Source organism: Bombina bombina, chromosome 7, assembly GCF_027579735.1.
Source record: "Bombina bombina isolate aBomBom1 chromosome 7, aBomBom1.pri, whole genome shotgun sequence".
Classification (NCBI taxonomy): Eukaryota; Metazoa; Chordata; class Amphibia; order Anura; family Bombinatoridae; genus Bombina; species Bombina bombina.
The window spans coordinates 314447584-314591762 of NC_069505.1; positions in this window are offsets into that span (position 1 = coordinate 314447584).

Below are 144179 nucleotides of genomic sequence, written 5' to 3' on the forward strand. Positions count from 1 at the left end.
AAATAAAAAAAAACATTGAACAGACACCCAGTACACTTCATTATCCATAGGCCTTTTCAGCAGAGGCTCCAGGAACCTCAACAAAAACAAGAGCAGGGAGTGGGCATAGGAGTACAATGGAGTGTGACAATAATAATCTGAAGGTGAAGATTGCGTAGTTGTGGCATTTTAATTTTGTTATCGTGGGAACTTAGTACTTGCAATGACCTTGCTCTGGTGAATCCATATCGCAAATGTGTTATTTAAGCCACTGTTTGTCTATTTTTTTGAATATCAGCATTTGGTAAATGAAGCTCAACTTAAGGCTGGTGAGAACCGACCTTTCTTCTGGCTGTTTGCAAATGTTGTGGCTCTAGACAAACATGTGAATAAGGGGCCATCAGCCATATTCTGCACGCAACCCCTTTGATGATTGACGATAAACATGTGTCACCTGCAAGCAGAGCTTGTTACTTCTGTCTAAATCATCTTCCTGGTATGGACAGGCCACTGTTTCCCACAGCAAGTACGAAGCTTGAAATACCAGATTGTCTTGAGTATGGTATGAAGCCAAAGTTTATTTAATTCTGTACTATCACCACAAAAAATGAACTTCTTGAAGCAATGAAAATGCCAGCAATTTCATGTGCTTATGGATGACAAGGACGTCCTGTCCTGTGGTGCACAGAGATGGAAAGGATTTGTTTGAGGAGCTCCAGGTCTTACAAGTTACTTTAGAGTTATTTTTCAACCTTAATTTAATTTTCTTTTTGGGATTCATAGTCACACTTTCTGGGGCTATCCAAGAGGAGCCTGGTAAAAGCACTATAGTCACCCCTTATATCAACGGGTACGGAGACCTGTTTTTTGCCTTTCCGATATGGCGCTGGACACCCCTGAATGAAAAAAAAAGGTCAGATTTTGACTAGTGAGGCACATTTTATGCATGCTGTGGCAATTGCAATTTGCAATAAAAATAATCTGCTAACAACAACCACTACCTACGACCACACCTGACTCCTGAAGTCATGCTTCAGTTATTAAGTCAAGTTAAATTAATTTTTTTTTTATGCTCAGCAGAGGCTCCAGGACCCTGGACAAAACCAGCAGCAGGAAAGAGGACATATGGCATCCTTTTGAAAAAATGATTATAGGAAAGTCATTGATTTCAGAAACACAGAGATCATTAGTTGCAACCGGGAAATAGAAAAAAACATTGATTAGACACCCAGTACACTTATTTTTCCTTAGGCCTTTTTAATAAGAGGCTCCAGGAGCCTCAACAGAAACAACAGCATCAACAAGTACATATGGCATCCTTGTGAATAATAGATTACAGGAAAGGCATTGATTTTAGAAACCCGTGGATAATTTTTTGCAACCGTGAAATCTAAAAAATCATAGATTAGACACCCAGTACACTTCTTTATCCTTAGGCCTTTTTAGCAGAGGCTCCAGGACCCTCAACAAAACCAGCAACAGGAAAGAGGACATATGGCATACTTTTGTAAATTAGATTACAGGAAAGGCATTGATTTTAGAAACACAGAGATCATTTATATGACCCGGGAAATAGAAAAAAACAATGATTGGACACCCAGTACACTTCTTTATCCTTAGGCCTTTTTATAAGAGGCTCCCGGAGCCTCAACAGAAACAACAGCATTAAAGAGGACATATGGCATCCTTTTGAATAATCGATTACAGGAAAGGCATTGATTTTAGAATCCCAGAGATCATTTATATGACCTGGGAAATAGAAAAAAACATTGATTAGACACCCAGTACACTTATTTATCCATAGGCCTTTTTAGCGGAGGCTCCAGGACCCTCAACAAAAACAAGAGCAGGGAGGTGGGCATAGGAGTACAATGGAGTGCAGATATGTTTTTTAAGGCACTGTTTGTCTATTTTTTGAATATCAGCATTTGGTAATTGAAGCTCAACTTAAGGCTGGTGAGAAACGACCTTTCTTCTGGCTGTTTGCAAATGTTGTTGCTCTGGACAAACATGTGAATAAGGGGCCATCAGCCATATTCTGCACGCAACCCCTTTGATGATTGACGATAAACATGTGTCACCTGCAATCAGAGCCCGTTACTTCTGTCTAAATTATCTTCCTGGTATGGACAGGCCACTGTTTCCCACAGCAAGTCCGAAGCTTGAACTACAAGATTGTCTTGAGTATGGTAGGAAACCAAAGTTTATTTAATTATGTACTATCACCACAAAAACTGAACTTCTTGAAGCAACAAAAATGCTAGCAATTTCATGTGCTTATGGATGACATGGACATCCTGTCCTGTGGTGCACAGAGATGGAGAGTATTTTTGCCCTCCCTGTACACTACCCAGATGTCTCCAACATCACCAGAAACACAAGACAGCCACTATTAGTCTTGGGAAGTTCCTGGAGTGTTCCGGTAGCCATCTCTTTGCGCCCCGAAATGAATACTTTATCAGTGTTTTTGTATACATCCGACAACAGCTTCGGAGACTGTGGTGACACACATGTTATTTACTGTTGTTCCAGCTGTGGCAATATCAATTGGCATTAAAAAGGTAAGATTTGGGGGGGCGGTGCCTATAGCTGTTGCGGTAGGACGTGTGTTTGAGGAGCTCTAGGTCTTACAATTTACTTAGGAGTTAGTTTTCAACCTTAATTTAATTTTCTTTTTGGGATTCATAGTCACACTTTATGGGCTATCCAAGAGGAGCCTGGTAAAAGCACTAGTAGTCACCCCTTATATCAACGGGTACGGAGACCTGTTTTTTGCATTTCAAATATTGCACCTGACCCCAAACTAATCCTGAATGAAAAAAAAGGTAAGATTTGGACTAGTGACACACATTTTATGCACGCTGTGGCAATTGCAATTTGCAATAAAAATAATCTGCTAACAACAACCACTACCTACGACCACACCTGACTCCTGAAGTCATGCTTCAGTTATTAACTCAAGTTAAATTATTTTTTTTTTATTATTATGCTCAGAAGATTCAAAACATACCATTCTTCAATCTTCTAGTCATATCACACAACATGTCAAAATGCTGCATGGAAAATGGCAGTGTGCAAAGTCATAATCTTAGTGAACCTATAAGTGCATTACATTTTCTAAAATAAACAAAAATACAGAGAAAAAAAAGAAAAAAGGAAAGAGGACATATGGCATCCTTTTGAACAATAGATTACATTTAAGGCATTGATTTGAGAAACCCAGAGATAATTTGTTGCAACCGGGAAATCTAAAAAAAATGGATTAGACACCCAGTACACTTATTTATCCTTAGGCCTTATTAGCAGAGGCCTCAGGACCCTCAACTAAACCAGCAGCAGTAAAGAGGACATATGGCATCCTTTAGAAAAATAGATTTCTGGAAAGGCATTGATTTTAGAAACACAGAGATCATTAGTTGCAACCGTGAAATCTCAAAAAACTTAGATTATACACCAAGTACACTTATTTATCCTTAGGCCTTTTTAGCAGAGGCTCCAGGACCCTCCAAAAAACCAGCAGCATGAAAGAGGACATATGGCATCCTTTAGAAAATTAGATTACAGGAAAGGCATTGATTTTAGAAACACAGAGATCATTAGTTGCAACCGTGAAATCTAAAAAAACATAGATTATACACCCAGTACACTTCTTTATCCTTAGGCCTTTTTATAAGAGTCTCCCGGAGCCTCAACAGAAACAACAGCATGAAAGAGGACATATGGCATCCTTGTGACTAATAGATTACAGGGAAGGCATTGATTTTAGAAACCCTGGGATAATTTGTTGCAACCGTGAAATCTAAAAAAAGATTGATTAGACACCCAGTACACTTCTTTATCCTTAGGCCTTTTTAGAAGAGGCTCCCGGAGCCTCAACAGAAACAACAGCATAAAAAAGGACATATGGCATCCTTGTGACTAATAGATTACAGGAAAGGCATTGATTTTAGAAACCCGGGGATAATTTGTTCCAACCGTGAAATCTAAAAAAACATAGATTAGACACCCAGTACACTTATTTATCCTTAGGCCTTTTTAGCATAGGCTCCAGGACCCTCAACAAAACCAGCAGCAGGAAAGAGGACATATGGCATACTTTTGTAAATTAGATTACAGGAAAGGCATTAATTTTAGAAACACAGAGATCAGTTATATGACCCTGGAAATAGAAAAAATCATTGATTGGACACCCAGTACACTTCTTTATCCTTATGCCTTTTTATAAGAGTGTCCCGGAGCCTCAACAGAAACAACAGCATGAAAGAGGACATATGGCATCCTTTTGAAAAATAGATTACAGGAAAGGAATTGATTTTAGAAACACCGAGAAAAATTGTTACAACCGTGAAATCTAAAAAAACATTGAATAGACACCCAGTACACTTCTTTATCCTTAGGCCTTTTTAGCAGAGGCTCCAGGACACTCAACAAAACCAGCAGTAGGAAAGAGGACATATGGCATCCTTTGTGAAAAAAAGATTATAGGAAAGGCATTGATTTTAGAAACCCGGGGATAATTTGTTGCAACCGTGAATTTGAATAAAAAAATGATTGGATAGACACCCAGTACAATTCTTTCTCCTTAGGCCTTTTTATAAGAGGGTCCAGGACCCTCAAACAAAACACCAGCAGGAAAGAGGACATATGGCATACTTTTGAACAATAGAGTACAGGAAAGGCATTGATTTTAGAAACCCATAGATAATTTTTGGCAAATGGAAATTTGAATCAAAAAAATGATTCGATGGACAACCAATACACCACTTTCTCCTTAGGCCTTTTTATAAGAGAGTCCTGGACCCTCAAAAAAACACCAGCAGGAAAGAGGACGTATGGCATCCTTTTGAACAATAGAGTACAGGTACAGCATTGATTTTACAAAACCAGAGATCATTTTGGTCAATTGTTAAATAGAAAAAAAAAATGAGTGGACACCCAGTACACCTCTTTCTCCTTAGGCCTTTTTATAAGAGGGTCCTGGACCCTCAAAAAAAACACCAGCAGGAAAGAGGACGTATGGCATCCTTTTGAACAATAGAGTACAGGTACAGCATTGATTTTACAAAACCAGAGATAATTTTGGTCAAATGTGAAATAGAAAAGAAAAATGAGTGGGCACCCAGTACACCTCTTTCTCCTTAGGCATTTTTATAAGAGGATCCATTACCCTCAAACAAAATACCAGCAGGAAAGAGAACATATGGCATACTTTGGAACAATAGAGTACAGGAAAGGCATTGATTTTAGAAACCCATAGATAATTTTTTGTAAAAGTGAAATAGCCCCAAAAACCATGCTTGTACTCCCACTCCAGGTCGTTCTCCTTCAGCTTTTTTATAAGAGGGTCCAGCACCCTCAACAGAAACAACTGCAGGAAACACCACCACATATGCCATCCTTTTGCACAAGCGAGTACAGGTATGGCATCCATTTTAGAAACCCAGAGATAATTGAGAGGAACCATGAACATTTTTCTAAAAACTGGATGGGACACCCATTACTACAGGTCGTTCTCCTTCCGCCATTTTATATCATGGGCCACGACCCGCAACAGGCACAACAGCATGAAACACCACATATGCCACCCTTTTGCACAATAGAGTACAGGTATGGCATAGATGGAACACAGAGATAATTTAGAGCAACCAAGAGATGGATAAAGATGCTTGGTTGGTCCTACTCTTTCAAATTTGTGGCATTTTGCGTTCAATTTAATGGTTCCCGGATATGAGTGGTGTGTTAAGTTGTACAATTTGTAACAGTTTAATCACTAGTGTTATGTGCCTTATTTTTTTTATTTGAGTTTTGTACCCACAGAGCTGCAGCAGAGGACAGAAAAATTTGGAATGTACAAATGACTGAAAAATTGGGGTATTGTTGTAGCAACTGCTGTAGCAGCGGCCAGAAAAATCGATGTTTGTAAAACATTTATAAAGTGCCCTAAAAGCTTGTGGCTTGAACACTAGTTGTTGGCGGATAAGTCAAGCAAGTCCTCCGGCTTTATAACCAAAAACAAAAGGCCAGCCTGTGTACCAGATGTAGCCCAAGCTACATTATTCAAATGTATCGCCCAATGTCAGTCCCTTCGGGATCCAGCCCTCATTCATTTTTATAAAAGTGAGATAGTCAAGGCTTTTTTGGCCTAGGCGACTTCTCTTCTCAGTGACAAAACCTCCTGCTGCACTAAAAGTCCTTTTGGACAGGACACTTGAAGAGGGGCAGTCCAGAAGTTCCATTGCAAATTGGGATAGCTCAGGCCACAAGTCCAGCCTGCACACCCAGTAGTCAAGGGGTCCATCGCTCCTGAGAGTGTCGAGATCCGCAGTTAAAGCTAGGTAGTCTGCTACCTGTTGGTTGAGTCTTTCTCTAAGGCTGGATCCCGAAAGGCTCTGATGGTGCATGGGAGTTAAAAAGGTACGCATTTCCTCCATCAACAAGACGTCAGGAAAGCGCCCGGTCCTTGCCACCGTGGTCGTGGGAGGAGGAGGATTAATTTCATCTCTTCCCCTGTTACATTCCCGTGGTGCTGTGACATCACCCTTATACGCTGTGTAAAGCATAGTTTTTAATTTATTATGAAAATGCTCCATCCTTTGCGACTTGTGGGAATTTGGTAACATTTCAGGCACTTTATGCTTATACCGGGGGTCGAGGAGCGTGGACACCCAGTACAGGTCATTCTCCTTCAGCTTTTTTATACGAGGGTCCCTCAACAGGCACGACAGCATGAAAGAACCCATTTGAACAAGGTTGGATGCTGAGCTAATCATGTCGCGTTCCTCCTCCTCACTGATCTCACTGATGGTATCTTCTTCCCCCCAGCCACGTACAACACCACGGGTACCAGAGAGGTGACAACAACAAGCACCCTGGGATGACTGTTGTGCTCTGTCTTCCTCCTCCTCATCCTCCCCAAAGCCACATTCCTCCTCTGACTCCTCTTCCTCACAATCCTCTTCCTGCGCTGCCGCAGGTCCAGCAAGCAATTCTGATTCGGCTGTTTGCGGGGGTGATGGACACCACAACTCTCCCGCTTCCTCTTCATGCTCATCTACTGCCTGATCCAGCACTCTTCGCAGGGCACGCTCCAGGAAGAAAACAAATGGTATGATGTCACTGATGGTGCCTTCGGTGCGACTGACAAGGTTTGTCACCTCCTCAAAAGGACGCATGAGCCTACAGGCATTGCGCATGAGCGTCTAGTAATTTGGCAAAAATATCCCCAGCTCCCCAGAGGCTGTCCTAGCATCCCGGTCATACAAATACTCATTAACAGCTTTTTCTTGTTGGAGCAGGCGGTCAAACATTAGGAGTGTTGAATTCCACCGTGTCGGGCTGTTGCAAATCAAGCGCCTCACTGGCAGGTTGTTTCGACGCTGGATATCGGACAAGTGCACCATGGCCGTGTAGGAACGCCTGAAATGGCCACACACCTTCCTGGCCTGCTTCAGGACGTCCTGTAAGCCTGGGTACTTATGGACAAATCGTTGTACAATTAGATTACACACATGACCACGGCACATGTGTCAACTTGCCCAATTTCAATGATGCCACCAAATTACTTCCATTGTCAGAAACAACCTTGCCAATCTCCAGTTGGTGCGGAGTCAGCCACTGATCCACCTGTGCGTTCAGGGCGGTCAGGAGTGCTGGTGCGGTGTGACTCTCCGCTTTCAGGCAAGTCAACCCCAAGACTGCGTGACACTGCCGTATCCGGGATGTAGCATAGTACCTGGGGAGCTGGGGGGGTGCCATAGATGTGTAGCAAGACGCAGAAGTTGAAGAGGACTCAGCCAAGGAAGAGGTCATGGAAGAGGATGGAGTAGGAGGAGTAGAGGAGGTAGCAGCAGGCCTGCCTGCAAGTCGTGGCGGTGTCACCAACTCTTCTGCAGAGCCATGCATTCCATGCTTGTCAGAAGGCAGCAGGTTTACCCAATGCGCAGTGTAGGTGATATACCTGCCCTGACCATGCTTTGCAGACCAGCTATCCGTGGTCATATGGACCCTTGCCCCAACGCTGTGTGCCAGACATGCCATAACTTCCTTTCTCACAACAGAGTACAGGTTTGGGATTGCCTTTTGTGAAAAGAAATTTCTGCCAGGTACCTTCCACTGCGGTGTCCCAATAGATACAAATTTTTTGAAAGCATCAGACTCCACCAGCTTGTATGTTAAAAGCTGGCGGGCTAAGAGTTCAGACAAGCCAGCTGTCAGACGCCGGGCAAGGGGGTGACTTTGAGAAATTGGCTTCTTACGCTCAAACATGTCCTTGACAGACACCTGACTGGGGGCAGATGACCAGGAACTGCTACGTAAGAGAGACTGAGTGGAGGATGGTTGAGAGGGAGCAAGGAGGACAGAACTGGTTGACGTGGCTGAAGATGTTGGAGCAGGAGGAGGAGGGCGGCTTTCACTTTGTGTGCTGCTTCTACTCATGTGTTCTTCCCATCGGCCTTTGTGATGGGAGACCATGTGCCTTCGCAAAGCAGTTGTACCTAGGTGGCTGTTGGACTTCCCACGACTCAGTTTCTTTTGGCACAGGTTGCAAATGGCATCGCTGTTGTCAGAGGCAAACACACAAAAAAAATGCCACACTGCTGAGCTCTGCGATGACGGCATTCTGGTGGTAGCAACAGCATGCGCTGATGGGCGTCGGCGTGCTGTCTGGCTGATCCCTGGTGATGATGCATGCTGTCTGACTGTGCCACTAGCTCCTTGAGACGACCTCCCCGTGCTTCCAAATCGCCTCCTCCTCCTCCTCTCTGTCTCCCCATCTGAACTTTCCCCCTCTTCTTCTTCTCTTCTAGCAGGCACCCACGTGACATCCACCGACACATCATCATCAACCGCTTCACTTGTATCTGAAACATCAAGAAAAGAAGCAGCAGCGGGTAGAACATCATCATCATCATCATCATCATCATCATCACACCGTACCTCCATGTCAGTAATACTGCCTGACTGAGACTGATCACTATTATCTACATCCTCTGTCAATGATGGTTGCGCATCACTCATTTCTTCCAAATGATGTGTCAATAACTCCTGTGACAGATCAAGTGAAGCGGCTGTGGTGCTAGTGTTGGTGGTGGCGACAGGCGGCAGAGTAGCACTGGTCACTTGAGACCTGCCCAAAGCACAGCTGGACTTAGATGGTGCGTCAAGGTTAGGAGGACTAGCAGCAGAAGCTGAAGAAGATTGGGTGTCCTGTGTTAGCCATTCAACTAGGTCCTCCTCAGAAGTTTTTGCGTCCCCCCTGGCACCCGGCATCTGAACAATGTGCATATTTGTAGAGTCTAAAGGAATCACAGCACCACGACCATGACCATGGAACCTGCGGGGTGGCCTGCCTCTGCCTGTCATTTTTTTTTAAATGGACACTAACAATACTATTACACCAATTGAGTGGTGGCACTGTGAAAGTGGGCACAGTATATGCTGTGAGACTGACAACAACAAAAAAGACAGATGTTTTAAAAATCACAAATTGTTAATTTTTTAAAATATTACAACTTACAAGTACTGTGGCAACAAATATGATTGTTTGGCACTATTTGGCAAATGGGCCTGTCTGGCACACATGCTGGTAGAAAGGAAACTGCAATTCAATGGCACTAGGAGACTGAAGAATCACAGTCAAAACAGTTATGATTAACAAAAATTCCAATCCTGTTACAATAAATATGAGTGGTGGCACTAATTGGCTAGTTGGGACTGGCACACAGGCAGGCAGACAGGAGGAAAATGCAATTCAAGGGCACTAGTAGACTGCAGATTGACAGTCAAAACAGTGATAATTGACACATTTTGCAATACTGTTAAAAGAAATATGATTGCTGGCACTAATTGGATAGTTGGGCCTGGCACACAGGCTGGCAGGCAGTAGAAAAGTGCAATTCAATGGCACAAGCAAACTGAGGATTAAGATCAACAATCAAATTTTTTTTAATTTTAATTAGTAACTATACTGTGACAACAATTATGATTGGTGTAAATAGTTGGCAAGACGGCCTGGCACAAAAGGCTGGCAGGCAGGAGGTAGATGCAATTCAAGGACATTAGGAGACTGATTACTGATAGTCAAAACAGTGATGATTGACAATTTTTGCAATACTGTTAAAAGAAATATGATTGCTAGCAACAATTGGCTAGGTGGGCCTGGCTCACAACAGGCTGCAAGGCAGCAGGAAAGTGCTATTCAATGGCACCAGCAAATTGAGGATTCTCAACAACTATTAACAACAATTTTATTTTTTAATTATTAAGAATACTGTCACAACAACTATGATTGGTGTAAATATTTTTCAAGTAGGCCTGGCACACAGGCTTGGAAGGCAGTAGAAAAGCGCAATTTTAGGGCACGAACAAACTGAGGATAAAGATCATCAACAATCAAGAATTTTTAAATTGAAATTAGTAACTATACTGTGACCAAAAATTAGGATTGTTGTAAATAGTTGGCAAGACGGCCTGGCACAAAAGGATGGCAGGCAGGAGGTAGATGCAATTCAAGGAAACTAGGAGACTGATTACTGACAGTCAAAACAGTGAATATTGACAATTTTTGCAATACTGTTAAAATAAATATGATTGCTGGCAACAAATGGCTAGGTGGGCCTGGCTCACAGCAGGCTGCAAGGCAGGAGGAAAGTGCTATTCAATGGCACCAGCAAACTGAGGATTCAAATCACAACAACTATTACCAAAAATTTTAATTTTTAATTATTAGAATACTGTCACAACAAATATGATTGGTGTAAATATTTTTTAAGTAGGCCTGGCACACAGGCTTGGAAGGCTGTAGAAAAGTGCAATTCGAGGGCACGAGCAAACTGAGGATTAAGATCATCAACAATCAAGATTTTTTTAATTTTAATTAGTAACTATACTGTGACAAAAAATTAGGATTGGTGTAAATAGTTGGCAAGACTGCCTGGCACAAAAGGATGGCAGGCAGGAGGTAGATATAATTCAAGGACACTAGGAGACTGATTACTGACAGTCTAAACAGTGATGATTGACCATTTTTGTAATACTGTTAACAGAAATATGACTGCTGACAACAATTGGCTAGGTGTGCCTGGCTCACAGCAGGCTGCAAGGCAGTAGGAAAGTGCTATTCAATGGCAGCAGCAAACTGAGGATTCAAATCACAGCAACTATTACCAAAAATTTTAATTTTTAATTATTAGAATACTGTCACAACAAATATGATTGGTGTAAATATTTTTCAAGTAGGCCTGGCACACAGGCTTGGAAGGCTGTAGAAAAGTGCAATTCTAGGGCACGAGCAAACTGAGGATTAAGATAATCAACAATCAAGATATTTTTTCATTTTAATTAGTAACTATACTGTGACAAAAAATTAGGATTGGTGTAAATAGTTGTCAAGACGGCCTGGCACAAAAGGATGGCAGGCAGGAGGTAGATGCAATTCAAGGACACTAGGAGACTGATTACTGACAGTCTAAACAGTGATGATTGACAATTTTTGCAATACTGTTAACAGAAATATGATTGCTGACAACAATTGGCTAGGTGGGCCTGGCTCACAGCAGGCTGCAAGGCAGGAGTAAAGTGCTATTCAATGGCACCAGCAAACTGAGGATTCAAATCACAGCAACTATTACCAAAAAATTTAATTTTTAATTATTAGAATACTGTCACAACAAATATGATTGGTGTAAATATTTTTCAAGTAGGCCTGGCACACAGGCTTGGAAGGCTGTAGAAAAGTGCAATTCTAGGGCACGAGCAAACTGAGGATTAAGATCATCAACAATCAAGATTTTTTTAATTTTAATTAGTAACTATACTGTGACAAAAAATTAGGATTGGTGTAAATAGTTGGCAAGACGGCCTGGCACAAAAGGATGGCAGGCAGGAGGTAGATGCAATTCAAGGACACTAGGAGACTGATTACTGACAGTCTAAACAGTGATGATTGACCATTTTTGCAATACTGTTAACAGAAATATGATTGCTGATAACAATTGGCTAGGTGGGCCTGGCTCACAGCAGACTGCAAGGCAGGAGGAAAGTGCTATTCAATGGCACCAGCAAACTGAGGATTCAAATCACAACAACTATTACCAAAAATTTTAATTTTTAATTATTAGAATACTGTCACAACAAATATGATTGGTGTAAATATTTTTCAAGTAGGCCTGGCACACAGGTTTGGAAGGCTGTATAAAAGTGCAATTCAAGGGCACGAGCAAACTGAGGATTAAGATCATCAACAATCAAGATTGTTTTAATTTTAATTAGTAACTATACTGTGACAAAAAATTAGGATTGGTGTAAATAGTTGGCAAGATGGCCTGGCACAAAAGGATGGCAGGCAGGAGGTAGATGCAATTCAAGGACACTAGGAGACTGATTACTGACAGTCTAAACAGTGATGATTGACCATTTTTGCAATACTGTTAACAGAAATATGATTGCTGATAACAATTGGCTAGGTGGGCCTGGCTCACAGCAGACTGCAAGGCAGGAGGAAAGTGCTATTCAATGGCACCAGCAAACTGAGGATTCAAATCACAACAACTATTACCAAAAATTTTAATTTTTAATTATTAGAATACTGTCACAACAAATATGATTGGTGTAAATATTTTTCAAGTAGGCCTGGCACACAGGTTTGGAAGGCTGTAGAAAAGTGCAATTCGAGGGCACGAGCAAACTGAGGATTAAGATCATCAACAATCAAGATTGTTTTAATTTTAATTAGTAACTATACTGTGACAAAAAATTAGGATTGGTGTAAATAGTTGGCAAGACGGCCTGGCACAAAAGGATGGCAGGCAGGAGGTAGATGCAATTCAAGGACACTTGGAGACTGATTACTGACAGTCTAAACAGTGATTGACAATTTTTGCAATACTGTTAACAGAAATATGATTGCGGACAACAATTGGCTAGGTGGGCCTGGCTCACAGCAGGCTGCAAGGCAGGAGGAAAGTGCTATTCAATGGCACCAGCAAACTGAGGATTCAAATCACAACAACTATTACCAAAAATTTTAATTTTTAATTATTAGAATACTGACACAACAAATATGATTGGTGTGAATATTTTTTAAGTAGGCCTGGCACACAGGCTTGGAAGGCTGTAGAAAAGTGCAATTCTAGGGCACGAGCAAACTGAGGATTAAGATCATCAACAATCAAGATTTTTTTAATTTTAATTAGTAACTATACTGTGACAAAAAATTAGGATTGGTGTAAATAGTTGGCAAGGCGGCCTGGCACAAAAGGATGGCAGGCAGGAGGTAGATGCAATTCAAGGACACTAGGAGACTGATTACTGACAGTCTAAACAGTGATGATTGACAATTTTTGCAAAACTGTTAACAGAAATATGATTGCTGACAACAATTGGCTAGGTGGGCCTGGCTCACAGCAGGCTGCAAGGCAGGAGGAAAGTGCTATTCAATGGCACCAGCAAACTGAGGATTCAAATCACAACAACTATTACCAAAAATTTTAATTTTTAATTATTAGAATACTGTCACAACAAATATGATTGGTGTAAATATTTTTTAAGTAGGCCTGGCACACAGGCTTAGAAGGCTGTAGAAAAGTGCAATTCTAGGGCACGAGCAAACTGAGGATTAAGATCAACACTAAAATTTTTTTTTTTTTATTGAGGTAACATTAAACAGTGATACAAATACATTGTATGGACACGTTACATCACATCTTATATATAGGCAATATTACGTATTATAACAGTTAATGATGACATGACCATAAGTGACTACTTAACCTCCCTTTTTTTTTTTTTTTTTTTTTTTTTGAATACAGAAAGAAAAAGAAAAGAAATATAGAAAGAAAAGGTTTATGGCTATTCGCTAAAGCGCAGAACCTGTATTAAATAGCTCGTTCACATTTTCGTCCAAGATTTGTATCCCATGTCTTACATCATATAGTATACTTGCTATGTATGTACTCTTCCCAAATAAAAAGCATCTCATGAAAGAAATCTTGTTTCATTATTTTCATATAATGGTATTCCTCCAGCTGTAAGGTTTTATGTATAGTGTCTACCCAAAGAGCTATAGAGGGGGTTTGTTCTTGCTTCCAATGTTGTGCAATTAATACTTTGGCACTGTTAGATATGACTTAAAATAAGGCTAGGTGTGTTGCAGATAATTTTTTGGGAGGTTTATTTAAGAGCCACAGTAAAGGGTCTAATGGAATGTTTGTTCCCAATATCTTTTCTGTATGGGTTACTACATCTCCCCAAAAGAGGTTGATTTTGCTGCAGCTCCACCAGATATGTCCCATGTTCCCTACCTCCTTCTTGCATCACCAACATAGGTCAGATCTTTGTGGATATATGGTCTTTAAACGTGCAGGAGTATAATACCAGCGATGCAGAATCTTAAAGTTAATTTCTAATATCTTGGCTGATGTAGAAGCTTTCATAGTTCTTTTAAATATTTTACATAAATCTCTAGGGGGTACATTGATTTTAAGTTCTTTTTCCCATCGTTTCATATATTGATATTCTGTACCTATCGGGACCTGTTGTAGTATATTGTATATTATGGATAGGGTGTGTCTAATAGGGGATTTTGAGATGCATAATTTTTCAAAGTTTGTTGGAGAACGTATCAAGTTATTTTTCCCTGTATGACTTTGAAGAAATGAGTGAGCCTGCAAGTAGAAGTACCAGTTACGGAAAACATGTTGATTATTTTCTATGAGCTTCGATCTAGAGTGCATTGACCCAGCTTCGGTAAGAATATAAAAGGGTAAATTACTTTGCCTATCTAAAGGGTTTAGTTTACTCATTTCTAGACCCGGAAGGAATTCCGGATTTCCTAGAAGCGGTGTTAGAGGTGAAGGTTTAGATGAAAGTAATGGGTATACAACCATCAATCTATCCCACATTTTAAAAGTTTCTATAATTATATAGTTATCCATTAATTTTGTCCTTCTTTCAGAGTACTCCAGCCAACACAAAGAGCCTAAATGATGATGGCGGCCTATTTGGTGTTCTATCTTTACCCATATCTTGTCCTTATAATTAGTGTGCCAATCTACTATTCTTTGAAGGAATATCGCCTGTCTATACTTTACCAAGTCTGGGACACCCAATCCCCACGATGTTTTGGGAAGGCACATTAAAGTTTTATTAATTCGGGGATGCTTTCTATCCCAGATATAATCATTAATAATTTTTTGTAGGGAAGGTATATAAGATGGGGGGAGAGGAATCGGAACAGTTTGAAAAAGATACAACAGTCTAGGTAGAATGTTCATAGTTATGGTCCCCATTCTCCCCAACCAATTAAGGCTTTTAGATCTCCAAGAGCTTAGATCAGCTATTATATTCTTCTTGAGTGTATCATAATTAAAAGTAATTAAGTCTGGGTGATGTCGTGTTAGCGATATCCCTAAATATTTAATAGCATTGGTTTGCCATTTAAATGGACAAATTTTTAGTGTTTGGTGAAGCTCTGTCTGACTTAAGTTAAGGTTCATAATTTCTGACTTCGAAAAATTAATTAAGAAGTTTATATATGTTTCTAAAATCATCAAACTCTCTCATTAATTCTGGGATTGACGTGCTAGGGTTAGTGAGTGTGAGGAGTATGTCATCCGCGAAAAGAGATAGTTTATATACGTCTGTTTGTAGAGATATTCCTCTAATAGCATTATTTTCCCGGATTTTTATGGCTAAAATTTCGATAGCACAAGCAAACAGTAGGGGCGACAGGGGGCACCCCTGTCTTGTTCCATTTTTAATGTAGAAGGAGTCGGAGAGAGTACCGTTTACTAGGATACGGGTGCTTGGATTATTATACAGAGCAAATATCTTTCCTAAAATACCGTCTCCAAAACCAAAACGCTCTAGAGAGTGGTATAAAAACGTCCAATCTACACGATCGAGCGCTTTTTCTGTGTCTGTGGAGATCAAAACCGATTGAGTGTTGGTATTTAAAGCGTGTTGTATTAGGTGCAAGGTGCGGATCGTGTTGTCTTTTGCTTCTCGGTTCATAATAAAGCCAACTTGGTCCCCGTGTATAAGATGAGGTAAAAGCGGGCATATTCTATTAGCCAATATTTTAGCAAATATTTTCGAGTCTGTATTTAAAAGGGAGATTGGTCTGTAGTTCATAACCTGATCAGGAGGTTTCCCTGGTTTGGGCAGTAAAACTATTGTGGCCTCCAATGAGTGTTTTAAAAAGGGATTATTTTTATCTATTCCATTATAAAGGTTACATAAGTGGGGGGTCAATAGGGGGTGATATTTTTTATAATAGAGATTAGTAAAGCCATCCGGGCCAGGAGCTTTACCGTTAGGTAATTGTTTGATAACATTGATAATTTCCTCCGTTTGGATTGGTCTGTCTAGGTATTCTTGTTGTTCTTTTGATAAGGAAGGGATCTCAATGCCATCCAAATATTTTGCTATTTTATCTGTAAGAGATTTATCATGAGTAGATGCTATGGGGTCAGATTCATTTAGGTTGTATAATCCTTCAAAGTAGTCTCGAAACGCTTTTGCTATAGCTGTTGTACCTAGACAAGGGGAGCCTTTTGTGTTTTTAATGGACATGACAAAAGTCTTATTAGTTCGTCTACGTAATTTTCTTGCCAAAAACCGTCCACTCTTATTATCACTATCGAAATAAATTTGTTTAAGTTGAAGGGCTTTACGTTTATAGATATGCAACAATTGTGCGTTCATATCTTGTCTTTTAGACTGTAGCTCCTCGTGAATGAGATTATCTTCTGGAGTTTGTTTATGTCGGGATTCTAGAATAGTTATTTGATTTAATGTTTCTTCAAGTCTAGCTCTTTTTTGTTTATTCAGCATGCTTTGGAGGCTAATACATTCACCCCTTATTACACTTTTATGAGCTTCCCAGGTTATTCTATTGTCTATGAGTGGGGAGATATTAATGTCAAAGTATTCCTTAATAGATTTCCCCAGTTTCTCAGTTATCAGAGAGTCATCTAGTAGTGATGGGTCAAATTTCCAATTGAAGTGTTTATTAGGGATGTCAGGCCATTTTAAGTCACAGCTCATGTAGGAGTGGTCTGACCACGTACAGGGTAGAATTTTACACTGTCTGACATATGAAAAACTAGTGACATCCATAAGTATGTAGTCTATCCTGGAGAACAGTTTATGTGGGGCTGAGTAGAAAGTGAAGTCTTTTATTAAAGGGTTAAGAGTCCTCCACACGTCATGTACCGCTAAGTCTCGTAAGCATTGTTTAATTGTATTTATCCTTTTTAGGGAGATAGAAGTTGACTGAGTGGAGCAGTCTATGGAGGGGTCAAGTGGTACGTTAAGGTCACCTCCAATTATTAAAGAGCCTTTCATAATATCGAGGAGTGTATTAGATATGTTTTTGAAATAATGGTGCTGGTTAAAGTTTGGGGCATATACACAAACCAATGTCACAATCTTTCCATATAATGTGCCTATCACTGCTAAAAATCTACCTTCTTTGTCTTTGTGGGTAGCAATCTCCTGAAAGGGGACATTGTGTTTTATCAGTATCCCTACTCCGTTTGTTTTAGATAGATTGGACAAGTAAAAACTTTGACCAAACTTAAATTTAAATGTTTGAGGTTCCCTACCCCTTTTGAAATGTGTTTCTTGTAACATCACAATGTCACTTTTTGTCTGTTTAAAGTCGTGGAGGGCAGAATTTCTCTTCAGAGGGGAATTAAGACCTTTACAATTAATAGATATTACCTTAATCTGATTACTTTGTTTGTTTGTCATGGTGGAATATGGGTAAGTGGAAATGTGTTATTTTGTAAACATAGAGTTGTGTACGGTGGATGAATGTGATCATTTATGTAAGCATTTGCACTCTCTCGAACAGCCATTATCAGAGGTAGAGAGAAAAGAAAGTAAAACGAAATCAGTGAAGGAAGGAAAAGGAACATAGGTAAATGGAGTTGAGAAGGGGTGGTGTACCGGAGACTTCCGTTTAAGAGGTAAAAAGAGGACTGAAGATATATGTCAAGTAAATATTATTGTGAGCTTCCTAATTATTAGATACATTAAAGAGGGGAAAGGAAATTACATTGGAACAACATTTCACTCAACAAAAGATCAACCTAGAGTTTACTTTTTTTTTTTTTAAGTCAAAGTATATAACTTTTCTAACAATGAATAATATCTATAATACATAGATAGTGCAACATAGCTGAGATAGGCTAGAAGAGTCCAGGCTGCCCTCTCAGGAGACATTTAAGTGGTAACAACATTGTCTCTAGTCTTTTCCAGAGCTTCCTATAACCACTTGTATTTTGTCTGTCTAGACCTTCACCATAAACAACACAAAGTTTAATTGACATAAACCTGTAGGAAAGATATTTAACAATCCTAATAATAAATAACAAACATAGAATATATATAATGCAGCACAACAAAAATAAGCTTAAAGGATACATGCTGCCCTTTCGGGGAGCTATTAAGTGGGATCTATTCCATCTCTAGACTCTCCAGAGTTTCAGGTGACGGATTCAGAGTTCAGATCTGGTTGGATTATCTTCTGTTTGGAGTTTCTCTTCCGACGATGAACTGTGGCCCACTCTGGGCGCCTTTCTTTCAGACGAGAAGATCCTCCTCGTGTCTCCATTGAGTTATTTTGGTCTGAAGGGATAGGAAATGTCAGATTGAGACCTTTAGAAAAAGAATCCAAATCGTTCAGACTTCTGTATATCCAGGTTTTGCCATCCAGGAACACAATTAGACCAAATGGATATCCCCAGCGATATTTTATGTTGTTTTTCTGCAACACAGATTTGATAAATTTAGAGTTTTTTCTTTTCTGTAATGTGAGGGGGCTCAAATCCAAATATGCTTGTAGTTCATGATCTTGAAATTTGTAGTTGGGATTGCCCCTGAAGTGTTGCCAAATAGTATCTTTATCTTTGAAATTTAGGAATTTCATAATGACATCACGAGGCGGTGCTTGACTTGGGGGTTTCGCTCTTAGAGCTCGGTGAGCCCTCTCTAGTGGGAGCATTATTGCAGGTTCTGGAGATCCCGAAAGAGTTTGAAACAGAAGTTGCAGATAGTTTTCTAAATCATCTGGTTCTATCGTTTCAGGAATCCCTCTAAATCTCAAGTTATTTCTGCGACCTCTATTGTCCAGATCTTCAATCTTGTCATTCAAATCCTGTATCATGGTAGATTGTTGTTCTTGGTGCTCAGTTATATCTTTGATATCTTTCATTGTTTCATCTTGCATAGTTTCTAGAGCTTGGACTCTATAACCTATGTCTGTTATATCCTTTCGAAGTTCAGAGATCTCCGTTTTAATCAGGTCTTTCAAAGAGTCTATATCTGTTTTAGATGGGAGTTCGCACATTTTAGATTTGTGATAACTGATCTTGCTGTGATCCCGCCATAGATTTCTCTGGTGTTATTGTTTTGTCAGGTTGTTTTGGATTTGAGGACTCCTGCCCTGGGCTCCCCCTTTCTTGGGATTGAAAAAAAGTTGAGACTGATACAGGAGTAGTATTGTGAGGTTTAAGAGACTTTTCAGGCTTTGTTTGTCTTCTGGATGCCATTCTTGTATTTATAAGAGATTAAAACAATTAGAGATTGTAATTCCCTCCTTGAGACACTAGATGGAGCTCTTGCTATGATAATGAAGCTTTACAATCAGGAGTTAGGCTGCACAGTAGAAAGAACAATATTATGTATTCATAGCATTATGCTGCTTGTATTTTGTCTCCTTTTTATTATTGCATTAAATTTTCCCTCAAGTTGTCATATAGAAATGATTTCAAATGAGACAGTGTCCTTTATTTCAGAGTAAAATGTGTAAAGTGATATTTACATTATCTGCTGTGATTTTACTCCACATTTTAATTAGCAATATTAAACAGACCTATAACAACGTTAAAATTGTTGAAGAATAGTTGTCTCCACATTAATTTAAGCATTCACATCATGTTGTTGGTTAGTATAGGGGATTGGTGAGGTAAAGCTTTATTGAAGCATATGGTCCCCTAAGTCTATACTTCAGTAGGTATAATTTGAGTAGCTGGGTAGTGCCCGGTGTGGGCTACGTTTATAATTATTATTGGCCTGTCCTGTTCTGACTATATGCTTGGGGTCAGATCATAGGCTTAGAGGCATGAGTGTGAGGTGTAATTAACTTTTGTTCACCTGCACCTGATGCTGAACTTAGATGCGGCTATCCGGTGACCGCATGGAGCAGGCTAGTCAAGATGGCGGCGGCTGATCAGTTTGTGCAGTTTGCACACAGGACTCCTCCTGAGATACAGCGATCAGAGACCTTTTGGATCGCTTGAAGATCACCGCTGCAGTCCTTGAGGATTCCCCCACTGGCCGAAGGCTTTTATAGGGTCCTCTGTTGTTACTTATGTAGAGTTTGGGGCTCCGGTCTCACGGAGCTAACTCACAGAGCGGCCATGTCCCGGCGTGGCCAAACTCCGCCCCCCAATAAAAATTTTTTTTATTTAAATTAATAACTATACTGTCTGTGACAACAATTATGATTGGTGTAAATAGTTGGCTAGACGGCCTGGCACAAAAGGCTGGCAGTGGCAGGCAGGAGGTAAATGAAATTCAATGGCACTAGGAGACTGGATATTTGCAGTCCAAAAAATTATGATTTTTTTTTTTAATTACTGTTACAAGAATTGTGATTGGTGCCACTAATTGGCTACTTGGGCCTGGCAGACAGGCTGGCAGATATGAGTCGTGGATGGTAGGTAGGGCAGCAATTTAACACAGTATGCTGTGTAAGTGACAAAAACACAGGACTGATAGAAAATTAAGTTAGATTACACTAGCAAAATATTTTAAAATTTTAGATTTTAATATTAAAATTATGTTAAGAAGTGCAATGCACATATGACTCTATGAGTGGTCGCACTGGCTGGCTGCTACGTAGGGCAGCAATTATAACAACAGTATGCTGTGTAAGTCAGATAGACAGTTAGACACAGGCCTGATAGAAAATACAATTAGATTACACTAGCATAATAATTTAAAGACTTTTTTTTGGAAATTGTAAGAAAAAGGTTAAGCACATACATATGAGTCGTGGCTGATAGCCTTGGAAGGGCAGCTATTAAAAACAGTAGGCTCTGTAAGTCGGATACACACACGCCTGATAGAAAATACTATTAGATTACACTAGAAAAATGATTGAAATTATTTTTTGGGGGGGATATTAAAAAAAGGTTAAACACATATGAGTCGTGGCTCATAGACTAGGGAGGGCAGCAAGTAAACACAGTAGGCTCTCTATGTCGGCAAAACACACAGGCCGGATAGAAAATTATATTAGATTACACTAGCAAACAAATTTAAACTTTTTTTTTATATATTAAAATTAAGGTGAAGAATAGATATGAGTGCTGGGTGGCTGCCTGGCACAGACCAATTAACCAAAAGACTGAAAAAAAGAGGTATATTAATGCTGAGTGAGCCTGACAGACACAGGCATGATAGTAAATGTAATTAGATTACACTAGCAAAATATTTTTATTTTTATTTTATTTTTTTAATTTAAAATAATGTTATAAACGGATATTAACACTGGTGGCTGCTGGCTGGCACAGAGCAATGAACCAGAGTATATGCTGTGTGAGACTGGCCTGATAGAAAATGAAAAAAAATTACACTAGAAAAATAATTAAATTTTTGGGTTAGTTAAATTTAAACTAATGTTGTTAGGGAGATATCAGTGGTGGCAGTAGTCACAGCATATGCTGTGAGTCTTAAACACACAGCTGAAAGCCAGGCAAATGCTAATTAAAAAAAAAAAAAACGAAAAAAAAAACGGCACGAAATATAGCCCTAAAAAGGGCTTTTTGGGGTGCTGTGCTTGCAGCAGAGATGAGTGGAGTCCTTCTGGACTGTAAATACACTAGCCTAGCTATGTTTTCCTATTAATGTCAGGAGCAAAAACACAACACGTCCTCTCATTAAAAAAGCAAGGTCGTTATGAGTCTAAAATGGCGGATTTCGAGTAGCTGGGAGTGTCTGTGAGGGAGTGTCTGATGTTGATTGGCTCTAATGTGTCAGGCGGCTGTGACATAAAGGGTCAACGTTTCCATGACACATAGGGGCGGATCGAACATCGCCATGTGTTCACCCACAAACGCGAACGCGAACAAGCTATGTTCGCTGTGAACCGTTCGCGGGCGAACAGTTTGGGACATCACTATAAATGAGTAAGAGGAAAATTACAGCTAAATACAAACACCGCAGAAATGTAAAAATAGCCTTGGTCCCAAACGGACAGAAAATGGAAAAGTGCTGTGGTCATTAAGGGGTTAAAAAAAAAACAACACTTTTTTGACTGTGAAATAATAGCAGTCAGTTTCCTTCACACGTGTGCATTTCAGGGCCTGCCAGGGCACAGTGTCACACCAGTGCAACTCATATCTGGTGTAACAGTAGTGTACATTAACCCTAGTACCCAGTTTGCAAATAAAATGTTTTTTTTTTTATATTTTTATTTCATTTTTCTGTAGTGTAGCTTCCCCCCCCCAAGACCAATTCCCCCACCTTCTCCCAGATCACTTAGATTTCCAAGTACTAAATATTTTGCACCCCTTTCTCCCACTTATAAAAAAAAAATTTCTGTAGTGTAGCGGTTCCCACCCGCTCCCTCCCCGTGCACGCGCCCGCCCACCTCCTCCCATGCAAGGACTGCATCGATGGCCGCCCACCCGCCTCCCACTTCAGCTCCCACCCACCAACGAATGCGGCCATCGATGCCCGGTGCAGAGAGGGCCACAGAGTGGCTCTCTCTGCACCGGAGGGGTAAAATTTGTTATTGCACGATGCCTCGAGGCATCCTGCAATAACCGGAAAGCAGCTGGAAGCGATCAGGATCGCTTTCAGCTGCTTTTCAAACCGAGGACGTACGCCATACGTCCTCAGGCGTTAACTGTATTTTTTCTGAGGACGTATGGCGTACGTCCTCGGTCATTAAGGGGTTAAAAAAAAATAGAAATTTGACTGTGAAATAATAGCAGTCAGTTTCCTTCACACGTGTGCGTTTCAGGGCCTGCCAGGGCACAGTGTCACACCAGTGCAACTCATATCTGGTGTAACAGTAGTGTACATTTAAAAAAAAACAACACTTTTTTGACTGTGAAATAATAGCAGTCAGTTTCCTTCACACGTGTGCGTTTCAGGGCCTGCCAGGGCACAGTGTCACACCAGTGCAACTCATATCTGGTGTAACAGTAGTGTACATTAAAAAAAAAAAAAAAAACTAGAAATTTGACTGTGAAATAATAGCAGTCAGTTTCCTTCACACGTGTGCGTTTCAGGGCCTGCCAGGGCACAGTGTCACACCAGTGCAACTCATATCTGGTGTAACAGTAGTGTACATTAAAAAAAAAAAAAAAAAAATTGACTGTGAAATAATAGCAGTCAGTTTCCTTCACACGTGTGCGTTTCAGGGCCTGCCAGGGCACAGTGTCACCCCAGTGCAACTCATATCTTGTGTAACAGTAGTGTACTTGTGTAAAAAAAAAAAAAAAAAAATGACTGTGAAATAATAGCAGTCAGTTTCCTTCACACGTGTGCGTTTCAGGGCCTGCCAGGGCACAGTGTCACCCCAGTGCAACTCATATCTTGTGTAACAGTAGTGTACATTTAAAAAAAAAACCACTTTTTTGACTGTGAAATAATAGCAGTCAGTTTCCTTCACACGTGTGCGTTTCAGTGCCTGCCAGGGCACAGTGTCACCTCAGTGCAACTCATATCTGGTGTAACAGTAGTGTACATTTAAAAATGCCAACTATACAGTTGCAAGAAAAAGTATGTGAACCCTTTGGAATGATATGGATTTCTGCACAAATTGGTTATAAAATTTGATCTGATCATCATCTAAGTCACAACAATAGACAATCACAGTCTGCTTAAACTAATAACACACAAAGAATGAAATGTTGCCATGTTTTTATTGAACACACCATGTAAACATTCACAGTGCAGGTGGAAAAAGTATGTGAACCCCTAGATTAATGACATCTCCAAGAGCTAATTGGAGTGAGATGTCAGCCAACTGGAGTCCAATCAATGAGATGAGATTGGAGGTATTGGTTACAGCTGCCCTGCCCTATAAAAAACACACACCAGTTCTGGGTTTGCTTTTCACAAGAAGCATTGCCTGATGTGAATGATGCCTCGCACAAAAGAGCTCACAGAAGACCTACGATTAAGAATTGTTGACTTGCATAAAGCTGGAAAGGGTTATAAAAGTATCTCCAAAAGCCTTGCTGTTCATCAGTCCATGGTAAGACAAATTGTCTATAAATGGAGAAAGTTCAGCACTGCTGCTACTCTCCCTAGAAGTGGCCATCCTGTAAAGATGGCTGCAAGAGCACAGCGCAGACTGCTCAATGAGGTGAAGAAGAATCCTAGAGTGTCAGCTAAAGACTTACAAAAGTCACTGGCAAATGCTAACATCCCTGTTAGCGGATCTACAATACGTAAAACACTAAACAAGAATGGATTTCATGGGAGGATACCACAGAGGAAGCCACTGCTATCCAAACAAAACATTGCTGCACATTTACAGTTTGCACAAGAGCACCTGGATGTTCCACAGAAGTACTGGCAAAATATTCTGTGGACAGATGAAACCAAAGTTGAGTTGTTTGTAAGAAACACACAACACTATGTGTGGCGAAAAAGAGGCACAGCACACCAACATCAAAACCTCATCCCAACTGTGAAGTATGGTGGTGGGGGCATCATGGTTTGGGGCTGCTTTGCTGCGTCAGGGCCTGGACGGATTGCTATCATCGAAGGAAAAATGAATTCCCAAGTTTATCAAGACATTTTGCAGGAGAACTTAAGGCCATCTGTCTACCAGCTGAAGCTCAACAGAAGATGGGTGTTGCAACAGGACAATTACCCAAAACATAGAAGTAAATCAACAACAGAATGGCTTAAACAGAAGAAAATACTCCTTCTGAAGTGGCCCAGTCAGAGTCCTGACCTCAACCCGATTGAGATGCTGTGGCATGACCTCAAGAAAGCGATTCACACCAGACATCCCAAGAATATTGCTGCACTGAAACAGTTCTGTAAAGAAGAATGGTCAATAATTACTCCTGACCGTTGTGCAGGAAACGTGTGGTTGAAGTTATTGCTGCCAAATGAGGTTCAACCAGTTATTAAATCCAAGGGTTCACATACTTTTTCCACCTGCACTGTGAATGTTTACATGGTGTGTTCAATAAAAACATGGCAAGATTTCATTCTTTGTGTGTTATTAGTTTAAGCAGACTGTGATTGTCTATTGTTGTGACTAAGATGATGATCAGATCACATTTTACGACCAATTTGTGCAGAAATCCATATCATTCCAAAGGGTTCACATACTTTTTCTTGCAACTGTATATAATTTCCCTGACAGAGTATAACAATAAGACATGCGTTCTGTGACCTGTGGTGTGTGTTAAGTAGTACTATTCTTAGCAGTTTACTACAACCTGTTACTACCCCTATCGGGGGAGGTCTATATGGCCTTCATTTTTGGAACCGGGAGATGGAAGAAGATGATTGTTCTGTCCTCCTACTTCAAATTTGTCAAAAACACAAGTGGCTGTCTCAAAACAGTCCGGACAGAAGATAGATAGATAGATAGATAGATAGATAGGATAGATATACATAGATTGATAGTTAGATAGAATCGATAGAAGAGAAATAGATAGATTTGTTAGATATATAATTACCCTGACAAAGTATAATAATTAAACATGCGGTCTTGGACCCATGGTAACTAGGTTGTGTTAAGTAGTACTATTCTTAGCACTTTCAGCCCTGTAACTCTCCCTATTGGTGGAGGTCTATATGGCGGTTATGATTACCCTGACAAAGTATAACAACAAGACACGCGGTCTGGGAGTGGGACCCATGTTAATTTTGTTGTGTTAAGTAAAACTTTTCTTATCACTTTAATCCCTCTTACCCCCCCCCCTTTCGTTGGAGTTCTATATGGCCTGCATGATTAGCCTGACAAAGTATAACAAGAAAACATCTGGTCTGGGACCCATGGTAACTAGGTTGTGTTTAAGTAGTACTATTCTTAGAAGTGTAATCCCTGTTACTCCCCCTATCAAGGGAGGTCTATATGGCCTGCATGATTACCCTGACAAAGTATAACAACAAGAAACACGGTGTTGGACCCATGGTAACTAGCTTGTGTTAATTAGTACTTTTCTTAGCACTTTAATCCCTGTTACCCCCCCCCCCCCCCTATCGGGGGAGGTCTATATGGCCTGCCTGATTACCCTGACAAAATATAATAATAAGACATGTGGTCTGGGACCCATCTTTGAAAATGTGGTGGGGGATAGTAGGAGTTAGTCAGTAGTAGATATTGTACCTATTATATAAATCAGAAAGGGTATATAATATACCAGTACTTAGTAGTCACTTATAATAGTTGTGGTACACATCTAATGTGGATTCACAGGCCTAGATTTGGAGTTCGGCGGTAGCCGTCAAAACCAGCGTTAGAGGCTCCTAACGCTGGTTTTGGCCGCCCGCTGGTATTTGGAGTCAGTGATTAAAGGATCTAATGCTCACTTTTCAGCCGCGACTTTTCCATACCGCAGATCCCCCTACGCCATTTGCGTATCCTATCTTTTCAATGGGATCTTCCTAACGCCGGTATTTAGAGTCGTTTCTGAAGTGAGCGTTAGAGCTCTAACGACAAAACTCCAGCCGCCTGAAAATAGCAGGAGTTAAGAGCTTTCTGGGCTAACGCCGGTTCATAAAGCTCTTAACTACTATACCCTAAAGTACACTAACACCCATAAACTACCTATGTACCCCTAAACCGAGCTCCCCCCACATCGCCGCCACTCGATTAAAATTTTTTAACCCCTAATCTGCCGACCGCCACCTACGTTATACTTATGTACCCCTAATCTGCTGCCCCTAACCCCGCCGACCCCTGTATTACATTTATTAACCCCTAACCTGCCCCCCACAACGTCGCCGCCAGCTACTTAAAATAATTAACCCCTAATCTTCCGACCGCAAAGCGCCGCCACCTACGTTATCCCTATGTACCCCTAATCTGCTGCCCCTAACACCGCCGACCCCTATATTATATTTATTAACCCCTAATCTGCCCCCCTCAACGTCGCCGACACCTGCCTACACTTATTAACCCCTAATCTGCTGAGCGGACCGCACCGCTACTATAATAAAGTTATTAACCCCTAACCCGCCTCACTAACCCTATCATAAATAGTATTAACCCCTAATCTGCCCTCCCTAACATCGCCGACACCTAACTTCAATTATTAACCCCTAATCTGATGACCGGAGCTCACCGCTACTATAATAAATGGATTAACCACTAAAGCTAAGTCTAACCCTAACACTAACACCCCCCTAACTTAAATATAATTTACATCTAACGAAAAAAATTAACTCTTATTAAATAACTTATTCCTATTTAAAGCTAAATACTTACCTGTAAAATAAATCCTAATATAGCTACAATATAAATTATAATTATATTATAGCTATTTTAGGATTAATATTTATTTTACAGGCAACTTTGTAATTATTTTAACCAGGTACAATAGCTATTAAATAGTTAAGAACCATTTAATAGTTACCTAGTTAAAATAATAACAAATTTACCTGTAAAATAAATCCTAACCTAAGATATAATTAAACCTAACACTACACTATCAATAAATTAATTAAATAAACTACCTACAATTACCTACAATTAACCTAACACTACACTATCAATAAATTAATTAAACACAATTGCTACAAATAAATACAATTAAATAAACTAGCTAAAGTACAAAAAATAAAAAAGAACTAAGTTACAAAAAATAAAAAAATATTTACAAACATAAGAAAAATATTACAACAATTTTAAACTAATTACACCTACTCTAAGCCCCCTAATAAAACAACAAAGCCCCCCAAAATAAAAAATTCCCTACCCTATTCTAAATTAAAAAAGTTACAAGCTCTTTTACCTTACCAGCCCTGAACAGGGCCCTTTGCGGGGCATGCCCCAAGAATTTCAGCTCTTTTGCCTGTAAAAAAAAACATACCATACCCCCCCCCCAACATTACAACCCACCACCCACATACCCCTAATCTAACCCAAACCCCCCTTAAAGAAACCTAACACTAAGCCCCTGAAGATCTTCCTACCTTGTCTTCACCATCCAGGTATCACCGATCCGTCCTGGCTCCAACATCTTCATCCAACCCAAGTGGGGGTTGGCGATCCATCATCCGGTGGCTGAAGAGGTCCAGAAGAGGCTCCAAAGTCTTCCTCCTATCCGGCAAGAAGAGGACATCCGGACCGGCAAACATCTTCTCCAAGCGGCATCTTCGATCTTCTTCCATCCGGTGCGGAGCGGGTCCATCTTGAAGCAGGCGACGCGGATCCATCCTCTTCTTCCGTTGTCTCCCGACGAATGACGGTTCCTTTAAGGGACGTCATCCAAGATGGCGTCCCTCGAATTCCGATTGGCTGATAGGATTCTATCAGCCAATCGGAATTAAGGTAGGAATTTTCTGATTGGCTGATGGAATCAGCCAATCAGAATCAAGTTCGATCCGATTGGCTGATCCAATCAGCCAATCAGATTGAGCTCGCATTCTATTGGCTGATCGGAACAGCCAATAGAATGCGAGCTCAATCTGATTGGCTGATTGGATCAGCCAATCGGATCGAACTTGATTCTGATTGGCTGATTCCATCAGCCAATCAGAAAATTCCTACCTTAATTCCGATTGGCTGATAGAATCCTATCAGCCAATCGGAATTCGAGGGACGCCATCTTGGATGACGTCCCTTAAAGGAACCGTCATTCGTTGGGAGACAACGGAAGAAGAGGATGGATCCGCGTCGCCTGCTTCAAGATGGACCCGCTCCGCACCGGATGGAAGAAGATCGAAGATGCCGCTTGGAGAAGATGTTTGCCGGTCTGGATGTCCTCTTCTTGCCGGATAGGAGGAAGACTTTGGAGCCTCTTCTGGACCTCTTCAGCCACCGGATGATGGATCGCCAACCCCCGCTTGGGTTGGATGAAGATGTTGGAGCCAGGACGGATCGGTGATACCTGGATGGTGAAGACAAGGTAGGAAGATCTTCAGGGGCTTAGTGTTAGGTTTATTTAAGGGGGGTTTGGGTTAGATTAGGGGTATGTGGGTGGTGGGTTGTAATGTTGGGGGGGGGGGGTATTGTATGTTTTTTTTACAGGCAAAAGAGCTGAAATTCTTGGGGCATGCCCCGCAAAGGGCCCTGTTCAGGGCTGGTAAGGTAAAAGAGCTTGTAACTTTTTTAATTTAGAATAGGGTAGGGAATTTTTTATTTTGGGGGGCTTTGTTATTTTATTAGGGGGCTTAGAGTAGGTGTAATTAGTTTAAAATTGTTGTAATATTTTTCTTATGTTTGTAAATATTTTTTTATTTTTTGTAACTTAGTTCTTTTTTATTTTTTGTACTTTAGCTAGTTTATTTAATTGTATTTATTTGTAGCAATTGCGTTTAATTAATTTATTGATAGTGTAGTGTTAGGTTAATTGTAGGTAATTGTAGGTAGTTTATTTAATTAATTTATTGATAGGGTAGTGTTAGGTTTAATTATATCTTAGGTTAGGATTTATTTTACAGGTAAATTTGTTATTATTTTAACTAGGTAACTATTAAATAGTTATTAACTATTTAATAGCTATTGTACCTGGTTAAAATAATTACAAAGTTGCCTGTAAAATAAATATTAATCCTAAAATAGCTATAATATAATTATAATTTATATTGTAGCTATATTAGGATTTATTTTACAGGTAAGTATTTAGCTTTAAATAGGAATAAGTTATTTAATAAGAGTTAATTTATTTCTTTAGATGTAAATGATATTTAAGTTAGGGGGGTGTTAGTGTTAGGGTTAGACTTAGCTTTAGGGGTTAATACATTTATTAGAATAGCGGTGAGCTCTGGTCGGCAGATTAGGGGTTAATAATTGAAGTTAGGTGTCGGCGATGTTAGGGAGGGCAGATTAGGGGTTAATACTATTTATGATAGGGTTAGTGAGGCGGATTAGGGGTTAATAACTTTATTATAGTAGCGGTGCGGTCCGCTCGGCAGATTAGGGGTTAATAAGTGTAGGTAGCTGGCGGCGACGTTGTGGGGGGCAGATTAGGGGTTAATAAATATAATATAGTGGTCGGCGATGTTAGGGCAGCAGATTAGGGGTACATAGGGATAACGTAGGTTGCGGCGGTTTACGGAGCGGCAGATTAGGGGTTAAAAAAAATATGCAGGGGTCAGCGATAGCGGGGGCGGCAGATTAGGGGTTAATAAGTGTAAGGGTAGGGGTGTTTAGACTCGGGGTACATGTTAGAGTGTTAGGTGCAGACGTAGGAAGTGTTTCCCCATAGAAAACAATGGGGCTGCGTTAGGAGCTGAACGCTGCTTTTTTGCAGGTGTTAGGTTTTTTTTCAGCTCAAACAGCCCCATTGTTTCCTATGGGAGAATCGTGCACGAGCACGTTTTTGAGGCTGGCCGCGTCCGTAAGCAACTCTGGTATCGAGAGTTGCATTTGCGGTAAAAATGCTCTACGCTCCTTTATTGGAGCCTAACGCAGCATTTGTTTGAACTCTCGATACCAGAGTTAAATTTATGGTGCGGCCAGAAAAAAGCCCGCGGAGCGTTAACAGCCCTTCTACCGCCAAACTCCAAATCTAGGCCTTAGAGAGCAGAACTAAACAACTAGGAATACTAATTGTACAAAGAGATACACTTAGGATTATTAGAAAAGAATACCACAAAAAAATATATTTCTTTAACTCCAAATGATCATATAAATGTGGAATTACTCTATTTGTTTAAAATGTTCCATTACATTCATACTTTAATACTTTATTGTAGCAACTAGGAACAAACATTCACACAGAAGTAGCCTGAAAGAGTTAAAAACACTTAAACCCAGTTAAATTGGATTAATATAATAAGCAGTGCTATATGTATTTAACCTGATGCCCACAGCATTATAATAAAGGATAAGCTAAGCCCTTACAATCCGAGGGCTATTTTACTTTTAAATAGTTATATTTTTAAGGTAAATAGTAGGCATCAGGAATCAGCAAATATATAGGTAGATAAAGATTCTATTATTAACTAGGCAAGCAGTTAAAAAGCGACAGACAGGAGAGAACTAGCTTCTCCTGCTGGACCCCTGATGCGCGTTTCACAGAACGCTTCCTCAGAGGGGGTGCGGGCCGCTGCTACTCAGCGTTATTTATGTGGGTAGTTGTCCCACCTCATGCCCCTGATTCGTTGTCCCTCTCGATTTTGAATAGATCTGATTGGCTGCTCATTCTGTCTGTAGTGAGAATAGACAGTGGCATCCGGTATTACGTTGCATAAGGAGGGAGTGTGAGTAGGGGGGCGTATATACTGTTACTAATGGACCAATCATTACTAAGTAAACAGGGGTGTGTATGTTATGTGGTAACGATTGGATGATCACTGCGGATTGTAAACAAGGCATTGAGAGTTAAGTGTTACTTTGTATCATAACATAACAATGCTTAGTAAGGAATTATTGTATCGTACCGCAATGGCATAATTGAGATCTTAGTCTTTAAAGCAAATAAATGAAATATATGATTTGTAAGCGAACGCATTAAGGGATATAACGTGTTTTTGAATGGTTGTGAGGCAGATTACTGCATAAAATGATAGCATGTGAAAGGATGCTAGAATTTCATAGTATATTGGAGTGTCAGTATTTCTGTTTGCTGATATATAATGCGTCTATCCAGTGTTACACTAAATCCAATGGGTTACATTATTTTGCATACTGTTAGAAAGATAAGGAGCGAACTATAGTCTAGCCGCTAACCAATCACTATTGTTTAGATCTCAATTATGCCATTGCGGTACGATACAATAATTCCTTACTAAGCATTGTTATGTTATGATACAAAGTAACTCTTAACTCTCAATGCCTTGTTTACAATCCGCAGTGATCATCCAATCGTTACCACATAACATACACACCCCTGTTTACTTAGTAATGATTGGTCCATTAGTAACAGTATATACGCCCCCCTACTCACACTCCCTCCTTACGCAACGTAATACCGGATGCCACTGTCTATTCTCACTACAGACAGAATGAGCAGCCAATCAGATCTATTCAAAATCGAGAGGGACAACGAATCAGGGGCATGAGGTGGGACAACTACCCACATAAATAACGCTGAGTAGCAGCGGCCCGCACCCCCTCTGAGGAAGCTAGCTCTCTCCTGTCTGTCATTTTTTAACTGCTTGCCTAGTTAATAATAGAATCTTTATCTACCTATATATTTGCTGATTCCTGATGCCTACTATTTACCTTAAAAATATAACTATTTAAAAGTAAAATAGCCCTCGGATTGTAAGGGCTTAGCTTATCCTTTATTATAATGCTGTGGGCATCAGGTTAAATACATATATCACTGCTTATTATATTAATCCAATTTAACTGGGTTTAAGTGTTTTTAACTCTTTCAGGCTACTTCTGTGTGAATGTTTGTTCCTAGTTGCTACAATAAAGTATTAAAGTATGAATGTAATGGAACATTTTAAACAAATAGAGTAATTCCACATTTATATGATCATTTGGAGTTAAAGAAATATATTTTTTTGTGGTATTCTTTTCTAATAATCCTAAGTGTATCTCTTTGTACAATTTGGGCTCCATGTACTAAGCAGTCAGCGAGCTACCCGCAACAAATCTCGCGTCAAAACTCGCAAACTGATATGTACAAAGCCGTCAATTATGTTAAAACTCGCATCTTTAAAATTGCGAGCGTACTTATCCGCCAAACCTCGCTACCGCTCCATTTTTCACTGTAATTAGACACATTTGACCACCAACTCGCCAAAAAACGAATGTACTAAAAAATCTATTTGTCCGCTCGCTACAATTTCCGCTCCCACCTCGCTATTTTTGCCTCGCCACCTTTTAGGTGGCGGGCAAGGTACAAAACAATAGGAAAGTCAATCTAGACGCCAGTCTAGACATATATAAAAGGCAGTAATATCAGCATTGTACTTACAGCATAACTGGCGTCTAATTTGTCTCTCATTTCCATGTACATAAATTGCGCCCAATTTGTCGACTGTAATTAAAGAGTAATCTATTTAAATTTGTATTGTTAGTTGTCAATCTTTATAATTATTTTTATATTAATATTTATATATTATCAGATCCAGATGAAGCCATATCCAAATTGTAAATAAATATTACAAAAATAACGCTCTGTTATCACTCTTCAAAAAATTTTGAACAATAATAAAGTTGTTTAGATAAGTTGAACTTTTATAGGAGCAAAATATCCCGCGACTACTATGATGTTCGTGACACCTTGCATGTCACGTGTTAATAATTGGCCAGACAATTCAACTGAAAGTTAAGTACCATCAGCTTAGTCGCGGCGAGCGAGGCGTCAAATTTATCAACAATCCGCAACTGCTCGCGGCGGGCTAGACTTGTCTATTTATTGGGGGAATATTAATACATAGCGACAGCGGACACCATTTCGCCCGCGGCGAGTAACGGCGAGTTTATCCGCGTCTACAATGACGGATGAATTGACGGCTTAGTACATGGAGCCCTTAGTATTCCTAGTTGTTTAGGTCTGGGACCCATGTTAACTAGGTTGTGTTTTAAGTAGTACTATTCTTAGCACTTTAATCTCTGTAACTCCCCCTAATTGGGGAGGTCTATACGGCCTGCATGATTACCCATACAAAATATAATAATAAGACATCTGCTCTGGGTCTTGGACCCATGGTAACTAGGTTGTGTTAAGTAGTACTGTTCTTAGCATTTTAATACCTGTTACTCACCCTGTCGGGGGAGGTCTATATGACCTGCATGCTTACCTTAACAAAATATAATAACAACACATGCGTTCTGGGACCCATGGTAACTATGTTGTGTTAAGTAGTAATGTCCTTAGCATTTTAATACCTGTTACTCACCCTATCGGTGGAGGTCTATATGGCCTGCATGATTACCCTTACAAAATATAATAACAAAATATGCGGTCTGGGACCCATGGTAACTAGGTTGTGTTAAGTATTACTCTTCTTAACCTTTAAATTCCTGTTACTCACCCTATCGGAGGAGGTCTATATGGCCTGCATGATTAACCGAAAAAAATATAATAATAAGACATATGCTCTGGGACCCATGGTAACTTTGTGTTAAGTAGTACTGTTCTTAGCATTTCAATACCTGTTACTCACCCTATTTGGGGAGGTCTATATTACCCTTACCAAATATAATAATAAAACATATGCTCTGGGACCCATGGTATCTAGGTTGTGTTAAGTAGTACTGTTCTTATTAGTTTAATACCTGTTACAACACAGAATGGTGGCAGGTCTATCTGGCCTTCATGATTAGCCGCACCCAAACCCAAAAAAAGCCAAGCGGTCTTGGACTAACACCCATGGCTAACTCGGTTGTTTCAATTAGTATTATTCTTAGCACTTTCATCTCATCCCTGTTACTTCCAGGCCTCTCGGGGGTGGTCTACATTGCCATTATGATTAGCCTAACAAAATACTACAATCCAACCTTGGCTCAGTCTTCATAGGCCCTTAATTGGCGGTATTTTGGTAGTACTGTTCTTATTAGTTTAATACCTGATACAAAACCGAATGGTGGCAGCTCTATATGGCCTGCATTATTAGCCGCACCCAAAGCCAAAAAAAAGCCAAGCGGTCTTGGACTAACACCCATGGCTAACTCGGTTGTTTCAAGTTGTACTATTCTTAGCACTTTCATCTCATCCCTGTTACTTCCAGGCCTCTCGTGGGTGGTCTACATGGCCATCATGATTAGCTTAACAAAATACTACAATCCAACCTTGGCTTAGTCTTCATAGGCCCTTAATTGGCTGTATTTTGGTAGTACTATTCTTATTAGTTTAATACCTGATACAACACCGAATGGTGGCAGCTCTATATGGCCTGCATGATTAGCCGCACCCAAACCCAAAAAAAAACCAAGCGGTCTTGGACTAACACCCATGGCTAAGTCGGTTGTTTCAATTAGTATTATTCTTAGCACTTTCATCTCATCCCTGTTACTTCCAGGCTTCTCGGGGGTGGTCTACATGGCCATCATGATTAGCCTAACAAAATACTACAATCCAACCTTGGCTCAGTCTTCATAGGCCCTTAATTGGCTGTATTTTGGTAGTACTGTTCTTATTAGTTTAATACCTGATACAAAACCGAATGGTGGCAGCTCTATATGGCCTGCATTATTAGCCGCACCCAAAGCCAAATAAAAGCTAAGCGGTCTTGGACTAACACCCATGGCTATCTCGGTTGTTTCAAGTTGTACTATTCTTAGCACTTTCATCTCATCCCTGTTACTTCCAGGCCTCTCGTGGGTGGTCTACATGGCCATCATGATTAGCTTAACAAAATACTACAATCCAACCTTGGCTTAGTCTTCATAGGCCCTTAATTGGCTGTATTTTGGTAGTGCTATTCTTATTAGTTTAATACCTGATACAACACCGAATGGTGGCAGCTCTATATGGCCTGCATGATTAGCCGCACCCAAAGCCAAAAAAAAGCCAAGCGGTCTTGGACTAACACCCATGGCTAACTCGGTTGTTTCAAGTTGTACTATTCTTAGCACTTTCATCTCATCCCTGTTACTTCCAGGCCTCTCAGTGGTGGTTTACATGGCCATCATGATTAGCCTAACAAAATACTACAATCCAACCTTGGCTCAGTCTTCATAGGCCCTTAATTGGCTGTATTTTAGTAGTACTGTTCTTATTAGTTTAATACCTGAAACAACACCGAATGGTGGCAGGTCTATATGGCCTGCATGATTAGCTGCACCCAAAGCCAAAAAGAAGCCAAGCAGTCTTGGACTAACACCCATGGCTAACTCGGTTGTTTCAAGTTGTACTATTCTTAGCACTTTCATCTCATCCCTGTTACTTCCAGGCCTCTCGTGGGTGGTCTACATGGCCATCATGATTAGTCTAACAAAATACTACAATCCAACCTTGGCTTAGTCTTCATAGGTCCTTAATTGGCTGTATTTTGGTAGTACTGTTCTTATTAGTTTAATACCTGAAACAACACCGAATGGTGGCAGCTCTATATGGCCTGCATGATTAGCCGCACCCAAAGCCAAAAAAAAGCCAAGCGGTCTTGGACTAACACCCATGGCTAACTCGGTTGTTTCAAGTTGTACTATTCTTAGCACTTTCATCTCATCCCTGTTACTTCCAGGCCTCTCGGGGGTGGTCTACATGGCCATCATGATTAGCCTAACAAAATACTACATTCCAACCTTGGCTCAGTCTTCATAGGCTCTTAATTAGCTGTATTTTAGTAGTACTGTTCTTATTAGTTTAATACCTGATACAACACCGAATGGTGGCAGCTCTATTTGCCCTGCACGATTAGCCACACCCAAACTAAAAAAAAGCCAAGCGGTCTTGGACTAACACCCATGGCTAACTCGGTTGTTTCAAGTTGTACTATTCATAGCACTTTCATCTCATCCCTGTTACTTCAAGGCCTCTCGGTGGTGGTCTACATGGCCATCATGATTAGCCTAACAAAATACTACAATCCAACCTTGGCTCAGACTTCATAGGCCCTTAATTGGCTGTATTTTAGTATTACTGTTCTTATTAGTTTAATACCTGAAACAACACTGAATGGTGGTAGGTCTATATGGCCTGCATGATTAGCCGCACCCAAAGCCAAAAAGAAGCCAAGCGGTCTTGGACTAACACCTTGGCTAACTTGGTTGTTTCAAGTTGTATTATTCTTAGCACTTTCATCTCATCCCTGTTACTTCCAGGCCTCTCGTGGGTGTTCTACATGGCCATCATGATTAGCCTATCAAAATACTACAATCCAACCTTGGCTTAGTCTCCATCGGTCCTTAATTGGCTGTATTTTTGTAGTACTGTTCTTATTAGTTTAATACCTGAAACAACACCGAATGGTGGCAGCTCTATATGGCCTGCATGATTAGCCGCACCCAAAGCCAAAAAAAAGCCAAGCGGTCTTGGACTAACACCCATTGCTGACTCGGTTGTTTCAAGTTGTACTATTCTTAGCACTTTCATCTCATCCCTGTTACTTCCAGGCCTCTCGGGGGTGGTCTACATGGCCATCATGATTAGCCTAACAAAATACTACATTTCAACCTTGGCTCAGTTTTCATAGGCCCTTAATTAGCTGTATTTTGGTAGTACTGTTCTTATTATTTTAATACCTGATACAACACCGAATGGTGGCAGCTCTATTTGCCCTGCATGATTAGCCGCACCCAAACTAAAAAAAAGCCAAGCGGTCTTGGACTAACACCCATGGCTAACTTGGTTGTTTCAAGTTGTACTATTCTTAGCACTTTCATCTCATCCCTGTTACTTCCAGGCCTCTCGGTGGTGGTCTACATGGCCATCATGATTAGCCTAACAAAATACTACAATCCAACCTTGGCTAAGTCTTCATAGGCCCTTAATTGGCTGTATTTTGGTAGTACTGTTCTTATTAGTTTAATACCTGATACAACACTAAATGGTGGCAGTTCTATATGGCCTGCATGATTAGCCGCACCCAAAGCCAAAAAAAAGCCAAGCGGTCTTGGACTAACACCCATGGCTAACTCGGTTGTTTCAAGTTGTACTATTCTTAGCACTTTCATCTCATCCCTGTTACTTCCAGGCCTCTCGGTGGTGGTCTACATGGCCATCATGATTAGCCTAACAAAATACTACAATCCAACCTTGGCTCAGACTTCATAGGCCCTTAATTGGCTGTATTTTAGTAGTACTGTTCTTATTAGTTTAATACCTGAAACAACACTGAATGGTGGCAGGTCTATATGGCCTGCATGATTAGCCGCACCCAAAGCCAAAAAGAAGCCAAGCGTTCTTGGACTAACACCTTGGCTAACTTGGTTGTTTCAAGTTGTATTATTCTTAGCACTTTCATCTCATCCCAGTTACTTCCAGGCCTCTCGTGGGTGTTCTACATGGCCATCATGATTAGCCTATCAAAATACTACAATCCAACCTTGGCTTAGTCTCCATAGGTCCTTAATTGGCTGTATTTTTGTAGTACTGTTCTTATTAGTTTAATACCTGAAACAACACCGAATGGTGGCAGCTCTATATGGCCTGCATGATTAGCCGCACCCAAAGCCAAAAAAAAGCCAAACGGTCTTGGACTAACACCCATTGCTGACTCGGTTGTTTCAAGTTGTACTATTCTTAGCACTTTCATCTCATCCCTGTTACTTCCAGGCCTCTCGTGGGTGTTCTACATGGCCATCATGATTAGCCTAACAAAATACTACATTCCAACCTTGGCTCAGTCTTCATAGGCCCTTAATTAGCTGTATTTTGGTAGTACTGTTCTTATTAGTTTAATACCTGATACAACACTGAATGCAGCTCTATATGGCCTGCATGATTAGCTGCACCCAAAGCCAAAAAAAATAGCCAAGCGGTCTTGGCTAACACCCATGGCTAACTCGTTTTTTTCAAGTTGTACTATTCTTAGCACTTTCATCTCATCCCTGTTACTTCCAGGCCTCTCAGTGGTGGTCTACATGGCCATCATGATTAACCTAACAAAATACTACAATCCAACCTTGGCTCAGTCTTCATAGGCCCTTAATTGGCTGTATTTTAGTAGTACTGTTCTTATTAGTTTAATACCTGAAACAACACCGAATGGTGGCAGGTCTATATGGCCTGCATGATTAGCTACACCCAAACCCAAAAAAAAGCCAAGCGGTCTTGGACTAACACCCATGGCTAACTCGGTTGTTTCAAGTTGTACTATTCTTAGCACTTTCATCTCATCCCTGTTACTTCCAGGCCTCTCAGGGTTGGTCTACATGGCCATCATGATTAGCCTAACAAAATACTACAATCCAACCTTGGCTCAGTCTTCCTAGGCTCTTAATTGGCTGTATTTTAGTAGTACTGTTCTTATTAGTTTAATACCTGAAACAACACCGAATGGTGGCAGCTCTATATGGCCTGCATGAGTAGCCGCACCCAAACCCAAAAAAAAGCCAAGTGGTCTTGGACTAACACCCATGGCTAACTCGGTTGTTTCAAGTTGTACTATTCTTAGCACTTTCATCTCATCCCTGCTACTTCCAGGCCTCTTAGGGGTGGTCTACATGGCCATCATGATTAGCCTAACAAAATACTACAATCCAACCTTGGCTCAGTCTTCCTAGGCTCTTAATTGGCTGTATTTTAGTAGTACTGTTCTTATTAGTTTAATACCTGAAACAACACCGAATGGTGGCAGCTCTATATGGCCTGCATGATTAGCCGCACCCAAAGCTAAAAAAAGAAAAGCGGTCTTGGACTAACACCCATGGCTAACTCGGTTGTTTCAAGTTGTACTATTCTTAGCACTTTCATCTCATCCCTGTTACTTCCAGGCCTCTCGTGGGTGGTCTACATGGCCATCATGATTAGCTTAACAAAATACTACAATCCAACCTTGGCTTAGTCTTCATAGGCCCTTAATTGGCTGTATTTTGGTAGTGCCATTCTTATTAGTTTAATACCTGATACAACACCGAATGGTGGCAGCTCTATATGGCCTGCATGATTAGCCGCACCCAAAGCCAAAAAAAAGCCAAGCGGTCTTGGACTAACACCCATGGCTAACTCGGTTGTTTCAAGTTGTACTATTCTTAGCACTTTCATCTCATCCCTGTTACTTCCAGGCCTCTCAGTGGTGGTCTACATGGCCATCATGATTAGCCTAACAAAATACTACAATCCAACCTTGGATCAGTCTTCATAGGCCCTTAATTGGCTGTATTTTGGTAGTACTGTTCTTATTAGTTTAATACCTGATACAACACTGAATGGTGGCAGCTCTATATGGCCTTCATGATTAGCCGCACCCAAAGCCAAAAAGAAGCCAAGCGGTCTTGGACTAACACCCATGGCTAACTTGGTTGTTTCAAGTTGTACTATTCTTAGCACTTTCATCTCATCCCTGTTACTTCCAGGCCTCTCGGTGGTGGTCTACATGGCCATCATGATTAGCCTAACAAAATACTACAATCCAACCTTGGCTCAGACTTCATAGGCCCTTAATTGGCTGTATTTTAGTAGTACTGTTCTTATTAGTTTAATACCTGAAACAACACTGAATGGTGGCAGGTCTATATGGCCTGCATGATTAGCCGCACCCAAAGCCAAAAAGAAGCCAAGCGGTCTTGGACTAACACCTTGGCTAACTTGGTTGTTTCAAGTTGTATTATTCTTAGCACTTTCATCTCATCCCTGTTACTTCCAGGCCTCTCGTGGGTGTTCTACATGGCCATCATGATTAGCCTATCAAAATACTACAATCCAACCTTGGCTTAGTCTCCATAGGTCCTTAATTGGCTGTATTTTTGTAGTACTGTTCTTATTAGTTTAATACCTGAAACAACACCGAATGGTGGCAGCTCTATATGGCCTGCATGATTAGCCGCACCCAAAGCCAAAAAAAAGCCAAGCGGTCTTGGACTAACACCCATTGCTGACTCGGTTGTTTCAAGTTGTACTATTCTTAGCACTTTCATCTCATCCCTGTTACTTCCAGGCCTCTCGTGGGTGTTCTACATGGCCATCATGATTAGCCTAACAAAATACTACATTCCAACCTTGGCTCAGTCTTCATAGGCCCTTAATTAGCTGTATTTTGGTAGTACTGTTCTTATTAGTTTAATACCTGATACAACACCGAATGCAGCTCTATATGGCCTGCATGATTAGCTGCACCCAAAGCCAAAAAAAAAGCCAAGCGGTCTTGGACTAACACCCATTTCTAACTGGGTTGTTTCAAGTTGTAATATTCTTAGCACTTTCATCTCATCCCTGTTACTTCCAGGCCTCTCGGTGGTGGTCTACATGGCCATCATGATTAGCCTAACAAAATACTACAATCCAACCTTGGCTCAGTCTTCATAGGCCCTTAATTGGCTGTATTTTAGTAGTACTGTTCTTATTAGTTTAATACCTGAAACAACACCGAATGGTGACAGGTCTATATGGCCTGCATGATTAGCCGCACCCAAAGCCAAAAAGAAGCCAAGCGGTCTTGGACTAACACCCATGGCTAACTCGGTTGTTTCAAGTTGTACTATTCTTAGCACTTTCATCTCATCCCTGTTACTTCCAGGCCTCTCAGGGGTGGTCTACATGGCCATCATGATTAGCCTAACAAAATACTACAATCCAACCTTGGCTCAGTCTTCCTAGGCTCTTAATTTGCTGTATTTTAGTAGTACTGTTCTTATTAGTTTAATACCTGAAACAACACCGAATGGTGGCAGCTCTATATGGCCTGCATGATTAGCCGCACCCAAAGCTAAAAAAAGAAAAGCGGTCTTGGACTAACACCCATGGCTAACTTGGTTGTTTCAAGTTGTACTATTCTTAGCACTTTCATCTCATCCCTGTTACTTCCAGGCCTCTCGGGGTTAGTCTACATGGCCATCATGATTAACCTAACAAAATACTACAATCCAACCTTGGATCAGTGTTCATAGGCCCTTAATTGGCTGTATTTTGTTAGTACTGTTCTTATTAGTTTAATACCTGATACAACACCGAATGGTGTCAGCTCTATGTGTCCTGCATGATTATCCGCACCCAAACCAAAAAAAAGCCAAGCGGTCTTGGACTAACACCCATGGCTAACTTGGTTGTTCCAATTTGTACTATTCTTAGCACTTTCATCTCATCCCTGTTACTTCCAGGCCTCTCGGTGGTGGTCTATATGGCCATCATGATTAGCCTAACAAAATACTACAATCCAACCTTGGATCAGTGTTCATAGGCCCTTAATTGGCTGTATTTTGTTAGTACTGTTCTTATTAGTTTAATACCTGATACAACACCGAATGGTGTCAGCTCTATGTGTCCTGCATGATTATCCGCACCCAAACCAAAAAAAAGCCAAGCGGTCTTGGACTAACACCCATGGCTAACTTGGTTGTTCCAATTTGTACTATTCTTAGCACTTTCATCTCATCCCTGTTACTTCCAGGCCTCTCGGTGGTGGTCTACATGGCCATCATGATTAGCCTAACACAATACTACAATCCAACCTTGGCTCAGTCTTCATATGCCCTTAATTGGCTGTATTTTAGTAGTACTGTTCTTATTAGTTTAATACCTGATACAACACCGAATGGTGGCAGCTCTATATGCCCTGCATGATTAGCCACACCCAAACCCCAAAAAAAGCCAAGCGGTCTTGGACTAACACCCATGGCTAACTCGGTTGTTTCAAGTTGTACTATTCTTAGCACTTTCATCTCATCCCTTACTTCCAGGCCTCTCGGGGGTGGTCTACATGGCCATCATGATTAGCCTAACAAAATACTACAATCCAACCTTGGCTCAGTCTTTCTAGGCCCTTAATTGGCTGTATTTTAGTAGTACTGTTCTTATTAGTTTAATACCTGAAACAACACTGAATGGTGGCCGCTCTCTATGGCCTGCATGATTAGCCGCACCCAAAGCTAAAAAAAGAAAAGCGGTCTTGGACTAACACCCATGGCTAATTTGGTTCTTTCAAGTTGTACTATTCTTAGCCCTTTCATGTCATCCCTGTTACTTCCAGGCCTCTCGGGGGTGGTCTACATGGCCATCATGATTAGCCTAACAAAATACTACAATCCAACCTTGGCTCAGTCTTCATAGGCCCTTAATTGGCTGTATTTTAGTAGTACTGTTCTTATTAGTTTAATACCTGAAACAACACCGAATGGTGACAGGTCTATATGGCCTGCATGATTAGCCGCACCCAAAGCCAAAAAGAAGCCAAGCGGTCTTGGACTAACACCCATGGCTAACTCGGTTGTTTCAAGTTGTACTATTCTAAGCACTTTCATCTCATCCCTGTTACTTCTAGGCCTCTCAGGGGTGGTCTACATGGCCATCATGATTAGCCTAACAAAATACTACAATCCAACCTTGGCTCAGTCCTCCTAGGCTCTTAATTGGCTGTATTTTAGTAGTACTGTTCTTATTAGTTTAATACCTGAAACAACACCGAATGGTGGCAGCTTTATATGGCCTGCATGATTAGCCGCACCCAAAGCTAAAAAAAGAAAAGCGGTCTTGGACTAACACCCATGGCTAACTTGGTTGTTTCAAGTTGTACTATTCTTAGCACTTTCATCTCATCCCTGTTACTTCCAGGCCTCTCGGGGTTAGTCTACATGGCCATCATGATTAGCCTAACAAAATACTACAATCCAACCTTGGCTCAGTCTTCATAGGCCCTTAATTGGCTGTATTTTAGTAGTACTGTTCTTATTATTTTAATACCTGAAACAACACCGAATGGTGGCAGGTCTATATGGCCTGCATGATTAGCCGCACCCAAACCCAAAAAAAAGCCAAGCGGTCTTGGACTAACACCCATGGCTAACTCGGTTGTTTCAAGTTGTACTATTCTTAGCACTTTCATCTCATCCCTGTTACTTCCAGGCCTCTCAGGGGTGGTCTACATGGCCATCATGATTAGCCTAACAAAATACTACAATCCAACCTTGGCTCAGTCTTCCTAGGCTCTTAATTTGCTGTATTTTAGTAGTACTGTTCTTATTAGTTTAATACCTGAAACAACACCGAATGGTGGCAGCTCTATATGGCCTGCATGATTAGCCGCACCCAAAGCTAAAAAAAGAAAAGCGGTCTTGGACTAACACCCATGGCTAACTTGGTTGTTTCAAGTTGTACTATTCTTAGCACTTTCATCTCATCCCTGTTACTTCCAGGCCTCTCGGGGTTAGTCTACATGGCCATCATGATTAACCTAACAAAATACTACAATCCAACCTTGGCTCAGTGTTCATAGGCCCTTAATTGGCTGTATTTTGTTAGTACTGTTCTTATTAGTTTAATACCTGATACAACACTGAATGGTGTCAGCTCTATATGCCCTGCATGATTATCCGCACCCAAACCAAAAAAAAGCCAAGCGGTCTTGGACTAACACCCATGGCTAACTTGGTTGTTTCAAGTTTTACTATTCTTAGCACTTTCATCTCATCCCTGTTACTTCCAGGCCTCTCAGTGGTGGTCTACATGGCCATCATGATTAGCCTAACACAATACTACAATCCAACTATGGCTCAGTCTTCATAGGCCCTTAATTGGCTGTATTTTAGTAGTACTGTTCTTATTAGTTTAATACCTGAAACAACACCGAATGGTGGCAGCTCTATATGGCCTGCATGATTAGCCGCACCCAAAGCTAAAAAAAGAAATGCGGTCTTGGACTAACACCCATGGCTAACTTGGTTGTTTCAAGTTGTACTATTCTTAGCACTTTCATCTCATCCCTGTTACTTCCAGGCCTCTTGGGGTTAGTCTACATGGCCATCATGATTAACCTAACAAAATACTACAATCCAACCTTGGCTCAGTGTTCATAGGCCCTTAATTGGGTGTATTTTGGTAGCACTGTTCTTATTAGTTTAATACCTGATACAACACCGAATGGTGTCAGCTCTATATGCCCTGCATGATTATCCGCACCCAAACCAAAAAAAAGCCAAGCGGTCTTGGACTAACACCCATGGCTAACTTGGTTGTTCCAATTTGTACTATTCTTAGCACTTTCATCTCATCCCTGTTACTTCCAGGCCTCTCGGTGGTGGTCTACATGGCCATCATGATTAGCCTAACACAATACTACAATCCAACCTTGTCTGAGTCTTCATATGCCCTTAATTGGCTGTATTTTAGTAGTACTGTTCTTATTAGTTTAATACCTGATACAACACCGAATGGTGGCAGCTCTATATGCCCTGCATGATTAGCCACACCCAAGCCCCAAAAAAAGCCAAGCGGTCTTGGACTAACACCCATGGCTAACTCGGTTGTTTCAAGTTGTACTATTCTTAGCACTTTAATCTCATCCCTTACTTCCAGGCCTCTCGGGGGTGGTCTACATGGCCATCATGATTAGCCTAACAAAATACTACAATCCAACCTTGGCTCAGTCTTTCTAGGCCATTAATTGGCTGTATTTTAGTAGTACTGTTCTTATTAGTTTAATACCTGAAACAACACTGAATGGTGGCCGCTCTCTATGGCCTGCATGATTAGCCGCACCCAAAGCTAAAAAAAGAAAAGCGGTCTTGGACTAACACCCATGGCTAACTTGGTTCTTTCAAGTTGTACTATTCTTAGCCCTTTCATCTCATCCCTGTTACTTCCAGGCCTCTCGGGGGTGGTCTACATGGCCATCATGATTAGCCTAACAAAATACTACAATCCAACCTTGGCTCAGTCTTCATAGGCCCTTAATTGGCTGTTTTTTGGTAGTACTGTTCTTATTAGTTTAATACCTGATACAACACCGAATGGTGTCAGCTCTATATGGCCTGCATGATTAGCCGCACCCAAACAAAAAAAAAGCCAAGCGGTCTTGGACTAACACCCATGGCTAACTTGGTTGTTTCAAGTTGTACTATTCTTAGCACTTTCATCTCATCCCTGTTACTTCCAGGCCTCTCGGTGGTGGTCTATATGGCCATCATGATTAGCCTAACACAATACTACAATCCAACTATGGCTCAGTCTTCATAGGCCCTTAATTGGCTGTATTTTAGTAGTACTGTTCTTATTAGTTTAATACCTGAAAAAACACCGAATGGTGGCAGCTCTATATGGCCTGCATGATCAGCCGCACCCAAAGCCAAAAAAAAGCTAAGTGGTCTTGGACTAACACCCATGGCTAACTCGGTTGTTTCAAGTTGTACTATTCTTAGCACTTTCATCTCATCCCTGTTACTTCCAGGCCTCTTGTGGGTGGTCTACATGGCCATCATGATTAGCTTAACAAAATACTACAATCCAACCTTGGCTTAGTCTTCATAGGCCCTTAATTGGCTGTATTTTGGTAGTGCTATTCTTATTAGTTTAATACCTGATACAACACCGAATGGTGGCAGCTCTATATGGCCTGCATGATTAGCCGCACCCAAACAAAAAAAAAGCCAAGCGGTCTTGGACTAACACCCATGGCTAACTTGGTTGTTTCAAGTTGTACTATTCTTAGCACTTTCATCTCATCCCTGTTACTTCCAGGCCTCTCGGTGGTGGTCTACATGGCCATCATGATTAGCCTAACACAATACTACAATCCAACTATGGCTCAGTCTTCATAGGCCCTTAATTGGCTGTATTTTAGTAGTACTGTTCTTATTAGTTTAATACCTGAAACAACACCGAATGGTGGCAGCTCTATATGGCCTGCATGATCAGCCGCACCCAAAGCCAAAAAAAAGCTAAGCGGTCTTGGACTAACACCCATGGCTAACTCGGTTGTTTCAAGTTGTACTATTCTTAGCACTTTCATCTCATCCCTGTTACTTCCAGGCCTCTCTGTGGTGGTCTACATGGCCATCATGATTAGCCTAACAAAATACTACAATCCAACCTTGGCTCAGTCTTCATAGGCCCTTAATTGGCTGTATTTTGGTAGTGCTATTCTTATTAGTTTAATACCTGATACAACACCGAATGGTGGCAGCTCTATATGGCCTGCATGATTAGCCGCACCCAAACAAAAAAAAAGCCAAGCGGTCTTGGACTAACACCCATGGCTAACTTGGTTGTTTCAAGTTGTACTATTCTTAGCACTTTCATCTCATCCCTGTTACTTCCAGGCCTCTCGGTGGTGGTCTACATGGCCATCATGATTAGCCTAACAAAATACTACAATCCAACCTATGGCTCAGTCTTCATAGGCCCTTAATTGGCTGTATTTTAGTAGTACTGTTCTTATTAGTTTAATACCTGAAACAACACCGAATGGTGGCAGCTCTATATGGCCTGCATGATTAGCCGCACCCAAAGCCAAAAAAAAGCTAAGCGGTCTTGGACTAACACCCATGGCTAACTCGGTTGTTTCAAGTTGTACTATTCTTAGCACTTTCATCTCATCCCTGTTACTTCCAGGCCTCTTGTGGGTGGTCTACATGGCCATCATGATTAGCTTAACAAAATACTACAATCCAACCTTGGCTTAGTCTTCATAGGCCCTTAATTGGCTGTATTTTGGTAGTGCTATTCTTATTAGTTTAATACCTGATACAACACCGAATGGTGGCAGCTCTATATGGCCTGCATGATTAGCCGCACCCAAAGCCAAAAAAAAGCCAAGCGGTCTTGGACTAACACCCATGGCTAACTCGGTTGTTTCAAGTTGTACTATTCTTAGCACTTTCATCTCATCCCTGTTACTTCCAGGCCTCTCAGTGGTGGTCTACATGGCCATCATGATTAGCCTAACAAAATACTACAATCCAACCTTAGATCAGTCTTCATAGGCCCTTAATTGGTTGTATTTTAGTAGTACTGTTCTTATTAATTTAATACCTGAAACAACACCGAATGTTGGCAGGTCTATATGGCCTTCATGATTAGCCGCACCCAAAGCCCCAAAAAAGCCAAGCGGTCTTGGACTAACACCCATGGCTAACTCGGTTGTTTCAAGTTGTACTATTCTTAGCACTTTCATCTCATCCCTGTTACTTCCAGGCCTCTCAGTGGTGGTTTACATGGCCATCATGATTAGCCTAACAAAATACTACAATCCAACCTTGGCTCAGTCTTCATAGGCCCTTAATTGGCTGTATTTTAGTAGTACTGTTCTTATTAGTTTAATACCTGAAACAACACCGAATGGTGGCAGCTCTATATGGCCTGCATGATTAGCCGCACCCAAAGCCAAAAATAAGCCAAGCGGTCTTGGACTAACACCCATGGCTAACTCGGTTGTTTCAAGTTGTACTATTCTTAGCACTTTCATCTCATCCCTGTTACTTCCAGGCCTCTCGTGGGTGGTCTACATGGCCATCATGATTAGTCTAACAAAATACTACAATCCAACCTTGGCTTAGTCTTCATAGGTCCTTAATTGGCTGTATTTTGGTAGTACTGTTCTTATTAGTTTAATACCTGAAACAACACTGAATGGTGGCAGCTCTATATGGCCTGCATGATTAGCCGCACCCAAAGCCAAAAAAAAGCCAAGCGGTCTTTGACTAACACCCATGGCTAACTCGGTTGTTTCAAGTTGTACTATTCTTAGCACTTTCATCTCATCCCTGTTACTTCCAGGCCTCTCGGGGGTGGTCTACATGGCCATCATGATTAGCCTAACAAAATACTACAATCCAACCTTGGCTCAGTCTTCATAGGCCCTTAATTGGCTGTATTTTAGTAGTACTGTTCTTATTAGTTTAATACCTGAAACAACACCGAATGGTGGCAGCTCTATATGGCCTGCATGATTAGCCGCACCCAAAGCCAAAAAATAAGCCAAGCGGTCTTGGACTAACACCCATGGCTAACTCGGTTGTTTCAAGTTGTACTATTCTAAGCACTTTCATCTCATCCCTGTTACTTCCAGGCCTCTCAGGGGTGGTCTACATGGCCATCATGATTAGCCTAACAAAATACTACAATCCAACCTTGGCTCAGTCTTCATAGGCCCTTAATTGGCTGTATTTTGGTAGTACTGTTCTTATTAGTTTAATACCTGATACAACACCGAATGGTGGCAGCTCTATATGGCCTGCATGATTAGCCGCACCCAAACCAAAAAAAAGCAAAGCGGTCTTGGACTAACACCCATGGCTAACTTGGTTGTTTCAAGTTGTACTATTCTTAGCACTTTCATCTCATCCCTGTTACTTCCAGGCCTCTCGGTGGTGGTCTACATGGCCATCATGATTAGCCTAACAAAATACTACAATCCAACCTTGGCTCAGTCTTCATAGGCCCTTAATTGGCTGTATTTTGGTAGTACTGTTCTTATTATTTTAATACCTGATACAACACCGAATGGTGGCAGCTCTATATGGCCTGCATGATTAGCCGCACCCAAACCAAAAAAAAGCCAAGCGGTCTTGGACTAACACCCATGGCTAACTCGGTTGTTTCAAGTTGTACTATTCTTAGCACTTTCATCTCATCCCTGTTACTTCCAGGCCTCTCGGTGGTGGTCTACATGGCCATCATGATTAGCCTAACAAAATACTACAATCCAACCTTGGCTCAGTCTTCATAGGCCCTTAATTTGCTGTATTTTGGTAGTACTGTTCTTATTAGTTTAATACCTGATACAACACCGAATGGTGGCAGCTCTATATGGCCTGCATGATTAGCCGCACCCAAAGCTAAAAAAAAAAAAGCGGTCTTGGACTAACACCCATGGCTAACTTGGTTGTTTCAAGTTGTACTATTCTTAGCACTTTCATCTCATCCCTGTTACTTCCAGGCCTCTCGGTGGTGGTCTACATGGCCATCATGATTAGCCTAACAAAATACTACAATCCAACCTTGGCTCAGTCTTCATAGGCCCTTAATTGGCTGTATTTTGGTAGTACTGTTCTTATTAGTTTAATACCTGATACAACACCGAATGGTGTCAGCTCTATATGGCCTGCATGATTATCCGCACCCAAACCAAAAAAAAGCCAAGCGGTCTTGGACTAACACCCATGGCTAACTTGGTTGTTTCAAGTTGTACTATTCTTAGCACTTTCATCTCATCCCTGTTACTTCCAGGCCTCTCGGTGGTGGTCTACATGGCCATCATGATTAGCCTAACACAATACTACAATCCAACCTTGGCTCAGTCTTCATATGCCCTTAATTGGCTGTATTTTGATAGTACTGTTCTTATTAGTTTAATACCTGATACAACACCGAATGGTGGCAGCTCTATATGGCCTGCATGATTAGCCACACCCAAACAAAAAAAAGCCAAGCGGTCTTGAACTAACACCCATGGCTAACTCGGTTGTTTCAAGTTGTACTATTCTTAGCACTTTCATCTCATCCCTGTTACTTCCAGGCCTCTCGGGGGTGGTCTACATGGCCATCATGATTAGCCTAACAAAATACTACAATCCAACCTTGGCTCAGTCTTCTAGGCCCTTAATTGGCTGTATTTTAGTAGTACTGTTCTTATTAGTTTAATACCTGAAACAACACCTGAATGGTGGCAGCTCTATATGGCCTGCATGATTAGCCGCACCCAAAGCCAAAAAAAAGCAAAGCGGTCTTGGACTAACACCCATGGCTAACTTGGTTCTTTCAAGTTGTACTATTCTTAGCACTTTCATCTCATCCCTGTTACTTCCAGGCCTCTCGGTGGTGGTCTACATGGCCATCATGATTAGCCTAACAAAATACTACAATCCAACCTTGGCTCAGTCTTCATAGGCCCTTAATTGGCTGTATTTTGGTAGTACTGTTCTTATTAGTTTAATACCTGATACAACACCGAATGGTGGCAGCTCTATATGGCCTGCATGATTAGCCGCACCCAAACCAAAAAAAAAGCCAAGCGGTCTTGGACTAACACCCATGGCTAACTTGGTTGTTTCAAGTTGTACTATTCTTAGCACTTTCATCTCATCCCTGTTACTTCCAGGCCTCTCAGTGGTGGTCTACATGGCCATCATGATTAGCCTAACAAAATACTACAATCCAACCTTGGCTCAGTCTTCATAGGCCCTTAATTGGCTGTATTTTGGTAGTACTGTTCTTATTAGTTTAATACCTGATACAACACCGAATGGTGGCAGCTCTATATGGCCTGCATGATTAGCCGCACCCAAAGCTAAAAAAAGCCAAGCGGTCTTGGACTAACACCCATGGCTAACTTGGTTGTTTCAAGTTGTACTATTCTTAGCACTTTCATCTCATCCCTGTTACTTCCAGGCCTCTCGGTGGTGGTCTACATGGCCATCATGATTAGCCTAACAAAATACTACAATCCAACCTTGGCTCAGTCTTCATAGGCCCTTAATTGGCTTTATTTTGGTAGTACTGTTCTTATTAGTTTAATACCTGATACAACACCGAATGGTGGCAGCTCTATATGGCCTGCATGATTATCCGCACCCAAACCAAAAAAAAGCCAAGCGGTCTTGGACTAACACCCATGGCTAACTTGGTTGTTTCAAGTTGTACTATTCTTAGCACTTTCATCTCATCCCTGTTACTTCCAGGCCTCTCGGTGGTGGTCTACATGGCCATCATGATTAGCCTAACAAAATACTACAATCCAACCTTGGCTCAGTCTTCATATGCCCTTAATTGGCTGTATTTTGGTAGTACTGTTCTTATTAGTTTAATACCTGATACAACACCGAATGGTGGCAGCTCTATATGGCCTGCATGATTAGCCACACCCAAACCAAAAAAAAGCCAAGCGGTCTTGGACTAACACCCATGGCTAACTCGGTTGTTTCAAGTTGTACTATTCTTAGCACTTTCATCTCATCCCTGTTACTTCCAGGCCTCTCGGTGGTGGTCTACATGGCCATCATGATTAGCCTAACAAAATACTACAATCCAACCTTGGCTCAGTCTTCATAGGCCCTTAATTGGCTGTATTTTGGTAGTACTGTTCTTATTAGTTTAATACCTGAAACAACACCTGAATGGTGGCAGCTCTATATGGCCTGCATGATTAGCCGCACCCAAAGCTAAAAAAAGCAAAGCGGTCTTGGACTAACACCCATGGCTAACTCGGTTGTTTCAAGTTGTACTATTCTTAGCACTTTCATCTCATCCCTGTTACTTCCAGGCCTCTCGGGGGTGGTCTACATGGCCATCATGATTAGCCTAACAAAATACTACAATCCAACCTTGGCTCAGTCTTCATAGGCCCTTAATTGGCTGTTTTTTGGTAGTACTGTTCTTATTAGTTTAATACCTGATACAACACCGAATGGTGGCAGCTCTATATGGCCTGCATGATTAGCCGCACCCAAACAAAAAAAAAGCCAAGCGGTCTTGGACTAACACCCATGGCTAACTTGGTTGTTTCAAGTTGTACTATTCTTAGCACTTTCATCTCATCCCTGTTACTTCCAGGCCTCTCGGTGGTGGTCTACATGGCCATCATGATTAGCCTAACACAATACTACAATCCAACCTTGGCTCAGTCTTCATAGGCCCTTAATTGGCTGTATTTTAGTAGTACTGTTCTTATTAGTTTAATACCTGAAACAACACCGAATGGTGGCAGCTCTATATGGCCTGCATGATTAGCCGCACCCAAAGCCCAAAAAAAGCCAAGCGGTCTTGGACTAACACCCATGGCTAACTTGGTTGTTTCAAGTTGTACTATTCTTAGCACTTTCATCTCATCCCTGTTACTTCCAGGCCTCTCAGTGGTGGTCTACATGGCCATCATGATTAGCCTAACAAAATACTACAATCCAACCTTGGCTCAGTCTTCATAGGCCCTTAATTGGCTGTATTTTAGTAGTACTGTTCTTATTAGTTTAATACCTGAAACAACACCGAATGGTGGCAGCTCTATATGGCCTGCATGATTAGCCGCACCCAAAGCCAAAAAAAAGCCAAGCGGTCTTGGACTAACACCCATGGCTAACTCGGTTGTTTCAAGTTGTACTATTCTTAGCACTTTCATCTCATCCCTGTTACTTCCAGGCCTCTCGGTAGGTGGTCTACATGGCCATCATGATTAGCCTAACAAAATACTACAATCCAACCTTGGCTCAGTCTTCATAGGCCCTTAATTGGCTGTATTTTGGTAGTACTGTTCTTATTAGTTTAATACCTGATACAACACCGAATGGTGGCAGCTCTATATGGCCTGCATGATTAGCCGCACCCAAAGCCAAAAAAAAGCCAAGCGGTCTTTGACTAACACCCATGGCTAACTCGGTTGTTTCAAGTTGTACTATTCTTAGCACTTTCATCTCATCCCTGTTACTTCCAGGCCTCTCGGGGGTGGTCTACATGGCCATCATGATTAGCCTAACAAAATACTACAATCCAACCTTGGCTCAGTCTTCATAGGCCCTTAATTGGCTGTATTTTGGTAGTACTGTTCTTATTAGTTTAATACCTGATACAACACCGAATGGTGGCAGCTCTATATGGCCTGCATGATTAGCCGCACCCAAACAAAAAAAAAGCCAAGCGGTCTTGGACTAACACCCATGGCTAACTTGGTTGTTTCAAGTTGTACTATTCTTAGAAATTTCATCTCATCCCTGTTACTTCCAGGCCTCTCGGTGGTGGTCTACATGGCCATCATGATTAGCCTAACAAAATACTACAATCCAACCTTGGCTCAGTCTTCATAGGCCCTTAATTGGCTGTATTTTGGTAGTACTGTTCTTATTAGTTTAATACCTGATACAACACCGAATGGTGGCAGCTCTATATGGCCTGCATGATTAGCCGCACCCAAAGCAAAAAAAAAGCCAAGCGGTCTTGGACTAACACCCATGGCTAACTCGGTTGTTTCAAGTTGTACTATTCTTAGCACTTTCATCTCATCCCTGTTACTTCCAGGCCTCTCGGTGGTGGTCTACATGGCCATCATGATTAGCCTAACAAAATACTACAATCCAACCTTGGCTCAGTCTTCATAGGCCCTTAATTGGCTGTATTTTGGTAGTACTGTTCTTATTAGTTTAATACCTGATACAACACCGAATGGTGGCAGCTCTATATGGCCTGCATGATTAGCCGCACCCAAAGCCAAAAAAAAGCCAAGCGGTCTTGGACTAACACCCATGGCTAACTCTGTTGTTTCAAGTTGTACTATTCTTAGCACTTTCATCTCATCCCTGTTACTTCCAGGCCTCTCGTGGTGGTCTACATGGCCATCATGATTAGCCTAACAAAATACTACAATCCAACCTTGGCTCAGTCTTCATAGGCCCTTAATTGGCTGTATTTTGTAGTACTGTTCTTATTAGTTTAATACCTGATACAACACCGAATGGTGGCAGCTCTATATGGCCTGCATGATTAGCCGCACCCAAAGCCAAAAAAAAGCCAAGCGGTCTTGGACTAACACCCATGGCTAACTCGGTTGTTTCAAGTTGTACTATTCTTAGCACTTTCATCTCATCCCTGTTACTTCCAGGCCTCTCGGTGGTGGTCTACATGGCCATCATGATTAGCCTAACAAAATACTACAATCCAACCTTGGCTCAGTCTTCATAGGCCCTTAATTGGCTGTATTTTGGTAGTACTGTTCTTATTAGTTTAATACCTGATACAACACCGAATGGTGGCAGCTCTATATGGCCTGCATGATTAGCCACACCCAAACAAAAAAAAGCCAAGCGGTCTTGAACTAACACCCATGGCTAACTCGGTTGTTTCAAGTAGTACTATTCTTAGCACTTTCATCTCATCCCTGTTACTTCCAGGCCTCTCGGTGGTGGTCTACATGGCCATCATGATTAGCCTAACAAAATACTACAATCCAACCTTGGCTCAGTCTTCATAGGCCCTTAATTGGCTGTATTTTGGTAGTACTGTTCTTATTAATTTAATACCTGATACAACACCGAATGGTGGCAGCTCTATATGGCCTGCATGATTAGCCGCACCCAAACCAAAAAAAAGCCAAGCGGTCTTGGACTAACACCCATGGCTAACTTGGTTGTTTCAAGTTGTACTATTCTTAGAACTTTCATCTCATCCCTGTTACTTCCAGGCCTCTCGGTGGTGGTCTACATGGCCATCATGATTAGCCTAACAAAATACTACAATCCAACCTTGGCTCAGTCTTCATAGGCCCTTAATTGGCTGTATTTTGGTAGTACTGTTCTTATTAGTTTAATACCTGATACAACACCGAATGGTGGCAGCTCTATATGGCCTGCATGATTAGCCGCACCCAAGCCAAAAAAAAGCCAAGCGGTCTTGGACTAACACCCATGGCTAACTCGGTTGTTTCAAGTTGTACTATTCTTAGCACTTTCATCTCATCCCTGTTACTTCCAGGCCTCTCGGTGGTGGTCTACATGGCCATCATGATTAGCCTAACAAAATACTACAATCCAACCTTGGCTCAGTCTTCATAGGCCCTTAATTGGCTGTATTTTGTAGTACTGTTCTTATTAGTTTAATACCTGATACAACACCGAATGGTGGCAGCTCTATATGGCCTGCATGATTAGCCGCACCCAAGCCAAAAAAAAGCCAAGCGGTCTTGGACTAACACCCATGGCTAACTTGGTTGTTTCAAGTTGTACTATTCTTAGCACTTTCATCTCATCCCTGTTACTTCCAGGCCTCTCGGGGGTGGTCTACATGGCCATCATGATTAGCCTAACAAAATACTACAATCCAACCTTGGCTCAGTCTTCATAGGCCCTTAATTGGCTGTATTTTGGTAGTACTGTTCTTATTAGTTTAATACCTGATACAACACCGAATGGTGGCAGCTCTATATGGCCTGCATGATTAGCCGCACCCAAACCAAAAAAAAGCCAAGCGGTCTTGGACTAACACCCATGGCTAACTTGGTTGTTTCAAGTTGTACTATTCTTAGCACTTTCATCTCATCCCTGTTACTTCCAGGCCTCTCGGTGGTGGTCTACATGGCCATCATGATTAGCCTAACAAAATACTACAATCCAACCTTGGCTCAGTCTTCATAGGCCCTTAATTGGCTGTATTTTAGTAGTACTGTTCTTATTAGTTTAATACCTGAAACAACACCGAATGGTGGCAGCTCTATATGGCCTGCATGATTAGCCGCACCCAAAGCTAAAAAAAGAAAAGCGGTCTTGGACTAACACCCATGGCTAACTTGGTTGTTTCAAGTTGTACTATTCTTAGCACTTTCATCTCATCCCTGTTACTTCCAGGCCTCTTGGGGTTAGTCTACATGGCCATCATGATTAGCCTAACAAAATACTACAATCCAACCTTGGCTCAGTGTTCATAGGCCCTTAATTGGGTGTATTTTGGTAGCACTGTTCTTATTAGTTTAATACCTGATACAACACCGAATGGTGTCAGCTCTATATGCCCTGCATGATTATCCGCACCCAAACCAAAAAAAAGCCAAGCGGTCTTGGACTAACACCCATGGCTAACTTGGTTGTTCCAACTTGTACTATTCTTAGCACTTTCATCTCATCCCTGTTACTTCCAGGCCTCTCGGTGGTGGTCTACATGGCCATCATGATTAGCCTAACACAATACTACAATCCAACCTTGGCTCAGTCTTCATAGGCCCTTAATTGGCTGTATTTTAGTAGTACTGTTCTTATTAGTTTAATACCTGATACAACACCGAATGGTGGCAGCTCTATATGCCCTGCATGATTAGCCACATCCAAACCCCAAAAAAAGCCAAGCGGTCTTGGACTAACACCCATGGCTAACTCGGTTGTTTCAAGTTGTACTATTCTTAGCACTTTAATCTCATCCCTTACTTCCAGGCCTCTTGGGGGTGGTCTACATGGCCATCATGATTAGCCTAACAAAATACTACAATCCAACCTTGGCTCAGTCTTTCTAGGCCCTTAATTGGCTGTATTTTAGTAGTACTGTTCTTATTAGTTTAATACCTGAAACAAAACTGAATGGTGGCCGCTCTCTATGGCCTGCATGATTAGCCGCACCCAAAGCTAAAAAAAGAAAAGCGGTCTTGGACTAACACCCATGGCTAACTTGGTTCTTTCAAGTTGTACTATTCTTAGCCCTTTCATCTCATCCCTGTTACTTCCAGGCCTCTCGGGGGTGGTCTACATGGCCATCATGATTAGCCTAACAAAATACTACAATCCAACCTTGGCTCAGTCTTCATAGGCCCTTAATTGGCTGTTTTTTGGTAGTACTGTTCTTATTAGTTTAATGCATGATACAACAACGAATGGTGTCAGCTCTATATGGCCTGCATGATTAGCCGCACCCAAACAAAAAAAAAGCCAAGCGGTCTTGGACTAACACCCATGGCTAACTTGGTTGTTTCAAGTTGTACTATTCTTAGCACTTTCATCTCATCCCTGTTACTTCCAGGCCTCTCGGTGGTGGTCTACATGGCCATCATGATTAGCCTAACACAATACTACAATCCAACTATGGCTCAGTCTTTATAGGCCCTTAATTGGCTGTATTTTAGTAGTACTGTTCTTATTAGTTTAATACCTGAAACAACACCGAATGGTGGCAGCTCTATATGGCCTGCATGATCAGCCGCACCCAAAGCCAAAAAAAAGCCAAGCGGTCTTGGATTAACACACATGGCTAACTTGGCTGTTTCAAGTTGTACTATTCTTAGCACTTTCATCTCGTCCCTGTTACTTCCAGGCCTCTCGGTGGTGGTCTACATGGCCATCATGATTAGCATAACACAATACTACAATCCAACCTTGACTCAGTCTTCATAGGCCTTTTAATTGGCTGTATTTTAGTAGTACTGTTCTTATTAGTTTAATACCTGAAACAACACCGAATGCTGGCAGCTCTATATGGCCTGCATGATTAGCCGCACCCAAAGCCAAAAAAAAGCCAAGCGGTCTTAAACTAACACCCATGGCTAACTCGGTTGTTTCAAGTTGTACTATTATTAGCACTTTCATCTCATCCCTGTTACTTCCAGGCCTCTTGGTTGTGGTCTACATGGCCATCATGATTAGCCTAACAAAATACTAGATTCCAACCTTGGCTCAGTCTTCATAGGCCCTTAATTAGCTGTATTTTGGTAGTACTGTTCTTATTAGCTTAATACCTGATACAACACCGAATGGTGGCAGCTCTATTTGCCCTGCATGATTAGCCGCACCCAAACCAAAAAAAAGCCAAGCGGTCTTGGACTAACACCCATGGCTAACTTGGTTGTTTCAAGTTGTACTATTCTTAGCACTTTCATCTCATCCCTGTTACTTCCAGGCCTCTCGGTGGTGGTCTACATGGCCATCATGATTAGCCTAACAAAATACTGCAATCCAACCTTGGCTCAGTCTTCATAGGCCCTTAATTGGCTGTATTTTGGTAGTACTGTTCTTATTAGTTTAATACCTGATACAACACTGAATGGTGGCAGGTTTATATGGCCTGCATGATTAGCCGCACCCAAAGCCAAAAAGAAGCCAAGCGGTCTTGGACTAACACCCATGGCTAACTCGGTTGTTTCAAGTTGTACTATTCTTAGCACTTTCATCTCATCCCTGTGACTTCCAGGCCTCTCAGTGGTGGTCTACATGGCCATCATGATTAGCCTAACAAAATACTACAATCCAACCTTGGCTCAGTCTTCATAGGACCTTAATTGGCTGTATTTTGGTAGTACTGTTCTTATTAGTTTAATACCTGATACAACACCGAATGGTGGCAGCTCTATATGGCCTAACACAATACTACAATCCAACTATGGCTCAGTCTTCATAGGCACTTAATTGGCTGTATTTTAGTAGTACTGTTCTTGGACTAACACCCATGGCTAACTCGGTTGTTTCAAGTTGTACTATTCTTAGCACTTTCATCTCATCCCTGTTACTTCCAGGCCTCTCGGGGGTAGTCTACATGGCCATCATGATTAGCCTAACAAAATACTACATTCCAACCTTGGCTCAGTGTTCATAGGCCCTTAATTGGCTGTATTTTGGTAGTACTGATATTATTAGTTTAATACCTGATGCAACACCGAATGGTGGCAGCTCTATTTGCCCTGCATGATTAGCCGGATCCAAACAAAAAAAAAAGCCAAGCGGTCTTGGACTAACACCCATGGCTTACTTGATTGTTTCAAGTTGTACTATTCTTAGCACTTTCATCTCATCCCTGTTACTTCCAGGCCTCTCGGTGGTGGTCTACATGGTCACCATGATTAGCCTAACAAAATACTACAATCCAACCTTGGCTCAGTCTTCATAGGCCCTTTATTGGCTGTATTTTGGTAGTACTGTTCTTATTAGTTTTATACCTGAAACAACACCGACTGGTGGCAGCTCTATATGCCCTGCATGATTAGCCGCACCCAAACCAAAAAAAAGCCAAGCGGTCTTGAACTAACACCCATGGCTAACTCGGTTGTTTCAAGTTGTACTATTCTTAGCACTTTCATCTCATCCCTGTTACTTCCAGGCCTCTCGGTTGTGGTCTACATGGCCATCATGATTAGCCTAACAAAATACTAGATTCCAACCTTGGCTCAGTCTTCATAGGCCCTTAATTAGCTGTATTTTGGTAGTACTGTTCTTATTAGCTTAATACCTGATACAACACCGAATGGTGGCAGCTCTATTTGCCCTGCATGATTAGCCGCACCCAAACCAAAAAAAAGCCAAGCGGTCTTGGACTAACACCCATGGCTAACTCGGTTGTTTCAAGTTGTACTATTCTTAGCACTTTCATCTCATCCCTGTGACTTCCAGGCCTCTCAGTGGTGGTCTACATGGCCATCATGATTAGCCTAACAAAATACTACAATCCAACCTTGGCTCAGTCTTCATAGGCCCTTAATTGGCTGTATTTTGGTAGTACTGTTCTTATTAGTTTAATACCTGATACAACACCGAATGGTGGCAGCTCTATATGGCCTGCATGATTAGCCGCACCCAAAGCCAACATAAAGCCAAGTGGTCTTGGACTAACACCCATGGCTAACTCGGTTGTTTCAAGTTTTACTATTCTTAGCACTTTCATCTCATCCCTGTTACTTCCAGGCCTCTCGGGGGTGGTCTACATGGCCATCATGATTAGCCTAACAAAATACTACAATCCAACCTTGACTCAGTCTTCATAGGCCATTAATTGGCTGTATTTCGGTAGTACTGTTCTTATTAGTTTAATACCTGAAACAACACCGAATGGTAGCAGGTCTATATGGTCTGCATGATTAGCCGCACCCAAACCCCAAAAAAAGCCAAGCGGTCTTGGACTAACACCCATGGCTAACTCGGTTGTTTCAAGTTGTACTATTCTCATAACTTTCATCTCATCCCTGTTACTTCCAGGCCTCTCAGGGGTGGTCTACATGGCCATCATGATTACCCTCACCAAAATATAACAACAAGACGTGCGTGCAGGGAACCATGGTAAGGTTACTTCCTTTTGCAAAATCGAGTATAACAGTTGCAGGCAGAGGTTCTGACCCTGCATTATGGCTGCACCTCTCCCAAAAAGAGGCATGCATTACAGAGTCCATGGGCATGTATGCATAGAGCTGGCCTGCCTAAAAGGAGCAGCAAGGCAGTACAGGTCGTTCTCCTTCAGCCGTTTTATACGCTGGCCCACGGCCACGACCCTCAACAGCCACAACAGAATGAAACACCACATATGCCATCCTTTTGAACAATAGAGTACAGGTATGGCATTGATTTTAGTTACACGGAGATATTTTTTAGAAACCGTGAAATTGAAAAAAAAAAAACATGATCGGACACCCAGTACAGTACAGGTCATTCTCCTTCGGACTTTTTAGAAGAGGGTCCTGGACCCTCAACAAAAACAACAGCAGGAAAGAGGACATATGGCATCCTTTTGAACAATAGATTACAGGTAAGGCATTGATTTTAGAATCCCTGAGATAATGTTATGAACAGGTAAATAGAAAAAAACATTGATTGTACACCCAGTACACTTCTTTCTCCTTCTGCCTTTTTAAAAGAGGGTCCAGGACCCTCAAACAAAACAACAGCAGGAAAGAGGACATATGACATCCTTTTGAACAATAGATTACAGGTAAGGCATTGATTTCAGAAACCCAGAGATAATTTGTTGCAACTGGGAAATAGAAAAAAACATTGATTGGACACCCAGTACACTTCTTTATCCTCCTTAGGCCTTTTTAGTAGAGGGTCCGGGACCCTCAAACAAAACACCAGCAGGAAAGAGGACATATGGCATCCTTTTGAACAATAGATTACAGGTAAGGCATTGATTTTAGAAACCCAGAGATAATTTGTTGCAACTGGGAAATAGAAAAAAATATTGATTGGACACCCAGTACACTTCTTTATCCTTAGGCCTTTTTAGAAGAGGATACAGGACCTTCAACCGAAACACCAGCAGGAAAGAGGACATATGGCATCCTTTTGAACAATAGATTACAGGTAAGGCATTGATTTTAGAAACCCAGAGATAATTTTTTGCAACTGCGAAATAGAAAAGAAGATTGATTGGACAACCATTACACTTCTTTATCCTCCTTAGGCCTTTTTAGAAGAGGGTCCAGGACCCTCGACAGAAACACCAGCAGGAAAGAGGACATATGTCATCCTTTTGAACAATAGATTACAAGTAAGGCATTGATTTTAGAAACCCAGAGATAATTTGTTGCAACTGGGAAATAGAAAAAAACATTGAATGGACACCCAGTACACTTCTTTATCCTCCTTAGGCCTTTTTAGAAGAGGGTCCAGGACCCTCAAACAAAACACCAGCAGGAAAGAGGACATATGGCATCCTTTTGAACAATAGAGTACAGGTAAAGCATTGATTTTAGAAACCCGGAGATATTTTTTAGGAAACTTGAAATAGAAAAAAACATTGGACAGGACACCCAGTACACTTCTTTCTCCTTCTGCCTTTTTATAAGAGGGTCCAGGACCCTCAACAGAAACAACAGCAGGAAAGAGGACATATGGCATCCTTTTGAAGAATAGAGTACAGGTAAAGCACTGATTTTAGAAACCCGGAGATAATTTTTAGGAAATGTGAAATAGAAAAAAACATTGGACAGGACACCCAGTACACTTCTTTCTCCTTCGGCCTTTTTATAAGAGGGTCCAGGACCCTCAACAGAAACAACAACAGGAAAGAGGACATATGGCATCCTTTTGAAGAATAGAGTACAGGTAAAGCACTGATTTTAGAAACCCGGAGATAATTTTTATGAACAGGGAAATAAAAAAAAAACATTGATTGGACACCCAGTACCCTTCTTTACCCTTAGGCATTTTTAGAAGAGGGTCCAGGACCCTTAACCGAAACAACAGCATGAAAGAGGAGATATGGCAATCTTTGGAACAATAGATTACAGGTAAGGCATTGATTTTAGAAACCCAGAGATAATTGTTAGGAAACGTGAAATAGAAAAAAACATTGATTGGACAGGACACCCAGTACACTTCTTTCTCCTTCGGCATTTTTATAAGAGGGTCCAGGACCCTCTTATGAAACAACAGCAGGAAAGAGGACAGATTGCATCCTTTTGAACAAGAGAGTACAGGTACAGCATTGATTTTAGAAACCCGGAGAAAATTGCTTGCAACCGGGAAATTGAACCAAAAAACATGATTGGACACCCAGTACACTTCTTTCTACTTCAGCCTTTTTATAAGAGGGTCCCGGACCCTCAACAGAAACAACAGCCGGAAAGAGGACATATGGCATCCTTTTGAACAATAGATTACAGGGAAGGCATTGATTTTAGAAACCATGAGATAATTTGTTGCAACCGGGAAATTGAACCAAAAAAATGATTGGACACCCAGTACAATTCTCTCTTTTTATAAGAGGCTCCAGGACCCTCATATGAAACAACAGCAGGAAAGAGGACATATGGCATCCTTTTGAAGAATAGAGTACAGGTACAGCATTGATTTTAGAAACCCGGAGATAATTTTTATGAAACGGGAAATAGAAAAAAACATTGATTGGACCGCCAGTACACTTCTTTCAACTTCAGGCTTTTTATAAGAGGGTCCAGGACCCTCAGCAGAAACAACAGCAGGAAAGAGGACATATGGCATCCTTTTGAACAATAGAGTACCGGTACGGCATTGATTTTAGAAACCCAGATTTTTTGAAAACGTGAAATTGGCCAAAAAACCATGCTTGGACACACAGTACAGGTCGTTCTCCTTCAGCCTTTTTATAAGAGGGTCCAGCACCCTCAACAGAAACAACTGCAGGAAACACCACATATGCCATACTTTTGCACAATCGAGTACAGGTATGCCATTGATTTTAGGAACCCGGAGATAATTGAGAGGAACCAGGAACATTTTTAAAAAAATGTGCTTGGACACCCATTACTTGTCCGATATCCATGATTGTTGGCAATAGTTGGCAAATGGGCCTGTCTGGCACACACGCTGGGAGAAAGGCAACTGCAATTAGAACAATAGAGTATAGGTACAGCATTGATTTTATAAACCCAGAGATAATTTGTTGCAACCGGGAAATTGAACCAAAAAAATGATTGGACACCCAGGACACTTCTTTCTACTTCAGCCTTTTTAAAAGAGGGTCCAGGACCCTCAACAAAAACAACAGCAGGAAAGAGGACATATGGCATCCTTTTGAACAATAGAGTACCGGTACGGCATTGATTTTAGAAACCCAGATTTTTTGAAAACGTGAAATTGGCCAAAAAACCATGCTTGGACACACAGTACAGGTCGTTCTCCTTCAGCCTTTTTATAAGAGGGTCCAGCACCCTCAACAGAAACAACTGCAGGAAACACCACATATGCCATCCTTTTGCACAATCGAGTACAGGTATGCCATTGATTTTAGGAACCCGGAGATAATTGAGAGGAACCGGGAACATTTTTAAAAAAATGTGCTTGGACACCCATTACTTGTCCGATATCCATGATTGTTGGCAATAGTTGGCAAATGGGCCTGTCTGGCACACACGCTGGGAGAAAGGCAACTGCAATTAGATTAAACTAGCTGAGTCATGCTTCTTAGTCCAAAAATTTATTTTGAAAAAAATTTGACAATACTGTTAGAACAAATATCATTGGTGTTTGTGGGGGTGATGGACACCACAACTCTTCCTCTTCCTCTTTACGCTCATCTACGGCCTGATCCAGCACTCTGCGCAGGGCACACTTTAGGAAGAAAACAAATGGTATGACCTTTGGTGCGACTGACAAGGTTTGTCACCTCCTCAAAAGGACGCATGAGCCTACAGGCATTGCGCATGAGCGTCCAGTAATTTGGCAAAAAAATCCCCAGCTCCCCAGAGGCTGTCCTATCACCCCGGTCATACAAATACTCATTAACAGCTTTTTCTTGTTGGAGCAGGCAGTCAATCATTAGGAGTGTTGAATTCCACAGTGTCAGGCTGTCGCAAATCAAGCGCCTCAAGGTTGTTTCGACGCTGGATATTGGACAAGTGCACCATGGCCATGAAGGAATGCCTGAAATGGCCACACACCTTCCTGGCCTGCTTCAGGACGTCCTGTAAGCCTGGGTACTTATGGACTAATCGTTGTACAATCAGATTACATACATGTGCCATGCACCGCACATGTGTCAACTTGCCCAATTTCAATTCCGCTACCAAATTACTTCCATTGTCAGAAACAACCTTGCCAATCTCCAGTTGGTGCAGAGTCAGCCACTGATCCACCTGTGCATTCAGGGTGGTCAGGAGTGCTGGTGCGGTGTGACTCTTCGCTTTCAGGCAAGTCAACCCCAAGACGGCATGACACTGCCGTACCCGGGATGTAGCATAGTACCTGGGGAGCTGGGGGGTTGCCATAGATGTGGAGCAAGACGCAGAAGGAGAAGAGGACTTAGCCGAGGAAGAGGTTATGGAAGGGGTTATGGAAGAGGATGGAGTAAGAGGAGAAGAGGAGGTAGCAGCAGGCCTGCCTGCAAGTCGTGGCGGTGTCACCAACTCTTCTGCAGAGCCAACCATTCTATGCTTGTCAGACGTCAGCAGGTTTACCCAATGCACAGTGTAGGTGATATACCTGCCCTGACCATGCTTTGCAGACCAGCTATCCGTGGTCATATGGACCCTTGCCCCAATGCTGTGTGCCAGACATGCCATAACTTTCTTTCCAACAACAGAGTACAGGTTTGGGATTGCCTTTTTTTAAAAAGAAATTTTTGCCAGATACCTTCCACTGTGGTGTCCCAATAGATACAATTTTTTTTTAAAGCATCAGACTCCACCAGCTTGTATGGTAAAAGCTGGCGGGCTAAGAGTTCAGACAAGCCAGCTGTCAGACGCCGGGCAAGGGGGTGACTTTGAGAAATTGGCTTCTTACGCTCAAACATGTCCTTGACAGACAGCTGACTGTGGGCAGATGACCAGGAACTGCTACGTAAGAGAGACTGAGTGGAGGATGGTTGAGAGGGAGCAAGGAGGACCGCACTGGTTGACGTGGCTGAAGATGCTGGAGCAGGAGGAGGAGGGCGGCTTTCACTTTGTGTGCGGCTTCTACTCATGTGTTCTTCCCACATGATGGGAGAACATGTGCCTTCACAAAGCAGTTGTACCTAGGTGGCTGTTGGACTTCCCACGACTCAGTTTCTTTTCACACAGGTTGCAAATGGCATCACTGTTGTCAGAGGCAGACACACAAAAAAAATGCCACACTGCTGAGCTCTGCGATGACGGCATTCTGGTGGTGGCAACAGCATGCGTTGATGGGCATCGGCGGGCTGTCCGGCTGACCCCGGGTGCCGATACATGCTGTCTGACTGTGCCACTATCTCCTTGCGACGACCTCCCCCTGCTTCCAACTTGTCTCCTCCTCCTCCTCTCTGTCTCCCCATCTGAACTTTCCCCCTCTTCTTCTTCTCTTCTAGCAGGCACCCACGTGACATCCACCGACACATCATCATCAACCGCTTTACTTGTATCTGACACATCAAGAAAGGAAGCAGCAGCGGATACAACATCATCATCATCATCATCATCACACCGTACCTCCATCTGTAATGCTGCCTGACTGAGACATATCACTGTTATCTACATCCTCTGTCAATGATGGTTGCGCATCACTCATTTCTCCCAACTGATGAGTCGATAACTCCTGTGACAGATCAAGTGAAGCGGCTGTGGTGCTAGTGTTGGTGGTGGCGACAGGCGGGCGAGAGGCACTGGTCACTTGAGACCTGCCCAAAGCACAGCTGGACGTAGATGGTGTGTCAAGGTTAGGAGGACTAGGAGCGGAAGCGGTAGAAGATTGGGTGTCCTGTGTTAGCCATTCAACTAGGTCCTCCTCAGAACTTTTCGCATCCCCCCTGGCACCTGGCATCTGACCAATGTGCATATTTGTAGGGTCTAAAGGAATCACAGCACCACGACCATGACCACAGAACCTGCGGGGTGGCCTGCCTCTGCCTGTCATTTTTTTTTAAAATGGACACTGACAATACTATTACACAAATTATGAGTGGTGGCACTGGGCAAGTGGGCACAGTATACGCTGTGAGACTGACAACCAAAAAAAGACGGATGTTTAAAAGTCACAGATTGTAAATTTTTTTAATATTAGAAGTATTGTGACTACAAATATGATTGTTGACAATAGTTGGCAAATGGGCCTGTCTTGCACACACGCTGGGAGAAAGGCAACTGCAATTAGATTAAACTAGCTGAGTCATGCTTCTTAGTCCAAAAATGTATTTTGAAAAAAAATTGACAATACTGTTAGAACAAATATGATTGGTGGCACAAGTTGGAAACGGCAAGTGGGCCTGGCACACACGCTGGCAGGCAGGCAACTGCAATTCAATGGCACTAGGAGACTGAAGATTCCCATTCAAAACAGTTATGATTTAAATTTTTATAAATACTGTTACAAGAAATATTATTGGTGTAACTAGTTGGCAAGTCGGCCTGGCACACAGGCTGGCAGACAGGAGGAAAATGCAATTCAAGGGCACTGCAGATTCACATTCAAAACAGTGATGATTTACAATTTTTTCAAGACTGTTAAAAGAAATATGATTGATGGGTGGCACTAATTGGCTAGTTGGGCCTGGCACACAGGCTGGCAGGCAGGAGGAAAGTGCAATTCAATGGCATGAGCAAACTGATGATTCAGAATAACAATCAAACAATTTTTAATTTTAAATATTAACAATACTGTGACAACAAATATGATTGGTGTAACTAGTTGGCAATTTAGCCTGGCACACAGGCTGGCAGGCAGGAGGAAACTGCAATTCAAGGGCACTAGTAGACTGCAGATTCACAGTCAAAACAGTGATAATTTACAATTTTTTAAATACTGTTATTAGAAATATGATTGGTGGCACTAATTGGCTATTTGGGCCTGGCACACAATCTGGCAGGCAGGAGGAAAGTGCAATTCAATGGCACAAGCAAACTGATGATTCAAAATCACAATCAAACAATTTTTAATTGAAAATATTAACAATACTGTGCCAACAAATATGATTGGTGTAAATAGTTGGCAATTCAGCCTGGCACACAGGCTGGCAGGCAGGAGGAAACTGCAATTCAAGGGCACTAGTAGACTGCAGATTCACAGTCAAAACAGTGATGATTTACAATTTTTTAAATACTGTTACTAGAAATATGATTGGTGGCACTTATTGGCTAGTTGGGCCTGGCACACAAGCTGGCAGGCAGGAGGAAAGTGCAATTCAATGGCACGAGCAAACTGATGATTCAAAATCACAATCAAACAATTTTTAATTGAAAATATTAACAATACTGTGCCAACAAATATGATTGGTGTAAATAGTTGGCAAGTCGGCCTGGCACACAGGCTGGCAGGCAGGAGGAAAGTGCAATTCAATGGCACGAGCAAACTAATGATTCTGAATCACAATCAATTTTTAATTTTAAATATTAACAATACTGTGACAACAAATATGATTGGTGTAACTAGTTGGGCCTGGCACACAGGCTGGCAGGCAGGAGGAAAATGCAATTCAAGGGCACTAGTAGACTGCAGATTCACAGTCAAAACAGTGATGATTTACAATTTTTTCAAGACTGTTATAAGAAATATGATTGATGGGTGGGTGGCACTAATTGGCTAGTTGGGCCTGGCACACAGGCTGGCAGGCAGGCAGGAGGAAAGTGCAATTCAATGGCACGAGCAAACTGATGATTCAGAATAACAATCAAACAATTTTTAAATGTAAATATTAACAATACTGTTATAAGAAATATGATTGATGGGTGGGTGGCACTAGTTGGCAAGTTGGCCTGGCACACAGGCTGGCAGGCAGGAGGAAAGTGCAATTCAATGGCACGAGCAAACTGATGATTCAGAATAACAATCAAACAATTTTAAATAATAACAATACTGTGACAACAAATATGATTGGTGTAACTAGTTGGCAAGTCGACCTGGCACACAGGCTGGAAGGCAGGAGGAAAATGCAATTCAAGGGCACTAGTTGACTGCAGATTCACAGTCAAAACAGTGATGATTTACAATTTTTTCAAGACTGTTACAAGAATTATGATTGGTGGCACTAATTGACTAGTTGGGCCTGGCACACAGGCTGGCAGGCAGGAGGAAAGTGCAATTCAATGGCACGAGCAAACTGATGATTCAGAATAACAATCAAACAATTTTTAAATGTAAATATTAACAATACTTTTACAACAATTATGATTGGTGTAACTAGTTGGCAAGTTGGCCTGGCACACAGGCTGGCAGGCAGGAGGAAAATGCAATTCAAGTGCACTAGTAGACTGCAGATTCACAGTCAAAACAGTGATGATTTACAATTTTTTCAAGACTGTTAAAAGAAATATGATTGATGGGTGGCACTAATTGGCTAGTTGGGCCTGGCACACAGGCTGGCAGGCAGGAGGAAAGTGCAATTCAATGGCACGAGCAAACTGATGATTCAGAATAACAATCAAACAATTTTAAATTTTAAATAATAACAATACTGTGACAACAAATATGATTGGTGTAACTAGTTGGCAAGTCGACCTGGCACACAGGCTGGAAGGCAGGAGGAAAATGCAATTCAAGGGCACTAGTTGACTGCAGATTCACAGTCAAAACAGTGATGATTTACAATTTTTTCAAGACTGTTACAAGAATTATGATTGGTGGCACTAATTGACTAGTTGGGCCTGGCACACAGGCTGGCAGGCAGGAGGAAAGTGCAATTCAATGGCACGAGCAAACTGATGATTCAGAATAACAATCAAACAATTTTTAATTTTAAATATTAACAATACTGCGACACCAAATATGATTGGTGTAACTAGTTGGAAAATCAGCCTGGCACACAGGCTGGCAGGCAGGAGGAAAATGCAATTCAAGGGCACTAGTAGACTGCAGATTCACAGTCAAAACAGTGATGATTTACAATTATTTCAATACTGTTAAAAGAAATATGATGGGTGGCACTAATTGGCTAGTTGGGCCTGGCACACAGGCTGGCAGGCAGGAGGAAAGTGCAATTCAATGGCACGAGCAAACTGATGATTCAGAATAACAATCAAACAATTTTTAAATTTAAATATTAACAATACTTTACAACAATTATGATTGGTGTAACTAGTTGGCAAGTCAGCCTGGCACACAGGCTGGCAGGCAGGAGAAAAATGCAATTCAAGGGCACTAGTTGACTGCAAATTCACAGTCAAAACAGTGCTGATTTACAATGTTTTCAATACTGTTAAAAGAAATATGATGGGTGTAACTAGTTGGCAAGTCGGCCTGGCATACAGGCTGACAGGCAGGAGGGAACTGCAATTCAATGGCACTAGGAGAATGAAGATTTTCAGTCAAAAAAATTATGATTTTAAATTTTTTCTATACTGTTACAAGAAATATGATTGGTGGCACTAATTGGCTAGTTGGGCCTGGAACACAGGCTGGCAGGCAGGAGGAAACTGCAATTCAATGGCACTAGGAGAATGAAGATTTTCAGTCAAAAAAATTATGATTTTAAATTTTTTCTATACTGTTACAAGAAATATGATTGGTGGCACTAATTGGCTAGTTGGGCCTGGCACACAGGCTGGCAAGCAGGAGGAAAGTGCAATTCAATGGCACGAGCAAAATGATGATTCACAAGCGAACAATTTGTAATTTTAAAGATTAACAATACTGTTACAACAACTAGGATTGGTGTAACTAGTTGGCAAGTCGGCCTGGCACACAGGCTGGCAGGCAGGAGGGAACTGCAATTCAATGGCACTACTAGACTGCAGATTCACAGTCAAAAAAGTGATGATTTACAATTTTTTCTATACTGTTATAACAACTATGATTGGTGGCACTAATTGGCTAGTTGGGCCTGGCACACAGGCTGGTAGGCAGGAGGGGACTGCAATTCAATGGCACTACTAGACTACATATTCACAGTAAAAAAAGTGATGATTTACAATTTTTTCAATACTGTTACAACAACTATGAATGGTGGCACTAATTGGCTAGTTGGGCCTGGCACACAGGCTGGCAGGCAGGAGGAAACTGCAATTCAATGGCAATAGGAGACTGAAGATTTGCAGTCAAAAACCTTATGATTTTAATTTTTTTCTATACTGTTACAAGAAATATGATTGGTGGCAGAAATTGGCTAGTTGGGCCTGGCACACAGGCTCACAGGCAGGAGGGAACTGCAATTCAATGGCACTAGGAGACTGAAGATTTGCAGTCAAAAACTTATGATTTTAAATTTTTTCTATACTGTTACAAGAAATATGATTGGTGGCACTAATTGGCTAGTTGGGCCTAGCACAAAGGCTGGCAGGCAGGAGGAAAGTGCAATTCAATGGCACGAGCAAACTGATGCTTCACATTCGAACAATTTGTAATTTTAAAGATTAACAATACTGTTACAACAACTAGGATTGGTGTAACTAGTTGGCAAGTTGGCCTGGCACACAGGCTGGCAGGCAGGAGGGAACTGCAATTCAATGGCACTACTATACTGCAGATTCACAGAAAAAAAAGTGATGATTTACAATGTTTTCAATTCTGTTACAACAACTATGATTGGTGGCACTAATTGGCTAGTTGGGCCTGGCACACAGGCTGGCAGATATGAGTTGTGGCTGGTAGGTAGGGCAGCAATTTAACACAGTATGCTTTTTAAATTTAAAATAATGTTATAAGCGGATATGACCACTGGTAGCTGGCACAGAGCAATGAAACAGAGTATATGCTGTGTGACACAGGCCTGATAGAAAATGAAAATAAATTACACTAGCAAAATAATTTCAAATTTTTGTTGGTTAAATTTAAACTAATGTTGTTAGGCAGATATCAGTGGTGGCAGTAATCACAGCATATGCTGTGAGCCTTACACACAGGCTGAAAGCCAGGCAAATGATAATAAAAATACGAAGAAAAAAAAAAAAAACGGCTCGATTTATAGCCCTAAAAAGGGCTTTTTGGGGTGCTGTCCTTGCAGCAGAGATGAAATGAGTCCTTCAGGACTGTAGTGGACACTAAATACACTAGCCTAGCTATCTATTTCCCTATAATGTCAGCAGCAGCAACACAAAACGTCCTCTCAATAACAAAGCAAGGTCGTTATGAGTCTAAAATGGCTGCTGCCAAGAAGAGGGGAGGGTCTGTGTGGGAGTGTCTGATGCTGATTGGCTCTAATGTGTCAGAAGGCTGTGACATACAAGGTCAAAGTTTCCTCAATGATGACACATAGGGGGCGGATCAAACATCGCATGTGTTCGCCCGCGGCTGCGAAAGCGAACAACCTAAGTTCGCCGTGAACCGTTCGCGGGCGAACAGTTCGGGACATCACTAGTTCCTACACGGCCATGGCGCACTTTTCAGATATCCAGCGGCGAAACAACATGCCAGTGAGGCGCTTGATTTGCGACAGCCCGACACGTTGGAATTCAACACTCCTAATGTTTGACCTCCTGCTCCAACAAGAAAAAGCCATTAACGACTATTTGTATGACGGGGGTGCTAGGACAGCCTCTGCGGAGCTGGGAATTTTTTTGCCACGTTACTGAACGCTCATGCACAATGCCTGTAGGCTCATGAGCCCTTTTGAGGAGGTGACAAACCTAGTCAGTCACACCGAAGGCACCATCAGCGACATCATACCATTTGTTTTCTTCCTGAAGCGTGCCCTGCGAAGAGTTCTGGATCAGGCCGTAGATGAGCGTGAAGAGGAAGAGTTGTGGTCACCATCACCAACAGAAACAGCCTTATCAGCATCGCTTGCTGGACCTGCGGCAATGCTGGAAGAGGATTGTGAGGAAGAGGAGTCAGAGGAGGAATGTGGCTTTGAGGAGGAGGAGGAAGACCAACCACAACAGGCATCCCAGGGTGCTCGTTGTCACCTATCTGGTACCCGTGGTGTTGTACGTGGCTGGGGGGAAGAACATACCTTCAGTGAGATCACTGAGGATGAGGAACAGGACATGAATAGCTAGGCATCGAACCTTCTGCAAATGGGGTCTTTCATGCTGTTGTGCCTGTTGAGGGACCCTCGTATAAAAAGGCTAAAGGAGAACGACCTGTACTGGGTGTCCACGCTACCAGACCCCCGGTATAAGCATAAAGTGCCTGAAATGTTACAGAATTACCGCAAGTCGGAAAGGATGCAGCAGTTCCAAAATAAATTAAAAAGTATGCTTTACACAGCGTATAAGGGTGATGTCACAACACAACGGGAATCTAACAGGGGAAGAGGTGAAACTAATCCTCCTCCTCCCACGACCACGCCGGCAAGGACAGGACACTTTACAGACGTGTTGTTGATGGAGGACATGCAGAGCTTTTTAAGTCCTACGCATTGTCACAGCCCTTTGGGGTCCACCCTCAGAGAACGATTCGACCGACAGGTAAAAGACTACCTCACCTTAACTGCAGATATCGACACTCTGAGGAGCCTGAAAGATAGGATTCGGGAACACCTATTACAAATTGAGCATGGCAACACAGAGACTGCCCTATACAGGCATTTTGCACTCCAACATAAAGGCAACATGAAAGACCTAAGTTTTTATGGGATCCAAATAATAAAACCCAATTGGAGGGGAGGGGACTATGAAAAAGAACTCCTGATATCAGAGTCAAGATGGATCTTTGAGTTAGATTGTCTTTTTCCCAAAGGTCTAAACAACATGGAAGACCTTTCCCACTTACTGAATCTGAAATAAAAAGTATCCTGAGATCATCAATTTGATGAGTTGCAAAATGCTTTATGAAATATACAGAGTGACCTATAATTTATCAAATCCCCTACACAGGACAATATTTAATCAATTGAGGTTCTTAAGTATATACACATCTAAGACCCCATTAGGACACTTTATCAAAACAATTGTACTACCCAGGATGAATGGGGGTAGCCCACGACGAGTGAACAACAGAGAATAATGTAGATGTGACATGGGACAGGTGTGCCCTAAAAATTAGTTCCAACAGTCTATAGACATAGAATATGGACTCTATCGAGTGAGTGGCTATTTACCATATGAATAGATTGGATGGAGTAAGCACCCGGTATCAACAAAGATTTGAACCAAGAGACTAGCAGCACACATTCCCTATTCTAACAGAGCCCAACTAGCACCCTATATATCTTCATATCTCTATGCTCCTTAGTATACCCCAATATACCATTTTAGCTTTTACACAGAGTCTAGTAATACATTATTCCAATTTTAACTGTACCCTATCAGCAACCCTTAGGTCTCCTCATCTCGATGTCCCTAAGGGCACTCCAATGTCATATACACTCATTTATTTCCCTTTGTGATCTTCTACATTCCCTTATATATTCTTCTATCAGGGGGGAATAGAATGGAAGAGGGAGATTTAAGCATACTGAGATGTACCATATATGTACGACACTTTAGTATGCGACAAGTTCCTAAATTCTTGCATTCTAATACCAACCCATGAACCATGTGGGAGTCATTTGCACAATACTGGTCATAGGAGATTTCTAGCAGAGTGACCTCAGTGTAGACCTGTTTATTTACTCAAGGATGTTGGAGCCATAGTACCACCTGAAGTAGACACTGGCCCATTACCGGAGCAAAACAACTATTCCTCTGGGTAACGATGCAGAAAAACCAAACTTCCGGTTTCACGTACCCTAACTTCCGGTTTGGCGTATTAATCTCAAACCGGAAGTAGAGGACATAGGTAAACATCCGGTTTAGCGCTAATACCAGATGGGATCGAGTATGGCACACATGATGGTTAAACAAGCATAATAGATGCCAGAAATGTACTATATATGTATAGATGCCAGAAATGTACTATATATGTATAAGCTGGTAATTTGGGCTATAACAAACATTTATTCACTTTTATGAACAGAGATACTATATTCGGTATAGGACTGAGACTTCCGGTTTTAGCACTTCCGGGTTCAATAGTCAGTTTTGGCGCCAATTAAAGAGAAATCTGATTGGTAACACATAGGTATATAAGTCCCTGCTCACCTAACCATATATTAGTCTTGAGAAAGGCCCAAGCTGTGGGCCGAAACGCGTTGGCAACTATATGGTGAGCTATTTTTCATGATTTATGATTATTTAAGCATTACTATACTATGTTATTTTCTTCTGTTTTTAGGCTTTGAGGATTTCCCAGCCTTCTACTCTTATCTCATTTTTACCTCACATTGTCAATTCTTTTTTTCTTTGCCTTGACATTAAGGATTGGAACCATTTATCTATTGTATAATCTTGAGGATTTGAACTATTTATTGGAACCATTAACTTTCATTTTATTTTTTTTATTTTTGGACACTTTTTTTATCAGGATCACCATGATGTCACTACCATCTGATTTCTATGGACATTAATTTGGAACTAATTTGAGTTTCATTTTATAACTTTTGGGACTTTTTTAGGAATATATATCTGTTTCCTTATTGTATTTATTTGTATTCTGAATTCTGTAACTCTTTTACACTAATTCTTTTCCCACATCATTTCACGCATCACTCACTGTGTGATTTGTCACCCATATTTTTTACACATTTTTACACATGTTTAAAGTTTTATTTTTCAAGAATTTTTTGTTTTCACTTTTTGGAATCATTTTTTGATCAACACTAGTTTGTGTACACACTAGTTTAATCTGTGATCACTTTTTTACAACCTCTTTTTTTCACATGTGTGACACACCACGTTGTGAATTTTTATTTGAAATTTTATATTTTTTCTGCTTCTGTACAATCTGCATATTGCATTTATCAGACTAATAGGGAAAAACCTACTAGTTATTTGAATCCTCATTTTGGGTAGCCCTGAACCCAATGTCATAGAGGGTAGTTGAGGCATACCACCTCTACTATCCACTTACCCATATTAGTTCTAGCATCATTATAACTATATCAATTGAATCAGAAACCAAGTTTTGGGCTATTTGCTCTTGGAGGGATACAATCCCCCTGGTACTTAACCCTATATTTTAAGTGTTGTTTTTATGTACCATGGATCCATGTTTAGTGATGTAATTTGTGTTTGTATTAAAATTGTGTTATAACTTTTATCTTTATTGTTCTATAACCATTTAATTTTTGGAGTTTTTATAGGGATTTAGCCCTCATTTAAGATAGTGTGAACACCTCCCTCACACACACACCAGACCTTGCCTTTGTTGGCGCTCCACTCTAACTTATCTTCTAAAAGTACTCTTCCCGTGGGCAGTGGGGGCCCACCTTAGATAGGAGCTATAGGTCCTTCTAGCGCTGTGAGAATAATTCTCTGAGGAGCAATGAACCCCTTGACTACTGGGTGTGCAGGCTTGACCTGTGACCTGAGCTATCCCAATTTGCGATAGAACTTCTGGCCTGCCCCGCTTCAAGTGTCCTGTCAGAAAGGACCTTCAGTGCAGCAGGAGGTATTGTCACTGAGAAGAGATGTCGCCTAGGTCAAAAAAGTCTAGATTACCTCACCTTTATTAAGATGAATGAGGGATGGATCCCGAAGGGACTGACAGTGGGCGATACATTCGACTAAAAAAGGCCTGATTAAATGAGCTGCCTTGGGCTAAAAATGGTCCACATGGTCCACGCTCCTGTGCTTCATGCATGCAAAATGCACGATTTTATTGCAGGTGGCCTTTTTAATCAGGGACTAGAAATAACCGCTCAGTTTCATAGTGGTTCCAATATGCATCGGACCATTGTACTTCTCTTCAGCGCCTACCAGTCCTATGCATATAGGAACCGCTATGAAACGATTATTTCTAGTCCCTGATTAAAAAGGCCCCCTGCAATAAAATCGTGCATCGCGCATGTTATAATATACTTTATAAATGTTATAAAATATTTTAATAAATCAATATTGGTTGTGCAAAGCTGGGGAATGGGTATTAAAGACATTATCTATCTTTTTAAACAATAACAATTTTAGTGTAGACTGTCCCTTTAAATAACAAATCAGGCTGGCATGCAGAGGATGCTCTGGGTAAAAAGTGCCCGGGCCTATTGGTGGTCCCAGTCAAGCCCTGGACACACTGGTCTGTTGCAAATGTTTGTTTTTTTGGGTATCATAGCCTCTGCCTCACCAGCCTCTGACCTCACCGTACGTCTCTGATTCTTACATTCTGAGAGCTTGAGTAAAACACTTAATGCAGTTATAAGCTTGCTATACTATTCAAATTTTACTAAGAACATGTGCTGCTACAGATTACACATCATAATTTACTTTAATATGTTTAACCAGCTATACAGGGGTATTACTAGAAACATATGTGTCAGCTCCAATCCGCTATACAACAGGCTTTTCACTCCACCTGTAATATGTATTTTACCTTTGAAAGTAATTAAGTGTGTTTTTAAAAGTGTGTATTTTCCTATTTAATCTATGATTTATTAAAAGCTAAGTTTTAGCATTTGCACCTCATCTTTAACAACACTTGTTAAGTTGTCTATGTAATTGAAATATTGTGATATACATCTTTTTCATTAACTAGAGTGCGATTAGCGTATTCTGTTCAGGAGGTGGTTCTTTACCACTTCCACACACTCTGGTATATATATTAATAATGTAATGGTGTTTGCATGATCTACGGTGTTAGTTTTTTTTCCGTTTTTTTTCTCTCCATTGATTTTAATGATGCATGTGAATGCAAAAAATCAAATTAGGATTTTTGCGCTATTCGGGTTATGCTAAAGCAAAATATTATATTTTTTTCACTTTTAATGCAAACGCAACCTGACTAGCGCAAAAAGCTTAACGCTAGAGGAGATTTCGCAAACGCGAAAAAAATACTACGCCACTTGTAATCTAGCCTTTTTATATAGATATATATGTATATATAATGATCAGTTGTAATACACAAGCAACACTAATAAAGTAGTATAATAGTACTGGGTTAGTGAAATCTGTATTCTAAGATACAGGGTGATGAAAATAATATCAGCCGTGAGCTAGTTGCAGTACCAGACCTACTCAGCAGAGGGCCCTGGTGTAAAACAGTTTTTGGCTTCCCCCCCCCCCCCGAATATAACTCAGTAATAAGCAATAGTAATAATGCACGTGCTTCTCTGTATAAGATTGTGAGTATACATCCACACTGATAATGAGCATTGGAAGAATTGACCTCATATTCCAAAAATAGGAATAAATAAGAAATAATCTTAAAGATGAGAAAAGTAAATTTAGTTCACTGTGATATAATTTTAACTAGCAACTGTATAATGCGACTGTCCTCCTGAGTATCTGTACAATCAATAGGTTTTAGCCAACACCTTGGTTATCTAATAGAGGTGTAAAATCATGGTGCCATACTCAGGAAGCAATACAAAAGACACTAAATTGGCTAAGATATGCAAATGCCAATTCGATTTTTTTTTTTTTTTTTATATAAATCTTTTTATTGATTTTCCATATCTTATAACATTATCATAGGAAAAAAAGAGTCACAAATTAACACATATAGTAAACATGAACAAAAAAGCAATAGTGAACCAAGATGATATTCAACGGGCCTGTTGAGATGTAATTTAAATAAAATTAAAAATTAAAAAATAAATTAAAAAAAACTAATAATAATAATAATAATTCCCTGTCACCCCTCTCTACTCCCCCCCGCTCTGGCCTGCTCTCAAACGGCTAGATTTAGAGTTTTGTCGGTAACGACCCGCGTATCTAACGCTGGCTTTTTTCTGGCCGCACCTTTAAAATAGCTCTGGTATTGAGAGTCCACAGAATGGCTGCGTTAGGCTCCAAAAAAGGAGCGTAGAGCATATTTAACGCCACTGCAACTCTCGATACGAGTTGCTTACGGACGCGGCCAGCCTCAAAAACGTGCTCGTGCACGATTCCCCCATAGGAAACAATGGGGCTGTTTGAGCTGAAAAAAAACCTAACACCTGCAAAAAAGCCGCGTTCAGCTCCTAACGCAGCCCCATTGTTTGCTATGGGGAAACACTTCCTACGTCTGCACCTAACACTCTAACATGGACCCCGAGTCTAAACACCCCTAGCCTTACACTTATTAACCCCTAATCTGCCGCCCCCGCTATCACTGACCCCTGCATATTATTATTAACCCCTAATCTGCCGCTCCGTAAACCGTAGCTACTTACATTATCCCTATGTACCCCTAATCTGCTGCTCCTAACACCGCCGACCCCTATATTATATTTATTAACCCCTAATCTGCCCCCCAACAACGTCGCCTCCACCTGCCTACACTTATTAACCCCTAATCTGCTGAGCGGACCGCACCGCTATTATTATAAAGTTATTAACCCCTAATCCGCCTCACTAACCCTATAATAAATAGTATTAACCCCTAATCTGCCCTCCCTAACATCGCCGACACCTAACTTCAATTATTAACCCCTAATCTGCCGACCTAATCTCACCCTAACACTAACACCCCCCTAAATTAAATATAATTTTAATCTAACGAAATTAATTAACTCTTATTAAATAAATTATTCCTATTTAAAGCTAAATACTTACCTGTAAAATAAATCCTAATATAGCTACAATATAAATTATAATTATATTATAGCTATTTTAGGATTTATAGTTATTTTACAGGTAACTTTGTATTTATTTTAACCAGGTACAATAGCTATTAAATAGTTAAGAACTATTTAATAGCTAAAATAGTTAAAATAATTACAAATTTACCTGTAAAATAAATCCTAACCTAAGTTACAATTAAACCTAACACTACACTATCAATAAATTAATTAAATAAAATACCTATAATTATCTACAATTAAACCTAACACTACACTATCAATAAATAAATTAAATACAATTCCTACAAATAAATACAATGAAATAAACTAACTAAAGTACAAAAAATAAAAAAGAACTAAGTTACAAAAAATAAAAAAATATTTACAAACATTAGAAATATATTACAACAATTTTAAACTAATTACACCTACTCTAAGCCCCCTAATAAAATAACAAAGCCCCCCAAAATAAAAAAATGCCCTACCCTATTCTAAATTACTAAAGTTCAAAGCTCTTTTACCTTACCAGCCCTGAACAGGGCCCTTTGCGGGGCATGCCCCAAGAAGTTCAGCTCTTTTGCCTGTAAAAAAAAACATACAATACCCCCCCCAACATTACAACCCACCACCCACATACCCCTAATCTAACCCAAACCCCCCTTAAATAAACCTAACACTAAGCCCCTGAAGATCTCCCTACCTTGAGTCGTCTTCACCCAGCCGAGCCAAATTCTTCATCCAAGCGGAGCAAGAAGAGGTCCTCCATCCGGTAGAAGTCTTCATCCAAGCGGGGCAGAAGAGGTCTTCCATCCGATTGAAGTCTTCATCCAAGAGGCATCTTCTATCGTCATCCATCCGGAGCGGAGCGGCAGCATCCTGAAGACCTCCGACGCGGAACATCCATCCTGGCCGACAACTGAACGACGAATGACGGTTCCTTTAAATGACGTCATCCAAGATGGCGTCCCTCGAATTCCGATTGGCTGATAGGATTCTATCAGCCAATCGGAATTAAGGTAGGAAAATTCTGATTGGCTGATGGAATCAGCCAATCAGAATGAGCTCGCATTCTATTGGCTGATCGGAACAGCCAATAGAATGCAAGCTCAATCTGATTGGCTGATTGGATCAGCCAATCGGATTGAACTTGATTCTGATTGGCCTCTTGGATGAAGACTTCAATCGGATGGAAGACCTCTTCTGCTCCGCTTGGATGAAGACTTCTACCGGATGGAGGACCTCTTCTTGCTCCGCTTGGATGAAGAATTTGGCTTGGCTGGGTGAAGACGACTCAAGGTAGGGAGATCTTCAGGGGCTTAGTGTTAGGTTTATTTAAGGGGGGTTTGGGTTAGATTAGGGGTATGTGGGTGGTGGGTTGTAATGTTGGGGGGGGTATTGTATGTTTTTTTTTTACAGGCAAAAGAGCTGAACTTCTTGGGGCATGCCCCTCAAAGGGCCCTGTTCAGGGCTGGTAAGGTAAAAGAGCTTTGAACTTTAGTAATTTAGAATAGGGTACGGCATTTTTTTTATTTTGTGGGGCTTTGTTATTTTATTAGGGGCTTAGAGTAGGTGTAATTAGTTTAAAATTGTTGTAATATATTTCTAATGTTTGTAAATATTTTTTTATTTTTTGTAACTTAGTTCTTTTTTATTTTTTGCTAGTTTATTTCATTGTATTTATTTGTAGGAATTGTATTTAATTTATTTATTGATAGTGTAGTGTTAGGTTTAATTGTAGATAATTATAGGTATTTTATTTAATTAATTTATTGATAGTGTAGTGTTAGGTTTAATTGTAACTTAGGTTAGGATTTATTTTACAGGTAAATTTGTAATTATTTTAACTATTTTAGCTATTAAATAGTTCTTAACTATTTAATAGCTATTGTACCTGGTTAAAATAAATACAAAGTTACCTGTAAAATAAATATTAATCCTAAAATAGCTATAATATAATTATAATTTATATTGTAGCTATATTAGGGTTTATTTTACAGGTAAGTATTTAGCTTTAAATAGGAATAATTTATTTAATAAGAGTTAATTAATTTTGTTAGATTAAAATTATATTTAACTTAGGGGGGTGTTAGTGTTAGGGTTAGACTTAGCTTTAGGGGTTAATACATTTATTAGAATAGCGGTGAGCTCCAGTCGGCAGATTAGGGGTTAATAATTGAAGCTAGGTGTCGGCGATGTTAGGGAGGGCAGATTAGGGGTTAATACTATTTATTATAGGGTTAGTGAGGCGGATTAGGGGTTAATAACTTTATTATAGTAGCGGTGCGGTCCGCTCGGCAGATTAGGGGTTAATAAGTGTAGGCAGGTGGAGGCGACATTGAGGGGGGCAGATTAAGGGTTAATAAATATAATATAGTGTTCGGCGGTGTTAGGGGCAGCAGATTAGGGGTACATAGCTATAATGTAGGTGGCGGCTCTTTGCGGTCGGCAGATTAGGGGTTAATTATTGTAGGTAGCTGGCTGCGACGTTGTGGGGGGCAGGTTAGGGGTTAATAAATATAATATAGGGGTCGGCGGTGTTAGGGGCAGCAGATTAGGGGTACATAAGTATAACATAGGTGGCGATCGGCAGATTAGGGGTTACAAAAATTTAATCGAGTGTCGGCGATGTGGGGGGGCCTCGGTTTAGGGGTACATAGGTAGTTTATGGGTGTTAGTGTACTTTAGAGCACAGTAGTTAAGAGCTTTATGAACCGGCGTTAGCCCAGAAAGCTCTTAACTACTGACTTTTTTCTGCGGCTGGAGTTTTGTCGTTAGAGTTCTAACGCTCACTTCAGACACGACTCTAAATACCGGAGTTAGGAAGATCCCATTGAAAAGATAGGATACGCAATTGACGTAAGGGGATCTGCGGTATGGAAAAGTCGCGGCTGAAAAGTGAGCGTTAGACCCTTTTTTGAATGACTCCAAATACCGGCGGTAGCCTAAAACCAGCGTTAGGAGCCTCTAATGCTGGTTTTCACGGCTACCGCCAAACTCCAAATCTAGGCCAAAAAGAATTGGCTCTTATTGGTCAACAGCAATTTAAAGGTTTTCTAGCTATATATGCTAGGTAAATCACCTCTTAGCATAGCTTCTTCCAGAAATATTGAGCCCCGAAAAGACTGCATTATCTGCAGTTGACTTTCCTTTGGCAAAGAAGAAATTAGAGGCATCCATTTAAAAAAAAATTGTTTACTTCTTTTTTCTAAGTTATCAGTGAAGTCGAATTGTTCTAAAGTCATTTGATTTAACAATATATTTTTTAATTCAGTTAACTGCAGGGTTTTTTTTGGAAATCCAATATTTAAGGATTAAATTCCTGCCTGAGAGGATTATGGTATTCAAAAAGGTATTAACCCTAATTAAACTTGAGTTATTTATAAGAAAAAATATATGGACATCCTGAAATTTAAATGTGCAATTACATAGTTTTTCAAGCCAAAAATGTATTCTATGCCAAAACTTTTGGATCTTAGGACATTTCCAAAAGCAGTAATAAATATCAGCCATCGGGAAACCACATTTGCTACAGGTACTTACTGATTTTTTCACCCATTTAGTTATCATTGCTGGTGTAATATATAACATGTTCAGAATCTTTACATGTGATTCTCTCCAGGAAATAGAAGCTGTGGCTGAGTCCACCAATGCAAAACTATTTTGGATTATGTCCACTTGAGGATTGGTGCTTAGAAAATACCATTTATTTGTAATTCTATTTAAATTATCCATACCTTGGTAACCTTTTATTGTTTTTTTTTTTATTGTTTTGTTTTTTTATTATTTTATTGAGGCAAAGTAAAATACAATTGTATACAGTGATAATGTCAGATCAACAATACAAGAAAATACAATAAAAAAAGGAAAACCAAAACCAATAACAAAAAAAACTGGCAATCATTGATCCTATATCATTCATAATCTATCAAGAATATGCCAAAACAAAACAATAATCAAAGCCTCTTATTTTTCCATTATTTGTCAATAATATTCTGCATCTTATATCTTCAGAGTAGATGATAGATAATATCTACTCAACAGAACCTATTTGATCTGAGTAAAGAGAGGGGTGCGGGGAGAAGAAGAGGGAGAGAGAGAGAGAGAGAAAAAAAAAAAAAGGAAAAAAATTTAAGGAGGGGGGAAAGAAGCGGAAGAACTTAGAAGAGACGTAAAAAATATTCAGGACCTAGCTATTACCATAGTCCTAATATAACTATTTCTGAGTATCTAAAAGGGTATATTAATTGATTTATTTCTTCTGGAGTAAATATTTTAATGAAGGCCGATCATTTTTTAAAAAATGAAGTTACCTCCTTTTCTGAAGTTAAGGATACGTCCATTTGCTCAAAAATACATTGCTTTTTCATAAAATGTTTAATTTCCTAAATACTAGGTATTGAGGAGTCTCTCCATTTTCCAAAAATTAAATTTCTCATTGCCAGAATTGCCCCATTCCTAATTTTTTTTTATCCAAAGTTGTTGAGGATTCTACCAAGAATACCACCCCTGCCAATGAGAGAGTGAGAGTAGGAAGCTTCAGTGTGTTAATTAGCCAAAATTCTACCTTTTTCCATAATTGCCAAATCCTCGGGCAAGACCATATCATATGAACTATGTCCACAGCCGGGAAGGAACACTTTGGACAAACATTAAAATCATAATTGTGCCATTTAAACCCTTTGAGCGGGGTGTAATATGTTCTATAAAGTAGCTTAATATGTGATTCCCTCCAGTTTGTAGATAGTGTAGTCTGGGCTACAATGGCTATAGATTTTTCCACCTGTTCTACCTCGATATCTAGATCTGGTTCTAATAGGCTCCACTTTTGAGTTATCTGTTGAAGATTAAGTGCTCCGTCTTGGCTTGTCAACAGATCATACCAACACGATATAGAAGATAATTTGTTTTTACCCAGAATGGGCCAATTATCTAACTTTCCCATGACCAAGACCATCCGAACTTCCGTATTAATGAAGCTAGGTAGTGTCTGGCTTGGAGATAAGCAAAGAAATCTTTATTGCTTATATCAAATTCCTGTTTCAACATTTCAAAGGTTTTGACCGATGCAGAACCTTGATCTATAAATTGAGAGATAAAAAGGAGACCCTTTCTCTGCCAAATTTGAAATACTTGTGTTTGAATACCTTCCTGGAATTCTGGGTTACCACATAGCCCTTGGAACCTTGGAATTGTTAAATCAATATTCAGTTTACGTCCTAATTTTTTCCAGGCTTGTATGATCGCAAATATTGATTGAATACCCCTCACTTTTTTTGGAATTAATTGTGTCGGACAATGGATTAAGGCTGAGGGATTATAAGGGAATATGATGCTTCTCTCCAGGCTGTTATTAGTAAAATAATCCTTATTTAGAATCCAGTCTATTGTGATGCATGAAAGGAAAACCAGGTTATATTTGTTAAGATCTGGGAGAGCCATTCCACCATACCTTTTAGGAAGGTGGAGTTTCTTTAAAGAAATTCGAGGTCTCTTGCATTTCCAGATAAAGTATTGCAGCGCCCTAGTTAGGCTTTTCCAATCTCTAACTTTTAGAATCACTGGAATATTTTGAAGAGGATAAAGAATTTTAGGTAGTAGGACCATCTTAAACAGAGCAATACGCCCCGATAAGGATATTGGAAGATTTTGCCAGTTTAACATATATTCTTTAATTTTGGCTAAAATAGGGGAGATATTAAGGTTATACTATTCTTGTGGATTTGAAGAAATATAGATCCCTAAATATTTAAGATGGGTCGACACTTCCTTGAAAGGTATCTTGTCAATTGAAGCCTCATTCTTCCTTACCCACATTAGCTCTGACTTAGAAACATTCAGCTTATAGCCTGAAAAGGAGCCAAATGCATTAGTTATCGAAATCAGTCTTGGAATATTAACTGCTGTGTAAGACATATAAATTAGCACATCATCAGCATATAAAGCAACTTTTGGTTCCACTAGACCAATCCTTATCCCTTGAATCCTCTGTCTAATTCTAAGGGCCAGTGGCTCGATCGCTAAATCAAATAAAAGTGGTGACAGGGGACATCCCTGCCTTGTGCCCCTTTGTAAATTAATTGGATTGGATTCCAGTTTGTTAACAATCAATCTAGTTGTGGACTTGGTACAAAGGTTATTGATGAAAAGAGGAAAATTATCCTTAAAACCAAATCGCAGTAAAGAATTGATAATGTGCTGATGAAAGACCGAATCAAACGCTTTTTCTGCGTCTAATGCAATTATTGCTATGTCAGATTGATTTTGGGTTATGGTTTCTGGGCAATTATAGAAGTAATCAAGAACTAAGCATAGTTCTCTAATCTTGGCTGCCAAATTGCGCCTAGATATAAAACCTGCCTGATCCTTATTAATAAGATCCCCTATCACTTTTTGAAGTCTTTTAGCTAAGATTGATGTTAATAACTTGTAATCCGAATTAAGTAATGCTATAGGTCTGTATGACTCTTTATTCATTATTATATCTTTCCCCGGTTTCAAAATTAATGTTGTTATAGATGCTGTAAAAGACATAGGGATGGATTGATTATCGATAAAGAAATGATTGAATACTTTTCTTAGGTGAGGTGTTAAAATTGGGGCAAGGAGCTTGTAAAACTCATTAGGGAGAGAGTCTGGGCCAGGTGATTTATCCAAGCGGGCTTCTTTAATTGCCAAGGTAATTTATTGGTCAGTGATAGGGGCATTAATTTTACTCACTGCCTCCTCATTTAAAACTGGATGGTCAAGTCCTTCACAGAAGAGCTCTGAGACTTCTTCATCTGATTCCCTGTGTGAATAGAGATCTCTATAGTAGGTGAAAAAGGCATCAATAATTTCTCTCAGATTTTGAAGTAAGGTTCCTTGTTCTGAGAGCTTTTATTGTTTTATAAAGAGCGGATATCGCTCTTTCCCCATTTCTATACCAGTCAATAATGGAAGATAATTTATCCCAAGCTACAAGATTGGATTTTTTTTTTAAATCAAAAAAGTAATGTCTTAACTGTAAATATGCAAAAAATTGTTTATTGGGAATATTAAATTCTTCTTTGAGGTCGTTAAAGGATTTGCATAGCCCCTATCGTCAACAAGCTGTACAATATAAACCAAGCCACTCTCTTCCCAGCTCTGAAAAATGTGGGAATTTAAAGCGTACGGAAATTCAGCATTTCCATTGATAGTAAGAAATTTAGAGAAAGAGGGATCAACCTCTAGGCAGTTACAGATTTTTTTCCAAGCTGTAATAAAATTACCTACACTTGTAAGATTTTTAATCCTTTCTGGGAATTTATTTTTTTCCAAGTGTAACAAAGCTTTTAAAGAGTAGGGCTTTATTAATTGTTGATCTAGAGATAAGGGTTTAAATATGGCACTATGTTTTTTTACACTCCATACTTATTTAAACCACATTGTAATTTTTAATCATATTTTGAAAATATGTATTGAAGGTGTAGGATGTTTTAGGAAGGCCTTGATGTTTCCTAGGGGTAATGTAGACTTGATACAAAGATTTTATTTATTGTTTTATTCCCACTCATGCACTCTCAAGCACTACTTTGATGGTAGGATATGTAAGAAAGGGGTAGGATGTCTTAGGAAGGCCTCTATGTTTCCTAGGGGTAATGTAGATTTGAGACAAAGATTTTATTTATTGTTTCATTCCCACTTATGCACTCACAAGCACTACTTTGATGGTAGGATACTTGATAATCCTAGGGGAGATAACTTTGACTATTCTATCATCTATTGGTATAAAAGGTTCTCTCACGAGCAAAATTGGTGTAACGCTCTGCTTCTTTCTTTTATCTCTATTTGTTTTTTATTTTTTAGAGCTGATTGCAGTCAATGGAATAATAATGGGCAAATATTAACAAGTAAGGCTAGGTCTTGTAAATACTACTTAATACCTGGTCGGTTACTGGATTTGGTTTTCTTTTCGGTGATCACTTCTCTACTACTATAAGACTTTAATTATAACTATGGTCTTAAACAGGAAAATGATATCTCACAAAGTCTTGATTATTTAATAATACTAGCACAAAAAAAATTAGATCTTACAGATATTTTTTTAATGCTTGGCCCCCTTTTAGACCTTGTTTTCTTTCTTGTTGTTATTGCTTTTTTGCTACTAGGTTTTACATGTAATTTTGATGTTAAGCAGGAAAATGACATTTCACAAGGTTCCCCTTACTTTATATGCATATCAACCTTGTACTGCTTAATCTTGGAACATGACTGTGCTATGAGATACGCTTTAAAAGTTAAAATTAGAAAAAGCCTGTTTTTTAATACAATATATAATTATTATTTTTTTTATTTATTTATTTTTTTCTCTGACTCAACTCCCCTCCCTGCTCTTCCCCCACCACTCGCTCTACTTATGTACGGACATTAAGATTTGTTATTCTCCTTGGCCACAGTTTTACAGATGAAAGATAATATCAGAATAGCCTCTTGGAATGTGGGAGGCATCACTTCCCCAATCAAGCGTAAGGGTATCCTTAATTTACTTAAAAAACATAAATTGGACATTGTTCTTTTACAGGAAACCCATCTAAAAATACAAGAGATACCTAAATTAAAAACAGGTTGGGTGGGGGAGGTGGTGGCAACTCCCTGCATCTCAAGAAAGAAAGGAGTAGCCTTCTTGTTTAATAAACGCTTGTCTTATAGGATAATATCTCAAGAGCTAGATAGGGAGGAAAGATATACTATTATACATCTAGAGGTTGAAGGAATGAAACTTGTTATATGTAATGTGTATGGGCCAAATAAACCAGATAAACCTTTTTGGGATAATCTACAAATTAAGCTTATAGAATTCGGTTCTGAACATCTTATTGTTGCGGGTGATTTTAATGCAGTTATGTTTCCAGCCCTAGATAGGCTTAAATGGATTCAAAATCAAAACAATAAATCAGAAGCAAAATTGCTGAGAAACTTTGTTACTTATTTAGAGTTAAAGATATATGGAGGATTCAAAATCCAGACATTAAAATGTTTACGTGCGAATCCAAGTCACATCAGACATTGTCTCGGATTGACGCTTTTCTTGTGAATGGGAAAATCATGGGCCTAAAAGCCAGAGCTGATATTAAAGAAATTGTCTTGTCAGACCATGCAATCATTCTGCTTGAGCTAGATATAAGGGCGCATAATTTAAATAATATTGGGAGATTTTTTTTCCCTAGACATTTAATTGCGGACATTCAATTTAAAATTGCCATTATATAAATAAAATCGAAATTTTGTTTGAGTCCTTTAAGGCTGTCATCAGGGGAGAAATTAAAGCATTCATGGTACTAAGGAAACGTAAAATACAGGCACGGGATGTTCAATTATCTAACCAGTTACGTAATGCTTTCAACCTATATATTAATAATTCATCTACAGAGAATTGGGAAAAATATATCCATAGTAGACAGGAAAGGGATATCTTCTTGAACCAACAAGTTAAATCTGAAGATTTAAGATCCCGATCCTTTTATTACAGGCATGGAGGCAAGGCTGGAAAATTTCTAGCGAACTTGGTAAAATATAAACAAAAAAAACAATCAATTGACTCCCTTAAAGTGAAGGGTAATAAAATATCAGACATACAAGCTATAAGAACTCATATAAGAAACTATTTTGTTCAAGTGTTCTCCGATTCCCCAATTGACCAACAAGCCAAACAGGCCTTCTGGGATAAAATTAGTATCCCACAAATTTCTAGTGTTGACCTAGCTAAAATTAATGCTCCAATATCAGAGGATGAGATAATGCAGGCTATAAAAGCAGCCTCTTCCAATAAAGCCCCCGGCCCAGACCAACTGCCCATAGAACTATACAAACGTTTGGGGAAATTATCTGCCCAACGCTAGAGAAATTATTCAATTACTATTATATTTCAGGTATAATACAGTCCTCCTTCGTCACTTATTCCTTAGTCTCCTTGATACTTAAGAAGGATAAGGACCCGGAACAAATTGGCTCTTATAGGCCTATCTCGCTTTTAAATAATGATTATAAACTATTAACAGGAATTATAGCACAGCAATTAAAACTCTTCATGCACTTACTGATCCATATGGACCAAACTGGTTTCATGACAGGGAGAAATTCAACTAACAATTTAAGGAAACCCCAGATCATAATAGAATTTTTTGGGGAAAAGTTGAGTAAAGAGAATACAAAGTTACCAACTGATTTTGCTATTCTAACGGTTGACGCGGAAAAGGTGTTCGACACGATTACATGGGATCATTTGCTATTTTCACTAGGAAGATTTGGATTAAGGGGTGCATTATTGAATTTCATACAATTGATTTATTATAACTCTAAAGCTTCTATTCTTGTTAACGGACTCCCTACTGAACCTATTTTACTTCAAAAAGGAACCAGGCAGTGCTGCACCCTTTCCCCTTATCTATTCAACTTGGCCATCGAACCGTTGGCAGTGCTGTTTAGAAAAGAACTTGAAGGGATCGGTATAGGCCACGCCCAGGTAACACTCTCTTTGTACGCAGATGACCTGTTGATTTTCTTAAAGGATTCAAGGAAGAATATTCCATTAATTTTAAAGATATTTGAGGAATACGGCTCGTTCTCAGGCTATAAGGTCAACTATGGGCAAGTGAATGGAAAATGAGATTTAATACGGAAAAATGCAAGGTTCTACATTTTGGAAGTAAAAATAAGCAGGCTACGTATTTTTTAAATGGGACAAGACTTAGCCAAACACAGGAGGAAAGGGATTTGGGAGTAGTAATAGATAACAAGCTAAAGATGGGTGCACAATGCAGGGCAGCGGCTTCAAAGGCTAATAAGATACTAGCATGTATTAAAAGAGGTATTGATTCAAGGGAGGAAAGCATAATTCTGTCATTATATAAAGCCCTGGTAAGACCTCACCTTGAGTTTGGAGTGCAGTTCTGGGGACCAATTGCTAAAAAAGATATTGCAGAACTAGAAAAAGTTCAGAGAAGGGCCACAAAGCTAATAAGGGGATTGGAGAAATTAACCTATGAGGAGAGGCTAGCCAAACTGGGTCTGTTTTCTTTAGAAAAAAGGCGCTTGAGAGGTGACATGATTACTTTATATAAATATATTCAAGGCCCATATACAGAGATGGCAGAAGCTCTGTTTATTCCAAGAAAATTGTTTCTGACAAGAGGTCATAATTTAAGGTTGGAGGAAAGGAGATTTAATCTCCTGCAACGGAAACGTTTTTTCACTGTGAGAGCAATAAAATTGTGGAACTCATTACCAAAGGAGGTAGTGAATGCCAATACCATAGATACATTTAAAAATAGTCTGGATAAGTTTCTGTATACTAACAAAATTCATGGATATGATTGCTAGTATTAAATGGGTCACATTTTAATGGGGTTATTTAAGCTTAACTGGAGCTTTTTGTAAGTATTTTAGATTTGTATAGGTTGAACTCGATGGACTTCAGTCTTTTTTTCAACCTTATCTACTATGTTACTATGTTACTATGTATAGCAAATCTGAAATATTATGGTTATATAAGCATAAAAACGGGTTACGGAATATCCCTTTTTCAATAGCAAATAGTTCCATTAGGTACCTAGGTATTAAAATATCAAGAAACCCCAATGAGTGGTATAATTTAAACTTTACACCATTATGGGCCGAAATTCACAAAAATCTCTCTAACTGGATCAAATTTCCTCTCTCACTTTCGGGAAAAGTCAATCTAATAAAAATGATGATTTTTCCCAAAATTCTTTATGTAATGCAAAGTATACCTTTATTTATCACTAAGAGGGACTTGGTATCATTTAGACAAATTTGTACAAAATTTTTATGGAATGGGAAGAGCTCGGCCCTCTCTCACTATAAACTGACTTTACCAAGAGATAAGGGGGGGTTAGCACTCCCCAATATTGAAATTTACAATTGAGCCTGTTTAGGCAAGATTGCTCTTGATTGGATTACGGACTCTGATTATTATACACCCTTATCTAATTCGATTTTATAGTCCAAAAGCACAAAACAATACTGGAGCCTCCTCACTTAAAATGCATGAGTTGCAGGGAATCTTTGATTAGGTCAAAACAATTGGAGCCAAATGCTAAATGTTTAGTAAATTGTTTCACAATGTCCCAATGTCTCCAGTGTTTGATCCACTCAAATTTAGTATAAAAATCTTACCAAAATTCAGTAAAGCCAGCAGTATTTTAGGGAGCAGTCAGAGTGTGAGTTCCCTAAATCTTCAGCCTGATCGGAGTGGTAACTATACTGGTATATTTCTTTGTCTAATAACTTGTAATAATTTACTATTTATTCCCACAGATTGTTTACAATAATATTGATGTTTCTTTCCCTAGAAGGATTTATTATTTAGAAATCACTGACATGTTGTTTTTTGGGTCACTATATATTTTTTTTTTTATTATTGTGACGTAAAGGGATAGTTTAGTCAAGATTAAACTTTCATGTTTCAGATAGAGCAGGCAATTTTAAGCAACTTTCTAATTTACTCTTACTATCAATATTTCTTTGTTCTCTTGGTATCTTGGTTTATTTGAAAAAGCAAAAATGTAAGGAGCAGGCCCATTTTTTGTTTAGCAGCTGGGTAGCGCTTGCTGATTGGTGTTTAAATGTAGCCACCAATCAGCAAGCTCTACCCAGCTGCTAAACCAAAAATAAGCTGGCTCCTTGCAATTTGATAATAGGAGTGTTTAAAATTGCATGCTCTATCTGAATCATGAAAGTATTCCTTTACCATTTGTTTTTTTCCCCCATCAAACACTGGGGGTGACATTACCTTGTGGTCAATGCTAGCTTGTATTATTGTGGGATAAAAGCTATATGTTCAAAGGTGTAGTAAGGAGCACCGGCAGCGAGATAAGTAAAAACAATAGTCTTTTATTAACACCTTAGCGTCATAATTTAAAAATATCCATAGGTATGACACACACAATGGAACATAAGAAAAGAAATGGTCAGATAACAGCAACTGACATGTTTCGGCTCCAAAGCCGTCCTCATAAGCTGCTGTTAAACTCTAAAAATTTTACACATTTAAAAGCAGCAGGCCATTTCTATTGGTTACATTTTAATTACCAGATAGTTTACACTTGAGGTATTACTACATTGGTAGCAGACAATTAACCCTTTACACTCCCACTTCTTTGTAGTTATACATTTACAGCCTTAAATGCCAGTGATCATCACTATATGATACATTTAAGTGTTGCTACATAACATTGTTACGTTCAAAATTAGCAAATTTGATAAATTTAATTTAATGTGCTCTCTTTAAATTTCTGAGCCTTCCTCTCCAGTGCAGATTTTAAATCTTAAGTTTTAAACTTTAAACTTCAAGTTTTAAATTTCAAACTAGAAACTTTAGAATCTGATAACAGATCCTTTACACTCTCACTTCAGAGGGGTTATAAGTTTACAGCTGTATATTCAAAGGAACATCACTATATGTACATTAAAATGTTACTACAAAATATATCCTTGCATTAAGAATTAACAAGTTCAATATGCTCTCTTCAAACTTTATGAGCCATCCTCTCCAATGCAGATTTTAAATTTCAAATACAAATGCTAATATGGGGCCCCATTACTATATATTCGCAATTATATTAAGACAAGTACCTCCTTATTGGTTAGAAACATATATTATGTATTTTTCTCAAATATTATTGCCAATAATTCATTAGATCAAAGTCTGAGTTAAAACCATTGGGGACAATAGTTTTAAGTTTAAAAATCCAAAATACTTCTTGTCTTCCTAGAATTTTTTCTCTATCTCCCCCATTTTTGGGTTGCAATATTCTCTCTATAGCGGTCCAGGTAAAACTGCTTGAACTTTTGTTGTGAACAGTAGCGAAATGTTGTACCAGGGGTGTACTAGCAACCCCTAGTTTTATAGAGGATAAATGTTCCCTTATTCTAGATCTGACTTCTCTTACTGTAAGACCTACATACTCTTTTTGGCAGTCCCTGCAGGTAATTAGATAAATCACATACGTAGACCTGCAGTTCATACACATGCGCTTCTGGTACTCTTGTCCTGTGTATGTGGAGATGAAATTAATCCCTGTGTCCACCTTTCCACAGGCTACACAATTTGTATAGTGGCACTTATACATGCCAACCATGATGAGTCCTGAGTATGTTCTATACTAGGTAGTTTAGTGGGTGAGACCATGTTGCCAATGCTCAAGTTTTTTTTTTTATCTCGCTGCCGGTGCTCCTTACTACACCTTTGAACATATTGCTAACTTTACCTAGAGTGAGCACGGCAAAGCTTTGAGATTTCCTACAGCTCAGTCAGAACATATCCTTTTTGCCGGAGGTGAGTTCCGGATCAAGCAGCAGCAGAGGACAGGAAAGCTGACGTCATCGAATGCATCAGAGGTGAAACCCCGCCCCCATTTGCTACAGCCAGCTGAGGAGGGTATCGAGGGCTTACAGGAGGACGCTGAGAGATGCAGTGAGGTGCTGGATTGGATCCTAAGGAGGATCATCAGAGCGGAGCCTCGGAGGACAAGCAGTATCTACCCTAGGACCGGCTTGGGCTACATGGGGTGACGGTAAGAGACTATCGTCAAACACTTTTCACACACTATCTGTCTATGGGGTTGTGAACCCTGGAATAAGAGATAACCTATAACGAACTGACCTCTGCTTGGGTGATTAAGGAATGTATGCATATGCAAGTTATAGCCACTTACTTTGGTTTCTGTGAACTGTGTCATATTTGATAAAAGCTATATCCCTCTTTTTCATTGCTAGCAGTGTGTGTTTTTTATTTAGATTTTTTGTTTGTGTTTTTCCATTTTCTTATTCTTTTTGCATAACATTTTGTATATATATTTTTATGACAGTTGTGTTGATTTTGTAAACAATATATTCTTTTTTTTTTTTTTTAAATTTCCACTTCTGTCTGTGTTTGGTTTTGCCACCTTTTCCATAGATAATTTCTTACAGCAGGATACCCTTTATAATGATACTGGGCATTAATACACTAGCAGTAAACACACTGTGTTGTATAACAATATGAATATATATATATATATACTATACCCTGATAGGTACAAATATCTGTATAAATACGATGAGTATGTATATTCTGATAAATATGCTGTGCTGTATAACAATGTAAATATCTATATGCTATATCCGAATGAATACACTGCTTTGTATAAATAGGATGAGTATGTATACCCTGATAAATATGCTGTGCTGTATAATGATGGAATATATATATATATATATATATATATATATATACACACTATACTCTTATATGTACATGGCTCTTTGTAAAGAGGATGAGTATGTGTACTCTAATAAATATGATGTGCTGTATAATGATGTGCTATACACTATACCCTGATGAATACACTGCTCTGTATAAATAGGATGAGTATGTATACCCTGATAAATATGCTGTGCTGTATAATGATGTGCTATACACTATACCCTGATGAATATACTGCTCTGTATAAATAGGATGAGTATGTATTCCCTGATAAATATGATGTGCTGTATAACGTGAATATCTATACACTATATACTTTTGACCTCTGTGATTACCTTGTATCTAAGCATCTTCTGACAGCCCCCTGATCACATGACTTTTGATTTATTATTTATTGACTTGCATTTAGTACTGTTTTGTGCTAAATCTTAAATAACAATGCGGGCGTGAACACAATGTTATCTGAACGGCCCACATGAACTAGCAGTCTAGAATATACCTTGTATAGAACACAAAATGTTTACAATTTCTATGGGGGAAAGGGAAACCACGGATAGCACTTAAAAATCTGGCACATATGAGAACAAATGGAGGGATGGCTCTCCCTAATTTGAAATATTATAATTGTGTATGTCTAGCAAAAAACGCGCTAGATTGGCTAACAGGTAAAGAATATATTACTGATTATAAAAATGAGGAAATTGCAATCTCTCCGTTATCTCTTACAGCTCTTTTGCATTTTCCCATGACAAAACTATCTGAAAGAATTAGCTTTCAATATACAGTTCATAATATTACACAGGCCTGGAAGAAAATATGCCAGATTTTACTCTCAGAAACTAAAAAGTCAAAATACTTACCGATTAGGGGAAACCCCCAATTCATCAGTGGTATGGAAACATCTGCTTTTAACGATTGGAAGGAAAAAGGACTTACCAAAATTGTGCAATTAATAGATATACAATCCAAAACTGTCAAGACTTTTGACTATCTAATGAAAGAATTTAACTTAAAACGAATACATTTTTTCACTTATTTACAAGTGTGTCACTTTATCGATGCTAACAAATTAATTGATTTAAATGTAAATATCTCAGGGCTCTTAGAATCAAGTATTAATATCTATCAAGCTGGGAATTATTCAATTTCCTGTCTTTATAAGAATATAATTTCTACAGAAGCCCAGGGAAAAATTTCAGATTTGTATGTTAAGTAGAGCAGGGATCTTAGAAATTTAACTTTTGATCGCTTTAAAAAAAGCTTCACAGAGCAGCAGCATTTCCCGGAGGCTCCTGAGAAAGTGCCCAGATTTAACCTTGGAACTTGACTCAAAATAACTTAAAACAGCCTGACTTGCTACCAGGACTGTGATATTAGGAGACCCAACCACTCGATCCCAGATTTTAACTAATTTGAGACTTCACTAGTGAACTACGAAGTGAGACTGCCACAAGCCGACCACCGCCAACTAAACAATTATAACGGGCCTGACCAGCATCCGCCGACTCACCTTGGACCTCCTGACAGATCACCATCTAGCGTGGTGAGTGCAGTTTATGACCCCGGAGGGTTGGGGCTCCGCTCCGGGGCCGACACAACAGACGCTGCAGAAGCTGTGATAGCAGGTGACGGAACAGCAGTAAACCCGACCTGGGGCAAGACACACAGTGAGGAGGTGAGATCGCCTAAAGTCACACTTACTTACCTCTACACAACAGGTGAGCCGGCTCAGAAATCTACGGGTGGTGTGTTAGGTTGGCTAATTGGGATACACAGGGAAGAAATTAGTGGCGCGAAACGACACCATCTTGGCTGAGGCTGCACTATCCCCATAACGCCACACAGTGAATGAGACATTCAAACAGGGGAAGGGAGATAAAAGAAAATAAGGCCAGTGCAACAAGGGTCATCATCGGAGGCCTTCTAGTGTATACTAAACTAAATCCCGGAGTGTATAAGGACTGGTAAAAAGAGATTGTCATTGCTAGATCTCATATTAAGCGCACAAACTGCACTAGGAAGTGAAATATACAGTGGGTCGCACTCCTTATACATAACCCAAGTGGAATCAAGACACACAGATGCTTTACTAAAACATCAGGCATTGACATAATCTGCATGAGCTGCTGACCCTGAATAAAAATTAACCCACAATCAAATCCTATTTTGCAAGGCTCAATATCCACTCACAAATCTGTGCATTAAAACCACCTTTGAAACTCCTGACACACACCTGGGAAATACAAATATAGATCTGCACTAATAATACATAATGCTTTACTAAGGATACCCTGAGTGCAATCTCGGCTTAAGACCCTATTTCAGGACTGTAGATACGCAGCTACAAAAGACAGTCAACCTTTCCAAGGAATAGTAACTAAATATCTATGCAAATGGATAATAGACTTAACATATAAAATGTGAACACCCCTCAGTCTATACTGGGGATGAAGATACATCATCTATCATATAGTTACAACACGGCATGTGTACATCTAACCTCTTGTTTCTTATCATATAATGTCTGCCTAATTATCTACACTAAAGATCATACTGGATAATATTCACTGCCATTAACGCTCTCACATAGCATTATCCACAAATTAGCCGAATACCGGTCATATCTATACCCATTTATTTACAAGATGACGTCTAAAAGAGCCCCTAATGGTGAGAAAACACTAAAAACGTCAGCCATGTCAACATTTTTTAAACCCTCCCAGACAAGTAAACAACCCTTGGACACAGAGATGGAAGACGAATCTGACACCGATTCTCATCAAACGCTGCCAGATAACAGTCCTCTAACAAAAGCTGATCTTCAAAACCTTGTCTCCAAAAAGGACATTGCTGACAACTTTGAAAAATTATGGGAGAAAATTGATTCTATTCACTCCTCAGTGACCAATAGCCTCTCTGAAATTAAATCTGATCTTTTTGAGATGGGCAACAGATTGGAGACACTAGAAGACCAAAAAGACGCTATGGTGGAGCAGATGGATGAAATGGCACAAAACATATCCACACAACAACAATCCTTTGAAGAACTCCAAGATAAAATAGAAGATTTGGAGAATAGGAGCAGGAGGAATAATATCCGCCTCAAAGGAGTTCCTGAAGAAATAATCCCCACGGATATCCTAGCCTACCTCTCCCAGCTCTTCACTCATATTACAAATTCTCTGCCTGAATACACCTTCCATATAGAGAGAGCACATAGAGCGCTAAAACCTAAGCCTAAGCCAGGTCTACCCCCAGAAGACATTATAGTTAAACTAACATTCTTTCCTGACAAGGACAAAATCTTACAAGCATCAAGAAAACAACCAACTTTCAAATACCAAGGCAACATCATCCAATTCTATCAGGATCTTAGTGTACGAACACTACAACGAAGGGGAACCTTACGCCCCCTTACCAACCTACTCAGAAAACATCAAATACAATATAGATGGGGGTTCCCATTCGCCTTATACATACTAAAAGACTCCAAAACGATCACACTAAAAGACCCAGAAGATATTCCAGAGATTTGTAAGATCTTAGCTCTAGAGATCCCTACAATCCCAAATACATCAACAAATTCAATAAGCAACAAGGACCCAGGCAAGGACACAGAGGTATCCAAATGGCAGAAGATCAACCGCAAGAAACAAAAGACCAAAGAAACAAGAGGAAAAATCTCCTAGAAGATTCGAAGTGGGACCAGAACTGCGGACATACCCTTCTTATATATTCTCCAGATAGGAGAAGATGGAAAAGAACGGTGAAAAAAAAAAAGACTTAAGGACTGAAATAATTTTGGTCTACCCTCAGGGGACTCGAGGATGCAACTCCCAGTGCTCTGACCCTTTGTGGGAACTTTAAGATAATTTTCTATTTTCAAAAACTTTCTCTAGAGTTTGGTTGAGGAGATTTCACACTGTGGTGAAGATAAAAACTTCTCCCCAGTGTAGCAGACTTTTATGTAATTATTTCTACGATATTCAACAGTTTAATCGCTAATAGTCCTATTGTTGAGGACTTTAAATTGCTGTTCATTTTGGTTTTAATAATGTTTTCTCTTTTTGACCCCTCTCCCTTACCCAGTGATGACATGGCAAAGCCCATTTTAGGTAATCCTGTACAGCAGCAAATACCACAGCTACGTATCCAGCTCAGTGACAGGCAAGTAAAAGCTTTACACCTATACCACGAACAGGTACACACATTGACATGATCCCTAAAATAAAAATACTATCTCACAATGTGAGAGGGCTAAATACAGACGTTAAAAGACGAAAAGCAATGTCGCAATACACATCTCTAAATGCTAATATACTATTCCTACAGGAAACTCATTTATTAAAAGATAACATCTGAAAATATTAGGCAAAACATTATAATACTCACTACCACTCGACAGCCTCATCTAAAAAAAGAGGCACATCTATCTTGATACACTCATCACTTAACTTCATAAAAGAAAGTATATTGACAGATACTGAAGGGAGATATCTGATAGTCAAAGGCAGAATCCAAGACTCAGAAATTACATTATGCAATATATATGCGCCAAATGAAAACCAACATAAATTTTTTCAACAGATAGCAAATCTCCTCACACACTGGTCACACACCAAAATATTCTTAGCTGGAGACTTTAATATTACCATGCTACCTATCAGTCTAGCTCACGCCAAAACCTTGACCAACAAGCAAAATAGACATAATAGAATTGTTAAATCAATCAGGGAAAGCCTACTACCTCACTCCTTGATAGAGACATGGGATACTCTTTATGGCCAGACAAATGACACCACGTTCTACTCGGCTGCACATAAAACCTACGTCAGGCTTGATTATATCTATGTTAGCCAGATCCTACAACCCTTATTAAACAAATCTCAAATTCACACATGTGTGTGGTCTGACCATTCGATCATTACTTTACAACTAGATGGATTATGCGACCCAAACAGAAGTAAGACCTGGACTTTTGACCCGTCATATACCAGAAAACCACACATACATGATAACATACTTAAACAATTAAATGAGTATTGGCACATAAACACAAACTCCACTACTAACCCGGGGATTACATGGGCGGCACATAAGGCGGTCTTACGAGGAATACTTATTAAAGAAAAAGCAACACTGATTCAGAAATATAGACAACAACTAAAACAACTTCACACAGAAGTCGAAGAGCTAGAGAGACGACATAAATACACTAAATCCAAACTCAACCAAAAGGCTCTCTACGACAAGAGAGACGAGTTGGATAATTTACTTCACACACAGGTCACTAGATCTATCCACAAACTCAAAGCGCAATACTTCATATTTGCGAATAAACCGGACAGATTCATGGCACACAAGATCAGAGACAGATGTAGGGCCTCAGTAATCTCTATAATCGAGACGTCACATAACACCACAACCTCACATCCTCAAGAGATAGTAGACACCTTTGCGGCATACTATGGGGAGTTATATGACGGGGCAAAGGTACAACAGAATACAGAGACAGAAACGATCACATCAACATTTTTCTCACGAAACCCGTTACCAAATATCTCCGAAGAACAAAGAGACATTCTAAATACACCCATTACCAATGTTGAAGTACTAGGAGCTATCAAAGACCTTAAACCAGGAAAAGCGGCAGGGCCTGATGGCTTCTCAGCCGAATACTACAAATTTAAAACTACTATTTAAAACCACCTTAATCCCACACCTAGTTAAGTTCTGTAATTTTATTATGGAGGGAGGAGATATTCCCCCAGAATTATTAGCCACTAAAATAGTAGTAATCTCCAAACCAGTGAGAGATCATAAAAAATGTCAAAATTATCGTCCAATATCTCTGATCAATCAGGATCTTAAACTCTTTACAAAGGTGATAGCAAACCGTCTCAAGCACATCATCCCTCACCTGGTTCACGCAGACCAGGTGGGCTTTATCAAAGGCAGAGAAGCCCCAGATAATATAAGAAAAGTTACTAATTTGATCCAGGTCTTGAGAGAGACACAAACGCCTTCTCTGCTCCTATCTTTGGATGCGGAGAAGGCGTTTGATAGAATAGACTGGGACTATATGTTCTTAACATTACATAAGATGGGATTTGAGGGAGCTTTCATAAAGGCACTAAAAGCGATATACTCTTGCCCAGGAGCACAGGTCTCATCAATGGGATATAAATCACGCTCCTTCCCCATTCGTAACGGCACTAGACAGGGATGCCCCTTATCCCCATTACTTTTTGCCCTATGTATAGAACCTCTTGCAGTCGCAATCCGCTCGCAGGTGGACATAGGGGGAGTCAAAATAGATGCCTCAGAATACAAATTATCTCTCTTCGCCGATGATATCCTGATGACTTTGACGAGCCCACTAACATCTCTACCCAATCTCCACCAAACAATAGAGAATTTTTCAATTATTTCGGGATTTAAGATAAACCCTGAAAAATGCGAAGCACTACCCATTGCGATACCCCGACAGACTCAGACACTGTTAGAGACAAAATTTTACTTTAAATGGATGACACATACTATAAAATATCTAGGAATTCAACTCCCAACTTGCACCGCACAATTATATAAAGTAAATTATACCCCACTATTTAGACAGATAAAACAGGATCTAACAAAATGGAGAACATTAAAATTTTCATGGCTAGGTAGAGTGGCAGCGGTGAAGATGAATGCTATGCCACGGATTCTATATTTGTTTAGAGCCCTTCCTATCAAAATAATAAAACCAGACTTAGATAAAATGCAAAAAGAAATATTGATATTTATCAGAGGTGATAAAACAAATAGGATGGCAAAATCAATTCTAACCAGACACGGGTCATTGGGGGGAATAGGGGTACCAAATCTAATAGACTACTATAATTCAGCCAGGTTAACACAGGATACTCTACTCCTTAAAAGATCAAGAGAAGCTATGTGGCCTGCCCTAGAGACAAAAATAGGTGGTGGGGAGCAGATAGACTCAATCATTTGGGACACCGAAAGATCACAAGGAGATAGAGAGAAACCTAAACCCTACACTACAAATATCACAGTGGCGTCCTGGAAGATAGCAAAAACAAAATAGAAATTAATACAACAACATTCCCTAGCTATACCGATCAGATACATAGTGCCAAATGAAATCTCGACTCAACTCAAAAAATGGGAAAACAAAGGCTTATACAGGGTAGCAGACTACTTAGCAGGAAGAAATATACTCACATTTGTCCAGCTACAGACAAAACTAGACCCACTGAAATTACACTGGTATATATACCTCCAGATATCCTCAGCTATATAAACATACCTAAAACACCCAAGAAATGACACTGCCTCACTGTTGGAGACATTCTGTAAAATAGAAGGCCGAGATAAACATACTATATCTCTACTATATATAAACATACAAAACACCCAAAATTCTTCTAAAACCTCAACTATGCTAGCCTGGGAACGAGAATTACTTATCAGTAAGAATACAAAAGAATGGGAGCTTTTATTCCAAAATGCTGGGAAGGGACTAATTAGCGTAGATCTCAAAGAAAATATTATCAAAACCATCCACCGATGGTACCTAACCCCCATGAGAACAGCCCACATGCACCCACAAGGTAGTAAACTATGCTATCGGGGCTGCGGAGAAACCGGGACTTATAGACACATGTGGTGGGATTGCAGAGAGATATCGGGAATATGGAAACAATTATCTACCTTTCTCAGCCAGACACTGGATGAAAACATTAATCTTACAATCCACCAAGCTCTGCTACATGAACGTTTTAGTAAATATAACAAACATATAAATACATTTATTAGGATCTTGTGCACGGTCACAAGGATATGTATAGCCAGATACTGGAAAACTGGGACCCCGACCTGGACAGAAATACATAACAAAATCCAACATACATATACCATGTACGAGATAGCGTTACAAACCCTTGACAACGGAGAAACGACCCAAGCAGTGTGGTACTACTGGATAAGTAAAGGATCCCTAACTCCATAGGACAGTAGACAAACAAGACATTACGTGGTCATTCACCTACAAGCATCTTAAACATATAGGTGTACATTCACCATAACATGAGAAGTGCTGTGTCGTCACGCTCCTTCCCCCCATCACCCATGTTACCTTTTTAAACCCTAAGTTATTTAACCCTATTGTTTTCTAATGGTTTGCTCTCTGATTTAAAACACCACCAAATATATAGGACCATCTTCAGTCCAAGAGCTCTACTACCATATATCTATGAAGTATTGTATGGAAACAAAACAATAGAAATAATGATATTCTCCAGACAGTTATTTATTGATGAAGACTATGACACTACAGTCAAGACATGGTCCAGGAACTATAATCAGTAAATGTCTTTATTCAGAAAAATGGACTATTACTAATTTCTCCTATACTTGGGCTCAGAGGAGAACACACCTGTTTATTTGAATGTCAAATGATTGTATTTTATTTTTCAAAAATAAAAATTATTTAAACATAAAAAAGCTTCACATTAATTCTTGAATATACACAAGTGATTTCATTTAGAGAATCGCATATAAAACTACTAAATAGAGCCTACTTGACTCCATAGTGGATATCTAGATGGAAGAAACAAGAAATAGTGACGTGCTCAAGATGCAGCTCTCTTGAGGCAGATTTGATCCATGTTTTCCACTCATGTCCCAAGATTCAACAATACTGGTGTAAAAGTGAGTTCTGGCTCAATAAGTTCCTAAGATCCAAAGTCAAACTTAAGGTAGAACAAATTATATTTTTGGTGACAGAAAAAGAAATTATTAATAAACAGCTAATTAATACAGCTATATTGGTGGCTAGGCAACTGATTCTATGTAACTGGAAGGATAAAAATGCGCCGAGTATTACAGCTTTTACTAGTAATATGCTAACTCAACTTATAGCAGACAGTAAAGACACCATGATCTATTGTGATAACCATCTTAAATTATTCTTGGCTAAATGGGAAGCGGTTATAATTTCTTTATCAGAGAATTTACAAAGCCAGATCTTATCCCATCTACAGGATTCTATGCTATTTCAGCAGTTAGTACTATCCGATAGGTACAGACATCTGGGAAGGAGGGTCAACTCTAGCAATATAAGCTAGATACTTGACTGGTTAGTGATGGGTGGGGTCTTGGAGTGGAGAGGGAATGCCGTTTTTGTGACCATCTTTTTTTTTTTTTTTGTTTATTTGTTTGTTTGTTGTTGTTATTTTGGTAATTGTGTTAATGTTAGTTCTTCTAACTTTGTTTAATCGAGATTCTCCTAATTGATTATACTACTAGTCTGGGTTAAATAACAAGGCCATATAAGAGTAAAAAAAATTGTTACAACTGTATACGTTCATGATATTACAATCAGCACGAATTTATGTATTGTTTGATGACAAGATTTAAAAATGAGGGGTTTCTTTTCTTCTCTTTTAATGTCTCCATAATACTTTGATAGACAAAAGGTAATTACTGACACAGTGGTTTTTGATATGTCGGAATTTGTATAATGAACTATTATTATGTCTGTATAGCCCTGCGAGGCGTTGACATTTTTTATTTTTATTGTATCTATGTGTTCCAAGATTGTTAATGTGATGGAGATATTAACTCAAATAAAAATATATATATTTTTTTTTAAATAAAAATAACACAGGGCAAAAGGGGCAGCTTCCCAGGGCCCAGTCTTTGTTGGGGGGCCAAAGAGTCCTAAAAAAAATATATATATATATTTTTTTGGTTCATACCAGACTGTTGATGTGACATGGGGAAGACACACAGTCAGTCCTAATACTGTCCCAGTCAAAAGTTCTCTGCTTATATTTACTTGTGAGAAACTGCCAGACCATGCCGTTGTCATGTGACATGCCAAGCTATTGCCCTGTGCTGTTTTAGATGTGCACTGTGCAGCACTGAATGCTAAGCCCTAACTCAGCATCCAGCCAATCCCACTGCATCAGAAATGGTCCTGCTGGGGTTACCACTGTTACCAGGTAACTGCTCTGATGGTGGGGATTGTTTCTGGGTAGGGCTCACTGTAGGCACATGCAGCATAAAGCACACACACACTGCTCTCTTTAGTTTTGAGGCTGTGTGACTTGTCTCACGCTGTATCCATGCAGCCTTGGGCTGACAGCATCCAGTCTGCTGGTCCCCTGAGCCCTCTTCTTTCTGCTGTGGCCCTAAGATCAACTAAATGAAGTTTGTTAGGGGAACAGTGCTTTGTAGAAAGGTGTCAGTGAGAAGAATAAGTGAGTGTACACATACCCCTCCCCATGCAGCACTGTCTAGTACAGGGTGAGAGGAAACTTGTTCCTAGCAAAGAAGGGGCATGTGCTGCTGTGGTTGATGTATAGTGTCATGCTGATACTTAACACATTAATATAAGGTTTATTTTTATAGGTTTTGTTTTCTCTTTGTCTTAGATTTTATAGCTTCCCATAGTAGTTCTGTAGTTCCAGTCAGTAAACTTATATTTGTCTGCACCTCCATGCTTCCTCCTCAGTCTTTACCTTGCTTTGCTCCTGTTGGCTGCCCTAAATCTCTTTAACCAGCTAACCTCACACCAGAATCACATTCAAAAGCATATTAAATGAATCCACATTGGAGGAATATATATATATATATATATATATATATATATATATATATATATATATATATGATCCACTGCTGGGCTAATATTTTTTTTTTTATATATATAAAATAAATTGATTTAGTTGTTTTTTGGGATGTTGGGGAGGAGAGCGAAATTACATGTGGTGGGGATGGGGGCCCAAGAATATTTTTGCCCAGGGTCCAGTTAATATTAAAGATGGCCCTTGTCACTAGCACTCTCCCACCTTGAGGGAGATCTGGGGGCTCCCACCCGTTCCTAACCCAGCGATCGTGCCTGTAGAGTGACAGGCATCGCCGGGGCTTCCCATTTTGCATGGTAACGTCACGCGCAATAACATGATGACGTCACTGCGCAACTTTATTTATACTTAACAATGTTAAGTATAGGAGCAGGGAAAATGCTGCTTAGAAGCCTGTATCTCAGGCGTCTAAGCAGCTACAGACCCCCAAGACCCACCATTGGAAAGGTAATCGCCAAAAAAAAAAAAACTTAAAAAAATCTTAGCACACAGGTGGGAAAGTGCTTAGCACTCAAAGGGTTAAATGTTATAAAGTATATTAATATATCAATGTTGGTTGTGCAAAGCTGGGGAATGGGTATTAAAGGCATTGTCTATCTTTTTAAACAATAACAATTTTAGTGTAGACTGTCCCTTTAAAGAACAAATCAGGCTGGCATGCAGGGGCTGCTCTATTTGTGGTCCCAGTCCAGCCCTGGACACACTGATCAGATGCAAATGTTCTTTTGTGTGTTTTTTACTGTGGATGGTGGTGGTGTTTTTTTTTTTTTTTTTTACTTCCTTAGCTGCAGGGGAAACAGGCATATCTGCAGTCTTTGGGTAAATAAGTGCATTATAATATTAAGCCATTAACCCCTTTGTCACCAGAGAGGCCTGCAACTCATTCCATAGCAGCTAGATAGACCAGCTACAGGGATATGTTGGTGTGTTTTATTTATATATATAATGATGATCAGTTGTAATACACAAGAAACACTAAAGTAGTATAATAGTACTGGGTTAGTGAAATCTGTATTCTAAGATACAGGGTGATGGAAAAAAATATCAGCAGTGAGCTAGTTGCAGTGCCAGACCTACTCAGCAGAGGGCCCTGGTGTAAAACATTTTTTTTGCTTCCCCCCGGTATATAACTCAGTAATAAGCAATAGTAATAATACACATGCTTCTCTGTATAATGATTGTGAGTATACATCCACACTGATAATGAGCATTGTAAGAATTGGCCTCATATTCCAAAAATAGGAATAAAATAATCAGAGGCGACACTGTGCAGCTGCTGCTGGCCTTTTAAATGACCTGAGTCTCCTATTTAGCAAATGCAGGCGATCACATTAAAATAAAAATATGAGTCTGTTGGGGGCGGAGCCAGCTACCTAAGAGGAAAGACGCACATTAACAGAGCTCCTGAAGCCAGACTACTAAAACTCTGTTTCACGAAGCCCTAAGTACCTATATTCTTCCCTTACTCTACTCTTAGAATGGCAGTCTATTCCATGCACCTTGCTTCTCTACTCGAAGACCTGTGTGAGCAAGCTGATAGCCAATTTTATAGTTTGAAGGCAGTTTTTGCAGAGCTGCGCAACCAAGATGGCGTCTCATCCCTGCCCAACCCAGACACTAGCACAGGGGATCTGACTGAGGATACGCTATCTGCTCAACACCTTACAGATCGACCGCAAGAAGGGCGGCCCAGATGGGGATCAGCCGACATCCTGCCTAGACTGATAAGCAGAAACCCGGCACCACTACTCACAGTTGATCCACACCACATGGCTGCTGATTATCTACAACAAGTGGAACTCCCTCAGATCAAAGCTAAGCGGCGCCTACAGTCCTCCGCTACTATTACATATCTAAAGCCGCATCGCACAGCTCAACCGGAGGTACCCCTGATGCAGAGGAAGGGGAAAACCCAAACAAGCAGCCTAAAAACCTTGTCTTCCACTCTTGCTGACAAGGCGAAGCATGTTATTACCAGGTGCCTTCCCTCAAATCCGGAGATCCCGCTGAGCAGATCACTAAAAGCCGAAGCCTGCTTGTGGTCACACGCCATACAGCAGACCCTACCGGCTTATATTAAAACCCTGACACACATTGTAAGGCAGAGAATGCTCAGTGTAAGATCTGGAATTGGGTAGACTAGCAGGTCTTTGCTTTGACGGGTGTAAGAATGGAAGGTCAGGCATAATACACCCATTAAGGCTAGATGAGGGCCTGATACACTTTCATCTAACTGCAGGAGATCCAATTGACACCGGGTTAAAAGACTGATACGTAGCACACATTAATTAACGACCTGCCAGCCGCATCAAATTATCAGTCTACTTGGCTATTTACATTTGTACTTTTCCTGTTCTCAGTACCCTATAGGAGATATACAGACAGCAGCTGTTTACGTACCCGAACATGCTCTGTGATTTATTAAGTGGGGAGTTTTCAATGCTGCCTCTGAGAGATATTTATCAAAATTAATGATTCTTACAGTTTGGACATTGGCTGAATGTATTATGGTGCCTTCTTTGAGAGATCAGGGAGACCATCTGGCCTTACAGAGACTTTTTTTCATTGTATATTTTCTCAGAGGATGAGGACCTTTTTAGAACTCTCTAGATTTCACTGGCTGCATAAATCTTAAGTTTAAAAAGTTTTTTGGGGATATTTGTCTTTTTATGCTTTATTTGCTCGATCTGAGTTAGAAAATGTGAGCTTAAATGTTTAACCCCTATAACTCAAGCTAAGTATTGGAGATTCTATCTAAAAATACCCTCCTTATGTATCCCATATAATCCACTAATATTAATATTAGCTCTAAAAGTCTGAGATGTTATACTGGGGTTGTGCAGCTTCTGTCAGCGTAACTCCTAATTGTTTGGTTTATGCTTAAGTTTCAACCTGTTGGGTGATTTTATTTTACCATCTTTAAATGTTTAAGCCCTATTCATTTTTTTATTAAGTAAAGCTAACCCATTTTAAGCCAGAGTATTTAGGTTGATGGATCTTTGTCTATATACATACTCTCAGAAACCTTGCACTATCCTATTGAGATATTCTCTTTTAAAATCAATCTCTAGTTCACTCCTATCCTCCAAATTATATTAGATGGTATGTTCAGAAAGTCCCTAGTGTGGCCTATTAGACATTATAGGGAGTATTTGCGTATAATTTAATACTGCTTATTATACTATTTGTTACTTGTTTATATGCCTGGTCATGATAGGGAATTTATGGTATCTGCAGTTAGTTTATTAGCTTGACCTAGATTAGTTAGATAGTTTATTGTTTTGCATTCTACAGTCTAATATCAAAGCATTATATTTCATCTGGAGCTCTATTGACCACACACTCAACACTCCTGCCATTGACAGTCACGCTGCGAGACTACCTTAGACATGCAGGCTAGGCAGAGATGGCGTATAATGTAGGGCTCCATCTCCTTTGTCACAATGGTACTCAAGTTAGCTCTCATGTGGTAGATCTGTGCAGGGTAGCTAGCGTGGCTTAGTCCTCATATGTTGTGCTGCATAATCCCAGCTCTTGCTAATACATATACTGATTTTCAATCCTCATGGCATATTTAGGCTTGGTTTAAGCTTGTATGGATAATTTTTATTTTGATTTCCCTTTAGCACAATGCCTTTTAATATTGCATACTATAGTATTTAAGGCTTATATATATGTATTACCATTGTAGGGTATGTACAGTATATTCAGTTTATTTACTAACAGAAGTTAGACTAACTATCTAACCTATAGTTTTACATCTGTATGTTTAGTACTGTTTGTTTATCGCACAATGTGTTCTCTTTGTTTAGTCTTTAAATTACATACCCTTCTACTAAGATCCAATCCTACGTGGGCTTATCAGTTTGAATATTATATATGCTGTGTGTAACCTAGCCCATATGAATATTGTTAGCAGCTAATGTATATGATTTACACTTTCACATTTTATTTCAGCCGTGCTAGTCCTGATAGCTGGTTTTGAGACTATATGTGCATAATACCTATGCAGAAATTGTTAAGCATAGCAGGTACTTGATTCGGATAGGATTATTTGACTCATAGATATATTGCCCCTGCAAATCTGTCTACTTTAATTCCCTCACTGGCAGAATGACACCGGGTATGCAACTATTTTGTCCTATAATTGTCCCTACGAAAATAAAATCTTAAGTGCAACTAATCCTCACAAGAAGATTTTCAATATAGCCCCCCCCCATCCCCCCTATTTCATAAGCGGTGCTTACCCGCTGAATCTCCCCCCCCCTTATTACATTTACACTATATACTACTCTTTGGCCCAGTAGAGGCCGCAGAACTGACTACCATGTGCTATCCCATTCTCACGCAACTAATGGACTCATTAGAGACCTATTAACTAGTCAGTCAGTTATGCCATTATATTTATAAAATCTGAGGTTTGAGATACTTGTCTATTTTCAGGCATTGTTATTCTTTCTGTTGTATTTGATTTTTATTGCCTTGCTATGCTCAACTTTGTTTATTGACAAATGATGTACACACATTTATTATTGCAAACTTACGGCTAGATTTGGAGTTTTGTCGGTAACGACCCGAAAAACTAACGCCGGCTTTTTTCTGGCCGCACCATAAAAATAACTCTGGTATTGAGAGTCCACATAAAGGCTGCGTTAGGCTCCAAAAAAGGAGCGTAGAGCATTTTTAACGCAGCTTCAACTCTCAATACCAGAGTTGCTTACGGACGCGGCCAGCCTCAAAAACGTGCTCGTGCACGATTCCCCCATAGGAAACAATGGGGCTGTTTGAGCTGAAAAAAAACCTAACACCTGCAAAAAAGCCGCGTTCAGCTCTTAACGCAGCCCCATTGTTTGCTATGGGGAAACACTTCCTACGTCTGCACCTAACACTCTAACATGTACCCCGAGTCTAAACACCCCTAACCTTACACTTATTAACCCCTAATCTGCCGCCCCCGCTATCGCTGACACCTGCATTTTATTTTTAACCCCTAATCTGCCGCTCCGTAAACCGCCGCTACTTACATTATCCCTATGTACCCCTAATCTGCTGCCCCTAACACCGCCGACCCCTATATTATATTTATTAACCCCTAATCTGCCCCCCTCAACGTCGCCTCCACCTGCCTACACTTATTAACCCCTAATCTGCCGAGCGGACCTGAGCGCTACTATAATAAAGTTATTAACCCCTAATCCGCCTCACTAACCCTATAATAAATAGTATTAACCCCTAATCTGCCCTCCCTAACATCGCCGACACCTAACTTCAATTATTAACCGCTAATCTGCCGACTGGAGCTCACCGCTACTCTAATAAATGTATTAACCCCTAAAGCTAAGTCTAACCCTAACACTAACACCCCCCTAAGTTAAATATAATTTACATCTAACGAAATTAATTAACTCTTATTAAATAAATTATTCCTATTTAAAGATAAATACTTACCTGTAAAATAAATCCTAATATAGCTACAATATAAATTATAATTATATTATAGCTATTTTAGGATTAATATTTATTTTACAGGTAACTTTGTATTTATTTTAACCAGGTACAATAGCTATTAAATAGTTAAGAACTATTTAATAGCTAAAATAGTTAAAATAATTACAAAATTACCTGTAAAATAAATACTAACCTAAGTTACAATTAAACCTAACACTACACTATCAATAAATTAATTAAATAAACTACCTACAATTACCTACAATTAACCTAACACTACACTATCAATAAATTAATTAAATACAATTCCTACAAATAAATACAATTAAATAAACTAGCTAAAGTACAAAAAATAAAAAAGAACTAAGTTACAAAAAATAAAAAAATATTTACAAACATAAGAAAAATATTACAACAATTTTAAACTAATTACACCTACTCTAAGCCCCCTAATAAAACAACAAAGCCCCCCAAAATAAAAAATGCCCTACCCTATTCTAAATTACTCAAGTTAAAAGCTCTTTTACCTTACCAGCCCTGAACAGGGCCCTTTGCGGGGCATGCCCCAAGAAGTTCAGCTCTTTTGCCTGTAAAAAAAAACATACAATACCCCCCCCAACATTACAACCCACCACCCACATACCCCTAATCTAACCCAAACCCCCCTTAAATAAACCTAACACTAAGCCCCTGAAGATCATCCTACTTTGTCTTCACCTCACCAGGTATCTCCGATCCGTCCTGGCTCCAAAATCTTCATCCAACCCAAGCGGGGGTTGGCGATCCATCATCCGGTGGCTGAAGAGGTCCAGAAGAGGCTCCAAAGTTAGTTTTTTTTTTTTTACATTTAACACAGAAAAAAATTTTGAATCAGATTACATGTCTTGCATAAATACACACACACAGTCACATACATACATACACACACACATGCATAAATACAGACACAGTCACATACATACATACACACATGCATAAATACACACACAGTCACATACATACATACATACACACACACACACATATGCATAAATACACACACAGTCACATACATACATATACACATACACATGTATAAATACAAACACAGTCACATACATACACACATGCATAAATACACACACAGTCACATACATACATACACACATATGCATAAATACACACAGTCACATACATACACACATGCATAAATACACACACAGTCACATACATACATATACACATACACACACATGCATAAATACACACACAGTCACATACATACATACACACATACACACACATGCATAAATACACACAGTCACATACATACATATACACATACACACACACATGCATAAATACACACACAGTCACATACATACATATACACATACACACACATGCATAAATACACACACAGTCACATACATACATACACACACACACACACGCATGCATAAATACACACACAGTCACATACATACATACATACACACATATGCATATATACACACACAGTCACATACATGAATAAATACACACATGCATAAATACACACACAGTCACATACATACATACACATACACACACACATGCATAAATACAGACACAGTCACATACATACATACATACATACACACACACATACATGAATAAATACACACACAGTCACATACATACATATACACATACACACACATACATACATACACGCATGCATAAATACACACACAGTCACATACGTACATACATACACACATGCATAAATACACACACAGTCACATACATACATACACACACAATACACACACAGTCACATAAATACATACACACATATGCATAAATACACACACAGTCACATACATACATACACACATGCATAAATACACACACAGTCACATACATACATACATACATACACACACATACACACACATACATGCATAAATACACACACACATAAACACCAATGAGTAAAACAGAAACACTAACCCCTGTAGTCAGAGACACTAGTGAGGCATCATCTCACACTCACAATACAAGCAGTGGCAGGTCAACCCCCTGTAGTTTCGCCCCTGATGGGCAATTAAAAGAGCTGAATGGAATTTCTATTTTTGTATTCATACATACACATACACACACACATGCATAAATACAGACACAGTCACATACATACATACATACATACACATACACGCATAAATACACACACAGTCACATACATACATATACACATACACACACATGTATAAATACACACACAGTCACATACATACATACACGCATGCATACACACACAGTCACATACATACATACACATACACACACACATGCATAAATACAGACACAGTCACATACATACATACATACATACACACACACATACATGCATAAATACACACACAGTCACATACATACATATACACATACACACACATGTATAAATACACACACAGTCACATACATACATACACGCAAGATAGGATACGCAATTGACGTAAGGGGATCTGCGGTATGGAAAAGTCGCGGCTGAAAAGTGAGCGTTAGACCCTATTTTGAGTGACTCCAAATACCGGCGGTAGCCTAAAACCAGTGTTAGGAGCCTCTAACGCTGGTTTTCACGGCTAACGACAAACTCCAAATCTAGGTCTTATTATTGTATGTTATTCTCTTCAACGCATAACCTCAATAAAAAAATAATTAAAAAAAAAATAATAATCAGAGGCGTAACTAGAAACCACAGGGCCCAGGTGCAAGAATCTAAGAAGGGCCCCCCACCCCCAAAAAAAGGTGAATTTGATACATACATACATACATACATACATACATACATACACATACACATACATATACACATACACACACACATGCATAAATACACACACAGTCACATACATACATATACACATACACACACATGCATAAATACACACACAGTCACATACATACATACACACACACACACGCATGCATAAATACACACACAGTCACATACATACATACATACACACATATGCATATATACACACACAGTCACATACATGAATAAATACACACACAGTCACATACATACATGAATACACACATGCATAAATACACACACAGTCACATACATACATACACATACACACACACATGCATAAATACAGACACAGTCACATACATACATACATACACACACACATACATGAATAAATACACACACAGTCACATACATACATATACACATACACACACATACATACATACACGCATGCATAAATACACACACAGTCACATACGTACATACATACACACATGCATAAATACACACACAGTCACATACATACATACACACACAATACACACACAGTCACATAAATACATACACACATATGCATAAATACACACACAGTCACATACATACATACACACATGCATAAATACACACACAGTCACATACATACATACATACACACACATACACACACATACATGCATAAATACACACACACATAAACACCAATGAGTAAAACAGAAACACTAACCCCTGTAGTCAGAGACACTAGTGAGGCATCATCTCACACTCACAATACAAGCAGTGGCAGGTCACTAACCTAACACTAAGCCCCTGAAGATCATCCTACTTTGTCTTCACCTCACCAGGTATCTCCGATCCGTCCTGGCTCCAAAATCTTCATCCAACCCAAGCGGGGGTTGGCGATCCATCATCCGGTGGCTGAAGAGGTCCAGAAGAGGCTCCAAAGTTAGTTTTTTTTTTTTACATTTAACACAGAAAAAAAATTTGAATCAGATTACATTTACACACATATGCATAAATACACACACAGTCACATACATACATATACACATACACATACACATGTATAAATACAAACACAGTCACATACATACACACATGCATAAATACACACACAGTCACATACATACATACACACATATGCATAAATACACACAGTCACATACATACATATACACATACACACACACATGCATAAATACACACACTGTCACATACATACATATACACATACACACACATGCATAAATACACACACAGTCACAAACATACATACACACGCATGCATAAATACACACACAGTCACATACATACATACATACACACATATGCATATATACACACACAGTCACATACATGAATAAATACACACACAGTCACATACATACATGAATACACACACAGTCACATACATACATACACACATGCATAAATACACACACAGTCACATACATACACATACACACACACATGCATAAATACAGACACAGTCACATACATACATACATACACACACACATACATGCATAAATACACACACAGTCACATACATACATATACACATACACACACATGTATAAATACACACACAGTCACATACATACATACACACATGCATAAATACACACACAGTCACATACGTACATACATACACACATGCATAAATACACACACAGTCACATACATACACACACAATACACACACAGTCACATAAATACATACACACATATGCATAAATACACACACAGTCACATACATACATACACACATGCATAAATACACACACAGTCACATACATACATTCATACACACACATACACACACATACATGCATAAATACACACACACACATAAACACCAATGAGTAAAACAGAAACACTAACCCCTGTAGTCAGAGACACTAGTGAGGCATCATCTCACACTCACAATACAAGCAGTGGCAGGTCAACCCCCTGTAGTTTCGCCCCTGATGGGCAATTAAAAGAGCTGAATGGAATTTCTATTTTTGTATTCATACATACACATACACACACACATGCATAAATACAGACACAGTCACATACATACATACATACACACACACATACATGCATAAATACACACACAGTCACAAACATACATATACACATACACACACATGTATAAATACACACACAGTCACATACATACATACACATACACACACACATGCATAAATACAGACACAGTCACATACATACATACATACACACACACATACATGCATAAATACACACACAGTCACATACATACATATACACATACACACACATGTATAAATACACACACAGTCACATACATACATACACGCATGCATAAATACACACACAGTCACATACGTACATACATACACACATGCATAAATACACACACAGTCACATACATACATACACACACAATACACACACAGTCACATAAATACATACACACATATGCATAAATACACACACAGTCACATACATACATACACACATGCATAAATACACACACAGTCACATACATACATACATACATACATACATACATACATACACACACATACATGCATAAATACACACACACATAAACACCAATGAGTAAAACAGAAACACTAACCCCTGTAGTCAGAGACACTAGTGAGGCATCATCTCACACTCACAATACAAGCAGTGGCAGGTCAACCCCCTGTAGTTTCGCCCCTGATGGGCAATTAAAAGAGCTGAATGGAATTTCTATTTTTGTATTCATATCTAAGCAATACTATTTAAAAAGACATAAATTATCACTGCTCTATTAACTTGTATTGTGCATGCTAACATTAAAGTATCCTCACCCATGCTCTGAGTCCTTACAGACACATGATGCATAACTTCAAATCACAAGTACTTGGAACATATGACATGTGTACGCATAACCTCAATAAAAAAAATAATTAAAAAAAAATTAAAAAAAAAACAATCAGAGGCGTAACTAGAAACCACAGGGCCCAGGTGCAAGAATCTAAGAAAGCCCCCCCCCACCCCCCAAAAAAGGTGAATTTGATACTTTTTTTTTTTTTTACATTTAACACAGAAAAAAAATGTGAATCAGATTACATGTCTGCAAAAGAAGGTACTCTGTGCCCACAGTTTGTGAGATGGTCTGACCCCTTATTACTGTATATAGTGACACTGTTGCCCCCCCCCCCATGCTGTAGTAACAAGGTCTGTAATTTGCTGGTTCCACAAACATACACACACACATACATGCATAAATACACACACAGTCACATACATACACACACAGTCACATACATACATACACACATATGCATAAATACACACACACACATGCATGCATAAATACACACACAGTCACATACATACACACATATGCATATATACACACACAGTCACATACATACATACACACATGCATAAATACACACACAGTCACATACATACATACACACACACATACATGCATAAATACATACACACACATGTATAAATACACACACAGTCACATACATACATAAACACATGCATAAATTCACACAGTCACATACATACATACATACACACATGCATAAATACACACACAGTCACATACATACATACACACACAGTCACATAAATACACACACAGTCACATAAATACATACACACATATGCATAAATACACACACAGTCACATACATACATATGCATAAATACACACACAGTCACATACATACATACACACATGCATAAATACACACACATACATGCATAAATACATACACACATAAACACCAATGAGTAAAACAGAAACACTAACCCCTGTAGTCAGAGACACTAGTGAGGCATCATCTCACACTCACAATACAAGCACTGGCAGGTCAACCCCCTGTAGTTTCGCCCCTGATGGGCAATTAAAAGAGCTGAATGGAATTTCTATTTTTGTATTCATATCTAAGCAATACTGTTTAAAAAGACATAAATTATCACTGCTCTATTAACTTGTATTGTGCATGCTAACATTAAAGTATCCTTACCCATGCTCTGAGTCCTTACAGACACATGATGCATAACTTCAAATCACAAGTACTTGGAACATATGACATGTGTCACCTACTGATTCTCTATTCTATTGGTGACTGTTTGTGCACATAAGAAGTATTCCCAGCCCTGGAGAAATGCCTATTTTGTAAGGGCATTTGACCCCAGAGCAGGGCTAGTGCAGGGAACAGTTAGAGGTTGACTGGGGGGGGGCGGGCACAACAGAAGGTATAAAGGAGCCAGTGAGCAGGAAGTAGGCTCACCTTCTATCCGGACCTGACGGTGAGAGGAAGCTTCCTTTCACTTACATCGAATCTGGACAGAACGTGAGGGTACTTACTGCTCACATGGCAGACTTCCAGGACCTGTTCACTGCTGCTGCAGCTGCTGCCAGGGAGAGAAGCCCTCAGTGGTTGCTGGCACAGCTGCAGGCAGCAGGGGTCTTACCTAGTGGAGCCGGGTCCCAGGAGCAGCCAGCGGAGGAAAGTCCGTCCCCCAGGCCTAGACCGGTGCGGTGATCGCAGCCGCCGGAGCGCCTCAGTCCTGAGGCAGGACGAAGAAGAGGACGTGTAGCGGTCGGGAGAGGAAGCAGAGGTCGTTCGGCCAGAAGAGGGAGCGGCCTGCAGAGGAGAGACATGCAGCAGCAGTCGGCGCGGGAAGAGGACGGCGGTCATGTGGGTGTTGTGACGCGCAGGACCCGATCCAGGCAGGAGGTGACAGCAGCGGCTGCGCCAGCAGGTAAACCACTGAGTTATCGAAGGTGGCAGTGTGGCGGTAGTAACGGCCAAACATGTGTGGGGGCCTGGATCAAAGGGAACACGCGGGTAGCCCTGGGGTGAGGGTACTACATGATAGGAGTGGGTAGATAGGTGGGGGGCGCATAACGGCCAAAAGGGGGCAGATAATTGACAAGGGGCCCAAATGAGGCGGTAAAGGGGCCCAGATGAGGCCGTAGGGGGGCCCAGATGAGGCTGGGGACAAAGGGGTGCAGTGCGGCCCAAATGAGAGAAAGTACAAAGGGGCCTGATTGAGGCCGTTCAGGGGAGGCCCGAATGAGGCTGGGGAGTGGGGAGGCACAAATGAGGCCAGTCAGGGATAAAACGGGGCATGAATGAAGCCAGGTGCAGAGGCCCAGATGAGGCCAGTAGAGAAAGGGGGGCTCAAATAAGGCCTAGGGGTTATGGTGACATGTGGGGGATTAAGGTAGGGAGCAGGGGAGGCCCAAGAGATGGCGTTAGCTATGAAGGGGGGGCAATAAGGTGGGAATTAGTGGGCCTGGGCAGGGAATAGTGCTAAGGAGGCTTTTGGTGGGCCTAAGATGGGGGTGGAGGGTAAGAGGAGTGGGAGGGGGATTGGTAGAGGAGCGCGGTGTGAAGGGGTAGATAAATAGTCAGGTGGGGTAGGGGAGGGAATAATCAACCTTTTAGGAGGGTTGGAGTTGGGTAATGAGGAGAGAGGGGGGAGAGAGGGGGGAGAGGTTCTTTAAAAAAAACAAAAAAAAGGGGGGAGCGATGAGGGGTGAAAGAGGTTGTTTTGTTTGAGTCATAACTGCCCTCCTTCTTTTCTATACTAGTGCTGCTTGCTTCTACCCCGGAAGGATGTTGCAGGACAGAGCCCGGCGGGACCCCGGAGAGGGACGGGGATTCCCTAGTACTAGAGGATATCCCTAGCGATTTTGATGGAGACGGTCTTCAGGAGTCGAAGGTCCAGGAGCATGATACGGCTGGCCAGATGGGGGAACTTGACGCCTTGGCACAGTTATTAGGGTCTTTATCTCCTCCTAGGGGGTTTGGGGACAGGGGGAGGGGTAGGAGCAACTCCAGGGCGAGGGGAGGTGGCACGCGAGGGAATCGGGATGACATCTTTGGTATGCCTTTGCAGGTGGGAAGTATACAGAGGAGGGAACACTCTCCCAGCGTCCGCAGGGAGACAGATCGGAGACAAGGAAGGTCCAGATCCCCGATGAGGAGCAGAAACAGCAGGGAGAGGAGGCGATCACCCACGTGGGCGAGGATTGAGAGGACGGACAGAGGCAGGAGTGGCGAAAGGGGTAGGGAGGCAAGGCCCAGGAGGAGATCGCTGGAGAGGCGAAGGGAGTCGCCGCCAAGGGAGAGGAGACAGTTGAGCAGGCCGGGAGCGTCAAGGGAGTCGGGAGCTGAGACGGCGCACAGGACTCCAGCAGAGGCGCCAAGAGGTAGGAGTTCAACTATTCCTCAGAGTGGGCAGGTGAATGAGATGCAGAATGTGTTATTGCAGGGTTTAAATGACTTAATTACTAGGGTAGAGCAGTCATGTGGGAGCGGAAGTCAGGGGAGCCCGGCAGGGGCATGGAGAGAGGGGGCCTCAGGAGGGGGTATAGTGGGGGCCGGGAACCCGGTGATCGGGCCCCAGGTGGGGACCCCTTCAACAGGGGCAGAGCAGGCACCCATAACGCCCCAAGGTGTGGAGGCAGCTGGTGTTGTGGCGGGAACGTCGGGTTCCACGGGGAGTACGGGGGCTGTAACCATTAGAGTGTCCGATAATGCCTTGCGTAGACCGTGCTTATGCTCTATAGGCCCCTTGGGGCTCCATTTGGCAGCGGAGGTAAAGGACAAGATATGGAAGAGGGAGTTTCTAGAGTTATTCTCCCTCCTCCCCATAGATCAGTTTGTGGAAGTGAAGGAGGATCCAAAAGGGGAACAAGGTAAAAAGGAGGAGGAGGAGAGAAAAAAGCGATACCGTAAAATTCCGAAGACGTTTGCAAATTGGATCAGGGCATTCTGTATCCTGGCTAGCGTGATTACTCAGAAATTTCCTGAGCAGGGCTCTGCCCTCCTCTGTTATTTTGATGAGGTCTCCTCCGCCTACCGTACCTACGGGGAAATGGCGTGGTGGAGATATGACGAACAGTTTCGTCAGAGAATAGCGGTCCGCCCTGACATGAAGTGGGATGACAGGGATATGGGGATTTGGCTGGAGATTATGACTCCACTACGCGGGGGTCAGTCCTTTCGGGCTGGGGGGAGCGGCCACCCAGGAACGGCCGGCACAGGCGCCGCAGTGGCCTTACGGAAAGGCCTCTGCTTCCAGTACAACGATGGGCAATGTCGGTTCGGGGCATCGTGCAAGTACAAGCATGAGTGTTCGGGTTGTGGGGGGGTGCACCCATATGCCAAATGTTTCCGGAAAGGAAAGGCAGGGAGCAGACCAGGGGAAGTGGGTGTACAGGGCCAGGATGCCAGTGGACATCAGAAGGATGGCCCCGTGGCTAAAACAGTACGCTGAGGTGAGGGGCAGGCAGGGGGATGCCGAGTTGCTCTTGACGGGTTTCAGCTCGGGTTTCCTCATCCCCTTTCAGGACGTGAAAGGGGGAGGGTTGTCAGGGAATTTGAAATCAGCCAGGGAATTTCCAGGGGTGGTGCAGGAGAAACTGGGGAAGGAGGTTGCACTGGGGCGTATGGCGGGCCCCTTCGTGGTTCGCCCGCTACCAAATTTGAGGCTGTCCCCCCTTGGGGTGGTTCCCAAGAAGGTTCCGGGGCAATTCCGCATGATAAACCACCTGTCGTACCCGAAAGGTTTTTCGGTAAACGATGGGATCGACCCAGCCTTAGCGGCAGTTCGTTATGCATCCTTTGATGATGCAGTGACCTTGGTTCGGCAGGCGGGCCGGGGGGCCCTCCTGGCCAATGTGGATGTGGAAGCAGCTTTTAGATTACTTCCGGTTCACCCGACATGCCACCATTTGCTGGGTTGTGCATTTGAAGGAAAGTTTTTTGTTGATTTATGTTTGCCAATGGGGTGTTCGATCTCATGCTCCTACTTTGAGAAATTCAGCTGTTTCGTGGAGTGGGTCGTGAAGCGTTCATCGGGGTTGAAGTCTATGGTTCATTACCTGGACGACTTTTTTTTGTAGGCCCTGCGGGCAGTGATTCATGCCAGCGGTTAATGGACTCCTTTGGAGAGATTGCAAAGGAGTTTGGGATCCCAGTGGCTGGTGAAAAGTCCGAGGGCCCTTGCATGGCACTGAGTTTTTGGGAATACACATTGATACGGTTCGAATGGAGTGTAGTTTGCCAGTAGACAAGGTGGTCGATTTACGCGGTGTGTTACAAAAAGCTTTGGGGAAGAGGAAGTTGACGTTGAGAGAGATGCAGTCCCTGCTGGGAAAATTGAACTTTGCCTGTCGAATTATCCCGGTGGGGAGGGTATTCTATAGGAGATTGTCTTTGGCCATGGTGGGGGTCCAGGAGGCGTCCCACCACATCCGTTTGACAAAGGCATTGAGGGACGATTTGGGGATATGGCTGAGATTCCTTGCAGAGTTTAACGGACGGTCGCTGATTCAACAGATGGGGTGGGATGATCCTGATGTACATCTATTCACGGATGCTTCGGGGGCTCATGGGTTCGGAGTATACTTGGGGGGTAAGTGGTGCACGGATGCATGGCCACAGGAGTGGCGGGTAGGGAAACTGATTAAGAACTTGGTGTTCTTAGAATTGTTCCCGTTGTTGGTGGCTTTGGTTATCTGGCCAGGGCTCATGAGAGACAGAAAAATTATTTTTCATTCAGACAACATGGGAGTAGTAGCAGCTGTCAACTCATTGTCAGCATCCTCCCCCCCGGTTGATTCTCCTCCGGTTGTTTGTGCTAGAATGCATGAGATGTAATGTACTTTTCAAGGCTGTGCATGTGCCCGGGAGATCCAATGGGATAGCTGATTCTCTTTCCCGTTTTCAGTGGGACAGGTTCCGGGAGCTGGCTCCATTGGCAGAGGTGGAAGGGAAGCGGTGCCCGGACAGCTTATGGGAGGTGGACTTCTTGGCTTGATGAGGATGGTACGGGGGGCCTTGGCGGGGTCCACATGGAGGGCCTATGCTCAGGTATGGAGAGAGTGGTGTGTGGTGCTAAGAAGGGCTGGGGGAGCCTTCACGGCCCAGAGTTGGCTGTCAGTGCTCTTGAGGTGGATGTCGGAATGGGGTGCCCAAGGGGTATCAAGGGCCATGGTGAAGCGTAGGCTAGCAGCACTTGCATTCCTTTGCCAGCTTTTGGGGTGGGAGGATGTTACCAAGGGTTTTGTGGTCCGAATGGCCGCCAGGGGCTTGTGTAGAGGAGGTAGAGTCCCGGACTCTAGGAGACCGGTTATTTTTGCGTTACTACAGAGGGTGGTGGGAGCCCTTGATACAGTATGCTCGGATGCATATGAGGTGGTTCTGTTTCGGGTTGCGTATGTGATAGCCTTTTTTGCGGCCTTTCGGGTATCCGAGGTGGTGGGGGCAAACAGGAGAGATAGAGGGGGGATACAGAGAGGTGATGTTTGGATCCAAGAAGGGGAGCTTTTCATATGGCTAAAGAGGTCAAAAACTGACCAGGGAGGACAAGGGAGAGCTATAAGCCTCAAGGCAATTGGGGGTACATGTTGCCCAATTGAGACCGTGGCAGCATTTTTGCGGGTGCGGCCGCAGGGCGACGGCCCGTTGCTGGTGCACAGGAACAGAGACTCATTGTCACGTTTCCAGTTTACAGCAGTCTTTCGGAAAGTGCTAGTGCAACTGGGGTTACCGGAACTTGATTTTGGGTCCCATTCTTTTAGAATAGGAGCAGCTACAGAAGCGAGAATGTTGGGGATGTCGGATGCAAGGATAAAGAAGATTGGGAGGTGGGCTTCTGACAGTTTTTGTAAGGATTCCAGGCCACCTTTTCACTCTCTCCTTGTTACTGAACATCCTACCTGTTCTTAAGTCGTCACCTGACTGCAAACAGGTGCTTAGTAATTAAACTTGAATGCAGCTAGCAGCAACACTGCAAACTCGCTCTTGAGATTACCTTTAAGCCTAAATTTGGATTACAAACAAGACCTTCATCCTAACTGTGTTTCTCATCATACTGAACAGTGGATTACAATAACTGAGTACTTGCTTTTCCCTAAAGGAATTAAACCTTGTTTTCATCAAGTAACTTTCTCTTTCAATATGAGCTATTCACAACTCTCCCTAAAACCAACATTCAGATCTTGATCAGAGTCGCCACCACCTCAGGGAATTGAACTCTCTTCATTCAGTTCAAGATCAATTACTCAGAGTTGCTGTAGCCGTTAACGGCACCGGAGCCTCAGGTAACAAGCCGCTGTCAATCATCCTCTGTTCTGCCTCCTCCATTGCATCAACGGATTTCCACAGCGCAAGCCGCTGTCAATCAGTACCTGCGTTCCTCCCTCTGCTGCATGTAACTCCGCTCTATAGCGGTCACGGACTCCAGCTGCTCTGTTAGAGAAACAGGTTCCCCGCATACCAGCGGTATTGATTGAGTCTCCTCTCCGCAACCACTGTGAGATAGCTGATTCCTCTGTGTGTTAACAGAATAACTCTCTGGCAGCATTTACAAATCGATCCTGAGTATTGCACTCCGGGTTCCTATACTGAGAATTATTGCATCTTATTTGAATTGAACTCCCTTCCTTATATGACTCCGCTTGTGTCAAGATAAATACAGCTGACCTCTTTTCTTTATTTGTTTACATACTTAGAAGGAGACCTATATCCTACCTTCTATTCTTAAACAAGATTAAACCTATTTCACCTTTCATAAACAGTCTATGCTATTAATAGCCTGTATACACTGGTGATACATTCCTATTCTACTGTAAGTCTGCAAGTGTGATCTTATTCCCTAACCTGTAAGGTTTCAGTCTGCTTGACATTACAGTTTTAGATCTTATATACGGAGAGACTTAATACTGTAAAGTGATGGGGGATGTTTTTGTTCTTCTTTTCTTGTTATGGTTAGGTATTCGGGAGTGCTGGATTATTGGCCATTCCTACATTTATTGGGCTAGACGAGCGGCAATGGTAAAGGATGATGGAGGCCAGCTGGGTTTGGAGGACAGTGCGGTGCGGATACGTTGGTTGGGGTTCCGGGGTTTGAGGTGGGACCAGATGATTGTGAAAGTAGTGGAATTTGCAAGGTTCTACGGCCCGCCTGGGCTGTTGGTGATCCATGCGGGGGGAAATGATTTGGGCTCCATCTCTCAGAAAGATTTGTTGGACGGAGTAAAGAGGGATTTGTTAAGGTTATGGGACTTGTTCCCGGAGCTCATGGTGGTGTGGTCCGAGATAGAACCTCGGCTGAATTGGCGGGCAGCGTGGGATGCTCGGAGGCTGGAAGTTTCCAGGAGGAAAATCAATCGAATCTTGAGCATGTTTGTAGAAAAAAAAGGGGGGGTGTCAATACGACGCGTGGAATTTGAAGGCGAGGCTGGGGCATGTTTTTTCCTGAGAGATGGTGTCCATTTGAATGAGGTTGGGCTGCATTTGTTTAATTTTAATTTAAAAGAAGGGGTATTAAAGGCCTTGGGTTGTGGCGGGGTCCGGCTGTAAGCCGTTCCTGTGGCGGATGGGGCTTGCCTTTGGTGGTCTGTGGAGTTTGCTGGGGTACCTCCTGCCATGCAGGAGAGGTATATATATTACGGTTTTTGATGGGGACCTTTGGAGGGAAGTACAATGGATTAATGGGCAAGCCTCGAGGAGGGGGATATGGTTTATGTTAAAGTTATCATGGGAGTTATTTATCTGTTTTTGTTTATATGTTAATAGAATTTGTTAATAAAACAAGCTGCTGCCTTTTTTACCCCATCTGGTGTTGTGTGTTTCATTGCTTAGAGTAATGTAGTCCCGAATAAAGGGGTCATCCCAGCCCTGGAGAAATGCCTATTTTGTAAGGGCATTTGACCCCAGAGCAGGGCTAGTGCAGGGAACAGTTAGAGGTTGACTGGGGGGGGTGGGCACAACAGAAGGTATAAAGGAGCCAGTGAGCAGGAAGTAGGCTCACCTTCTATCCGGACCTGACGGTGAGAGGAAGCTCCCTCCATCCCTCCCTCCCTGAATTTACGGTTGAGGAGGTTAATCCTGTCGCAGCTTGGCGGATGGGGCTTGCCTTTGGTGGTCTGTGGAGTTGCTGGGGTACCTCCTGCCATGCAGGAAAGGTATATATATTACGGTTTTTGATGGGGACCTTTGGAGGAAAGTACAATGGATTAATGGGCAAGCCCCGAGGAGGGGGATGGTTTATGTTAAAGTTATCATGGGAGTTATTTATCTGTTTTTGTTTATATGTTAATAGAATTTGTTAATAAAACAAGCTGTGGCCTTTTTTACACCATCTGGTGTTGTGTGTTTCATTGCTTAGAGTAACATAGTCCCGAATAAAGGGGTCATATTGATTGATCAAGTTAACCAAAGAAGCATATCTGCAACTACAATATTACAAATCGGAATTAGATTTGTGAATTTATTTTCTCCTCCTGTAAATATGATGTGTGTGAGGCAAAGAAGGATATGTGGGAAAAAAGGAGTGCATGCATTTTCAGGGGATAAACACCCCCCTCAGATTTCCCCTGCTATTGGAGGAGAGATTATGGGCCAAATGGGAAGTGTCCAAGGGTCATTGCCTGGCACTGCCTTAGTCTATGTAATTATATGGGCTGTCACACATGAATTGCCTTAAAAAAAATAGAGCAAATCATTAAAAAAATATTAACCAAAACAAAATTTACATTCCAAAGAAAGAAAGTACTATTTGCGAATTATAGTAGATTATTTAGTGTAATGGCACTTTAGATTATGTTAGTGGTTTGATGACTTTTAATAATTATATGCTGTAGGGTCAAATTAAAATTTAAATAAATACATTGCTATAATGCAGAGCTTTTGCTCTCTATTCCACAGCACAGCACATCCAGTCACTTCACTTTACAAATGCCAATCTTCAACTAACCAGCCTCTCTCTCTCTCTCTGCAATCCATACAACTTTGAAGTTATAATACAATCAAAATATGTGAAATGAAATCATATATATATACATTTGACTCACATATGATAACAAAGTCAAAAGGAATGCAGAACTCACCGGATTTTTCAAAGGATTTAAAAAGTCATCACCTTTATTGTGTACCGGCCGCATTTATTTACCATTTTGTGCCCATTGAAAAAGTATTGGGCTGTTGGCAGTTGGTGCGGTCAGCAAACTGTCTGCATGTCTCTCTCCTGACTCCTGTTCTTTAACTTAACAGCCTTTCCCACTAAGCAGGTAATGTGTCAGAGTGTTGCCATGGTAACCCAGCCACGGCAACGCTCTGACTAAGTTCAAACTCTCAGAACTTGACAGTCAGCAGTCACACAGCCGCACAGGCAGACGGGGGGGGAGGGGAGAAATTATGTATAAAAAAAAAAAAAAAAAAAGTTTGAAAAAATGTGCTGAAGATGGGGCCCCCCTGATGGGGGACCTCCTGTGGGCTCCGTCGCAATCGCAACTGCTGCACCACTGGTAGTTCCGCCCCTGAAAATAATAATGTCCTCCTGAGTATCTATACAATCAATAGGTTTTAGCCAACGCCTTGGTTATCTCATAGAGGCCTAAAATCATGGTGCCATATTCAGGAAGCAATACAAAAGACACTAAATTGGCTAAGATATGCAAATGCTAATTCGATTTTATAGTCCAAAAGCACAAAACAATACTGGAGCCTCCTCAATTAAAGGGACAGTCTAGTATAAATTAAACTTTCATTATTCAGATAGGACTTTTAATTTTAATCAACTTTCCAATTTACCTTTATCATCAAATGTGCTTTTTTCTCTTGGTATTCTTAGTTTAAACTAAACCTAGGTAGGCTCATATGCTAATTTCTAAGCCTTTGAGGGATGCCCATTATCACATGCTTTTTAATTCTCTTTTCAACACAAAGAGACAGAAAGTACACGTGGGCCATATAGATAACACTGTGTTCAATGCTAAATTTAAGACAATAGATAATAAACAGTCACAGTCATGTGACCAGGGGGCTGGAAGAAGGTTCCTAGATACAAGGTAATCACAGAGGTAAAAAGTATATAAATATAACTGTGTTGGTTATGCAAAACTGGGAAATGGGTAATAAAGGGATTATCTATCTTTTAAAACAATAACAATTATATGGTAGACTCTCCCTTTAAAATGCATGAGTTGCAGGGAATCTTTGATTAGGTCAAAGCAATTGGAGACAGCTGCTAAATGTTTAGTAAATTGTTTAAAAATGTCCCAATGTCTCCAGTGTATGACCCACCCAAATTTAGTATAAAAATCCTACCAAAATTCAGTAATGCCAGCAGTCTTTTGAGGAGCAGTCAGAGTGTGAGTTCCCTAAATCTTCAGCGTCATCAGAGTGGTAACTATACTGCTATATTTCTTTGTCTAATAACTTGTAATAATTTACAATTTATTCCCACAGATTGTTTACAATAATAATGATGTTTCTTTCCCTAGAAGGATTTATTTAGAAATCACTGACCTATTCTTTTTTGGGTCATTTTTTTATTTTTATTATTTTGACTTAAAGGGATAGTTTAGTCAAAATTTAACTATCATGTCTCAGAGAGAGCAGGCAATTTTAAGCAACTTTCTAATTTACTCCTATTATCAATATTTATTCATTCGCTTGGTATCTTTATTTTGAAAAAGCAAAAATGTAAGGAGCCGGCCCGTTTTTGGTTTAGCACCTTGTTGCTCTTGCTGATTGGTGTTTAAATGTAGCCACCAATCAGCAAGCGCTACCCAGGTTCTGAACCAAAATGGGCTGGTTCCTATGCTTACAATTTTGCTTTTTCAAATAAAGATACCAAGAAAAATTGATAATAGGAGTGTTTAAAATTTCATGCTCTATCTGAATCATAAGTTTAATTTTGATTACACTGTTCCTTTAACATTTGTGTTCAATTTTCCATCAAACACTGGGGGAGACATTACTTGTGGTCATTGCTGTTACTAATGTCAAGTAGGCTGTATTGGGGGATAAAAGCTATATCCCTCTTTTTCATTGCTAGGAGTGTCTGGGTTTTTGTTTTTTTGGGTGTGTTTTTGCATAACTTTGTGTGTGTGTATATATATATATATATGTATGTGTGTGTGTGTATATATATATATATATATATCTCCTGATAGGTACAAAGCTCTGTATAAATAGGATGAGTATGTATAGTCTGATAAATATGCTGTGCTGTATAACAATGTGAATATCTATACACTATATATACTTTTTACCTCTGTGATTACCTTGTATCTAAGCATCTTCTGAAAGCCCCCTGATCACATGACTTGATTTATTATCTATTGACTTGCATTTAGTACTGTGTTGTGCTAAATCTTAAATAACTCTGTGGGCGTGAACACAATGTTATCTATATGACCCACATGAACTAGCAGTCTCCTATTGTGAAAAGCTAAATATTAAAGCATGTTATTAAGAGGATCGATAGTGGCTTAGAAACAGGCAGACATTTAGAGGTTTAAATGTTATAAAGTATATTAATATATCAATGCTGGTTGTACAAAGCTGAGGAATGGGTAGTAAAGCTGTAGTTGTATAAATCTATAGTTTTAAAGAACAATTTTAGTGTAGAATGTCCCTTTAATAAAACAATGAGGTATGGATAATTTGCATTTACAGGTAGACAACATTGTGTAATATTTAGGTTTTGACTACAACAGAAAAGAAGCATTTGGAAAAAACAACATGGAGAAAAAACTGCTGTTTGTTCTGGGAATCTGTATTCTGGTGATTCTCTGTTCCAATACAGGGAGAGGTGAGTTAAATATCTGACTCTCATAGAAATGTTTTTTTAAAAGATGTTTATTTACTATAAAATAAAGCCGAAGGGTTAAAAGACTGCTTCTGCAAAGATTACAAACACAATTTATCTCCCGAAAAAGATTTAAAGGGACAGTAAAGTCAAAGCATTCATGATTCAAACAGAATGTAAATTAAAAACAACTTTCCAACTTACTTTTATTTACTATTATCAAATTAGGAGCTGATAGTTTAGTAGTGTGCACATTTCTTTAGCCACAAATGGCAGTCTCTGCAACTATGTGTAACATTGCTATAAACATAGCTGCAAACACTGCTGCCAGATGGCTAAACAATCTACACGCTCTTGAGCGCACCTAAGATTACTTTTTAACAAAGGATACCAAGAGAACTTGGCAAAATGGATACTAGAAGTTATTTAAAATTGCATAATCTGTTTGAATCATGAACATTTAGTTTTGACTTTACTGTCCCTTTAAATGTATTTGCATTTTTCTTTATTTTCTTAACCATTTAAAATCCATTTATATTTAATTTTGACCTCTCCCTGCCAGGTTGAAAAGGCATCTTGTGTATTATCTAATGTCAAAGCAAACCCCATACATATACTAAGTGCATAACTTATAGTTTACTAGATTGATAAATACATAGAGATACTCCAGATTAGATAGATACAGTACATAAATGGGTAAAACTAAGGTAGATATTATGCATTTAGTATACACAACCCAATGCTTAAGGCCAATGACAGTAATTAAGGACGTACAACACACACTTAGAAATTATTATTTCAGACAATATGAAAGTGGGTAAACAATAAAGTAGCACAGAAGGCCAGTGAGATGATTGGCTGTAAAGGAAGAGGCATTAGCGGGAGATTTGAGGGACTTATTACACTTTTATAGATCACAGTTCTGAAGATCAAATCATCAGGACAACATTAATACACTAGAAAGTCTCTAAACCAATGATAATAAAATAGTACTTGGTATGAAAAGGAAAAAACCTTACAGTATTTGTAACTGAGAGGGGAGCCATGACTCAGGAGAGACAAAGAGATGGGATAGACACAAAGGGAGAGAGATGATTAAAATATGTAAGTACATTGAGACATTTTTAAAGCTGCAGAAGAAAGTGTTGGAGGATTAGAAGAAATTTGCAGAAAGATGATTGATTAATGGAATCGGCTTTCGATTGAGTTAGTAAGAAAAATAAACAAAAGGGGTTTACACTGTACTGTAACATATTTTCCCTTTACTGTGTTCCCCATTATTTGTTACACCAGCTGCCGAGTATTAAGTGTATAAGAACTTGTTCCTTTAAGTTAATCTTGGCATTTGAAATCTCAACCCATTTATTAAAGAAAATGCCCATTGAAATGGGGATTGTCTTCAGGAAGAGCAGACCTCCTTATCATATCTTTCTCTCTTTTTATAGGCATAAATGCAATAGATATAGGTATTTAAATGCTCATTTAAGGTGGTAGTTTCAATGAGCAAAAATGGCTATTTCAATCGCAAAAATAAACATTAAGGATCAAGTACCAATACATTTAATTTAACGCAGCTGCTATAACAAGTAATTCAGTACATAGTAGGCAGAAAACACATTTACAGTCCACTGCCCCTTTAAGAAGGAAATATGCACAGATCAGTGGGAGTTTTAGCAAACAATAAATTGGGGGAGTATACTAGAACGTTGGCAGAATCATGGATGAGTGCAGGGTTGCTGGTGAGAGTTGGGAAGTCCAGGTGAATTAGTGGGTTACTGGGGCCTGATTATACAAAAAGTCCTAAATGCCGCAGCACAAAATCTTCTTTTACTATGTGCTTAAAGGGACAGTCCACCCAAAAATGTTCTGCCATTTAAATTGTTCCCAATGATCCATTTTACCTGCTGGAGTGTACTAAATTGTTTACACATGGCTCCTTTACCCCTATTTTGGCCTTTGAAATAGCTGATTTAGCTTGTGGTTTCCCAAACCTATACTGAAAGTTTTGATAGCTATTGAATAGCCTAAGTAAACACAGCCTGCAGAATAAATTACACTCCTAGTGGGGTGCAGGATAGTTGAGTAATGGTAATTTCCCATTGTTCTCTCTATGTATTGAGCTTTAGTTTTCCTGACAGATATAAGATAAGGAAGCAAGTGTGTGTACACAAAGTGATAACATAATGAGATCTCATTTTACCTGCATGCTCAACCCATTGTAATAGGCTGTGGTTTAAAAGCACAAAACCAGCTACTTCATATACACAAACCTGAAAATGCAATTCCTCATACATTTTATACGCTGCAGCTGGTGGTTAATTCTCCAAATGTTGCAATGTAACATACTCACTGTTAAAGGGACAGTCTAGTCAAAATTAAACTTTCATGATTCAGATAGGGGATACAATTTTTAATCCAATTTACTTTTATCATCAAATCTGCTTTGTTCCCTTGGTGGTATTTTTGAAAAGCCAAACCTAGGTAGTCTCAAACTGATTTCTAAACCGTTGAAAACCACCTCTTAGCTCAGAGCATTTAGAAAGTTTTTCAGTTAGACAGTGCTAATTCATTCAGTTTAGTATGTTACAATGGGTTTAGCATGCAGGTAAAATGAGATCTCATTATGTTATAACTTTGTGTACACACACTTGCTTCCTTATAATATATCTGTATGGAAAACTAAAGCTCAATACGTAGAGAGAACAATGGAAAATTACCATTTTATTACTTACCTATCCTGCACCCCACTAGGAGTGTCATTTCTTCTGCAGGCTGTGTTTACTTAGGCTATTCGATAGCTGAGACAAGTATCAAAACTTTCAGTATAGGTTTGGGAAACCACAAGCTATTTCAAAGGCAAAATAGGGGTAAAGGAGCTATGTGTAAACTTAGTACACTCCAGCAGGTAAAATGGATCATTGGGAACAATTTCAATGGGAGAACATTTTAGGGTGAACTGTCCCTTAAATTCCTACTTTTGAACAAAATATACCAATAGAACAAAGAAAATGTAATAATAGAAGTAAATTAGATTTCATGTATTTTTTTATTTTGATTTGTTGAGAATTTGTATACTTAAGATTAGAAGCAACTGAGATTGTCATGATATAATTTATGTTTCTGTTGTTTAATAGAATATTCTATGATTAAAGGGACACTGAACCCAAATTTGTTCTCTTGTGATTCAGATAGAGCATGCAATTTTCTAATTTACTCCTTTTTTTTTCGTTCTCTTGCTATCTTTATTTGAAAAATAAGTCATCTAAGCTACTTGTTTATTGGTCGGTTAAATTAACCCACCAATCAGCAAGAACAACCCAGGTTGTTCCCCAAAAATGGACCGGCATCTAAACTTACATTCTTGCATTTCAAATAAAGATACCAAGAGAATTTGATAATAGGAGTAAATTAGAAAATTGCTTAATGTCATGTTCTATCTGAATCGCCCAAGAAAAAAATTGGGTTCAGTGTCCCTTTAATCATGCATCCAAGTATGGGATTTACCCTCCATGCTTTTGTCATTTTAATTTTTGTATTAGTAAAAGTATTGTATATCTAATTTCAGCATCTATGGAGAAGTCTACGGCATCACAGTTTTTGGGAAAAATTGAAAGAAAACGCTCTTTACATGAAGAATGTTATGTGGAACAATGTAATTATGAGGAAGTCCTGGAGGCTTATGGAGACCGTTTAGCTGCTGTGAGTATCCAATAAACATTTAAACTGCCTAGAATTGGGGATATTGTATTGATTGTGCAATCATTCAATAATATGAGAGAACTTTGACATAAAGAGCATATTGTTTAACCTCTTCACGCCCTTAGGACATTCCATGCCAATGCTGAGCTTTAACGTCTCTTAGGACGGCATGGAACGCCCTAACTTTTTAGCGTCCCTTCATAAAAGGAAACATCCAACTGGGGGATGTGCCTAGAATCATAGGCAGTCCCCCAGGATCCAATCCCAGCATTGAAATGACGTGATATGTTCTGTTTCCTCTTAATGTTTACATCAGAACTTTGTTTGATTGTTCAGGACTCTTGCCCTGCCCTGGAGGGGTTAATAGTCACACACAGCTCTCCACATTTTCTGGAGTATATCTTGGATGGGGAGGCTAGTGGCTGAGTTAGTGGTGGTTACCAGAAACCATATGAGGGTGGAGTTTGTGGTGTTGCAGTATTTTTAAGGGGGACCTCTGTAATTGTGGGGGGGGCATGGCTATGGTATTAGGGGGGGTCACTAAAAGGACAGTGGCATGAAGGGGTAATTGTTACCCTACTTTTTAGTCTAATAGTAGTGCAATATAGAACATCAGAGTTCTTTTGCAACCTCTGTCCCTCAGCAGAACCCCCCCCCCCCACTGGGCTGAGTCAGGGACATATGGGGGTGGTGGATATGTAAAACCTTGGGATGGCATCAAATGATGTCCAGAGACAGAAGTGCTAATCAGGAACTGTTGGATCTGGCACAGCTTGGCAGTCCCCAGTAAACCAGGGCTTTTATAAGGTTTCCTAAATGATAATCACCCATGATGGCCGTCAAATGATGCAGTGGGAAGGAAAATATCTACTACTCATGTGCAAATCAGACTAAGTGGTTTACATTGTATATTTATTGATTTTGTTATTCTAGTGTGTTTAGTGTATGTGTGTAAATACATAATATATGTACACACATTATATAGAAATACTGTATATACATAAACACATTTAGACGTGTGTGTGTGTATATATATATATATATATATATATATATATATATATATATATATATATCCTTTTTTGTCAAACCATATATTTCACATAGTTTTATCTTAAATCTTTATGAGATAATTATCTTATGAGTGTAACTATACCTTTAAATGTATTTATGTTGTAAGTGCAGCTTTTTTATATTAAGGAAAGGAGTATCTCAGTAATTGCTTGAGAAAAATAGGGCATGCGCATTCTACTGACTCAACAGAAAATAGGGCTGGTCTTTTACATTTTCCAGGACAAATTTCTTATAACCAGGACGGCCCTACGTGCAGATCAAATTTATATAAATAAAGGTCCTTCTTTCTGAGTGAATAACCCCTTCTTTTCATTATAGAGTTTTAAAACACACACTTCTTTACAATCTTTTTAATTTAAAAACAAATGTGCTTTTTTTTTTTTTTTTCTTCACACTGACTTTTTGTATTATATTTTATACATCATGATATATACTAAAGACCGCTGCTCCATAACTTGTCCGGCTGCTCTGAGGCCGCGGACAGAAATCGACTCGATCGGGTTGATTGACACCTCCTGCTAGTGGCCGATTGGCCGCGAATCTGCAGGGGGCGGTATTGCACCAGCAGTTCACAAGAGCTGCTGCGATGAAAAATGACGAGAGCATATGCTGTTGGCATTTATCGATGTGCAGCGGACATGATACGCTACATCGTATCATGTCCGCTCGCACATTAATAAATAAACCCCAATGTGTAGTTTTCTCACTGAAGAATAACCTAGAGTAGGGCTTCAGTGTGAGCAGCTGTGTAAAATGCCTCATTTTGTGTTGTGTTTCAGTAATAACAATATTGTATTTTGAGGTATATGATATATAGGAATATAAAACGGATATTACATTGGAGACAATAAACCATTTGCAAGGGTTAAAGGGACAGTTTATGGTTCAGACAGAGAATTCACTTAAACAACTTCCCGGTTTACTTCTGCTATCTTTGTTCTTAGTATCTTTTGTTGAAAGGTATACCTAGGTAGGGTTAGAAACAGCAGTGCAGCACTGGGAGCTAGCCTCTGATTGATGGCTGCACACATATACCTCTTGTTATTCGTTCACTCAATGTGTTCAGTTAGCTCCCCAGCAGTGCATTGTTTGTTCAACAAAGAATACCAAGAAAAGGAAGTGAATTTGATAGTAGAAATACATTGGAAAGTTGTTAAAAATGTGTTTTTATCTGAATCGTAAAGGAAAAATGTGTTTCATGTCTCTTTAAATAAACACTGTCTTCATTTATATGAAACAAGCAGAAAACAGTTGCAATCTTTTAGACTGCACTGAAAAATTCCCCTCCCAGCTGCTGTCTCTCCTCACATTCCCCTGGCCTGAACCCCCTAGTCAGATTGTTGGACTACCCACCTATTCCCACAGAACACCTGTGAATTTGCACTAGTGCAAAATAACCACACCCACAGAACACCTGTGACTCCACCCACATGCCCCCTGTTATTTTATGGCATGAGCTTACTAACCACCCCAAAAAGAGAGAACTGAATTGCTGGAGCCATCACTGGCTGCAAATCAATGTGATACCCTGAAACAAAAATACTGAGCTCAAGAATAATGGTAAAATATACTCACACAAATAAATAGCCTGGTTATTTCTGAACACACTAATCAAAGTATGATGTAAATACCTTGCAACGCTATAGATACCTTCTGGGAGGTTTAGGACTGAATTTGAGCAGATTCATGTTTGGTGCTGAAGCCATGGCAGAAGGAGTGTGGTCACTGGTGGTCTGGGTTAAAGAAACTCTCTGGTTTCACTTTCGAAAAAGTAAATATTTGTATCATTTTAACAAAACTAATATCTGAATGCACTAATTTAAGAGATAACTAACATAATTCATGAATATGTTTTTGTTCTTTAAATTAGGTGTATTACCTGTAGCGCTCTGGGCTGTTTTTTCTTGTGCCCTGAAATAATATAATCAGCAGCTTTTTGGCCCCTTACAAATTAAAACACAGCATTTCAAAATGTATCAAAACACTGTTTATTCTTTTATTTAATTTAAAGGACATTACATAGCATAATTAGGCATACAATACAGTTGCCTAGGGCAACTCAACAGAATGCTAGAAATGTACAGAGATATATATTTTGCAGTACTGTGATATTTTCTCATTATTTTTATTGTTTTCTAATGTGTCTCTCTTTCTTTCAAAGGATGCTTACTGGAAACAATTACATGGAAAATGAATGTCATCAAAAGTTTTATTTTGGTGTCTAAAAATGTTTTTTTGTACTCAGATGCAATCAAGAATCATGTTATAACTGAACTGCATGCTGGGATATGAGAAGCAAACTAAAAATGAATAAAGATTATTTAACCTATTTTAGTAGAATTATTTTTATCCCACAAGCTACCCTGATACACACATTACCTATGGCTAAGTAGTCCTGTTAGCTATTGACAAGTTAGCCCTATCATGAATTCCTGTGTTTTTATGCTAGCACACCTCACAATACAGCAGCTATCCGGGATGGGAAGGCTGGTCACAGATTCCCAGAGATCCAGGGGCGAGTCGCAACACGTTAGGGAAGGACTTTGGTATAGTGGACAGAGCTATATGGGAAGTTAGATGGAGCTGGGTATGTAGGGGGCAGATCACAGACATAGATATATGGTCCTCTGCAAATCAAAGTCCTATAAAAAGTGGGGTGATGCTCAGCAAGCATTTTCTAGGATCGATTACTTTCTCATCTCAGATTCTCTGCTTAACCCCTTAATGACCGGACCATTTTCAATTTTCTTACCCTTAAGGACAAGGGCTATTTTTATATTTCTGCAGTGTTAGTGTTTAGCTGTAATTTTCCTCTTACTCATTTACTGTACCCACACATTATATACCATTTTTCTCACCATTAAATGGACTTTCTAAAGATACCATTATTAGAGTAGAGACTAGCCTCCCACCCCCTGATCCCTCCAAAACGGCTCTCTTCCCTCCCCCACCCCACAATTGTCCCCCCCCATCTTAAGTACTGGCAGAAAGTCTGCCAGTACTAAAATAAAAGTGTGTTTTTTTTTTTTTTGTTTTTTTTTTAAATCAGCTGTGATGGACCCCTGCCTTAGCCCCCAACCTCCCTGATACCCTCCCCACCTATCTATTTGCCACTATCTTGGGTACTGGCAGCTGTGTCAGTACCCACTTTTCTCTAAATAAAGGGTTTTTTGTGGGGGGGGGGTGTGTTTAATTAGAGCTTTTTCTGTAGTGTAGCTGCCCCTCCCAATACCCCCTAACCCTACCAGATCCTTAATTTTTTTTTTTTTTTTTAAACTTTTTCTGCTTACTCCCTCTTAATAGTAATCATTGGTGTCAGTGGTTGCTGCGTGCACACGCAGGCCCCCCCCTCCGTACGCTCCTAGCATCCGGCATACACAATGCACTTGAAGGAACTGGATGCCGGGTAGCGATGGGCCGCCCACCCGCCTCCCTTGTAAGCACCCACCAATGAACGGCACCATCGCTACCGGTGCAGAGAGGGCCACAGAGTGGCTCTCTCTGCATCGGATACTTTTGCATCACTGCAATATCCTGAGAGCTGCTGGAAGCAAATGCGATCGCTTCCAGCACTCTTAAGACAACTGACGTACCAGGTACATCCATTGTCATTAACTGTCAGTTGTCATTAAGGGGTTAAATGGAATTGGGTGACGAAAATTGAGGATATAGTAATATCCAATCACGCCGCCATCTCGCTGAGCTGTAGATCTGGTGTCAGGAATAGTGATGTCCCGAACTGTTCGCCCGCAAACGGTTCACAGCGAACATAGGTTGTGGGCGTTCGCGTTTGTGGGCGAACACATGGCCCCTATGTGTCATCATTGTGGAAACTTTGACCCTTTATGTCACAGCCGCCTGACACATTAGAGCTAATCAACATCAGACACTCCCTCACAGACACTCCCAGCTACTCGGAATCCGCCATTTTAGACTCATAACGACCTTGCTTTTTTAATGATAGGACGTGTTTTGTTTTTGCTCCTGACATTAATAGGAAAAACATAGCTAGACTAGTGTATTTACAGTCCAGAAGGACTCCACTCATCTCTGCTGCAAGCACAGCACCCCAAAAAGCCCTTTTTAGGGCTATATTTCGTGCCGTTTTTTTTTTTATTTTTTTTTTATTAGCATTTGCCTGGCTTTCAGCTGTGTGTTTAAGGCTCACAACATATGCTGTGACTACTGCCACCACTGATATCTCCCTAACAACATTAGTTTAAATTTAACTAACCCAAAAATATAATTATTCTAGTGTAATTTTTTATCATTTTCTATCAGGCCAGTGTCACACAGCATATCCTCCGGTTCATTGCTCTGTGCCAGCCAGCAGCCACCAGTGTTAATATCCGTTTATAACATTATTTTTAATTTAAAAAAAAACACAAAAAAATATTTTTCTAGTGTAATCTAATTACATTTACTATCATGCCTGTGTCTGTCAGGCTCACTCAGCATTAATATACCTTTTTTTCAGTCTTTTGGTTAATTGGTCTGAGCCAGGCAGCCACCCACCCAGCACTCATATCTATTTTTCTTTCACCTTAATTTTAATATAAAAAAAAAGTTTAAATTTGTTTGCTAGTGTAATGTAATATAATTTTCTATCCGGCCTGTGTGTTTTGCTGACATAGAGAGCCTACTGTGTTTACTTGCTGCCCTCCCTAGTCTATGAGACACGACTCATGTGTTTAACCTTTTTTTTTAATCCCCCCCCCCCCCCAAAAAAAATAATTTCAATCATTTTTCTAGTTTAATCTAATAGTATTTTCTATCAGGCCTGTGTGTCTAACTGTCTATCTGACTTACACAGCATACTGTTGTTAATTGCTGCCCTACATAGCAGCCAGCCAGTGAGGCCACTCATAGAGTCATATGTGCATTGCACTTCTTAACATAATTTTAATATTAAAATCTAAAATTTTAAAATATTTTGCTAGTGTAATGTAACTTAATTTTCTATCAGTCCTGTTTTTTTGTCACTTACACAACATACTGTGTTAAATTGCTGCCCTACCTACCATCCACGACTCATATCCGCCAGCCTGTCTGCCAGGCCCAAGTAGCCAATTAGTGGCACCAATCACAATTCTTGTAACAGTAATTAAAAAAAAATCATAATTTTGTGGACTGCAAATATTCAGTCTCCTAGTGCCATTGAATTTCATTTACCTCCTGCCTGCCACTGCCATCCTTTTGTGCCAGGCCGTCTTGCCAACTATTTACACCAATCCAAATATTTTGTCACAGTATAGTTACTAATTACAATTAAAAAAATCTTTGTTGATGATCTTAACCCTCAGTTTGCTCGTGCCTTTGAATTGCACTTTTCTACTGCCTGCCAGCCTGTGTGCCAGTCCCAACTATCCAATTAGTGCTAGCAATCATATTTCTTTTAACAGTATTACAAAATTTGTCAATCTGCAGTCTACTAGTGCCCTTGAATTGCATTTTCCTCCTGCCTGCCTGTGTGCCAGTCCCAACTAGCCAATTAGTGCCACCACTCATATTTATTGTAACAGGATTGGAATTTTTGTTAATCATAACTGTTTTGACTGTGATTCTTCAGTCTCCTAGTGCCATTGAATTGCAGTTTCCTTTCTCCCAGCGTGTGTGCCAGACAGGCTCATTTGCCAAATAGTGCCAAACAATCATATTTGTTGCCACAGTACTAGTAATATTTCAAAAAATTAACAATTTGTGATTTTTAAAACATCTGTCTTTTTTGTTGTTGTCAGTCTCACAGCGTATACTGTGCCCACTTTCACAGTGCCACCACTCAATTGGTGTAATAGTGTTGTTAGTGTCCATTTAAAAAAAATGACAGGCAGAGGCAGGCAACCCTGCAGGTTCCGTGGTCGTGGTGATGTGATTCCTTTAGACCCTACAAATATGCACATTGTTCAGACGCCGGGTGCCAGGGGGGATGCAAAAACTTCTGAGGAGGACCTAGTTGAATGGCTAACACAGGAAACCCAATCTTCTTCCGCTGCTAGTCCTCCTAACCTTGACGCACCATCTACATCCAGCTGTGCTTTGGGCAGGTCTCAAGTGACCAGTGCCACTCCGCCGCCTGTCGCCACCACCAACACTAGCACCACAGCCGCTTCACTTGATCTGTCACAGGAGTTATTGACCCATCATTTTGAAGAAATGAGTGATGCGCAACCATCTTTGACAGAGGATGTATATAATAGTGATCAGTCTCAGTCAGGCAGCATTACCGACATGGAGGTATGGTGTGATGATGATGTTGTACCCGCTGCTGCTTCCTTTCTTGATGTTTCAGATACAAGTAAAGCGGTTGATCATGATGTGTCGGTGGATGTCACGTGGGTGCCTGCTAGAAGAGAAGAAGAAGAGGGGGAAAGTTCAGATGGGGAGACAGAGAGGAGGAGGAGACGATTTGGAAGCACTGGGAGGTCGTCTCAAGGAGCTAGTGGCACAGTCAGACAGCATGCATCGTCACCAGGGGTCAGCCAGACAGCCCGTCGATGAGCGTGAAGAGGAAGCGGGAGAGTTGTGGTGTCCATCACCCCCACAAACAGCCGAATCAGCATTGCTTGCTGGACCTGCGGCAATGCAGGAAGAGGATTGTGAGGAAGAGGAGTCAGAGGAGGAATGTGGCTTTGGGGAGGATGAGGAGGAGGAAGACCGAGCACAACAGTCATCCCAGGGTGCTCGTTGTTGTCGCCTCTCTGGTACCCGTGGTGTTGTACGTGGTTGGGGGGAAGAAGATACCATCAGTGAGGAGAAGGAACGTGACATGATTAGCTCAGCATCCAACCTTGTTCAAATGGGTTCTTTCATGCTGTCATGCCTGTTGAGGGACCCTCGTATAAAAAAGCTGAAGGAGAACGACCTGTACTGGGTGTCCACGCTCCTCGACCCCCGGCATAAGCATAAAGTGCCTGAAATGTTACCAAATTCCCGCAAGTCGGAAAGGATGGAGCATTTTCATACTAAATTAAAAACTATGCTTTACACAGCGTTTAAGGGTGATGTCACAGCACCACGGGAATATAACAGGGGAAGAGATGAAATTAATCCTCCTCCTCTCACGACCACGGCGGCAAGGACTGGGCGCTTTCCTGACGTCTTGTTGATGGAGGACATGCGTACCTTTTTAACTCCCATGCACCATCAGAGCCTTTCGGGATCCAGCCTTAGAGAAAGACTCAACCGACAGGTAGCAGACTACCTAGCAACTAGTGTTCAAGCCACACGCTTTTAGGGCATTTTTTAAATGTTTTACAAACATCAATTTTTCTGGCCGCTGCTACAACAATATCCCAATTTTTCAGTCATTTGTACATTCCTAATTTTTCTGGCCTCTGCTGCATCTCTGTGGGTACAAAACTCAAATAAAAAAGATAAGGCACATAACACTAGTGATTAAACTGTTACGAATTACATCTTTACACACCACTCATATCCGGTGGACCATTCAATTGAAAGCAAAATGCAACAAATTTGAAAGAGTAGGACCGACCAAGCATCTTTATCCGTCTCTTGGTTGCTCTAAATTATCTCCGTGTCCCATCTATGCCATACCTGTACTCTATTGTGCAAAAGGGTGGCATATGTTGTGTTTCATGCTGTTGTGTCTGTTGCGGGTCGTGGCCCATGATATAAAAAGGCTGAAGGAGAACGACCTGTAGTAATGGGTGCCCCATCCCATTTTTAGAAAAATGTTCCTGGTTCCTCTCAATTATCTTTGGGTTTCTAAAATGGATGCCATACCTGTACTCGCTTGTGCAAAAGGATGGCATATGTGGTGGTATTTCCTGCAGTTGTTTCTGTTGAGGGTGCTGGACACTCTTATAAAAAAGCTGAAGGAGAACGACCTGGAGTGGGAGTCCAAGCATGGTTTTTGGGGCTATTTCACTTTTACAAACAATTATCTGTTGGTTTTAACAAATCATTTCCGTACCAGTACTCTATTGTTCCAAAGTATGCCATATGTTCTCTTTCCTGCTGGTATTTTGTTTGAGGGTCCTGGACACTCTTATAAAAAGGCCTAAGGTGAAAGAGGTGTACTGGGTGTCCACTCATTTTTATTTTCTATTTCTCATTTGACCAAAATTATATCTGGCTTTGTAAAATCAATTCCGTACCTGTACTCTATTGTTCAAAAGGATGCCATACGTCCTCTTTCCTGCTGATGTTTTTTTTTTGGAGTGTCCAGGACCCTCTTATAAAAAGGGCTAAGGAGAAAGAGGTGTACTGGCTGTCCATCGAATCATTTTTTTGATTCAAATTTACATTTGCAAAAAATTATCTATGGGTTTCTAAAATCAATGCTTTTCCTGTACTCTTACTCTATTGTTCAAAAGTATGCCATATGTCCCCTTTCCTGCTGGTGTTTTGTTTGAGGGTCCTGGACCCTCTTATAAAAAGGCCGAGGGAGAAAGAATTGTACTGGGTGTCCATCCAATCATTTTTTTGATTCAAATTCACGGTTGCAACAAATTTTCCCCGGGTTTCTAAAATCAATGCCTTTCCTATAATCTTTTTTTCACAAAGGATGCCATATGTCCTCTTTCCTACTGCTGGTTTTGTTGAGTGTCCTGGAGCCTCTGCTAAAGAAGTGTAATGGGTGTCTATTCAATGTTTTTTTTTAGATTTCCCGGTTGTAACAAATTTTTTCTGTCTTTCAAAAATCAATGCCTTTCCTATAATCTATTTTTCAAAAGGATGCCATATTTCCTATTTCATGCTGTTCTTTCTGTTGAGGCTCCGGGACACTCTTCTAAAAAGGCCTAAGGATAAAGAAGTGTACTGGGTGTATAATCTATGTTTTTTTTAGATTTCACGTTTGCAAAAAATTATCCACGGGTTTCTAAAATCAATGCCTTTCCAGTAATCTATTATTCACAAGGATGCCATATGTACTTTTTGATGCTGTTGTTTCGGGTGAGGCTCCGGGAGCCTCTTATTAAAAAGGCCTAATGAAAAATAAGTGTACTGGGTGTCTAATCAATGTTTTTTTTCGATTTACCGTTTGCAACTAATGATCTCTGTTTTTCTGAAATCAATGCCTTTCCTATAATCATTGTTTCCAAAGGATGCCATATGTCCTCTTTCCTGCTGCTGGTTTTGTCAAGTTCCTGGAGCCTCTGCTGCGCATAATAATGAAAAAAAAATTAATTTAACTTGACTTAATAACTGAAGCATGACTTCAGGAGTCAGGTGTGGTCGTAGGTAGTGGTTGTTGTTAGCAGATTATTTTTATTGCAATTGCCACAGCATGCATAAAATGTGCGTCACTAGTCCAAATTTTAATTTTTTTTTGTCCATTCAGGATTAGTTTGGGTTACGGCGCAATATTGGAAAGGCAAAAAACAGGTCTCCGTACCCGTTGATATAAGGGGTGACTACTAGTGCTTTTACCAGGCTCCTCTTGGATAGCCCCAGAAAGTGTGAGTATGAATCCCAAAAAGAAAATTAAATTAAGGTTGAAAAATTACTCCTAAGTAAATTGTAAGACCTGGAGCTCCTCAAACACACGTCCTACCGCAACAGGAATAGGCTCCGCCCACCCAAATCTTACCTTTTTAATGCCAATTGATATTGCCACAGCTGGAATAACAGTAACTAATATGTGCGTCACCACAGTCTCCGAATCTATTGTCGGATGTATACAAAAACAACAATAAATAATTCCTTTTGGGGCGCAAAGAGATGGCTACCGGAACACTCCAGGAACTTCACAAAAGTGTCTTGTGTTTCTGGTGATGTTGTAGACATCTGGGTAGTGTACAGGGAGGGCAAAAATCCTCTCCATCTCTGTGCACCACAGGACAGGACGTCCTTGTCATCCAGAAGCACATGAAATTGCTGGCATTTTCGTTGCTTCAAGAAGTTCAGTTTTTGTGGTGATAGTACAGAATTAAATAAACTTTGGTTTCCTACCATACTCAAGACAATCTTGTAGTTCAAGCTTCGGACTTGCTGTGGGAAACAGTGGGCTGTTCATAGCAGGAAGATGATTTAGACAGAAGTAACGGGCTCTGCTTGCAGGTGACACATGTTTATCGTCAATCATCAAAGGGGTTGCGTGCAGAATATGGCTGATGGCCCCTTATTCACATGTTTGTCCAGAGCAACAACATTTGCAAACAGCCAGAAGAGAGGTCGGTTCTCACCAGCCTTAAGTTGAGCTTCAATTACCAAATGCTGATATTCAATAAATAGACAAACAGTGCCTTAAAAAACACATTTGCAATATGGATTCACCAGAGCAAGGTCATTGCTAGTATTTCCCACAATAACAAAATTAAAATGTAACAACTCCGCAATCTTCCCCTTCACATTATTATTGTCACACTCCATTGTACTCCTATGCCCACCTCCCTGCTCTTGTTTTTGTTGAGGGTCCTGGAGCCTCTGCTAAAAAGGCCTATGGATAAATAAGTGTACTGGGTGTCTAATCAATGTTTTTTCTATTTCACGGGTCATATAAATGATCTGTGGGATTCTAAAATCAATGCCTTTCCTGTAATCTATTATTCAAAAGGATGACATATGTCCTCTTTCATGCTGTTGTTTCTGTTAAGGCTCCGGGACCCTCGTATTAAAAAGGACTAAGGATAAAGAAGTGTACTGGGTGTCCAATCATTTTTTATTTCTATTTCACGGGTCATATAAATGATCTCTGTGTTTATACAATCAATGCCTTTCCTGTAATCTAATTTACAAAAGTATGCCATATGTCCTCTTTCCTGCTGCTGGTTTTGTTGAGGGTCCTGGAGCCTATGCTTAAAAGGCCTAAGGATAAAGAAGTGTACTGGGTGTCTAATCTATGTTTTTTTAGATTTCATGGTTGCAAAAAATTATCTACAGGTTTCTAAAATCAATGCCTTTCCTGTAATCTATTATTCACAAGGATGCCATATGTACTTTTTAATGCTGTTGTTTCTGTTGAGGCTCCAGGAGCCTCTTAATCTTATTAAAAAGGCCTAATGAAAAATAAGTGTATTGGGTGTCTAATCAATTTTTTTTTTTCTATTTACCGTTTGCAACTAATGATCTCTGTGTTTCTGAAATCAATGCCTTTCCTATAATCATTTTTTCAAAAGGATGCCATATGTCCTCTTTCCTGCTGCTGGTTTTGTTGAGGGTCCTGGAGCCTCTGCTGAGCTTAAAAAAAAAAAAATTTTTTATTTAACTTGACTTAATAACTGAAGCATGACTTCAGGAGTCAGGTGTGGTCGTAGGTAGTGGTTGTTGTTAGC